Genomic DNA, 144179 nt, shown 5'->3' with positions numbered 1-144179 from the left:
TGGTCTGCTGGGGGGGGGGGCACTAGCTGCTCTCCCCCCCCCCAGCAGACCAGGGAGACGGGGGTGGTGGGACCGCCCAAGTCCTCCATGGCTTTGCTCGGTCTCCCTGGTCTGCTGACCTGGGAGATGCGGAGCAAAGCCGCAGAGCATACGGGCAGCGGGACAGTCCAGGCACGCCGTGGCTGTCCCACTGCTCGTGTGCTCCGAGGCTTTGCTCCCCATCTCCCTGGTGTGCTGGTCAGACCAGGGAGATGGGGAGCAAAGCCACGGAGCACGCCCACAGCGGGACAGCCCAGGCACGCTTGAGCTGTCCCCCTGCGGGCGTGCTCCAAGGCTTTGCTCCCAGTCTCCCTGCAGACCAGGGAAACGGGGAGCAGCTTTTCTTGCCCCGGAGGATGGGGGCGGCGGACCGCGGCGCATCTGGGCGTCCCGCCGCTTCCGTCCTCCGGGGCGAGAAAAGCCCCGTTTGTAACTGCGGATCCGAAGTCGGATCCACGTAACTCAGGGACTGCCTGTATAGAAGATTCCTTTTGGACAATGCATTAACTGGAATTTCTCCTTTTAAGCCTAGGTGCATAATCATGAATATTCATCACTTAAAACAAGTGGGCAAATGCAAAATATTGTCTAAATAAATACACACACACACACACACACACACACAATCTGAAGTTCTACAGTCTAGCTAGAATTGTTAGTTCTTCTATTTTTTTCATATAATGGGGCTGTGACCCCCAAAAGCAACCCTAGCATACCACAGTGTTAAGCATTTTCCACTAATAATATATTATCTAAATGTTAGATCTGATTTAATTTCTTAGTTTTCAAGTAAAGAATCACAAGACATTTTTGATAACCTGAAGAAGTCAAACTTAGCAGCCCTCCTGTGTGAACTATCAACTCCCAGAATAAAAAAGTTCTTCACACAGTGTGTAGTCAACCAGTGGAACTCCTTGCCAGAGGAGGCTCTGAAGGCTAGAACTATAATAGAGTTTAAAGAGAAGCTAGATAATTTCATGGAGGTTAAGTCCATAAAAGGCTGTTAGCCAGGGGATAGAAATGGTTTCCCTTGGCTCTGTTTGTCTGAGGCTGGCGAAGGATGACAGGAGACAGTCTTCAGTCCACCCTCTCTGGGGCACCTGGTGCTGGCCACTGTCGGCAGACAGGATACTGGGCTAGGTGGACCTTTGGTCTGACCCAGTACGACCATTCTTATGTTCTTATGTTCAGAATAAATCTGAGGCTCTGACATTGTCATTGACACCGTCAATGTCTACAACATAAGGGTTAGAAATGAAATATCAGACAGGTAAACCAGAAACCTGACATTTATATTACTTAGAAAAAAAAAAACTTACTATTCTCAACATTAGGTTGAAAAAAGACTAGATTTTCCACAGATACAAATGAAAATCCATGTTCTTTGGCCTATGCAAACATCTGTTATATCAATGCAAAGCTTGAATCTAGCAAGAAGGACATAGAGCAATATAGAAAACGCAATTAGTCAGGATCATCTTTACTAAACTCTGGCCATGGCTGACTGTCTTTTTATATTTAAATGTGTTCCTAGATAAATGGAAATCATAAACAAAGTGGTGCCCATATATCTCCTTTTAATATACATGAACTACCATCAATGTCAGAAGCCTCTGAACAAATTTAATAGCATCTTGCACAGAAATGAAATCCCATGTTTTTTTTTTTAATTGTCTATCTTGAAAAACTATATCAGTGACAGTAATTGCTTTTTAAATTTGTTGCCCAAGGAGAAGCTATGGGTTCTCGGCATCACACTGATCCAACACCTTTCCCTGAACAAAATAGGCAAAGAATGTCTGGGAATGGGAATGAGGTGGGAACAGCGAGAGGTACGATATGGTAAGTTACTTTTCTCACTCCTGCCCTCCTCCCATTACCCCCCTACCCTCTAGACAAAATAATTGATACGTAGACCAAGTCTCAAACAAAGAAAATTGTATTAGGACAACGGTATTGGGATATGATACTAGTACATCTTATTTCTCTGATTAACCAGTATAAAATATATGGGTATAAGCACTTATACTGCCAATATTTAATCTATTCCAGGTAGATGCTGCTGATTAAAGTAGAAAAACATTTATGGAGCAGACAAGGCCTGAGTTAAAGTTCCCCATGATGCTTCTCTGGGGACAGTACATACCATGTTACACCACACACCTAATTCTGGTCTGATCTTAGAGTCTCATACTCATTATCAGGGGCCTTACTTTATGGATGATGCAGCTAAAAGACCTAGGAGGGGCTTGAAAGACCTAGGAGTTTACAAAAAGAATAAGATACGTTTTCAGGAGAGAACATAGGCAGACCTATCTGAGAGGCTAGTGAAAGTATTGGATGGATTGAAGATCAGAGGGAAAGTCTGGGAGTGGTTCAGCCAGAGTTGTAGGGCACAGGAAGATTTAAGAACAATAGGAAAGAGCTAAAGACACACAAATGGAAAATAGACCTGAATGAGAGTCCCAGGAAAATGAAAGAAAAAATCTGAAAAATATAATGATCATGGTAGGATGGTCATTGGACAGGTAGCCATCTGGAGATCCCACCAGGACAATCAGGTGATGAGCTAAGAACCTACCTACCATGCTATAGCCATGGAAAAGTGTGCATACTGAGACTGCTCTCTTTTAGCACCAAAGACTGCCTTTGGGGTGCAGTTACGTTCCATGAGTGCTTGCATGCCAATATGCCTGACATTTCATGACTGCTACAGCAACCTAAATGTCACTAGTCAATCTGTATAAATAAATATGAGTAATTGATGATATAGCTTTTGTTGTTGTTGTTATTGAAGCAACAGATTATCCTGGGTGCATTCATCTAGGTATTAGGCTAATAGTAGGATGATTTTCACAGTTAGATTCTAATAGGATTCGCACTAGAACTACATCTAGACTGCATCCCTCTGTTGACAGAGGGATTCAAATAAAGTACGTCGAAGTGTGCGATATTTAAATCTTTGCTTCATTAGCAATTTCATTAGCATAAACATGGCCACCACTTTTTTTCAAAATGGAGCTTTCAAAAAACGGTAGTCTAGATGTGGATCTGTCGAAAATAAACTCTTTTCCAACAGATCCTGTATTTCTCAAAAAATGAGGTTTACAGGATCTGTCGAAAAAAGGTTTTTTTGAGACAAATCCACATCTAGACTGCCATTTTTTTTCAAAAAAGCTCCATTTCAAAAAAAGCGGTGGCTATGTTTATGCGAATGAAGCATGGGACATTTAAATCCCTGCCTCATTACCAATTTTGACATGACTAATCTACATCTCTCTGTTGACAGAGAGGTGTAGTCTGTACACAGCCTAGGAAAGTTGCTTTACCTAATACCATAAACCGAATAATGAGCAAAAGAACATACCTAAGCAATAAAAATAAATATTAGAATACTAACATGAATCCATTTCACATCTAGCAAAGCATGTGCCAATGGGAACTCAGCAGCAAACAATTTCATGTTGCATTTGTGGCATTTCACATACTCCTTGTTGTACCAAATAAAAGCAAGCAGGATCTTATGAGGGGGATAAGGCAAAAAGCCACATTTATTGTAAAGATAATAATAAAAAAAATAAAGAAAAGATAGAAGCAAACAACGTTGTTTAACTACTTAACCCTTATATATATAAACATTCATTCATCCATTCATTCAGGTTCTGTGTATTTGTTATAGTTACCAGCCTTGAAGTTGCATGTGACAACTATAACAAATACACAGAACCTGAATGAATGGATGAATTAATGTTTATATGTATAAGGGTTAAGTAGTTAAACAACGTTGTTTGCTTCTATCTTTTCTTTATTATTATCTTTACAATAAATGTGGCTTTTTGCCTTATCCCCCTCATAAGATCCTGCTTGCTTTTATTTGGTACAACATCCTCACACTGTAGTATTTGCCTCCTTAGCTGCGTTCACATTTACCAAAAAAAAAAAAAAAAAAAAAAAAAAAAGATTTTGCTTAACTCAAAAAGTCACTGTTATCAGTTCATTGAAATAATATTGATTATGTTGTTTTTTCTCGGAAGTACACACAGGTCAGGTATTTTTTCCTGCATATAATATATTAACCCTTAATGATTCAGTGTCGTTTTCACAAGCTTCTATTCATAAAAAATTGTCATCGTAAGGGAACTGACTCCCTTATCAGTCTAGGTAGAGAATAGGATAGTTATTACTAATTTTTATTTTTTATTCCTGTCGCGCCTAAATGTACTTCTGTTCCTTCAGGCAAAATAGGCTGGGCCAGCAACTACATTGATCAGTTTTTCCAAAACCAGGCTAAGAAGAAGTAGAATGTATATACATCTTCTACCTTCCCACAGTCATTTGTTGCCTAATGAATAGGCTATTAACCTCATTAGTTTGTATTGCTGATTGTTGACAGTTTAATTTGTTACAATAGTCTTACTGACTGCCTTTTAGAAACAGACAGCAATAGTGTTGTTCATCAAGAGAAATAATCCAAAAAGTAATTTCTTCATTATAAATTTTATAATCCCAGTCCAAATCTTTAAGGCAGAAAAAAGGTTGTGAGCTAAAAGACAAACCTCAAACATCAAGTATCTTATATTTGTTATTGGTATGATGGAATCTCCCAATACAGTCCAGTGGTCTAGATCCAAAGCAAGAAGGGAAAAGACTCTTTTTGAACTTTATTTTGAATGTTGCCAGAAACTTGTCCTTTTTTCAAGATTTTCAGCCCAAATTTTTGGCTCTCTCCTTAGGTGGGTGAGAGAGAAGGTCTGATGACATTTCTAATATATTGGACTAACATTTCATAGTAGTTTGCCAGATTTTTAGTTTTATTGAATCTCTGTTCTTGCCTCGATCCTCAACCCTTGCCTAGATTCTTACACAAACTCCATATATCATCTGAAATGTAATTGATGTGCAAATCATAAAACTGTGTCAGCACATTTTCAATAACACAACTTCACTTAGACTAGAATATTTTGAACCAGCATCAAAGATGCCTGGATTTGCAAAGAGGCTGGACATCTGCCTTTTAAAAATTGGGCCCCTTTATGCAGCTTCGGGTTAGGCACCAAAATATTAATTTTGAAAATGTTGGTGTCCAGCTGAAATTATCATTTAAAAGGTGACATTTTCGTTTATGTGTTGTTTTACCAGAGGCCAAAAGCACTGGCTATATAGAGTGGGTATACAGGTTGGAGCTCCCTGGTTTGTCACCCTCGGAACCTGTCCCATCTCGAATGAGGGAATTTATCAGATCATGGAAGGTCCTTGGCTGCCCTCTGAAAGGCTCTGCTCCAGTCCTGGTACTACAGAGCTTGGGCTTGCCTCCAGCCACTGCTGCCAGTTGGCTGAGGCTCTCTGGAAATGTAGCTGCCCAGCTGTCACAGCTCCACTTCTGTCCTGCCTGGCCGAGGCTTCCCAGGGACGGGGCTCTGCAGCTGTCTTGCTGCTGCCACACCCAGACAGGGCTCCATGGCTGCCACACTGGGTTAGGGCTCTGCAGCTGCCCTGCTATGCTGCACCCACCTCGGGGTGCCCAGGATGGGGCTCACGGGTCTCACCGCTGAACTCCCAACCAGCTGATACTCCCAGGCAGTGGGACTCTGCGGTTCAGCAACATCCATCAACCTGCTGGACCACAGATGTTGCCGGACCAGACAGTCCCAGATTTAGAAGGTTCAACCTGTGTGATAATGGCAGAATAATGAAAAAATATGAGACATGAAAAAGTTCAGAATATATATATATATATATATATATATATATATATATATATATATATATATATATATGCTATTCTTAAATTCTTCAATGATACTCATCATTTCTCCAAAAAAAATGGCACATTAAAAACATTTCAGAATATATGCTCATATATATGTACTGTTCTCAGATTCTTCAGAGATATTCTGTCATTTCTCTGACACTCTGAACATTGATTTTACTATGAGATTACTGGTGGCTTTTATCTCACTATAAGAAAATGATTGTATACATCTTCAATGGCAGGAAGATAAAGGTAAAAAATTATTCAGGCTTCTTGTATTTACCCAGATATTTAGGCCCTGCCCACCACCATGGTGAGACTATTGTTACATTATTTTCAGAGTTGTCAGCAATATGTGAATAAAAATGGTGTGGAGATGAATATGGTATTTAAATTAAAATAAATATTTAAGACAGATTGTTTGCTTCTTATGCAGAAGAAAACCCCACTGACTCTGAAGAACCTGAGGAACTGCTATCCATTTAAATTGTCTATAAAATTATGATAACTCCATTGAATGTCCCTTACCCCCACCCATGCTCAAAAGAAAATCTTGAAAAATCTTTAGGGATTGATTGTGCATTTCAGCACAGCCCTGACCAAAGCCACTCCTCTTAGTGTACAATTGTCTGCACATTTCTCTCTCTGTAGTGGTTAGAATTTGCTGCCACTCTGTACCAACAGAAAAGTGTAGCACACATACTGCTCCTTCTGGCCTCTCCAGATGGCCCAGTTGATACTGGTTGGCTCAGTCAGTGGGTAGAGAAGGGTATCACAGAAGGGTCCATTTGCTTTTCCCACTGATGGGTAGCAGCAGGTGCAAAGTGCTTGCATGCTCCTGTTCACATGGAGCTAAACTTCAATGAATCCATTTTCGATCCTAGCAAGGGAGAAGGAGAGCTTGCAGAAGTGGTTCTCTTTACATATTGTATATGTTTCCTAGTCACAATATCTTAACCAATAAGGAGGCACAAGGTTCCACAAGACGGTATAATAGGCTAATATCTGGAGTGATTGACATAAGGATTACTCATGTGAGTGCTTGTAGACTTGGACTCCAAAAAAGGCTATCCAAAAAAGTAGTTAATGACCTTTCTTCTTACAAGGGGGAAAAAAAAACTCCTCAGAAAAAGTGTTCATTTACATTGTCTTATAAATAAAAACAGAACCCAGCTGTAATGGAGATGTATTCTATCAAAAGATGAATAATTTTCACTACGGGTATGGATGTTACCATCTTTTTGAATAAAATATGTTGGCTTATAAACATAGAAACACAAAACCCATTACAAATATATTAACTATATTTTCTTTTTTTGCTCAAAAATGGCAATCACTACCTTAAAGGTCTGCAAATCTTTTGCTTAACTAACCTAGAAATGGATGTACTGGAGTAACTTGAAATGGGAGAGTGAAAGCTATTTTCTTTGTAAATAATTTTGTACACCACATCTTATAAAGATACAACAAAATATTCTAAACTCAATACAAATCAGTACTCTAAACTCTTGATAGTCCATTAGAACGATAGGAAGTGTGTGTGTGTGTGTGTGTGTATTTTGGTTGCTATGGTAGAGAGCATAAAATGAGTTATTATTCACTTCTCTCCCTGAAATGCATTTGTCCCTTTCCACCTCCCTCCCCTCTCCAAGATGCAACATGTATCCAGGCAGCATGCCAACAGATAGCATAAGAGGATCTGGACAATTTATTTGAAGTACTTTTGAAGAAGCTGATGGAAAGTTATGCTTAATGGAAAGAGACAGCACACATGCTGCTGGAATGCCATTTTTACTTGTCATGTATGGAATGTGTTAATTCTAGACTTGGGTTCAAATAGGAATCTTAAGGTTAAACTTCTTAAATTACATTACGGGATCTGAATCCTTTGAGCACAACTTGATAGTATAATTTTGATTCAGTAAAATCACCATAAAAATAATGGGGTGTATTTTCAATAAGACAACAGAATGCCTACCATCTTGAGATTTCCGACATTGAGAGAAAATGAAATAACATCCAAGATTTTCATTTTGTCTTATATGAATCCATGAAAGTCCTATTCTGTTTCAGGTGTGAACTTGAATCCCAGCTTAAACTCTGTCTAGTTCCAAATGTAAACACCTTTTCCTTAGTCAATTTTTTCCTATTATTGTCATATTGCTTTACTGAACATGAAATGATTGTCACCATTATGGACTGACAAGGATTAACTGGATTCAGTACATGAAACTCAGGATGATATGTATCAATCCTGTTTTGTAACTGTCAATACATCTATAAACAGTCTTTTGCTATTTCAGAAAACTCTCACCTACTTTGGTCAAACAAACATCCTACATCAACTGTTGCGGGAAGGTATCATCCTCAGCCAGACAGCTTGCTCATCCAAAATGCACAGTCAGCATTTTTCTAGCAGTTGCAGAAAGGTATCTTTTTGAATGTCATATTTTTAATTATCCTGTTATAAGGCAAGACGGTATAGAGTTCTGACGAGGAACAGTAACAATTTTATCAAAATAAATATGCCACGCTGCTGTTATTTTATGAGAGAATTCAGTAAAAGACTTGTGGGTCAAAATATACAGCACTCACTACTATATAATATTTCTGTAATCTTTACATAATTCCAGAAGAAGAAAAATGTCATTGCTGTGCCTGAAAAGATTCAGATACATACAAACAGGGAGTTTCCCACCTTATTAACTACAATAATTGATTGTCATAATGCTTATTCTAAAACCCCAGTGTTCAGAACTGGATATGCTAAATTCCATAGGCACACCCTTGATTTGCAGCTGCCCACAAGAGTGTGTGGGCGGATAAATATTCAAAACACCATGTATCAGTGGGGGTAAATTCTAAGACTTTCTCCTAAGATGAAATTTTTTAATTTTTGAAACATGCCCAAGTGTTTATGCTTACGTGTGTGTGTGTGCGTACGCGCACACAAGCAGAGGCCCCTTTGAAAAGTTGTCTTTATCATTTTTGCTGAAAATCAGAGGATCCAAGGCTTCAGGTCTTGTTCTGGATTCCAGTCATCTGGAAGTTTGACAGCATTCAGTTTGGAGCCCTTGTTTCATTATAAAAATAGGAGCTTCTTAAAAAACATAGATGCAAGAGAGCCAGGCTTAGATTGTGACTATTTTGGGGAGTATTCTCAAACAGGATTTTGGTTCAAGTGCTTTTCTAAACTGGACTGGGAGAGACACCAAAGTAGTGTGAGTAGCAAATGGAGTTGGCTTGGTGGTATAGGTTTCAGCTTTAGACTAATTGGTGTCGCTAAGACTCCAGGTTCTCCTGCTGTTTCTAGGAGACCCAAGTTCCACATAGTCTACTGCTTTTGGGAGTGGGGGCTTTCAAATGAGGATCTGTAAAGAGAGGGTATGGGTTGTTCTGTGTGAATATAAAAGATCACCATTCACTGAAGAAGGGATTTTACTTCAGTGGGGTTACCTCCAAATTTCTCTTTCCCTATGCTGGGCTTGATTTTTCCCCCCCTCCCCACCCTTGGTTCTCATTAAGTCAAATAGTATTGATCTAAATTGGACTGTTTTGAGAGCAAAGTACTATTCTACATACGTAATAGCAATGGAATTGTGAATTGTTGCTAAGCTTCTTATGTGTTAAGAGGGAACCTTTACTACTGCACCTCCACTGCACGGACTCAAACTCATCTGAAGAAGTGGGTTTTGCCCACTCATTTTTGGTAGTGTCTAAGGTGCCATGGGACTACTCATTATTTTTACAGTTTATGTAAGGCTTTAGCTCCTCATTCAGCTTAACCACTTAGGCACAAGCTTATAGTGCATGTTTAAAGTTAAGAATATGAATAGCACAAATGACTTAAGTATAAATTTCTATTGATCAATATATGGGCTGTTCCCACTCTGGCACTCTGAGTGCAGAAGGTGAGGGCCTGCAAGAGAGCTTAAAAGCCTTGCCTCTACACTGCCAATCTGATAGCAGACCTATGTAACTTTGTTCTCACCCACAATTATTTCCAGTTTGAGAACAACTTATGCCTCCAGATCAGCGGCACAGCCATGGGTACACGCATGACCCCACAGTACGCTAATATCTTCATGGCTGACCTAGAACAATATTTCCTCAACTCCCGTCCCCTTTTATGCCTTCTCTACTTACGCTACAATCGATGACATCTTTATGATCTGGACACATGGTCAAGAAACACTGGAGACATTCCACAGAGATTTTAACAACCTACACCACACCATCAACCTCAGCCTGGACCATTCTACATGAGAGATCCATTTCCTGGACACCACAGTACAAATCAGCAATGGAAAATTAGACACCACTCTCTACAGAAATCCACTGACTCATACAGTTACCTACATGCTTCCAGCTCCCATCCAGAACACACCATACGATCCATCATCTATAACCAAGCCCTTCGATACAACCGCATCTGCTCTAATCCCACTGACAGAGACCAGAAACTTCAGGATCTCTACCAAGCATTTATAAACCTCAACTACCTACCCGGAGAAATAAAAAAGCAAATTGAAAGAGCCAGACGAATACCTAGAAACCATCTACTTCAAGACAAACCCAAGAAAACCAACAATAGAACACCACTTGTCATTACCTACAGCCTCCAACTTAAACCTGTCCAACACATTATCAATAAACTACAGCCTATACTAGAATAGGATACTAAACTCCGAGAGGCTCTGGGAGACAGACCCATAGTCTCCTATAGACAACCATCTAACCTCAAGATGATTCTTACCAACAACCACAGGACATACCACACTAATACCAACCCTGGTACCTTCCCTTGCAACACACCCCATTGCCAGCTTTGTCCACATATTCACTCTGCTGATACCATTATTGGACCTAACCAAGTGAATTATAAGATCAAGAACACATATTCCTGCGCATCCAGAAATATAATTTATGCTATCATGTGCCAACAGTGTCCGTCCGCTATGTACATTGGACAAACATCTCAGACACTTTGCCAAAGGATCAATGCCCACAAAACAGATATTAGACAGGATCACAAAGAAAAAAACAGTTTCTTGCTATTTCAACCAGAAAGGACATTGTCTCAATGACTTGATTACCTGCATCCTGCTTCAAAGGACTTTTAAGACTGAACTTGAAAGACAATCCTCTGAACTGTCATTCATGCTTAAATTCGACACTTTTATACCTGAGTTTGAATAAAGAATCTAATTACCTTACCCATTACAAAGATAGTGTCCCCAGTTATCACCTCTAATATCATTAGCTCACAGACATTTACCTTCTCTCCCAACCATCCCCCTTCTGTTCTGAAATTTGATTTGTCCTTTTCATATATGTTCATTTTTTTAAATTGGATCCTTTGGTATATATGGTTGTGACAATTTTCTTCCACTATTTGATCTGAGAAAGTGGGTCTGGCCCATGAAAGCTCATCACCTAATAATCCATCTTGTTAGTCTTTAAAGTGCTACATAGTCTTGTTTTTTGATTCTTGCCTCTACAGGCACTGGTTACAAAAGCCTTCCATCCAGAATCACAATACACAGATTTTGGGGGAGTACTGCTCCCATCATATGATTTTTTTAATCCCAAAAAACCACTCCCAGGAGTGCCCCAAGCTCTTTTGCCCTAAAAAAATCTTGAAAAAAGAAAAGAGGAAAACAAACTGCAGTCTCTAATAGCAGATATCTGAGTCAGAAGCATACAGATACACACAGACAGACCTTCTAAGACACAAGAATAAAATCATCACCTTAAAAAAGTGATTTTTATTACAAAATAGAAGAAACTTGATAAAGCATACTTGGTTGCTAGATGTTACAGGGCAACTAAGGAAAACAAATTAAAACACAGAGAAGAGTCTCTGGCCACAATGCTAGATAGTAAATGGGGAGGGGATTCACACAGAGCAGTTCAAACCAAATCACAAAATAAAGAAAAAAACACCCTGAATGAGACTAGATTCACTTAGCCCTTTTACTTACTTACAATATTCTCTTTATTCAGTCCAATTCCATACCCTGAATTCCTTGCAGGCACGGTAGTCCTGCCTGGGTTTAAGTCATTCTGTACCTCTTGACTCCTGATTTAAGTTTCTGACACAAAGAAAGCAGACAAGGAATCTATATTGAATTGAGATTTAAACACTCTCTCTCAATTGGTTCTCCCAGCCAACTGACCAACACCTTTGCTAGCTACCTGAGTTTAAATCCTTAGTTACTGGGTGCTGGTCAGCACTCCTCCTGTCTATTACATTCAACACCTCTAAAAAGACGTACCTTTTACTTAGGAGACAAAACTGGAAATGTTGACCATAGAAACTGGAGACAGAGAATATCTATCTGATTATTTATTTTGTTTAAACATTTGGAAAGAAGGCTGCTTTAATATGAGTAGTGTGTGTATCATTGTCAAAGATAAGCATGTCGGGTTTTTTCCCAATAATCTGGTACAAGTGAATGCATTTAGGGTTATTTTAATAGATCACCCTTTTGCTATGGGGAAGCTCATCAGTTCAGCACATCTTTAACAAATATAACATTGACTAAATCCTTAAGTACTTCTCCATATGGCTGGCTTTTTAAACAATCTTGTATAAAATCTTGAAAATTCACAATATAATAAAGAGTGCATATCCCTAGGGACAAAAAAATAACCAAGTATACAGTATGTTACACATGAGCATCTTAAAGCATCAAGAGGATAATCATGATGCATTATATTAGAGGCATACTTGAACAATTAAGCAGACTTATTTTGAAGCAGATTGTACCAATGAAGTTCTTCAGCGTATCATCTGTTTTTTTCCAGCTGTTAAAAAAAACCTACTCTTTTCTGTTCTATATAATAGGAAACTTGTCCTTGACATGTTGTGATTGAAGAGCACAGCTTTCACTATACAAGGTGCAAGTTGTTTCAAATTAGTCATGTTTCATTAGCTACACTTATCCACCCTGAGAGCCATTAGCTTTCCCAGGTAACACTATAGAAAAATAACTTGATCTAGGGTTGATTTTTTTAGGCTATGCTGGTATCTCAACCTTTGCCTCACCTTTTAACTGTAAAAGCTAAAGACGGGGAAGACATGACACAATTTCATTCTGTCAATCGAAAGGAAAACTTTTTTCTGATTTGTACTAATAGCAGGAGAAATTTAATGAAAGGACTTTAACTTGGCCTGCCTTCCTGTTTCCTCTTTGCTTTTTTTCCCCCACCTTGTCTTCTATATTATTCCCAACTTTATTGTTAAAAAACTGTTTTGAAAGAGTTCTGTCTAAGGTTCCTGACTAAGAGTTAAATTATTCAAAATGTTTTTAAATTCCAAAGGATAGTTTAAATACACAGTAAATGCAAGATGCAACATTACTCAGTAAGTAATAGATGTTGGAACCTTAACAATTCTTTTGAAAATACTCCCAGGAAAAATATTCTGTCAGGCTTTTGATTCTATGCTAACTTTAAAAGCCACTTTATATTAAAAAAAAGTTTTCATATTACTTTCCATCTCACTAATTTTGCTAGGTACACTGTATATGATCCAGAGTTTTGATTTGTAAATGACAGGAACCCACAAGTTGGGCTGCTTGTCTGAAATACATAAACTTCTTTGGAAAAATTATGCTGAAAATGACAGAGGAGAACTACTTACCAGAAAAAAGTTTTCTAATATTAAGAAGGAATCAGGTTGGCTAGAGAGAAGACACACTTATTTAAATGTCAAATTATATTTTTGTTAATTAACTATATTTCAGGTTTAAAGTAGATTGTAGTATTATATCAGCATCTCAGTAGGGCGACCATTTCTCCTTATGCTGAATACAGAACACCTGGTAAAATTACTCATATTCCAGCAAGTTCAAGGGCAATCAAGTAGAACTTTTCAGTACAAACATTAAAATTAATCAAGTTGACTGCTAAAAAGAAATATTGCATAGTTGGAGTCTTTTTATTTACCTTCTTCCCTTAAGGCTTTAGGGATCACACAGGCAGGGGTGACACACACACCACTACCCCCACATCCGGGCAGAGAGCACATTCTCATACAATTCTCTCACTCAGAAAGAAAGGGTTCACCTGATCTGAACTCCCCTCACCCAGTCTTCTCTGTCCTCTGGCTGAGCCCCTGGGATTGACCTGGTGCCACATGTTCTCTTCTCCTGGTACCTGGTGTCACATCTTCCTGAGGCAACACATGGAGCAATGTAGCCAGCAGCAGCCTTTTGGTGCTGTGTGTGGAGGGAAGAGATGGGGGCTGCTTCCAGGCATAGGAAGAAGGGAAGAGTAGAAGGGATGACCTGGTCCTTGTGTTTGCAGAGCTTATCTCTTCATGCCCTCACCCCTGCATGGCTGGATGTATCTTGCCCCTTCCTGTCCACACTGTGTGGAAAGGAAGGTAAATATCTCCAGGTTACTGATGACCACCACAGTAACCCAGCTGCTTCTAGTTACAGTGGGAGCAAGAAGGGTTTAAGCTGGTGTGCACTTGGGGCCTGGGAACATAACTGCAAGAGCTTCAGTGACTTGGCCAGAAAGGTGGCTCAGTGAGGGTGGGTGCCTAGGGGATAGAGAAACCCTGTGCTTCCTGCAGGGATAGAGAGTGCTAAGCCCCTGCCCTGGTGGCTGCTGTATAGCCTATAGGTTTGGGGCATGATCAAATGGAAATTGCTTCTCCCCATACACACTACTCGAGAGCTTAGTGGAGGGGTAGAGAGATTTCTCTAGCCAGTACTGTACAGGACTTTGGCACATACAAGACTTAGCTTCTCCTGGTCAGAATCCCAGTCTGTAGGGTCTTGGGCTTTCCCAGGTTGCCTGCCTAGCCAGAGGCAGCGGGAGAAGGAAGGAGCCAGCCAGCTAGTCTCTCGGTGATTTAAGTGCACTGGAAGGAGGCTAGTTCTCCACATAGCACTCAGATTGCCGGGGGAGGGGCAATACAGCAGAGTAACAAGGCTGGGGGGAGAAGTGGCAAAGTAGGGAGAGGTCCGAAAGAGGGAGGAGCAAGGAAAGTGTCAATGGATGGGAATCAGAGGCAGCATGTAACCACACACCCACTGGAACCTGCCTGTACTCACCAAACACTGCAGCTCAGAGTGCACAGACTGCAGTGGCTGGAAATGAGATGGAAGCCAAGAGCTGACAAACTACAAGGGGCTGCACTGATGGACCAGCAAGGAGAGTGACCAGCTATGTCCACTGCATCTTTGCCCCACCTACCACTCTGAAACACCGTTGAACACTGGAATCCCTCACTTACTGCTGTGGGGTGAGCAGGGATCTGGCCAGCAGCAAGACCCACTAGTAATGATGGAACAGGGCAACAGTATTGGGCAATTTTTAAGAAAAAATTGAGGGAGCTTAAGTATGGGACTTCCCTTTAAAAACAGGACATCTGCTCACCCTACTGTTGAATCTCTCTGGCAATATTTTTATAGTTTTACAATTACATTACCCTATTTTAAATGCCCCTTTTCTCCTTTGTCTTTGTGTGAAAGAATGCTGCAATAACTGTACAAAGGAAATAGTGAAACTGGCTATTCACAAAGGTTGAAATCCTGGCTGAACTGAAGACATTGCAGCTTTTGTTATTGACTTCTGTGGGGCGAAGCTTTTACTTATAGGGTTATTTAATACAAAATAATTTTCGGACTTAGAAACATTGTTAATAAGAAACTTAAGCCCCTGTTGAACAATCCCATGCTTTGTTTTCCCCTCCCAGCATTACGTCAGTTGCTAATGTGCCTTCTGATTAGAATGAACTGCTTATTTTTACCTATTGGAATAATCTTTAGTCTAATATACCCTTACACATTTAATTTACCAGCAGAGTGTGTAAATATTTTATAATCCAATACTTTGAAGGTACTATTTTATTTTATTTTTCCTTAAATAAGCTTTATTTTTTCCCCTTACAATTTAAATGATTTCTTCATCTCTTTACATTCTAGCATGCATTCATTAGTATTGTGCTGTCAACATGCTGGCATGACATTTATTTTGGTTTTAGGTTTTTAATGGAGCTAATTAAACTTGAATTCCAGGGTCATTGCATTTATTGCTGTTTATATTTAATTGGAATTAGTCTTCAGAGCAGTAATCCAGCACCTATCTGCAATTGAATTTATAATTTCAGGATTATTTTGGGAAATGTCTACACTAGGAAATTAGTTCAAAATAACTAAATTTGCCTTAAGAATCAGAGGGGTAGCCGTGTTAGTCTGGATCTGCAAAAGCGATAAGTAGTCCTGTAGCACCTTATAGACTAACAGATGTATTAGAGCATAAGCTTTCGTGGGTAAAGACCCACTTTGTCAGATACATGTAGTGGAAATATCCAGAGGCAGGTATAAATAAGCAGGCCAGAATCAGGCTAGAGATAAGGAGGTTTATTCAATCAGGGAGGATGAGGCCCACTTCTAGCAGCCGATCTGGAGGTGTGAATACCAAGAGAGAAGCTGCTTTTGTCATTGGCTAGCCATTCACAGTCTTTGTTTAATCCTGAGCTGATGGTGTCAAACTTGCAGCTGAACTGTAGCTCAGCAGTTTCTCTTGGATGGGGAGGGCCAGGAGCCAGAGGAGACCAGAATCACCACCCAGCTGAGCCAGGACCCCAGAGCCATCCTGGTGGACCTGTCCCAGTCATCGTCCGAGGCTGCGGACAGGACAAGTGAGTGCCAACACTGTCCTCTTATGCAGGGAGGTGGAGTGGGGGGACCAGGGACTGTGCTCTTGGGCTTTGCTGGCCACGAATCACACAGCAACCTGTGCACATGCGAGCACGTGATGTGCCACTCCTGGACACATGGCCCTAGCTTGCTGCCACACAGGGGCCTTGGCCTGTTAGCCACAAGGGTGTGTGGAGAGATATGACATGCTCCTGACCCTAGGGTGGGACACAGGAGGATGACCTCCCTCCACAAGCCCCCTCTACAAGGAGGCAGGGGACATCCCCCCTCCCCACCGAAATACAGCACAGGGATATGGGCGCAGTCTTGGGGCAGTTCAACTCCCAGGGATAGAAGGGCCCCCTGGACATTTCAAACATGACCTGTGTTTAAGCACATTGGCTTTGATGGCAAGGAGAGCTGTCGTCCTCACCTTGCAGAGCGGGGCTGGGCTTCAGGCACTGTGTCCTCAGGGATGACTGACCATTTGTCCTTGTTCTCCACAGCCAGACCAGCTGCAAGTGGAGTGTGCACCACACCACCCGGGACATCCTCCTGCACCCGAGGGCTCCGCAGGCCCACCCGTCCAATGGACAAATACCAGCAATAGCACCTGGGGGCACTGCGAGCCCTGCACTGCACCCTTGACCACTGAGTGATGTGGTGGTCAGGAAAAAAAGTCCTGGCATGCAGCCTCTGGCACATGGAAGAGTTGTGGTAGACCAGCACGTCATGTGCTTTGCCCGACCAGCCAACATCCATAAAGTGGCCCCCAAGGTCAGTCACAGCTTTCAGGATCACTGAAAAGTATCCCTACTGGTTGATGTACGTGGAGGCCTGGTGGTCCGGGGCATGGATAGGGATGTGTGTCCCATAGATAGCTCCTCCCCACCCTGAAGTTGGGGAACCTTAGAGCTCCAAACCCCTCGATGATGGCAATGACATCTACCAGGAGGATGATTCAGCAGAGCAAAATGGTGTTGGTCGCCCTGACCACCTGCAGAAGGACACACAAAGCCCGACAATCACAGGGGCAGCAGGGTGCCTGAGAGTTCCCCCCTCTCCCCTCTAATGCCCTGCTCCCCCATGCATCAGGAGCAGCCCCCAGCAATCCTGGCCATTGCAGGCAGGCCTTTGTGGCTGGGACAGAACAAAACTTACACCACCTCCACCCCGCCCTTCCCCTAGGGCAGCCCATTCCCTCCTTCCATCCCCTCGCGGGACAGTTGCCCGAGATTGCCATATCTGCATGAGCACAGCCCCAATGGTGAATCACCCCAAGCCAAACTGGTTCCCCATGGATCGGTAGTTATTTGGAGTGGAGAACTTCCAGAGGGCGATGGCAACATGCTTGTGGAGGGGAATGCAGGCCTCATGTGTGTGTCCCGTCGCCTCGGAGCAGGTGCGAACCACTCGCAGAGCTCCAAGAAGGTGTCCTTCTTCATCCTGAAGTTCTGGGTCCATTGTTGGTCTCCCCAGCATTCCAGGACTATGTGGCCCCACCATTCAGTACCGGTCTCCAGATGCCAGACGCGGTGGGACACGCCAGCGTCCAGGTGTTGCAGCTGCTTCTTCACATATCTCAGAAGGGTCTAGAAGAAGACCTGAGGGTTGGATTGCTGCAGCTCCTGTAAGGCAACCTGCAGAAAGTGCTGCCAGACTTGCAGCAACATGTCCAAGAGCATCAGAGTGTGCAGGGGCAGCTCCTGCTCCATGTTGGAGAGTGCTGTGGTATCCTGAGTGAGGGCAACCAGACCATGCAGAGAAAAAAATGCCAAATAGCTATTTCAAAATATGATCTGTGTATTCACTTATATCGAAATAGGGGGCCTCCAGCCTTCCCAGGTGCCCTGGTGACCACTCCAGCCTCAAACAAGAACACTTATCTCCCTCTCCCACTCCCCAGAGGCTTTAAAGGGGTAGATTCTGGCCACAGTGCCTAAGCCAGCTCCAAGCCTGCCATCAAAGACTCAGCAGCCACTGCCCCTGACCTAGTGGCCCCAAACCATGAGCCAGCAAGCCACTGGCAGCCAGCCCTCCACCGCTTTCCAGGAGCAGTATGCCAGCTCCCAGGAGCCTGCCAGGGCCCAGAGAAGGCGGGTGCCTTCCTGGTCCAGGGTGGAAATCATGGACCTTCTTCAGGTTTGGGGGTGGGGATGCCCCCAACATCCATGATCTCTGCCATGGGGGAATGTGGCCATCTATGGCAGGATAGCTGCCAGCCTGGCCACCAAAGGCCACATGCGACCCCAGGAGCAGGTTCGCATGACAATCAAGTTAGTCTGGCGAGACCCCCAACCCTGAGCCCTGAGCTTCCCCTCCCCCTTCTTCCCCTTGCTTCCCCCTTCCAGCTCCCTCCTTCGAGGTTTCCCCCTCCCCTCTCCCATCCTCTCTTCTCCCCTCTCCCACCTCCTTTCCCCATTTTCACCAGAGTTTCATTCCCTCCCCCACCACTTTTGTTAAATAAAGAGATTTTGTGTTCATGAAAATACATGTATTTTATATTACATCAGGAAGGGAGTGGGGGGGGGCGGGTAAGTGGAAGGACGTGAGGGAGGAATGAGGCACAAGCCCACAGTGGGGCAGACCAGGGAGATTGTTAGTGCTCCTGAGGATGGAAGCTCTCCCGCAGGGCCTCCTGGATACTGACAGCCCCCGGATGGCAGCCTGCAGAAAGTGCAGCCAGGCTCACAGCAATGCATCCAAGAGAAGCACCAGAGTGCCCAGGTGCATGTTGCAGAGTGCTGTGGTGTCCCAAGTGAGGGCAACCAGAGCACGCAGAGACAAAATGCTTTGCTGTCCCTCATCGAGGTAGACAAGCAAGCAGGGAAACCTGAGAACTGGCTGTCTGTGGGAGTCCTTTTAAGCAAGAGCCTCAGATAGCCTCAGGCAGTAGCCACCCAAGGTAACTCCTGACCTGATGCCCTGCCAGAACTGGTTCTGGCCGGCCTTAAATACGATTCAGCATCCAATAAGTGTGGACGTACTAGTTCAAAATAGCAAAATGCTATTTCAAAATACATTTTGTGTGTAGACACGTTATTTTGAAATAAAATATTTTGAAATAACGCTGTAGTGTAGACATACCCCGAGGAAAGCAGAAGTACAGATTTTGAAATAAGCAGTTCATTATTTCAAAATAATGGGCTTGATAGTATGAATGCTCTGCTCATCAATTTGACCTAAGGGGTTATTTCAAAATAACGCCCTAGTGTAGACCAGGGATTAGTAACCTGAAGTGGCAAAGTGGCCAGTTAGCAAATTTCTGGGTTTCAGTTCAGTTCTTTCAAGGGTTAATTTCCCAGTGTTTTGAGCAATGATCAAAAGTTAAACCAAATTGGCAACAAGACCTGCACTGTTTAGGCAGAAGTCATTCAGTCAAATAAAGTATGGCTTCTCTCTTTTAATCTGTATAGGACATGAAGATAATTGCTGGTGGAGCAGTGTGAAGGGGAGAGACAAAAAGGCATATGAATGTGCAAGCAGTATGGTTAATTTTCAATTCTTCCTTGCTTCCTGTGCCTGACTGCCTGCTCTTTTACCTTATTTTATTAATTAGAAATCATTGGGATTTTTCCGATTCATCCCAGTGGAGTTTGGATCAGGTTCTGTGGGTTTGTGGAGATGGGGGCAGGGTGAGAGAGTGAAAGCTGTTTTCCTGTGTCATAGCTTTTTATTTCTGTTCTAATGAATCTCTTTATTACAACATTGCCTGTCTATTTTTTTGTTGAGCTTGCACACCCCATCACAAACTCTTCATTTAAATAATCCAATGTATGCCCTTAATTCCCTCTTTTTTCTATTCTAAATCCTCTCCTCCCCCAAAATGAAATGAAACAAAGCAAGTACTGTAAAAACATCCTAGCAGACATATCTCTTCAACAAACAAAACTAACAGGAGTGTATAGATCAATCCATTTTTTTTAACTTTGATGTAAAAAGATACATGGGAAATATGAGGAACATGTTCAGAAGGGGAGCATACTTTTTATAAAACAAATCTTAAGAACAATTTTCACATTGTCTTGCAAACACTGCAGAAATATTTTAACACAGAATGAGATGTGGCTTTTGAAATTTCATTGTTTAGTAAGATTGTTTAGGTCTGGGAGGAACTTGGAGGCTACGTCTAGGCTACACCTCTTTTTCTTAAAAGGCATGTAAATTAGACGTATTGCAATTGCTAATGAAGCGGGCATTTAAATCTCCCCCGCTTCATTGGCATAAAAATGGTGATGCTTTTTTTCCGCACGGAGCTTTGTCAGAAAAAAGCACCAGTCTAGACGTTGATCTTGCAGAAAATAAAGCCTTTTCTGAAAGATCCCTTATCCCTCTACGAAAAAGTGATGTAGTCTAGACGTAGCCGGAGCGTTTATTTACAGTTTATAATAGGAACCTTGCTTCAGCTTTAACTATGGAGCTGCTACTGAGGCTCTATAACTCTCTACATAACTATCCAGAACAAAAATAATATCAAGTATAACTATTATCAACAATCTGAAACCATATTATTCCATTTAAGCGTACATCTGTAGATTTAGTCAGTTGAGAAATATCACATTCAAATTCAGTATTAAGGTGTCCAACACCAAGAAATGCTGCATCTGAAGCTCTGTCTGTGTGTAACTTAAACTGACAGGATAAATATTTATCAAGGAGAGTTTCCCCTTCTCTTCAGGTCTTTCTCCATAGTTGTAAAAGACATGAATTTTAACAAGGTAGACTATATTTTCCATGTTACCTTCCATTCAATGCCAAAAAAATCCTACACATTTCCAAAAGAGAAAAATATCTGTGGCCCTGTCATGCTTATCATGCTGTGTATTGCTAAAGTAAAACAATAACACAGGTTAACAATAACACAGTTACAGGCGGCATTCTGTATAAATATTGCACTTGTCTCTAACTACCACAATCTGGAAACTGGTTTTGGATAAATTTGTGTATTTTTAAGAAAATATGACTGTTCATGTGATTATGTACTATACATGCAGTGGTGAACAGCTCAGGAAAGGATGTAATAATGAAATCTAGCTTTACTGCAGTGTGAGCTATACGATTGATTGCTGAGAAAGCGTCAAAAAGTACTGAATAAAATGGAGTAATATAAAGAAGATTTTTGAAAACTTACTTTACTTATTCATATTGAAGTGACAACACTGAAAATTACCTACTTTGCCTTCTTCAACTGAAATTGTTCAATCAAAACTCTTTCTATCAGAGAGCATAATTAAATCACAATTAATTTTATCTATGCTAACATGTCACCTTTAGCAAACTGTTTCAATATTCTGATGGGGAAAATTAAAAATAACTCGCTTTTTTAGAAATCAATAGTTTGAAATGAAAAAAAAAACTTTTGAACTCAAAATGTAATTTCATTTTTATTTTTTTGGAATATAAAAATAGCATTCTATTTCTGGATTTGGGATTTTTTTTCTCTCTCTAAAATACATATATACAGTAGAATCATAGAATACTAGGACTGGAAGGGACCTTGAGTGATCATCGAGTCCAGACCCTTTCCCTCATGGCAGGACCAAATACTGTTTAAACCATCCCTGATAGACATTTATCTAACCTACTCTTAAATATCTCCATAGATGGAGATTCCACAACCTCCCTGGGCAATTTATTCCATTGTTTGACTACCCTGACAGTTAGGAACTTTTTCCTAATGTCCAACCTAAACCTCCCTTGCTGCAGCTTAAGTCCATTGCTTCTTGTTCTATCCTGAGAGGTCAAGATGAACAAGTTTTCTCCCTCCTCTTTATGACACACTTTTAGATACCTGTAAACTGCTATTATGTCCCCCCTCAATCTTCTCTTTTCTAAACTAAACAAACCCAATTATTTCAGCCTTCATTCACAGGTCATGTTCTCTAGACCTTTAATAATTCTTGTTGCTCTACTCTGGACCCTCTCCAATTTCTCCACATCTTTCTGGAAATGTGGTGCCCAGAACTGGACACAATACTCCAACTGAGGCCTAACCAGGGCAGAGTAGAGCGGAAGAATGATTTCTCGTGTCTTGCTCACAACACACCTGTTAATGCATCCCAGAATCATGTTTGCTTTTTTTGCAACAGCATAACACTACTGACTCATATTCAGCTTGTGGTCCACTATAACCCCTAGATACCTTCTGCCGTACTCCTTTCTAGACAGTCGCTTCCCATTCTGTATGTGTGAAACTGATTGTTCCTTCGTAAGCGGAGCACTTTGCACTTGTCTATATTAAACTTCATCCTGTTTACCTCAGACCATTTCTCCAATTTGTCCAGATCATTTTGATTTATGAACCTATCCTCCAGATTAGTCGCAACCCCTCCCAGCTTGGTATCATCTGCAAACTTAATAAGCATACTTTCTATGCCAATATCTAAATCGTTGATGAAGAGATTAAACAGAGCCGGTCCCAAAACAGACCGCTGCAGAACCCTACTTGTTATACCTTTCCAGAAGGATTGTGAACCATTAATAACTACTCTCTGAGGGTATGTCTACACTACCCCGCTAGTTAGAACTAGCGGGGTAATGTAGGCATACCGCACTTGCAAATGAAGCCCGGGATTTGAATTTCCCGGGCTTCATTTGCATAAGCCGGGCACCGCCATTTTTAAATCCCGGCTGGTTCGAACCCCGTGCCGCGCGGCTACACGCGGCACGAACTAAGTAGTTCAGACTAGGCTTCCTGGTTCGAACTACCGTTACTCCTCGTGGAATGAGGAGTAACGGTAGTACGAACTACGAAGCCTAGTCCGAACTACCTAGTTCGTGCCGCGTGTAGCCGCGCGGCACGGGGTTCGAACCAGCCGGGATTTAAAACTGGCGGCGCCCGGCTTATGCAAATGAAGCCCGGGAAATTCAAATCCCGGACTTCATTTGCAAGTGCGGTATGCCTACATTACCCCACTAGTTCGAACTAGTGGGGTAGTGTAGACATACCCTGAGTAAGGTTATCCAGCCAGTTATGCACCCACCTTATAGTAGACCCATCTAAGTTGTATTTGCCTACTTATGTCGGATCCACACTTACGAATGGGGCTTTTCTCCTGGGCTCCCTGGTCTGCTGGGGGGGGTCCAGCAAAGCGCTGGACCCCCCCAGCAGACCAGGGACACCCGAGCAAAGCCGCCGCCTGGGCGGCTTTGCTCGTTTGTCAGGGAGCAAAGCTGCCCAGGCAGCGGGACCCCCGCTTCCTGGGCGGCTTTGCTCCTGTCCCCCTGGTCTGCTGGGGGGGGTCCAGCAGCTTTGCTGGACCCCCCCCCCCCAGCAGACCAGGGAGACAGGAGCAAAGCCGCCCAGGCGGCATCCCGCCGCCTGGGCGGCTTTGCTCGGGGGCAAAGAAGCAAAGCCACGTGGGTGGTGGGGTCCCTCCACCTGTGTGGCTTTGCTCGGGTCTCCCTGGTGTGCTGTGGGGGACTCTCCCCAGCACCCCAGGGAGACAGGAGCAAAGCCGCATGGGCAGCGGGGTCCCTCCGCCTGTGAGGCTTTGCTCGGGTCTCCCTAGTCTGCTGGGGGGTGAGGGGGCGCAGCTAGTGCGCCCCCCGCAGCAGACCAAGCTTTTGTTGCGGGATGCCTCGGGTAGAGCAGCTGGGGTGCTGCTGGGTTGGTCCTGTGGGAACCTACCGGGCAGCGCCCCAGCTGTTCTGTCCCAGGCTCCAGATTCAGCAGCTGTTGAAACTGATCAGGCTGATTCCAGGAAGATGGGGGCAGAGCAACTCTGCCTCCGGCTTCCTGTAGTCAGCCCCTGGTCAGTTTCAGTGGCAGCAGCTGAATCTGGAGCCAGTTCCGACTTACATACAAATTCAACTAAAGAACAAACCTATAGTCCCTATCTCGTACGTAACCCGGGGACTGCCTGTAGTTTATTGATAAGAATATCATGCGAGACTGTAACAAACGCCTTACTAAAGTCTAGATCTACCACATCCACCACTTCTCCCTTATCCACAAGACTCGTTATCCTATCAAAGAAATCTATCAGATTGGTTTGACATGATTTGTTCTTTACAAATCCATGCTGGCTGTTCCCTATCACCTTGCCACCTTCCAAGTGTTTACAGATGATTTCCTTAATTATTTGTTCCATTATCTTCTCTGGCACAGAAGTTGAACTAACTGGTCTCTAGTTTCCTAGGTTGTTCTTATTGCCCTTTTTATAAACGGGCACTATGTTTGCCCTTTTCCAGTCTTCTGGAATCTCTCCTGTCTGCCACGATTTTCCAAAGATGATAGCTAGAGGCTCAGATACCTCCTCTATCCGCTCCTTGAGTATTCTAGGATGCATTTCATCAGACCCTGGTGACTTGCAGGCATCTAACTTTTCTACGTGATTTTTAACTTGTTCTTTTTTAAATTTTATCTTCTAACCCTACCCTCTTCCCACTAGCATTCACTATATTAGGCATTCCTTCAGACTTCTCGGTGAAGACCGAAACAAAAAAGTCATTAAGCATCTCTGCCATTTCCAAGTAATTACTCATTTAACACATGCCCGTTTAACACATTTTCGTGATAGCACTATTTTTTTTTAGGGAACGTTTTTTGAATAACACGGCCATCCCTGAAATAACACGAAAAAAAATCAAGTGGCAGTATAAATCATTAAAACAGCGGTAATTCAGTAGACTTACCAAGAGGTACTAGAAGGCGGCTGTGATGGGTCTGCTGGGACTCACACTGAATGGTGTGGTGAGCAGAGAACCCTCTGACACTTTGCAGGGAGGTAGGGGAAGCTCTGTGCAGCCACTGGCAACAGCCTGGCTGGGGAAACCTGGCCGCTGGCCTGCAAGTGAGGGCAGAGGAGAGAGGGTGAGGTGTCCGGGGATGTGGGATCCCTGGACGCCTCGCCCTCTCTCCTCCACCCCAACTTGCAGGCCAGCATCTGGGTTTCCCCAGCCAGCCTGTTGCTGGAAGCTACTCGGGGCTTCCCCTGCCTCCCTGCAAAGAGGCAGAGGGTTTGTCACTCACTGTGCTGTTCCCTGCCAATCCTCCCTCGCCGGACACAGTGCGGATCCCAGCAGACCCATCACAGGGGCATACTTCCAACCCAATCCCCCTCCCCTCTCCTCTTCTTCCCTTCCCCAGAGCAAAACACCTTCCCTCTCTGCTGTAACCCAGTCCCCTTATTCCCCCAACCTTATGTCCCAGTGCCAAGGCAGCTGCCTGTGTTCAGTGGTCAGCTGCTAGCAAGTGCAGGCTGGAGTCACGAGCGCACATGCAGCTCACAGCAGCCTGGCCAAGAGAGCGGCTGACCGGGGCACTTCCAGGTTCCAGCTGATGCTGAACAACTGGATGCCGGGATATCGGAGTTTTACTGTATAGTACATCGTCTAATGTTAACGTTGACAACTAAGCACCAACAGAAAATTGACTTTAACACCACCACTTGAAATGCAACCCCGCAACTTTTCCATTATTTTCAATGGGAAAATTGACCCCGAATAACACATTTTTGATCATTATCAGAAATGTATCTACCGTGTTAAATGAGGAATTACTATATATATATATATATATATATATATATATATATGTCTGCTCCCCCTTTTCTCTGCAGGAAAGAAGCAGGAGAAGAATATAAAAATATCATAAAATGAGGGAAAACTCATCTTTGCTATCTTTTTTCAAATGAGAAAAATGGCTCTTTTCAAATCAGCTTTTGTTATCCCACTGAATCTGTCCATGGAAAAGCTTGCAACTGCAAGCAGAGATCTATTCCCTTCATTTCCCTTAGCAGCTATAAGCAAATACTTTCCCCCCTCTCAGATTCAACAACTAAACATAGATATTAACCCTTTCTTCCCAATTTTAATATTAGTAAGCACCTGAAAATATTTTTTCAGTTGTCAAGTGTTTTAAGAATTGGAGAATAGATTCCTCACCAACCGCAGATGAACAGTGAGACTTTGGTGAGTTCCCTGAAGGTTGCTGCAGAAGTTCCTAGATAAGCATGAACTAAATTGAATATGTAAGAGTACTCGCCTCTCTTCTTCCCAACCCCACAAGTACTCTACTCTTTCAGAGAGACACAGCAGTCAGCAATAGCCTGGAGGTTGTGAGTTTTAAACTATAGACCTAATACAAAAGACCTCTCTTCAATATCAGTCCACTTGAGCTATTTTTGCTAATGCAACCTGCAGTAAAATTGTTGATAGCATTTAAAATATATATTTAGCTATCTCTTTGAGGACTGAGATATGCATAAAGCAATTTTAAAGATAAAGATTCACACTTAAATCTCAATTGCAAACACAATTAGGAGAATAAATGCATATAATAACTAGCCGGCATGCTGAAACACAAAATTTGGATATCGATTAAATTGCCTAACATACAGGAGTAGGTGGATGTATACAATTTGATTTGGACCTATTTCTAATGTGTAAATCTATAGATTTTTATATTTTGAACCATCTGGTGTCACTGTATATGTTTTAGGATTTTATCCAGTGATTCCTTAGGTGATGTCATCCCAAATACTGGAAGTATTTAAAATACATGCTCAAGGACCGAGAAAATAGTACAACTGGAATATTTGTACGAGTGATGCTATTTTTGTAGCAAGGTGCTAACCAACATATGGAAGGAGATCTCTGTTGAATAACTGGAATTCACTAGAATATAAGCTTATGGAGGAAAGGATTTTATTTTATTATTTCTGTTTTTACACTCTCTTTGCCACTAATGTTGCACATCATTATTCTGAGAGTTAAAATGTGTAGTGAGAAGGTTTGAGGTTAAATCTGTTGCCATATGCAAGCTGTCAGCATGATAGCAGATAAAAATGAGAAGCCCAGTGTGAAGCCAAAGTGCAGTGGTATCAGTTGATTACAGAAAAACAAGGATATCTAGAGAGTTATAGAAAATGTACATCTGTGTATCTATTGTAATCAAGTTGTAAAGTGATAGCCACTGCTATTCAGGCACCACACTTAGGGTACGTCTAGACTACAGACGGAGGCATGTAGATTAGACAGATCGGCAGAGGGAAATGAAGCCGCGATTAAAATAATCGCGGCTTCATTTAAATTTAAATGGCTGCCCCGCTCTGCCGATCAGCTGTTTGTCGGCAGATCAGGGCAGTCTGGATGCGCCGCGTTGACAAAGAAGCCTTTCGTGATCGGCACAGGTAAACCTGGTTTCATGAGGCATACCTGTGCTGATCAAGAAAGGCTTCTTTGTCGACGCGGCGCGTCCAGACTGCCCCGATCTGCCAACAAACAGCTGATCGGCAGAGCGGGGCAGCCATTTAAATTTAAATGAAGCCGCGATTATTTTAATCACGGTTTCATTTCCCTCTGCCGATCTGTCTAATCTACATGCCTCCATCGACGGAGGCATGTATTCTAGACGTACCCTTACAAAACCTCTGAAAATATAGAAAATCAGAAAAAAAAATCATTCATCACCCAAATAGGCAAAAAAGATCTTTGAACGTGGCCCTAAATTTAGTGGTTGATAAATCAAACAGTATTACCCTGTATGCAATCCAAAATGGAGAAGTTTAAAATATGGTGTTTGTTCATGAAACAAGAGTTTTGAGACTTACATCCTCTATAGGGAAAAGTGTCAATAGAGAATATTGAATCTTAGTCAGGTTGGAGGACAGCAGAACATGGCTAGTCACCTCCATTACTTCAGCTTTTTCCATTAAAAAATGATTACATTTGATTGGTATTATTACTATTCTGCAGGACTGCCTAAAGACTGGCAATAAATTCTGGGGAATTGTTTCAGACATTTATGAACAGATCCACCTACACATACGAAACCTAAAGTGTCAAGATATGGAAAAAACATGAATTTTGGTCATTTGGGTGGCTTTTTGCTTGAACGTAAGCAGATGTGATAGACCAAACACTTTTACTAAGAACTCCGAGAGTTATAAAATGAGAAATTAAGTAGCAAAGGAGATTGAGAGCAAACAGGGACTTTTGTAAAATTGGGTAGTAAATATGGCTCTTGGATGACATAATGGTTCTGCTTTTAATGCAGAAATTTACGGATATTAAGAAGTACATGTTGCTGTCACTGACTTTGATTAGGTCAAAGCAGAAAAACAGCCTTGAGAAAGAAGCAATAATAATTTTTGACTGCCCACTTTTTTGAACTTTTTCTTGTCTTACAGCTAAACCAGAAAGAACCATAATGGAAGTTTTAAACCATTCGTTAACAGTTGTTACATAGTTGGGTTTTTATTGAAAAATTGATGGTATGTTAAATATGTTGATTTATTAATTTTGGCATTTTTTAAAACCAAAAAAATACTTTTTAAAATTCTGCCGTACTCTCCAATCTATATATATCACTGTCCACATGCTCAGCAGGAGTAAATAATCATCACTTCATTAACTTCAGTGGAGTTACACCTATGTACGGTTACCACATATAGTATATAACATTAATACAACATGAGTTGGTAGGTACTGATACAGATACACTCCCTCTCAAGAGTGTCATCTTTTTTGAAAGTTCAAATATGGTAACCCTACTTGTAGAGTTTATCATGACAAACTGATATGATATGCAAACTGCTCATTCTGATGAGACAGTGGACATATTGTGTTTGCCTTGAGCTAATCATCCATTTGTTTAGAAATGTAGACACTTGTACAGGACCTGAAGGGAGCAGCTGTTTCAAATTTCCAGATAGACATGATTGTTTTTCAAGGAGAAAATTGATCCCAGAGCATGCTCACACCTATGTAACACACACAGGAGGTTTGTGTGGAGTGCCTCAAAGGATCTTTCTTTCTGTGTACATTGTCAGTAGTACTGCCTGTGATTTTGTGATTCTTCAAGTCAATGAGTGCCTGTATTTCACCATTCTCTTCCTTTTAGCCATTCTGCGAAGCTGACTGCTTTGTTAAGGAAATTCTACAAGGTGTGTGTAAGTTTCTAATTTTATATTGCAGGGGAATGCAGATGGAGAAGAGCTTGTACCAACAGGTCTTTCATTCCTTTCAAATCTTTCTTTCAAATTCTGCTTCTCTCATTTGGAAATTACTGTCCATGCAAGCAATTTTCACCTGCAGCTGTAGTAATTTCTCAAGATAGAGTTGGGTGCGAGATAATGGACTAGGCTGAGTTTGGCATTTTCCAATACTACTTTTTTTTCTGCAAAGAAATCTGAAGCACAAGCAGCAGCTCACAATATTAGGAATAAGATTGTTGCTTTCAATCATTTTTTTCCTACTATTTCTCATTTTCTTTTGGTTTGAAACTCTTTGTATTAACTATTTCATTGATTTTAAGGAGAAAGGAAACTGTTATAGTATCCTGATCTAATTTCCTACATACCAGAGGAATTATGATGAATTATGGTGAAACTTTTTTCAACAAAATTCTGTTTAGATTAAATTGAAATATATCAGTTTTGACACAAAGTTTGTTAAGAAGATTTAGTAGGTTCATGATGAAATTTCTGGTCAAAATAATTGTGACTTAAACATGGATATCCCATAATCCCAAGTGCATGCCCTAATCACTTGACTTGGATTTTCTCAGGTATATTGCTCTTTTCTTTTTCAGGGTTAGGAGGGGAAGGGTGACAAGCTCTACTACATAGGATTATTGATAGCTCATTGTAAAATAAAGTACTAGAATCTGTACATATATAGGAATCACTGGGTCACTTTCTATGCCCTGACCCTCTGACTGGGCGGGGTTGTTTAATCACCTCTGAAGCTGAGCTGCTATGCAACTTAGAGGGAACAGTGCTAACAGTCCATTCTTACCTTAAAATCAGTGAAATATGGAGAAAGAATGGCATCTTTTCTAAGTAAAGCTGTACCTTTTTGGCCTTAGTGGTAACTGCTAGTTTAGTCCCCACCATTTTATACATATAGTCGGGATTATGCTAAATTACTGTGTATCTATCAACCTTAAAAGCCATCTGTCATTTTGTTGTCCAGTCACCTAGTTTTGAGAGATCCTTTTAAAGCTATTCACAATCTGTTTTGGAATTGACCATCTTGAGCAGTTTTGTATCATCTGCAAATTTTGCCACTTCAGTGTTTACCACTTTCTCCAGTTCATTTATGAACATGCTGAATAGTATTGGTCCCAAAAAGGATCTGTGGGAAATACCCCTAGTTACTTTCTTTCCATTTTTGAAAACTGAACATTTATTCTTATACTTTGTTTCCTACCTTTTAATCAATCACCAGTTCACAAAAGGACTTTTCCTCTTATCTTATGACAGCACTTTGTTCAAGAGCCTTTAGTGAGAAACCGTGTCAAAGGCTTCCTGGGAATCTAAGTACACTATATCCACTGGACCCCCCTGGTCCACCTGCTTGTTGATCCCCTCAAAGAATCCTAGTAGATTGGTGATGCATGATTTTCCTTTGCAGAAACCATGTTTATTTTTCCCAACAAATTATGCTCATCTGCATGTCTGATTATTCTGATCTTTACTATAGTTTCAACAACTTTTCCAAGTATTCAAGTTAGACTTTCCAGCCTGAAGTGGCCAGCATCACCTTTACAGCCCCTTTTTATTAAAATGAAATCACATTATATTAGCTATCCTCTAGACCACTGGTTCTCAACTGTGGGCCATATGGCTCCCCAGAGGCCACACCCTACCTCTAGGGGGCCACATGGAAAAAATGGAACATTAGGTAAATTATGTACCTTTTTTTCCAACTAACAGTGGCTATGAGGGAGGCCACAGAGGTAAACGAGGCTCAGAAGGGGGTCATGAGCAAAAAAAGGTTGAGAAACACTGCTCTAGTCATTTGTTACAGATAATGACTTAAAGGAGAGTTGATAGACCATAGTTAGTAGTTTCATGATTTTACATTTGAGTTCTTTCCAAACTCTTGGTTCAATGCCATCTGGTCTGGTGACTTGTTACTGTTTAGTTTATCAAATTTGTTCCAAACCTCTTCTATTTATACCTAAATCTGGGAGAATTCCTCAGATTTGTGACCTAAAAAGTATGGCTAATGTTTGGAAATCTCCCACATGTCCTCAGCTGGGAAGACCAATGAAAAAATGCATTTAGTTGCTCTGAAATATCCTTATCTTCCTTGAGTGCTTCTTTAGCTTCTCTATCATCCAGTGGCCCACTGGTTGTTTAGCAGGCTTCCTGCTTCTGATGCACTTAAGAAAAATTGCTATTACTTTTTGAGTTTTTGTCTAGCTGTTCTTTATATTCCTTTTTGGCGTTTGACAGAGCTTATGCTTCTTTTTATGTTTCTCCCCAGAATTTAGCTTTAAGTTTTTAAAGAATGCCTTTTTATCTCTTTTCCTTTTAGTTGGTTGTGGACGTTTTTGATGGTCTTACTATTCTTTTATGAAATTGGGGTATATGTTTACCCACCAAAGGATTTGCTCCATTTCCCTTTTCAGAGCCTAATGTCACATAAGACAAAGATGCTAGCAGTTTTGTGAATTTGTGCGTGACAACTAATCATAGCAGCTCAAATATAGATATATAGAGCATCTGCTGAGTAGGATCTGTCAGTTCTCAGCCACTAACTGAATTAATAAATCTCATGACTAAGCAGGTGTGGATCAGAATATTCACTGATTAGAAGTTCTTAACTTTCACTGTCTTTCAATGTTCTGTTTCATTTCTGGGTTCATTATAAACCTTTATTATCTCAATGTTCTGATGAGGCTTGAGAAAGTTGATCCTTTAGTTAAAAAGGCTTTTAGATTTTACTGCCTGAAATTAATGCAAACTATATCCATGAAGCTGCAATAAAAGCAATTGAAACTTTTATAGCTAATAATATAAAAAGAAACATTCAAAAGTAAAAGTTATTGTTGGTATAATCTGAAGAATTATAGCCCAGAAATGTGCTTTTTCATATTTGGTAAGATCTAATGCATACATACAGTTGAATAAGTAGCATGTTATAGACCTATTCTGCTTTTTTAATTTAGCTGAGAGTTTCATTTTAGAAAGCAATAACCCAAAGGTCAGCATCTGAGAATAATTACATTAGTAGCAATTGCAGTAAATGATTAACTGGAATTAACTACAGTTTTTTAAAACTCTGTCTTAATGTCAAGTACAGTGCTCGAGAACCAATAATACTAATTCAATTGTGATTCTAAAGTAATTACAATTTCTGAATAAACAACTTTGTTTTGTGTATATATGACTGTGTAGCTGGCTCTACTTCATTAATTAATGCTCTGTTTTTAGTGGTACTAGAGGCTGAAATATGTTGTTTATCACTAGATGAATCTTTTATCATCGTTTACTTTTCTGATGCATCACTTTTCTGATGTCTTTCATCTATGGAATTTTATTATAGTTTAATATCATCGTTGGTATTTAATTTTTCAAAAGAAGCATTAATGGAAAGGGAATTATACTAAATTGTATGTCTATTAGATCACATTTTGAAGTGTTTCTGGAGTTATATGGAAAGGTTTAAGTCAAGCTGTTGGTCAATAGTTTCATATCTTAAAGTCCCATTAATATACATGGTTCATTTTCATCAGGCTTGGAAACAAACTTGACTTTTATAACCAAAGAGACCTTCCCTTCTCCTCTCCCACTTTTTTCTCAGGAGATCTGGGTTTACTCATGATTTTTAAATTTGGAAGGTTGACAGTACTGGCACACATATATACAGTCTGAAAAGAGGGAGTGGCCCCATACAGGAAGGCTCTCAGTCCCAGGAAGTAACTATGAAAGATGTTCCAGAAGTTTATATGCTTCCTGCCATTCACGCTTAGGAAAAAGTTAAACTTTTTTTTTCACAACACTATGTTGAGATCTACCTTAGTATCTTCTTTCAGAAATAAATATATATTTTCTCTCATTTCCTGAGGTCTTGTTAGTGTCATTATTCCAGTGCCTTTCCTTGTTTGTGCTAAATAAATAATCTGAGGTCACATAAAAATCCCATCTGAGGTCCCATCCTCCACAAGGATTTTATATTTCAGGCTGAGGTCACTGTGAGGGGATTTCATGCCATCAACTGGAAGGAGGATATCATCTCTCTTTACTCCAGCTTGATGTTGCTCTTTCCTAAAACATATATCCTCCTCAATACTAGGATGAAACTAGGGAGAGTGGTACACAAGATGCACTGTATGTTTGCACTGCAGTCAGAGTTGTGTCTGCAGCATGTGTAGCTATACCCAAATTGGTTATGATTTAGCTAGTTCAAATAGTAATATCAGTAAAGTTGAGTTAGATTGGACTAGCCGTTAAAATCAATATCCAAGATCCCAAGCAGGGTAGTACATCCTGTGGTGCTACAGCATAACAGGTATTGTCATTCAAAGCTGCATACACTTTTCACCTCTGTTTATAATGTAGACCTATCCTACATATTCAGCCACACATATTCAGATCTGAAATGGACTTTCAAATAGTCTAAAGAATATAGCAGATGCAGAGTATCCACGGGCTATTACTGTTTGGTTTCCAGAGGGACAGAAATTGAAGATGGCTGATGCCATCATATAGTTAGTAAAGAAAGCTCTTACAATGCACTATTCATGCTGTGTAAAAACCACAGCACATACGGATTTTCCTTGGCTAAGGAGTGGCCTAATTAGTTTGCATGTGACTTTCATATGTCTATATTCGCCACATATTTTAGTAGATTTTGTGTCTGATACTCTATCTACATACTGCACACACTCATTATTCTTATAATTATTACATCCGTAATGAGGAGTCGACATGATTAATTATTAATTCATTCAAGTACATGAAGTATATTATATTCATCAAATGAGATATGGATGTACTTGATTTGGTTGGAGTATCTGAATACCTGAGTTGAATGCAAAGAACACTCCACCTTTTTGCCAACATTATTGTTTGTTAACCACGGATTAATCTTAACATGTTCTCAGAGAACTGAAATGGGTGTGTACACAGCTGCACCTTTGAATTGAGGCTACAGGAAGCCTTCCAAACAAGGATGTGGGACCTATGTACATAAAACTACCACTTCAGGCTCAAAGTCCATAATATTTTAATTTAATGAAAACTCTTTTCCAGCTTTCTACGATATTACTGGCTATGCTGTGCTAAATCCATTCCTTTTAATCTGGAAATATTTGCTTCATTAGAGTAGGTTACAAGTGTTCACACAATAATATCATTGCCTTGATTGTCTATCTTTGTGTATAAATGTGAGGTAACATAAATGCCTGAGATGTGCACTTTCATATTTTATAACGTGTTCCCTGGTACCCCAGTTAAAAACATGCTATTCAAGGTACTTTTATGCCAGCTATTTCCTGTAACACCTGGGCAACTTTTCATTGCCAGTTGGATGTGATGCATAACAGAAGACTACAATGTTGAAATAAATATGTCTTTCAGGATATTGTTAGTGAAGTAGGTTGTTGATTCTTTCTTGACTCGAAGCAGTAAAAAGTCTTATCACAAATCAATTTGTCAGATGTGGTCAAGCTACATTTTCCTGAAAGCTTTTAATCTCTGCATTAAGCGTTAATATTTTCCTTTCAGTTTATGGAAAATCACCATTTTATTGGCAATTTTATAAGCACTGGAATGAAAATTGTCTATTCATCACAATTTTCTCTTTAATGAAACCATTCTCTATTATATAAAAGAACTTTCTCCATTCTTGAGTCCACCTTATTAATATAAAAGGAAAATATCTTGCTTTAAGGGACTTTTGTGAGTAATTACCTTTCAGCTCTAGCTTGCCCTTTACAGTCTTCATTGTTCCTACTTTATTTTGAAAATTATCCTGAAATTACTTTTGGTGCTAGTTTTATTTTGTGTTTAGTTCTATAAATATAGGTTTCATGGATCAAAGATGTTGGAGGTCAGTCTTTCTGCACTTATTATCAAATAGCTAATCTTAGTCCACCAAATAACATGGCTGAATGTATGTGATAGGACCGTGTTGTATATTTGTGGTGGAGTGTCTGGGATGCAACTTAGATTGGTGGGACTCCTGAGCCCATGATATTCATGCCAAGCTACAAACCTCTGACAGGCACTGCAGTGACAGAGACATCCACAGGTAGGGACACATTCAGCTGAGTGCTATGAATGATTTCTCAATCACTCATGAACCAACAATAGAGTAACTGCAGCCAATTCTGGCCCCTCCTCGCAAATCTCCAGTCTTGGACCCCTGAATTGTACTGTTTTGCACTGGACAGAAGGTCGACTGCTATAAGTTCATTATTTAGTTCATCACTTCTTCACAGGAAGGTGAGCATGCACCAGCCTCTCTAACCTGAGCAGATTTCCCAAGCACTTCAGACAAACTCACTGGCAAGGATGAAACATTAAAATGACATTATTAACTACGGAAAAGTAGTAGTAGATTTAAAGATCACAGGGTATGTCTACACTGCCACCCTAGTTCGAACTAGGGTGGCTAATGTAGGCATTCGAACTTCCAAATGAAGCCTGGGATTTAAATATCCCAGGCTTTATTTGCATGTTCCCGGGTGCCGCCATTTTTAAATGCCCCGCAGTTCGAACTACCTGACTGCGGCTACACGCGGCATGGACTAGGTAGTTAGAATTAAAGCTCCTAATTTGAACTACCATTACTACTCCTGCAATGAGGAGTTCGAACAGTGTATTCATACCCATAGATAGTTTCTTATGAAAACGAAAAACAACTGTTTATTCTATATTCTAAACCAGTGGTAGGGCACATTTTTTGGGTCAAGGGCCACTGACCCACAAAAAAATCAGTTAGGGGCCACACACAAGTGATTCCCCTAACACAACAGACTCCTGCAGGGTTCAGGCTAGTAGATTTTGTGTGCTCCAGGACTGCGAGGGGACAGCAGGGAGCCTGGAGCACCAATGTTCGGGTAGGGAGCCCCAAGCCTTGGGTAGTATCCAAGCAAACTGGATGCTGCATCTGGCTCTGGGCCTTAGGTTCCTCACCCCTGTTCTAAGCTGTTAGTCTAAGCAAGAGGTGACTGAAAATATTCTCACCTATACAGATGGTAAAACCGGGTTACAGTTTCTCAATACACAGGTTGGGACCATCCTTTCCCAGGTTAAAATTTGGTTTTCAGGAAAGATGTGTAGAAATTGGAGAGGCTTCAGAGAAGAGCAACAAAAATGATTAAAGGTCTAGAAAACATAATAGTTGAGGGAAAACAGAAAAAAAACTGTGTTTGTTTAGTTTGGGAAAGAGAAGACAGAGAGGATATGATAGCAGTTTTCAGGTATTTAAAAAGGTGTCACAAGGAGGAGGGAGAAAAATGGGTCTCCTTCACTTCTTACAAGAAACAATGGACCTAAATTGCAGCAAGTGAGGTTTAGGTTGGATATTAGGAAAAACTTCCTGTTAGGGTGGTTAAATACTGTAATAAATTGCCTAGGGAGGTTGTGGAATCTCCATAGCTGGAGATACTTAAGAGCAGGTTAGATAGACATCTATCAGGGATGATCTAGATGGTGCTTGGTCCTACCATGAGGGCAGGGGACTGGACTTGATGACCTGTCACAGTTACTTCCGGTTCTAGTATTCTAGGATTCTATTCTATTATTATATGGTATTTTCAAAATACAGATATATGCATTGTCTTTACTATGTTCTAAAAATATCCTCATAAGGAAAAAAAATCAGAACTTTCTTGTAATTTATCACAGTTCTTTGTGGGGGGTGGCGGGGGGGTTTCATGTACAGGTGAAAGCATTGTTTCCTGATGTTCCTCCCACAAATTAATTTTTAAAGTTATCCCAGTAATTTCGGTACCAAGACATGGCATTTCAGCTTTAAGAGTCCATATGAATTTGACTGCTTTTCTGTGTGGCATCTACTGGAAGGGTATGTCTATACTACAGTGTTATTTCGAAATATCTTATTTTGAAATAATACATCTACACACAAAATGCATTTCAAAATAGCATTTTGCTATTTCAAAATAGCACGTCCACACTGAGTGAACTCTGAATCCCATTTAAGGCTGGCCAGAACCAGTTCCAGCAGGGCACCAGGTCACGTCTTACTATGTGGGGCTGCTGCCTGAGGCTATCTGAGGCCTGTGCTTAAAGGGACCCCCCTTCCCTCCCCCAGACAACCAGTTCTCAGGTTTCCCTGCTTGCTTGTCTACCTCGATGAGGGACAGCAAAGCATTTTGTCTCTGCGTGCTCTGGTTGCCCTCACTTCGGACACCACAGCACTTTGAAACATGGAGTCAGAGCTGCACCTGGGCACTCTGGTACTTCTCTTGGATGCATTGCTGTGAGCCTGGCTGCACTTTCTTCAGGCTGCCATCCGGGGCTGTCAGTATCCAGGAGGCCCTGTGGGAGAGCTTCACCCTCAGGAGCACTAACAGTCACCCTTGTCTGCCCCACTGTGGGCTTGTGCCTCATTCCTCCCTCACGTCCTTCCACTTACCCCACCCCCCACCCCCAACTCCCTTCCTGATGTAATATAAAATACATGTATTTTCATGAACACAAACTCTATTTAACAAAAGTGGGGGGGGGAATGAAACTATGGTGAGAATGGGGAAAGGAGGTGGGAGAGGGGAGAAGAGAGGATGGAAGAGGGGAGGGGGAAACCTGGGAGGAGGGAGCTGGAAGGGGGAAGCAAGGGGAAGAGGGGGGAGGGGAAGCTCAGGGCTCAGGGTTGAGGGTCTCACTGGACTAACTTGATTGTCATGCAAACCTGCTCCTGGGGTCGCATGTGGCCTTTGGTGGCCAGGCTGGCAGCTATCCTGCCATAGATGGCCAGGTTCCTCTGTCTAGTGCCGAGATCATGGATGTTGGGGGGATCCCCACCCCCAAACCTGAATAAGGTCCATGATTTCCACCCTGGACCAGGAGGCACCTGCCTTCTCTGGGCCCTGGCAGGCTCCTGGGAGCTGGCAGACTGCTCCTGGGGAATGGTGGATGGCTGGCTGCCAGTGGCTTGCTGGCTCATGTTTTAGGGCCACTGGGTCTGGGGCAGTGGCTGCTGAGTCTTGGATGGCAGGCTTGGAGCTGACGCAGGCACTGTGGCCAGAGTGTACCCCTTTAAGGGCTCTGGGGGGGGGGGAGAGGAAGAGGAGTATTCTTGTTTGAGGCTGGAGTGGCCACCAGGGCACCCTGGGAAGGCTGGAGGCCCCCTATTTCGAAATAAGTGTCTACACAGCACTCATTTTGAAATAGCTGTTTCAAATTTGGCATTATTCCTCGTAGAATGAGGTTTACCAAATTCAAAATAAGCATTCTGGTATTTCAAATTTATTTTGAAATAGCAGTTTGGTTGTGTAGACGCTAGGAATATTATTTCAAAATAAGGGCTGTTATTTTGAAATAGCTTTGCTGTGTAGACATACCCAAACTGGTGTAAACGGGTACAGATGGAGATGAATCAGAATAAATGAGAAAGGTTCACTGCTGTGCTCTGAATCCTTTCAGTTACCACTCTAATAATGCAAAACAATAGTAAACTTGGCTAGTTAAGGAAGGTTTATGGCTACTTTGTGTCTGTGCATCACTGCATAGAAGCTGGTCCATCTGCTATGTACATTGAACAAATGTCTCAGATGCTTTGCCAAAGAATCAATGCACACAGAACGGATATCAGACAGTATCACAAAGAAAAAACAGTTTCCTGCCATTTCAACAAGAAAGGGCATTGTCTCAGCAAGTTGATTACCTGCATACTGCTTCAATGGAATTTTAACACCAGACTTGAAAGAGAAACCTCTGAACTGTCATTCATGCTTAAATTTTACGCAGGGGTCTTAACAAAGATGCTAATTATCTTACCCATTACAAAGATAGCTTCCCCAGTTATCACTTCTAATATCATTAACTCACAGACATTTACCTCCTCCTCCCCCTTCATCCCCCGTCTGTTCTTAAATTTGATTTGTCCTTTTTATATGTGTTCACTTTTTTTGATTGTATCCCTTTGGTATATATGGTCATGTCTATTTTCTTCCACAATTTGATCTGAGGAAGTGGGTCTGGCCCAGGAAAGCTCATCATCTAATAAACCATCTTGTTAGTCTTTAAAGTGTTACATAGTCCTGTTTTTTGTTTTATTAATAGCATGAGAATGGGCATGGTGGTCGTAGTGGCTGTTTTGCATTGAAATAAATATAAAAGAAAATGTAAACTAATCACTTTATTGTCATAAAAACTCCTGAAGCAGAGACCTTATAGTGATTTAACATAGAATTTAATTTTCCAAGAGATAGGTGTGAACAATTCTGAATCAAATCAACATGAGACCATACAGTAAGATGAACCTTACCAGAGGTTCTCCAGCACAGGAGTGAGAAATAAATGTTTCAGAAGTTTCTTTCATGTTACATGTTGACATAGTTTTGTCAATTTACAACCCTTACAGAGCTTAGCTTTTTTAGTCTTCATGTGCTGCAAGACAAGACATTAATCGGGAACCCAATTTAGTGTCTCGTAAGCTCTGTAAGAAGAGTAAAGAGAAGGGAGCAAACCAAAAAGATACTGTTGAACAAATCAAGGTAGATCTATTTTCCAAGACACCTATAGTGTCACTATTTCACTTGAAAACAAACAGTGCTCTGCAAAGAGTTTTGAGATAACTTTTGGATAAAAGATGCTGTTCAATCCTGAATCTTTTGTTGTTATATGAGCTTTATGGATAATTATTCCAAATAATGGAAATATCTTGAATATCTTCACAGAAATTTAATAATCTGTATATAGAAAGTAAGGAGTAATGGAGAGCATGGAGAAGAGAAGGAAAGAGAACAGCAGGTAGTAAAATTTGTGTGTCGGTAAGTCTTCTTAAGGGTCTTTTCCTGCTGAACTGTTTAAGGGAGAGATTTACATTGCTAAAAACAACTTGCATCCAGATTTGTACAAGCTATGTTGAATGAGTTAGGTAAAAATAACTGCCAAAATCCATTTTTTCTTCATTTTGTTGTTCCTTAAAACATTCTCACGCAAATTCATTTTGGAATTGAATATTTCTGATTTACCTTTGGACCACATGTTTTTTTTTTCTAGGTTGGTCCTGCCATTTTTTGTGTCAGTTGTGTTTGGAAAACTCATGTGTTCAAACTTCCCCAGAAGTTCAGATTGAATTCTACACAGCCATGCCACTGAAAAGAGATGATCTGTTTTCTTAACACCATACATTTTTAAACAGTCATGAGTCTCTTTCTCTGCTGCAGGGACAGATGTAAAGAAAGTTCCTACTATTTTGTGTTCATGTCAGATACAGAATATTGCATGATGAATCACTGAGTTGTCTCCAATGGATGGTCTTCCTTCCTTCCTTCCTTCCTTCCTCGCTCCCTACACTACGGGACAAAGTCTAATTAAGATATGCAACTTCAATTATGGTAATTGCATATCTGAAGTCAAAGTAGCTTAATTCAGCTTTTGGCCCTGTCTACACCACAGGAAATCAAGGGAGAATATTCTTCCTTCAACTTTCCATAGTCCTCATGAAAGCAGGGTTACCGGCATCGACCAGTAAGTGCCTCTCTTACTTTTAATTAGCTGTCTTAACTAGACCTGAAAATTTCACCTCTGGAAGATCAACAGTGGCAGCTTCGATCTTCCTCTGTAGTGTCGACATACCCTTAGGGCACATCTAGACTTGCTTTCACTTTCAAAATTCAGATATACTTCTTCTGAGAAATTTTTCGAAAGAGGTTCTTTCAAAAAAGAAAGTTGTCTAGATGTGGTTCTTTTGAGAAAAAAAAACCTTTTTTGAAAGAACTGTGTAAACCTAATTTTTTTAGGAAGTACTGTTCTTTCAAAAAAGGGTTTTCTTCTCAAAAGAACCACATCTAGACTACTTTCTTTTTCAAAAGAACCTCTTTCAAAAAAGTGATTGGAAGAAGATATGTAAATTCACACCAAATTTGCATAGCTTCTTTCAAAAGTGAAAGCAAATCTAGACATGCCCTTAGTGTCCTTTTTGGTCAATTGACTCCAAAATATTGTTTGTTCTTTGTCTTTGGGAGAACATGAAAAATAAATTTGCAACATGCATAGGATGGTAAAACACTTCTTTAATCCATCCCTTTCCAAAAGGCTGGGAGAACAGATAATCCTTACCAGTGGCTCTGATTGCCAACAGATTCATAGTCTGTCAAAGGGAAAATAGTTCTATGATAAAGGTACCTAAGAGAATGAGTAGCTATTAACCTCCTCCCATATAAGTGGTTTTTAGGTCCAGAATCTCAGCCTATTGCTACTTTTACAGAGAGAGAGAGAGAGAGAGAGAGAGAGAGAGAGAGAGAGAGAGAGAGAGTCTTTTAGGTCGCCAAGACCAACAAAAATTAGGATTTCATAGGTTAAAATAGATGTCTTCAACTGTATTGAGGAACAATTTGGAGACCAGTGAAGATCATAGAACCAGGGATAATATGCTTCCTATAAAAAGCACAACTTATGAAGCAAACTGTTCCATTCATGTACTACTTCACAGGGACTTTTGCAAAAATCCAGTCCTGATGTGATAAAGGCATGGATCACTGTAGTGAGATGTGCATTGAAAACTAACGGTGCCAAACTTTTCCTCAGAGCAGGTTGGAAGGCGGGAGGGGAGGGGGGACACCACTTCCCTCAGGAAGCTGCTTCTCCCCGCACTGCCATGCTCCGTGCAGTCCTGGGAAGAGACATTTGTCTCTCATTGTTGCCTTAAAACATTCTCCTGGATAAAAGGTTATCCCATGCAAAGTTTGGTTGCGTTAGCTCTTATAGGGTATGTCTAAACTACGTGGCTCTGTCTCCAGAGCCATGTAGATTAGTTCACTAGACATACCTAAATGAAACGGCAATTTAAATAATCGCTGCTTCATTTAAATTTAAATGGCTGCCGCGCTGTGCCGATCAGCTGTTTGGCGGCACAGCGCTGTAGTCTGGACACTCCGCAGTGGACATCAAAGGCATTTGTCGACCTCCACGGTAAACCTCATCCCACGAGGCATACTGGGGAGGCCGACAAATGCCTTTGATGTCGACCACGGAGCATCCAGACTACAGCGCTGTGCCGCCAAACAGCTGATCGGCACAGTGCAGCAGCCATTTAAATTTAAATGAAGCAGCAATTATTGAAATCACCACTTCATTTGGGTATATCTAGTAAACTAATCTACATGGCTCTGGCAACAGAGCCATGTAGTCTAGACATACCCATAGTGTCCAAGTTATTAGCGTACAAACATACAACTATTCTCCTTTATATATTAGATTATTTTTTACTATTAATAATGTTTTATGTTATTAAAATGCCTTTATTGTAAACAAACTACCCATTTTATTTTTAACATTCCTAAATGTTTGGAAGGGAAAATGCAGAATGATTGTCAGAAGATATGAAGAAATCATCTTAAGACTTTTTATTTAAAAAATAAAATTGTTAATAAAGGTCTCGAAGCTCCCCTTCACACTTTCCAATTTACTGTTATTATTTCTCTACTCATCTGATAAATTGAACATTGGAGGCTGGTTAGAAGCTCATTTGGAAAGCTGTCAAATTATAAGAAAACAACTTAAATAATGAAATGTTGCTTTCTATGAGTTGGGAGACAATCTGTACGATAATTTAAATTATTTATGATTGTTGCCAATGTTTTATCAACAAGGCCTTGATTCTTGCATTGTTATCTTCTGGTGTGTCACAGCCAAAGCTAAGGTCTAGTACTGAATATTAATTTGTAGAGAATGGTGTGAGGCAGCAGAATGGAAAAGAAGCTAACACCCAAATATGTGAATTATTGAAGTACTGAGGATGAGTTAATCTGTAAAGGATTGTGGGACTGGGATACAAAGCACTAAAAGAACAGGGGGCAGGTGTTTGGGAACCCTTGCTATGATATGGTTTATGTATAAGATGAAGTTTTCTCAATATCACCTCTGAAAATTCACATAAGACTTCAGCTTTCTTCATGCATTTTAAAAGTGAAATAACTTGAACAAAAATCTGTATGCATTTTTTTCCCTGAGGCCATGTCTACACTACCATGGTAAGTCCATCTAAGATATACTACTTCATTTATGTGAATAATGTAACTGGAGACCACATAGGTTAGGTTGACGTACCACAGCATCTGTATTGCGCTGTGTTGATAATAGATACTCTCCCAGGGTATGTCTATATACCAGCACTATTTCAGGATACTTCTAGTATCCCAAAATAGCTGTTCTGTGTCTTTTGAACAAGCCAGTTATTTTGAAATATAACAGGCTCGCTATTCCAATGTCCCCGTAAACCTTTTTCCACAAGGATTAAGGAACATTTTGGAATAGTGGTTTATTTTGAAATTTGGCACTGTGTAGACAGCACCAAATTATGAAATAAGCTATTTTCAAATTAATTGAAAATAAGCTATGCAATGTGTGTTGCTCAAATTACATAGCTTATTTCAAGGTAAGGGTGCTATGTAGATGCACCCCCATTGACTTACATTATTCTTTTTATTCTGGTGGACTTCTGAGTCAACTGCTCAGTGTTCTGCTGTTGATTTCTGCTTTATCAGACCCACTAACTCAATCCCCACTGCATTGATCACAATAACTTCAATCTCTGGTAAGTGTAGACATTGGTCTTAATGAATGATATTTAACATCCTTGCAGCTATATTTGTTTTTCACACTTTGTATTTGGACCTATATATACATGTTGGCAAATTTTAGGGGGCAAATTTAAAGTTAGTTGGGCCAGTAAAAATCAGGTAGAGTGAGAGTGAGTGCAGGGTCATGGAAGGCAGGGAGTCTGCCTGAGAAATCTTCTGGGCTGTTGGCTGAAAACCACCCAGGTAAGTGCCTCCAGGGCAGAGCATGCCTGAATGTAACCCTCTCTTCACCCCTGCTATGGCACCCAGACCCTCTCTCAGATCCTGCACCCTTACCCCAGCTCCAGGTCACAACGTCCTCCTGTAGTAGGTCGCAACCCAAACCCTTGCAACTCCAGTCCTCCGCTGCAGGTCACAACTCTATCCTTCAACCAAACTACCTCCGAGATCCCATATCACCTCATGAACCTCAATCTCACACCCCAAGCTCTCTTTTGCACCCACCCTTAACCCAGGCCCTGCACCCCCTTCATTAATATCACAAAATAATAAGGCCCTTGACCAATTACAAAATCTTGGAGTTACTCCCCATCAAAAATTATTGCCCAGCACTGAAATACACCATTATTAATGGCAATTTCAGTGTTTTTGCCCAGAGAGTTACTCTTTGAATATTAATCAAATTACAGTATGCTTAGCTACTATTTTTACTACACAGAAATGATCTTAAAACAGCATCTTCAAAGAATTACAAATAATATGAATTCTAGCTGAATGGGACTCATTTTAATTAAGTTGCATAATAAAAAAAAAAATTTACAATGGTCATCTTTTGTATTTTGGTTTTACTTTTAATACATTTTCTATTCTGCTTTGCTATTTAGAATATTATTAAGACTCTACTATTTGCCATATATATATTCACACAGTGATCATTCTATCTGAGGGTATGTCTACACTAGCCAGCCTTGTTCGAACTTGGGTGGCTAATGTAGTAATTTGAACTTGCAAATGAAGCCCGGGATTTAAATATCCCGGGCTTTATTTGCATGTTCCCGGGCACCATTTTTAAATGCCCCATAGTTCGAACTACCTGCCCACGGCTACACGCGGCACGGGCTAGGTAGTTCGAATTAGAGCTCCGAATTTGAACTAGTATTACTCCTCATTGCAGCTATTTAAATCCCAGGCTTCATTTGCAAGTTCGAATAACTGCATTAGCCACTCTAGTTCGAACTAGGGTGGCAGTGTAGACATACCCTGAATGTGGCAAATGCTGACCCAAATGGTGGAAGGTGTAAAATCCCCAAGTATAAGGATTAAAATATGCAATAGCATGCCCATGAGGGAAGATTAGTTCCTAATCCCAAATTGTCACTAGTTGCTTTATATCCTGAAGCATGAGAGCTAATATTCCATTCATATTATTATCCTGCCTTATGTAGTTGTATATGTTCTTATCCATGTAAGTGTCTTTGTAATGGGTCAGAGTAGACACCCACTGACCAGGAGGGCGAGACACCCCTCCCTGAACCTTGATGGGCAACAGCTGGCCCTAATGAAGCACCTGACTATCAATCAAGAGGAGGGGCCCTGGGAGAAAGGCTGTAGTGGTGGAGAGAGCCAGAAGCCTTCCCGCTGTACTCTCCAGAGGAGCAAGACCTTGCAGAAGCAGATAACTGGCCCACTAAGCCTGCTACTCCCAGATGACCCAGACAGACTCCCTTCCTGGCCCAAACTGCCAATGTGCTAGAGCCCCGAAGACTCACCCAGAACCCAGGTACAGACTTAGGGGAGTTTGGAAGTAGCCCAGGGAAAGCTGATGCTTTGTGAGCTAAGACAGAGCTCTGGCAGCGTTATGGATCCCCACTGACCTAGCAGCAAACCGCTCTGCTGCAACCACGGCCCTGGGCTACGATGCAGTAGTATGGGTGGGCCTGCATCCCCCCCTGCCACTCCACTCTTGGGTGGCAGACTCCCCTTTGGCTGTGCCTGAATTGCAGCCGACATCCACTGCTGCCACGCCCTGAACAAGGGCCTGGCTTTAGACTGTTTCTTTGCCTACTACCACAGAGGGAACCAGGGTTTGGCTTTGGAACTCTTTACTATTCGTTTCTTTAACTGTTACCTCACTTGGTCTAGGGCTTGGCCTAGAACTGCTGTTTATTATTGTGCTGCCCCCCCAAAACTGAGGCTGAGCCCTTGGACTGTTTATTATTGTGCTGACTCCCCCAAACTTAGAGCAGGCATTTGTTGCCCACCCTGAGCTGAGGCTGTACGTTCAACGTTTTGCTGCTTGCTCTAGTCTGCAGCCAGGCCCTAGATGCCGCATTGCCGCCCACCTGGTGGGAGGACCTACACACAGAATCACAGCATCCACTAATTCCTCAAGTGATAATGGAAAATGTAGTGGGTCAGAGTGGCCACCCACTGACCAAGAGGGGGAGCCATCCCTCCCCAAGGGCAATCCACTTACATCCTTATATTATTTAATTCTTACATAGATATTTTCCTTAGGTAATATCTTATATCAGTTATGAACTTGTTGCTTTAATTTCATTGGATTCCCCTCTATAATATTTATTATTTCTATCGTGTCACTTTCTGGTCAGTGTTTGGTCATTTTGCTGAAAGTATTTAAACTATGTTTATTCAGAAGAAGAAAACACTATGAAGATGTAACAGTTACAGATGTTCTTTAGACTTACTCAAAGATAATTCTATTCTTTATTGCCAGTAATAAAAGCAGAGGGAATTGAAAGAAGTGCAGATCTTCTTCTCTCTGGCTTGAGTAAGCAGTGTTCCCGCACAACTTTTCCCCTCTGTGATGGGTCTGCTGACACCTCTTTTTCATGTTTTGAGATATTCTAAGCATTGTTTATAGTTGAGAGTAAAGATGCCATTCTGCAGTTCAAAACTTTCTATTTTGAAAAAATTACATGTCTTGGACATGTTACCTGAGCTGATGTAAAATATTGTAAAATTGTAAAGTTGATTTTGTTGCTAAGAAAATTAACAGGCACAAAAAAAACCTACATAAAAAGACAGAAGTAGGAAATGGCAAAAATCCTCCTGTGAGCTCAGAATGTAAACTTCTAATGCAGGCAATAACAGAACATTTACTGACTACAGCTTACCAAGGAAATGAAAAATGCCATGTGTTCCAATTTTTCCCGTGGAAGAGGTCAAACAGGGTCGTCATACACACTATTGTCTGTGAAGCATTTGCTTATTCTTGACTCTGAGCTTACATATGAGGATATCTACTATTGATATTGCCACTGAGCCTTTGAGGATTTTTAAATTTTGTTCATGTTTTTCTTGTGAAGACTCCTGGCCCCTGATACCCAACAGGCTGTAACTTCTGACTTGAGAATATCTCACTAGATAGGACTGAAGTACTTATTCCATGTAAGTACTGGATGTGGGAAATATATACACAAAACAGATTCCAGTGATTGAAGGCAATAGTGGCATCAGGAAAGGCAATTAAAATTAAGCAGTTGTAGATATTTCTAAGTTAATCAGAGACCTATAGTAATATGAGATTATTATTTTTTTATTATTTTATAATTACTATTATTTATTATTGATATTACAATAGCAGTGAGAATCCCCAGTCAGAAGATTGGAAAAATCAGTCTCAAGGGTCAGTTTTCAGTTGCCAGGAATCTTCAGCTGCCAAGGTCAGACATCAGTGCAGATATCAGATAGATGATATTCATCTTCCCACTTGCACAGGGTGTGCATTTCTACTCACCCTACTAGACTCCTCAGTGGTACTTAATACCTTTTGATCACCAGATTCAGCTGTCCCACTTCCAGGAAATGGCAGGGATACATGGAAACAGGCCCAACTAGGTGCATCCTAATGGGTAACTGTTTCTCCACCTTCCAAGCCCTCTTCTGTGGACCCCACAAGATAGCATTCATTTCCTCATGTACATGAATCTGCTGTAGGAACAGGTGAGGCAATATAGGCTAAAGTGATGACAGCATGCACCCATTCAGTTTTCTTACTCATTTATGTCAAATGTAACCATAACCATCTCTCAGCCCACACAATGCCTAGCTGGGGCCAGTGTCTGGATACTGAGCCGCTGGATGAAGATGAATTCAGGCAAGATGTAAGTGATGCTGGCTGGCAAGAGGGAAGTGTTTCAAAGAACTTCCCTCCTCCACAGCATTCCCTTCTATGGAGGAGGTGTGTCTTCAATTTGTGTTGTTGACTGAGAGTCTTTTGTGGGTCCATGAAGCTCATGGATGGTCAAATACCCATGTCCATGAAAAATGCCAATTTCCAGTGCTAGCTGGCCAGTGTACAAATTCTAATCTTAGCAGACTACAAGTGTTTTGTAACTTTTAGACTTGATTACTACAACTCAGAATATATTGGAGCAAAGGTTCAAAGCACCAGCTAACAAAGTATGCAGCAGCCTGTCTCTGTCAGTGCAGCACAGGTTGTTGTGATCTCTATTGGGTACGTCTAGACTACATGGCTCCATCGACGGAGCCATGTCGATTTTTTTGTTCGGCAAAGGGAAATGAAGTCGTGATTTAAATAATCGCGGCTTCATTTAAATTTAAATGGCTGCCCCGCTTTGCCGATCAGCTGTTTGTAGGCAGATCGGGGCAGTCTGGATGCTCCCGCACCGACATGAAAGCCCTTTATCGACCTCCCCGGTAAACCTCATCCTACGAGGCATAACGGGGAGGTCAATAAAGGGCTTTCAGGTTGACGTGGGAGCATCCAGATTAGCGCGCTGAGCCGACAAACAGCTAATCAGCTGTTAGTCGGCTCAGCGCGGCAGCCATTTAAATTTAAATGAAGCCGCGATTATTTAAATCATGGCTTCATTTCCCTTTGCCGAACAAACAAATCTACATGGCTCCGTCAACGAAGCCATGTAGTCTAGAAGTATATGTTCACCTCCACAGTGCATTGAATAGAATTTAGTTCAAGGTCTCTCTCCTTTGTGGGATTGAATTACCTACCTTGAGATACTGTTTCTGCATAAGCATGACTGCCTAAAATTTCTCTCTCTTCTGTTGATTTCACACTGCTACTTTTTGCTATGTTGGCTTAGCTCCTTCTACATAAAACAAATAGAATATAGAAGTCCTTAGTGGACCTAATAAAGTCTTTACCAATTCTCTCTTTTTGGTTCAAATTCTACTGGGGATAAGTTAATTGATTAATTTCTTAATTTGTGAGGCGAGAATTTGCAGAGGGTCACAAACAGAAAGTTTTGTGAACATTACTTCCTCTAATCGGAAGGTTTTTGAAAAACTAAATTATGACGCACATTTCACTAGAGCTGGGAGGGGCGGGGTTTAAAACTAAGCTGGAATAACTTGTGAGACAGGATACCTCTTTCTCATGGACTAAAATCGTATAGGTCACTATTGGAGAAGTGAAAATGGCCAATGGCATTGTCATTTGAATCACATTTATTCAATTTACCTTTTGCAAAATATTTTTCTCCATTAAAAAAACCCTATCATCTATACAAAAAATTAAATTTAACAGGAAAAGCATAAGATTGCTTTAAAATCTTGTTGAGACACTTAGTGTATTGTTGGGAATAGGTTAAGAATACACAGTGAAGTTAATTTCAAGAATACTGGAATGCCCATGACCATCGTGACAGTAAAAAAGGAAAGAAGTCATATAAAACAAGAAATGCTGTCGAGATTTCCAAAAACATGTTGGTTTGGTATCTGCTAAAGTTGTTAAGATTATGATATTTTTCTGTTGATTGAAAATGGGAGGAATGGAGAAATAGTGAGTTGGAGAAATGTTATGACTGTTTCTAATGTGGTTTTAATTAAGTGTTCCATCTTCTTCCTAACAAGAAAAATGGGGGGAAAGGAAAGGTGAAGAGAATCATCACAATTATTGAGTAAATACAAAAAAAACTTGGAAATGGGAATAGTTCAAATATGTGAAAGTATGAAAGATGAGACTTTTCCCTACTGAGAGGACATGCTTTTACCCCAACAGTTTCAGAACTCTTAAGTTCATGATTTCTGTAGCTTTCTCTTGTCGTTTTCTTGTGAAACAGATATGCTGCGTTAACCATGATTTTTTTGTAAGAATGATGAGCCATGGAGTACCCAGAAATTTGATCACTTAGAGTCTGATTTATATTATAACTCAACACCACACCTAGGCTACGTCTAAACCGGCATGATTTTCCGCAAATGCTTTTAACGGAAAAGTTTTTCCGTTAAAAGCATTTGCTGAAAAGAGCATCTAGATTGGCACGGACGCTTTTCTGCAAAAGCACTTTTTGTGGAAAAGTGTCCATGCCAATCTAGACGCGCTTTTCCGCAAAAAAGCCCTGATCACCATTTTCGCGATCGGGGCTTTTTTGCGCAAAACAAATTTGAGCTGTCTACACTGGCCCTTTTGCCCAAAAGCTTTGCGCAAAAGGACTTTTGCCCGAATGGGAGCAGCATAGTATTTCCGCAAGTAGCAGTGATTTCAGACAGTAGGAAGTCAGTGTTCTTGCGGAAATTCAAGCGGCCAGTGTAGACAGCTGGTAAGTTTTTCCGCAAAAGCAAGTGCTTTTGCGGAAAAACTTTCCAATCTAGACACAGCCCTACTGTATGTCTCACAGACATACCTTTAGATAAAACTCATTCTTCCTCTTCAAAAGGAAAGGGCATCTCTACTGGAATCTCTGTATTCTAAAGAAGCTCCTTTACCTAAGAATACGCACTCCCTCCCCTCAAAGCACTGAGCATTATGGCCCAGTTCCAGCAAAGCACTTAAAGCACATGATTAACTTTAATCACACAGGACCTATTGCTTTTAATTGGATTACTCAGATGCTTAAAGTTAATGTTGTGTTTAAGAACTCCACTGAGGGAGAGTCAAACTGCTCAACTCAATTTGAGAAAATCTGAAATTCCATCCATGAAAGGGCAGTGATTACACCTGGACTACACATTGATTCTGTTTCCCTCAAGTTAAAGATTCTCCTTCAAAATGAGTTCAGGTGAGTTCAGCTAGGACTTGAGGTTTGCAACCATGGAATGGAAAACAATTTGTGCTGTAATCACAGACACCTGTGGATACTAATACCTGCCATGGGACATGTATATAGACTTTTATAACCCTGACAACCTGTTCTCTCAACCCCTGTAATGTAGATACTTAAACAATGCAGTGACGTATACAGTATGATAATCTACCAAAATACAATAGATTAGAACGTTATTCCAATGGTTTACTCATATTGATTCCACTTCCAGTTTATGTAAAGCCAGAACACAAGAGTTGAGGATGTTTCCCTTAGCAGTACTTGTTGGGATGGTACATGTGTAACCCACACATGTACTGTGTGTAATTCACTGTCCCATGTACTGGCACTTAGATCATTTACACAGAAAGAAAAAGCCAGCTGACGTTATAGCTCAAGCTGTAAAGGCTCATACACTAAGCTCCAGAGATCCCAGCTTTGGTTCTTCCTGTTAGTTTTACACATGTGTCTTCAGTTGCCTCGTTCAATGGTGTAAAGGGCAGAGCTGTCCTGACCTGAGCACACTGGTTTGCTACAGCAAGTTTCTCCTTTGATTTATGGAACAGAAATGATCTTTCTCTAAATAGTTAAACTAGCAATACTTCTTAGGGTTAAATTGGTATAGGTTTTTTTATTTTGCCTTGGAACTCTGTTTCCTTTTATTCAGAGGAACTGACATCTGGTATCAGAGTATGTCTTGATATCTGGGTTTTAAACTTTATACCAGGTGCAAGAAATCTACACCAGTCTGTGAGCCTTATTCTATCTCCCTGCAGCACCTCAATGAGGGTCACATTTGAGACTATTGAGAGCTTTGCATAAAATTCTTTATAGATTCATAGATAAATTATGACTTTTCCTACTTTCACATGATATGTGTTAGTATCCTTTGTTCTAATAACATACACTGCAAATGAGTAACTCATCCACAAGAAGACAAATTGGCCTGTGAAAACTTAGAGGCATTTTCTGAGAAATGCTGCACCTTTAGAGGTTTTGTAAGCATTACTAATATTCATTACCCTTGGATTTAAACTAGCACTACTGCATGTGCAAATTGTTACACTTATAGAATGTTTCCCTTGAATTATAAAATGCTAATACATGAAAACTCATGGTAACTGATTTATATCTCCTTCCACATTAGTGTTAACTATATGTAATCAAAAATACTTTCCATGCACTGTTAGGCTATGACTGCACTGTGAGATTATTTTGAAATAAGTTATTTTGAAATAATGACTCCCAAAATAACTATTTTGAAATAGTGTGTCCACACTACAGGGATGCCTCAAAACTGGTCCAAGGCAGGCTCCCTTAATATGGACATGCTACCTAGTCTGAGAGCACCAGGAAGCACTGGGGAGTAATTACTCTGAATGACTCTGGGGAGTTGTTATTTTGAAATAGCAGCAGTGGAGCATCCACACTAATCCTATTTTGAAATAACTATTTCAAACTAGGCATTATTCCTCATCAGAAGCAGGGATTATTATTTTGAAATAACAAGCCCATTATTTTGAAATAATTTCAAAATAAGGGGGTTGCTATGTGAATGCGCACCTTGCTATTTTGAAATAAGGGGAGTTATTTCGAAATAACTCCAAAGCGTAGAAATGCCCTCTAGACTGACCAGTAAAGTGTAAAATGTGAAGAGTTAAAACAAAATTCCTAGGGTAACTTAATTTTAACCATTCCCAAATAGAATCTACATACACAGTCTCAGAGTTTGTTCCAAATGGAGTTTGAAAAATTCTGTTCCAAAGTACTAAATTAAAAATGAGTTTACTGGCACACTCCTTTCAAGAGATACCTCTTGGCTGGAAAGACACCACCATGGATCAACCTGATCTCTCAGTATCCAGGGCAAGGGAAATTTCAGCCTTCCTGTTTATGGAATGTTGGCTTTAAGTCCTAGAGTATGGATCTGCAGAATGAGCTTCTTCTACGATTCCACACTGCTTGTCCAAGTTTACCTAATCTCTATCAGTAATAAAGTCTCCTTTTTATTTTAGAAAAACCTCAAACTGGCCTGGCCTGAGTGATCCTTGCTGGAAACTTTCACCTCACAAGTCTCAGTGGCCTATATAACTTTTTACATTCATAGTGTATATGCATTACATCCTCACAAAAGGCCGCAATTCATCAGCTATTTAAATAAGGACAAAGTTCGGAGATTAATGGGTGAACTTTCCTTCTCAATTTGTATTATTTTCCCCTCAAAATATGTTATTTTGGTGGCATACATTTCCAGCTTGTCTCTTCCCAGAGTGACTTAAAGAGTCAGAATTAAAATGCAAATGCAAATACAATTTTAATGTCTCCAGAATGCTCACATACTTAGAGGATACATTTTAAATACAATTTTCTGCAAGTAGGCAAATATAAAGTAAAATGTCAATTTCCATTGTCAGCAGAAATACAAACTTTAGAAAGCTGAAATCTATTTGCAAGTTGCAGGTCTTGTCAGAAACATCTACATATTTTTAATCTTCATTCAAGGGGAGATAAATTTGCACTTCATATCAGAGATAATGCTATGCTGCAATCAAGTGCTAAAACCTACAGTGGACAATTAGCTACCTAGACCAAGTATACACTTTCTCAAACCACACAGTTATATTTCAAGATATTCCCTAATATTTTTATGAATAGTGCTACATTACGGTATGTCTAGACTACAGGGTTTTGTCGACAGAAGTTTTGTCAACAGATACGGTGTGTCTAGACTACATGCCTCCGTCGACGGAGGCATGTAGATTAGCCAGATCGGCAGAGGGAAATGAAGCCGCGATTAAAATAATCGTGGATTCATTTGAATTTAAATGGCTGCCCCGCTCTGCTGATCAGCTGTTTGTCGGCAGATCGGGGCAGTCTGGACGCGCCGCGCTGACAAAGAAGCCTTTCTTGATAGGCACAGGTAAACCTGGTTTCACGAGGCATACCTGTGCTGATCAAGAAAGGCTTCTTTGTCGGCGCGGCCGCAGATGCCACGCCAGCCACAGACACCACAGCTGATGATGCTGCAGCCTTCACCAACCCAGATGGGGATAATGCTGGCCAGCAGACAGAGGTAGAAAGTAGCCCAGGAGCAGGAGATACCCCAGTAGACTCGGCGTGCTTTAGGGGAGATTCCCAGCTGAGCCAGTGATGGCAACTGCCTACCACTGATAGGGCCTTGGGCTGGGGCCTGGTGGAGAGGGAGAGCCCGGGACCCCCTACCTTACTCCTGCCTCCTCACAGAGAGGGGAGTGATTCATATGAGTTATAGACTCAGCCGCTGGGCCATATTTACCCCAGACAGGGGGCATTAGAGACTTGGCCACTGAGCCATGCTTACCCCAGACAGGGGGTGCTATAACTCACGGGATGGGGAAAATTGATCGACCTAGGGGGCATGGGCTGCGCACCCTGTTACATGCAGTATTATGCAAGCCATGCATGTTCAATATGTTTTAACTGTTATTACTTGACCACACAGTTGGATAATTCCCAGGGATGTTCTCAGTCTGGGTACATATGCATAGAGTTCATCGTGCAAACAAGGCCATCATGTTATGTATCTCGATTTCAAGGTGAGCGATTTTTATTGGTTTTGTTCCAATTTAAGGTGGTGCTTTAACAAACAAATTATAAAAGGCAAAATAAGCAGAATAGAAAATATCACTATTTTTCACTGCACTTTCAACTTCATTTAGCCAGTGTGAAGAAAAATAGATTTCAACTTGAGGTTATTATAAACACAAAGTCTCAGGGAGAAGTGAAGCCTGAAAATATTTTAATAACTTGAGTGAAAGTGAAAGTGATCATGAAATCATAGATATCATGATTCTAAGAAATGGAAGAAGGGAGAACAGCAAGACAGAGACACTGGATTTCAGGAAGGCAGATTTTAGTAAACTCAGAGAGCTGATAGGTAAGGTTCCATGGAAAGACTAGGAGAAAAAAAACTGAAGAGAGTTGGCAGTTTTTCAAAGGTACATTATTAAGGGCCCCAAAGCAAACTATTCCTCTGTGTAGGAAAGATAGAAAGTATGGCAAAAGATCGCCTTGGCTTAACCAGGAGATCTTGCATGATCCAAAAATAAAGAAGGAGTCATATAAAAAGTGGAAACTAGGTCAAATTACAAAAGATGAATATAAGCAAACAACACAGGAATGGAGGGGAAAGATCAGAAAAGCAAAGGCACAAAACAAGCTCACTATAGCTAGAGAAACAATATAGCTAGGGTAACAGAAGACATTTTATAAATACATTAGCAGCAAAAAGAAGACCAAGGACAGCGTAGGCCCATTGCTCAGTAAAGAAGGAGAAACAATAACAGAAACCTGGAAATGGCAGAGGTGCTTAATGACTTCTTTGTTTCTGTCTTCACCAAGAAGTTTGATGAAAGGATGCCTAACAGAATAAAAGCTAGTGGAAATGGAGTAGATTTAGAAGATAAAATAACAAAAGAACAAGTTAAACATTACTTAGAAAAATTAGATGTCTGAAAGTCTCCAGGGTCTGCTTAAATGCATCCTAGAATACTCGAGGAACTGATAGAGGAGGAATCTGAGACTTTAGCTATCATCTCTGAAAAATCATGGAAGTTGGGAGAGATTACAGAAGACTGGAAAAGGGCAAATATGGTGTCCATCTATAAAAAGAGAAAGAAGAACAACCCAGGAAACTATAGATCAGTCAGTATAACTTCTGTGCCAGGAAAGATGATGGAGCAGGTAATTAAGGAATTCATCCACAAACATCTGGAAGAAAATAAGGTGATAGGTAACCACCGACATGGATTTGTAAAGAACAAAACATATCAAACGAATCCGATAGCTTTCTTTGATAGGATAACAAGTCTTATGTATAAGGGAGACGTAGTGGACATGGTATACCTAGACTTTAGTAAGGTATTTGATACGATCTTGCATGACCTTCTTATTTAAAAACTACGTAAATCCAACTTAGATGGGGCTACTATTAGATGGGTACAGAACTGGCTTGATAATTGTTTTCAAAGAGTAGTTATTAAATTATTCATAGTCATGCTAGAAGGGCATAGCAAGTGGGTTCTGCAGGGGTCTGTTTTGGCACTGGTTCTATTCAATATATTCATCAATGATTTAGATGATGACAAAGGGTATGTCTAGACTACAGGGTTTTGTCGACAGAAGTTTTGTCGACAGATTCTGTCGACAAAACTTCTGTGGACAAACTGCGTCTAGACTACATCAAGCCATAGACAAAACTATTTGCTTTATCGACAGAGAGTGTCCAGACTGCAGGGCGCTCTGACGACAGAAGAAAGTACCCGGAACTGCTTTGCCAGGTCACAGGGGCAGCATGTACTTCCTGGTGCTGCTGCCTGCACTTTGCAGAGACGCATGCTAAAAGGGCTGGCCCCACTCCACGGTGCTTCAAATGCTGCTGCAACTGCATGAGACTATCATGCTGTTAATGCCTGGTCCGGAACCTGAGCCCAGACTGGAGCCCCTCCTTCAGGATGCAGCAGCACTTTTCCTGCCTCCGAACTTTTTCCCGGACAGGCGATGTTGGAGGAGGGAAACAAGTACGGACTGGTGGGACCGGCTCGTAATGGAGCAGTGGGATGATCAGGCTTGGCTCCAAAACTTCAGGATGCGGAAGTCCACCTTCCTGGAGCTTTGCAACTGGCTTGCCCCAACGCTGCAACGACAGGACACCCACCTGTGCCCTGCCATCCCGCTGGAGAAAAGGGTAGCTATTGCCCTCTAGAAGCTTGCCACTCCTGATAGCTACCGGTCAGTGGGACACCAGTTTGGTGTGGGGAGATCTACTGTAGTGCTGTGTTGATGGAGGTAAGTCCCTTGGAGATGGGGGGAGGGCAGTCCGTAAGGGGACTGTAACTGAAAAAGGATGGGTGGGGGGCAATGGAGGCGAGGTGGTGGAGGGCTCCTATGTCTTACATCATGATACTACTGGGAGCAATCACTGCGGGGGGGGGGGTTCTGGGGTCTTGGGGGGGAGGATGGTCGCAAAAGGACTTGGGCAACTCCTCTGACTTCATAATCTGTATGTGTTTGTATGTGTCTATTTTTGCAGGTGGTGAGGGCCATCAACTCAGAGCTGCTGAATCGGATTATCCGCCTCAGAAACCTAGACATGATCATGGCTGGTTTTGCAGGGCTGGGATTCCCAAACTGCGGAGGAGCGCTCGATGGAACGCACATTCCCATCCGTGCACCACCCCATCAAGCCGCCCGGTTTATCAACAGGAAAGGGTACTTTTCCATTGTGCTGCAGGCCCTGGTTGACCACCGTGGACTATTTACGGACCTGTGTGTGGGGTGGTCGGGCCGGGCACATGATGCTCGGATCTTCCGCAATTCACACCTGTACGAAAGGCTGCAGACAGGAACCTTCTTTCCCCAGCGAACCTCTGCTATCTGGGACGTAGAGATGCCAGTCTGCATTGTGGCGAGTGCGGCGTACCCCCTCATGCCCTGGCTTATGAAGCCATACACAGGGCATCTGACCCCGAGCAAGGACGTGTTTAATGCGCACCTGACACGCGCCCGTTTACAGGTGGAATGCGCATTTGGCCGGTTGAAGGGAAGGTTTAGGTGTCTGCTAACTCACCTTGACATGGGGGAACACAATATCCCAGAGGTGGTGGCAGCATGTTGCATCCTCCACAACCTGGTGGAGAGCAAAGGGGAGGCCTTCCTCCCAGGTTGGGGGCCAATGGCTGAAGTGGAGGCGGTTTGCGCAGCCTCGGACAGCTGCCGTTCGCCAAGCCCATCAGGCGGGGGTTCGCATCCGGGAGGCTCTGCATGAGCGCTTCTCAGCTGGAGCCCTATGACTCCCCAATGGGGTCTGTGGGCCTTCCCCCGCCCATCCCAAAACCTTCCCTCCCACAATCCATCCCTGCATCAGCCTCTGAACAGTTAAGGCGCACACACCATGTTAAACTTGAAAAATATGTTTATCAAGGAGTAACGTTAGACTTTAGATCGGTTATAAAAATAGAATTTGTTAACAACTGTGAAAAATAAACTTTTTTTTTACTATTAACTTGTATTTATAACTGTGGTAGGAGTGGGGATTTCCAACATGGAGTGAGGGAAGGAGGGAGGAGGGATTTCCAAAATGGAGTGAGGGAGGGAGGGAGGGCAGACACCTTAAGGGTAATGGAGGCCTCGCCTGGGCCGCAAGGCTTTGCCACCCCTTGTCCGTGGACCCTGCCATCCTCGGGCTCGAGTTGGGGCTGACAATGACTCTGCTCTAGCGGGGGGGGAGAGGCAGGGCTGGAGGGGTGTCAGGGGCTGAGGGAGAGGAAGGGGTGGCAGGGGCTGAGGGAGAAGAAGGGGGCTCAGAGGGGGCTGAGGGGGAAGACGGGGGATCAGAGGGGGCTGGAGCTGGATGGGCAGGAGGAGTCCCCAGGGGGAGAGGACCTGGCACAGCCAGGGACTCCCAGACGGTGGCACACATAGTGCTTCACTCTGGGAGGAAGTCCTGCAGCAGGCAAGTATGCCACCGAGCCTCCTCCCTCGCTCTTTCAGCCATGGTCTCTTGCATTTTGGCCATGCTCCCCTCAATTTTATCTAATGCCTCCACATGCCTCCTCAGGAGGTTGTTGTAGGTCCTCCAATGCCTGCGGGTGCTGTGGGACCGGGTAGGTGGTGGCACAGGAGTTTCTCGGCGGACATCAGCAGCAAGTCCAGCTGTGGAGAAGAAGAGGGAGAACCGATCAGTGTTAGCAATTCACACACAAGTCCATAGAACAAGGGATGGGAATGTTGTTACTGGTAGGCCACATCTGGCCTTGCCAGCCACCTCGGCTGCACAGGAGACCCGTTGTGGCTAGGACAATGTCCACCTCCACCCCCTAGATCCTCCTGCCCTCCACTGTGGCCGTCCAGGCCAGATCAGTGTGCAGCCACAGTAGGACAGGGGCCTGCTGCACCTTGGGTCTCCCATGCCCCCCACCCATATACCCACCCCCTGCCCGCCTGCTTGTATATGCACAGAGAGATGCAAGCTGTCCAGGAGGGAGGACCAAGATATGAACACTGCTCTGCATCCTCTCTGCTCCCACCTCCCCTGTGCTGTGTCTGTGACCCTGCCTGCACTCACCTGATGTTCCTTCTCCAGCGTCGGAGGGTGCCTGCGAGGCTTCCTGCATCTCTGGGACAGGCTGCAGAGAGAGGGTCAGGGTGTCCTCCATTTGCTCCTCCTCCTCCTCCTCCACATCTTCCCTGGCGACCTCCTGCCGGCTCTGCTGCACTGGTGTGTGCAACCCTGTCTGCACGAGCACTGGTGCAGACAAAGGTTCCTGGCCTCCCAGGATGCGATCCAGTTCTTGATAGTAGGTGCAGTGCACTGGGGCTGCACCTGAAGCCAAGCTCTGCTCTCGGCCCTTCATGTATCCCTGGCGAAGTTCCTTCACTTTGGCCTGGACCTGTTGGAGTGTCCTTGGGTGGTGCCCTTTATCGGCCAGCCCCTGAGCCATGCGGCCATAGATGCTGGCGTTCCTGCGCCGGGTGTGCAGGGCCTGGACTGCTTCCTCCTCCCCCCACAGTTCAAGCAGGGTCAGGACCTCTGTCCCTGACCAGACTGGGGCTCTCTTTTTGTCGCCTGTGGGCACAAGGGCTGGCTCCCTCAAAGGTTCTTGGGGGCCTCGTGGTGCTGGAGCTGTACACATGGCCACGTGCAGGTGACGCTGGGAGAGCTCTGGGCTGAGAGGCTCTCACAGTGGCCAGCTTCCTGTCATAATGCCTGCCAGGGATGTCTGTGCCTTTAAAACATGGCTACAGACAGGACCAAGAAGAGGTTTTTCCTAAAGAAGGACTGTCCAGCAGGGGGCTTGCTTGGAGGTCTTGTTCTGTCGACAAAAGAAACCCCCACGTCCAGACTACCCTTTTTGTCGACAGAACTCAGTGGTAGTGTAGATGCTGGTATAGTTTTGTCGACAAAAGTCCACTTTTGTCAACAAAACCCTGTAGTCTAGACACACCCAAAGAGAGTATGCTTATTAAGTTTGCAGATGATACCAAGCTAGGAGGGGTTGCAAGTACTTTGGAGGATAGGGTCATAATTCAAAATTATCCGGACAAACTGGAGAAAGGGTCTGAAGTAAATAGGATGAAGTTTTATGAGGACAAATAGAAAGTACTCCACTTAGGAATCTGTTTCACACATACAAAATGGGAAGTGACTGTCTAGGAAGAAGTGCTGCAAAAAGGAATCTGGGGGGGTCATCATGGACCACAAGCTAAATATGAGTCAACAGTATGACACTGTTGCCAAAAAAAAAAAAAAAAGCAACTATGATTCTGTGATGCATTAACAGGAGTGTTGTGACCATTCTTCCGCTCTTTTCTGTTCTGATTAAGCCTCAGTTGGAGTATTGTATCCAGTTCTGGGAACCACATTTCAAGAAAGATGTGGAGAAATTGGAGAAGGTCCATAGAAGAGCAAGAAGAATGATCAAAGGTCTAGAGAACATGACCTATGAAGGAAAACTGAAAGAATTGGGCTTGTTTAGTTTGGAAAGGAGAAGACAGAGAGGACAGGATAGCGGTTTTCAGGTATCTAAAAGGGTGCCGAAGGAAAGAGGAGAGGAATATTGTTCTCCTTGGCTTGTCAGGAGAACACTGGAATAAATTCCTATTAAAGTTGTAGAATCTCCCTCTCTGGTGATATTTAAGAACAGGTTAGATAGACATCTGTCAGGGATGATCTAGATGGTGCTTGGTCCTGCCATGGGGGAAGGGGGCTGGACTTGATAATCTCTCAAAGTCCCTTCCAGTTCTAGTATTCAGTGAACCAGAGACAAAGTTGCAAATAAATATATTGTCAGTATTAACAAACAAACAAATAAACAAACAAAAAAAGCTGTGGCACTTCCCTTTGTACAATCCTAACAACAATGAAAAACTATCTGTTGATAGACATGCAACTTGCAGTAGCACTTTACTTCCATTATAACTGTTTGCTAGACAAGAAAAACATAATCACTCCTGGAAATGATTACATCCCATAGATGCTGGCTACCAGTTCCACACAATTGCCAATCAACTGTCCCTGAAACTTCATGTACACAATTTTTTCTTTAAAATATCTCACTTTTGCTAGGACTAGCCCATAGCTCCATTAGTGATAATAGTAATACAAGCATGACATAAAGTAGATTTTGCCTAAAAAGGAAATTCCAGACCATGAAAATTGTGTTTTGCAAACCATACTGTTATTTCAATATTTGGTTTCCTTTTCAATAAGCATAACAATCAAACATCACCAAGTGGGGATGTGCTGGAGCTATTTAATCTATTCTCTTTGGTGAGAGGCATTCTCTTTTTGAAGACAAACTGAAAGGGCTAGTGTTTGTTTATTTTAATCTTAAAATTTAAAAAGACATTGCTAAAAAAAAATCCACTGGTTTAGTTTTATTGATACTTGATTTTATTTTTCTTACTGAGCCAATATTTTGCAAAGCAGTATGTAAGAATAGCTCGCTATATTTGCACAATAAATTTGTTACAATGCACAGTATGTGACATACCACAAGAATTCAAATAAAATATTGATTTGTTTAATTGGTTTTCTTTTGTTTTTCACTTGGGCTTTGGAAAGATGTATCTAATTTCATCACAAAAAAGGTCATTTTGCTGAAAATTATAAAAACTAATCCCTATTTAGCAAGTCCTTATTTAACAATGTTACTTAGTTTTAAATATCACGCCTGCTGGATCAAATTTTTTGTTCAAAGAATGATAGCTATGCTATATCTGCTTTATAAATATAAAAATCCTGCATGAAGAAGGTTCAGATATTGTTATGTTTCATTAAATTTGTTCAATATAGTTAAATTTGTATGAATTTGATTTTTTCTGTGCCTAATTCCTTGGGGAGTAACTGAGCACCATGACTCCAGTAGTATTTTATATTGGCCCAGAGCTCTATCTATGCAAAATTCATTGCCAGACTAGGACCTATGTCTGTACCAAATGAAAAAGAAACAAGACACATATTTTGTAGAAGAAGGTGATCTTGCTGTTAAATTACTGGGTGGGATTTTTCCATGAGAATTCAGCATGTTGCAATATGATACAAGTGTGTATTCAAAGGGGCTCTTCATCTCTTGTACACATAATCAAAACTAGAAGATATTTGAATGTCATATGGATTAATACTTTCAAGTCGTGTTGACAGAAAGAACTCATTTAGAAATTCAAGTGGGGCCATGTCAGGATGACCATGGGCAGAGAGAATATTGAGGAGGTAATAGGAACAGTAACTTAACTTAAAATTATCTCATATATAAAATGAACTGGAAAAAATCAGGAACAATTTTTATCTGCAGTACATCAAGAGAAAATATTGAGACTAAGATCATGAATGCCAAAAGGGACAACAAAAGCTACAGTTCACAGAGACCAGAAGTCTAACAAGTTAAAATGCATCTTTTCGATTAAAAAAAAAGCCAGGGTGGGGCTGGCATTGCCCCTTTAAGAAACTCAGCCCGTAGACATGCCGGTATGGTCCGTTGTTTCTAGGTAAGCTCTGACTGGAGGTGCCAATACTGTATACCAGGCAGTACCATCACAAAAAAACCACTTATGTCTGCTACTATGATTCCCCGTCACTGTCCAGAAAGGTGTTGAGGTACAGTTGTGGGCTAAGGAAGCTTCTCCCTGACATTCTTGTTGAGCATGCTTGAGCTAATAGAGTTAAAAGTCAGGCAACCAGATCCGTCAAGGGTGGCAAGCTCTAGGAGGTCTCAGGGAGGACTGGAGCTGAGCCTGCAGCAAACTAGTGAACAGGGGAATCAGAGCACCCAATAACTGCCATAAGGGCTGTAAGCCCTGCAGGCGATGTTCACTAGAGATCAGTGGCAGCTGGATAGGGTTCAGATAGGAGGAGGAAATGATCCAGGAATGGAGACATGAGAAGCTAAACCAATTTTGCTCTCATATTTAATTATTACCATTAGGTGAGAGTACTGCCATATCAAATTATTGTCAGTGGATGAGATGGCAGCCATACTGAACTATTGACACTCAGCAGGACTACTGTCCTACTGAATACTTGCTACAGTATTGGGCAGGAACCACCACCACCACCATCCCTCAATCACAACTATAAAGAGTGAAAAATACAGTTAATATTTATGATACTTGCTAGTTACGATAGACGTTTAGAATTTCAGTAGCTCGGAGTTATTCTGAAGTTAGTTGAAGGTTTACACAAATCAGCTTCGTACTTTCAAGCAAACCATCAAAGCATGAGCTAACTGGAAATAGTAAAGCTTCATGCCAGGTTGCAGAGCTGATATCATTTTTAAGAAAATACAGGAAATGTAAAATAAATTAGATTCTTTGAAATATAATGTGAAATATTTTTCCTCTAATTTAGGAAATTCAGAGTTGTTGGGGCATGGCAAATATGTGGCTCATATGTAAAGTATATGCCAAAAGTTATCTGAAGCAGATTTAGCTGTCAGTGACCGTTTGCAGAATGTCCTTTGTCAAGTGGGACAAGACAAGCAGCGTATTCCTCTGGGAACATTTTAATGGTTTTCCTGTAAAATCTTCCCCTTTGGTTTTGACTATGTGTTTGTAAATGGCATAATTTTTAAACCTGAATGCCAAAGCAGTCACCTTTTACAATGATCTTTAAAATGGAAAAAAAAACACCTTTTTGTGGTGCACGTTGTTGTTTTTTAAGGTTATCAGTGCTTATAGGTTAAAGTATTTAGGGTAAGTTTTGCAAAGTGCCTAAATGAGTTATGCACCTAACTTCCATTTACTTTTAATGGGATTTAGGTGCTAATTGCACTCGGACAGCTTTGCAAATACCAGCTGCTGAGCTTGATCTTATTCTATCAGATGTCAGTAGCTACAACTGACTATGTTGCACAGTGTCTTCTTAAGGACTATGTTCTATTTTATACTAAAAATAATTAGCTTCTTCTAGAATTCTATCCTCCCTTCTTCCATCTTTGCCAGAAAAGAGACAAGGTTGTGGATAGGATATTTCTTTTAAGGGCCCCTATTGGCTCTAGTAGTCACTCCTCAGCATTGTCCAAAATAACCCAGAATTATGGACCTGTAGGTCACTTGTTAGGTACTTCTCTATAAGTGAACTTTCAATAAATAAATAGATAATTAGTGGAGTTTGAAATGTGGATATGCTTCTTCAGACTCTCTGCATAGGACTGAAGTTCACCAAATGTGAAAACTGCAACATCCTTCAGTGGTGAAGATATAAGTCCTTCTTTAAAAATAGTTTGGTAATCAGTGAAACACATTATGCTTTGGATCTGATCTTGCAGTCCTGCCTCTGTCAATAAACACATTGCTTTCACTGGGACCACTGTATGGGTAAGCTAAACAAGATCAGGCACTTCGTGTATAGTTCATTTTTACAGCCTCTCATCAAAAGGGTAAGAAAGAAGATGTGCAGGACAATAAATACTGCAAAGAGTATGAAGGTTTATGTATGTTCAACAATTAAAGCTCATTAAGTGAAAATTTAATTAAATAATAGAAACAGGTGTGTTAATGTCATGGGGTAAACACTGGAAGATGAAGAGCAAGTGTTGTATTAAGTGTATCCATTTTTTCTGCTTTCTCGTTTGAGATGCAGGCAATATATTATGTAATATATTTTTTATTACATTTCAGCATCTGTGACACTATTAACAACCTCAGTACTTCTCTATCCGCCAAAATGCTGCTGGGAGTTGAACACATTACATATTTGTACTGCTTATTTTTCCTATTGTTATTGCAATGACTGCTGTGATTAAGAATTAGATTTTGCCAAAAAAATCATTACTCAAGGTTAAATTTTCTATGTAGAAAATTATTGATTATTTTATTTCATTAACATGATAATTTGCATTCTTATATACATGGCATTAAGTAAAACATTGAAAACCTTGCTTCATTTATCTAGACAAATGCTGGTTATATATCTTTAATATATGAATCTACTAAAAGAAGATTTGAACATAAAAGAAATGGCTCTACACGTCAAGTTAGTTACAAATAAATAAGCAAAATAATGAAGCCTATCTAGTTTCCTCAGCTGTAGTAAACCAATCTAAATTTCCAGCGGGAATGGAATAACATTCAGTGAATACCAACATGTTAAATATAGAATAAATAACTGCCTTTATAAAAGTGGAATACCCAGCTAACTGTAAAACAATGTTTTATTGCCTGAAAAATGAGGCAAATAAACTTTACAGGCCCAGAGGGAGGCAGAACTAAGTGATTTGTTATAGATGAAAAGAATGGAGCATGACACTAAGATACGTTTTTTACTTTCTATAATTGTACTATATGCACTAGTTAAAGGTTCCTGTTATTGTAACTGTATGCACTGTAGCTTATTTTACTTCCCTTTTCTATATGCAACATGTCATGTACTGTGGACATATCTCAAAAAGTAGTTTACCTTTAAATTAAACTAATCTCTGACTTATTGCCAGGAAAATGGTCTTCAATAATTGCTAAAGGAGCTGCTCAAAGTGCCTGTAGAGATTTTCATTATAATATCATTTGTGAATTCTATTACTCCAATCCAGTTTCTGGGACTTCACCAAATGAATTATTCATTATCAGAGAGTCATAAGGAAGCAGTATTACATAGTGGTTACTGTAAGACCCTAGAAATCATTGTGTATGTTATTCTTGAATTTCTCTGGATTTCTGTGTGGTTTTCAGTATGCCACTTAGCAACAATTCCAATAATAGTCACAAGTATAGTTAGGGATAGGTGCTGTCTTCCTCTCTAGCTGAAGAGTTCTCAGCCCTCCATTCTGCCTCAAGACCCTGCCTCCAGTCCACACGTTTCCCCAACTTCCTGCCCCTACTGTGTCTTTGCCCCATCCCCACTATGCCTCTTCCTGCCCCCACACATGCTCCAACTCTTCTCCACCTCTTTCTACCCCCTCCCATGAGTATGTCCCATCCCATCTCCTCTTCCTCCCTCCTGAAGCCCTTGGTGCACCACAAAACAGATGTTCACCACAGGCAGAAGATGCAGGGAGGGAGGGGAAGAGTTGATCAGTGGGGCTGCCAGCAAGTGAGAGGTATAGGGGAGAAAAGGGAGAACTTGGCTGTCAGTGGGACTATGTCTAGACTGCAGCGCTTTTCCAGGATACCAGAGATATCCTGGAAAAGCAATACCGCGTCCAAGGAATGCATCTTTTTTTGGAAAAAAAAATTGAAAAAGTGGACTTGTTCTTTCACCATCCCTATAAACCTCATTCTATGAGGAAGAAGGAATATGTTGAAAAAGCAGGTTTTTATGAAATTTGGCACTGTGTAGATGCGCCAAATTTCAGAAAAGCCTCTTACAACAGAAAAGGAGAAAAAATAGGCTAATTGTGGTTTTCAATTTGCATATCTTTTTCTGACTTACCTTTGGAGTCCAGTTATAGCCTGGGTGCTGAGCACCAATTAATTTTTCTCCATAGGTACATCCCAAGAGATTGGAGGTGCTGAAATAAAACAAATTCAGTAAAAACAGCAATTAACAGTTATATTAGACTCTAGGTTATGTATGGACTAGCATATGCTAGACAATATGTTTAATTAGGTAACATGTAAAACTTTCTTTTCATTAAGACCACTTTGTATTTGGAGACTATACAAAACAAGCAAAGTTGTTGCGGTTTCTTTTTAAGCCATAAATACCATTTTTCAACACAAATACATTTCTAATTATGGTAATTTCAATGTTTACATTTTTAGCAGATACACTTCCATTTTCCAAATTGAATTAGTTATTACAAAATATTGTCCAAAATTTTAATATTGAAATAGTATTTTTTTCTTTAACCATCGATTTTTGAAAGTCTTGACTGGTTTGTTGATCACAAGTCTATATTTCTCTAGAAATATACGTCCTCATTTTACTGTGAAGGAAGTGTTCATGGTCAATAGATGGAATCTTTCCATGAGGCTTTTATAAGGTAATACCATTTGGATAGAGAAAATACAAAACACAAAAGTGCCAATGGCAAAAAGTAGAATTGTCCAATAAACAATGGCAGCCAATTTCCTGATAGTGTCGCTTCTTCCCAATTCAAGTTTTCTTTTTACACACTGTAAATAGTATATTGAAGGTGACTTTTATGCTTTCTAAGTAGGTCTGTATGACTTATTCTTCATCTCAAATTCTTTTTTTCATTATCCAAAAGTCCATTTCATAACAGACTTAAGTGAATTACTGCAATTCTCCTCTGCTGAAATTTGAAGAAAGGAAAATGGTGTCATAAGTTGTGACGATAATGGAAAGCCATTGTCACCTACAAATATAGATATTAGAGTGATGTTACAACTAATGAGACTATCCTTGAAATAATAAGATAAAAAGCAACAATTGGACATTGCAATTGACTTAATATCAAATCAACTGTCACTGGGACATCCTTGAAAGTAGGGAAGATATATTGATTACCCTCAGTGCATATAAAGACACAGCAATCTTAGCTTCAAATAAGTCATATTTGATGGAAGGTTCCAGAAAAGTTCTCTCCACAGTAAGCTACAATGCATTGAAACTATCATTTCTAATTCTCTAAGGCTGTAATTCTTTAGAAAATGTGTTTGTGTGTATGTAATGGGGATCTGTAAAACAAATAAATAAATAAAGCAAAGAAAATAAATGATCTGAGCCACACTGTTAACAATTATTTAGACTCATGGTTTCCTTATAAAAATGAGACCTGTAAAAGTAGGTCTATAAATTGGAGTTTCACATTTAGTGGGTCAGAACAATTATTTCCCCCATTATAGCTCAGTTTCTTTTTAAAGTCATGGAATTCTCACAGTAAAAACATACTGTACATCAATGAGTTTCCCATAGTTTCTGGGAAGAAACATTTTCCATCACTGATTCTTTCCAACTGTGCTCAAAAATCAAACTGCCACAGAAAACTGGAACAGTAGAACAAATGAACAGAGCGAAGACTGGCACGTCTGCTGTTCAGAAAAGAGAATACAATTCAATTTAAATTAATAACCTTTCATTCTAATTCAGTGTGTCATTAACCATTCCCAACTTTTCAGGATATTATCTCCTAGATAAAGGTTGTATACTTGGATAACTCTTCTGTTGCCCCAGAATTGGTAACATTCACATCCAAAGGAGCAAGGATTCAGAGAGTTGGAGTACTTCATAGCGAGTATATTATTAGTGGTAGCAAAGGTGCTGATTGATTGAGGACACATTGATTGAGTATATTGATTGAGGACACATAGGGTATATGTAGTCTGCAGGCTTTTTTAGAAAGAAGCTTTTAGAGAAGAGATCTTCCGAAAAAACTTCTTCCGAAAGAGAGGGTCCACACTACCAAAGCGCATCAAAAAAGCAATCTGCTTTATTGAAAGATAGCATCCACACTGAATGGACACTATCTCGCCTTTAAGCTGTGATTACTATGGATGGAATGGCTCCCAGGGCACCTGTGCTTTTTCCTGAGGCCTCTTCTTTTGAAAAAACTCCGTCTTCCGCATCCATACGTGCCTTTTTCTGAAAGAGCTCTTTCGGAAAAGGCATTCTTCCTCATAGAATGAGGTTTACCAATGTCAGAAAAATTCCTCTGTTCTTTAGATTTTCTTTTGAAAGAACGCAATAGGAGTGTGGACATAAGTGAAGTTTTTTCAGGAAAGTGGCCGTTTTTCCAAAAAAAACCCTGTGCAGTCTAGATGCACCCCTAGTTACCAATATGGATGGTGGCTGGACAGATAAATACATAGAGGACTGAGGGGTATTTTCTCTTCCTTTAATCAGTAAATGCATAAGTAAAATAGACTGTCGTGTCCCACTTAAAATTGGGACATAGAGAAGCTAACTGAACAGAATAATGCAATAATCTAAAGGAGTCCACCACACCTTTTCTTTCCTATGACAATAAGGCAGAAAGATGTATGTGTCCAGATTCTGAATTGCACCTCAAACCCTTTGTGCTGTGGCTCAGGTGCCTTACTGAAGCCAGATTTTGGTCCTGGAAGCTTTTCACACATATGTCCTTTGCTGAAAGAGAATTCATCAAAGGCATAGGATGGGTGGATCATCTCCTCGACCAGCACCTCATCCCACCCAGATAGGGAACAATATTGGGGAAGTGGGTCATGTTGATGGCTGGAAGGATGAGGAGTTAGTGTGGTAGAGTTCTACTACACCAATTCTCCACTAGTACATGGTCAATCAAGCCTCACATACCAATAATATAAATTAGAGATACTGCTAGACTGGGCTAGAGCAAATTGGACCATGGGGTCAAGAAGCCTTAACAGAGTAGAGCTTAGACATGAAGAGAGTGTGCCCCATATTATTTAAAAGTTTGAGTTTGATGATTTGTCCATATTTTTTCCTCCCTAACTGTGTATTGAAATACATGAAACAAGAAATGCTATGCTTCACACTGAGAGTAGCTGCTGAATTATTAAAGGTGAATGTTTGTTATGAGACTCAGAATACCAAAATGTTGTTGTTTTAAAATAGGAATGTTTATAACTGCACTTTCACTGCCATTATCAAAGGCATTTGTGGATAATAAAGGAGTTCTCGGGAGCTGCTACACAGGAGAAATAGTCCCCTTTGGATTTAATTGCTTTCTGAAATGGCCAATGCCCTGCAATTGTGCAAACTACTGAAACAAAACAGAATAGATTTATAACATAAAAGAAAATAGAGGAAAAAAACAATGTCTGAAAATTGAAATCAGGCACTGAGCATACAAAGAAATAATAATGCACCAGCAGTTTTTACAAGATTGTTTGCTAAAGGGGGATACTGATAAAAGCATGCCCTGAACTTTGTACAGTTTAATTCATACAGACGCTGCTTCTCAGCAGATATAGATCAGTGAAAATGAAGTGAACTATGCTGATCAATACTAGCTGAGGGTTTTGCTTGCTGAACATCTGCAGCCACATCGGTATACAAGTTGAACCTCTCTAGCCTGGCACTCTCTAGTCTGGCAACATCTGTGGTCCGGCATGATTTTAGTTAGCTAGATGTCCACTTATGGATGTGGTCATGTTTCCTACGGTACCATATATTTTGTTTACAGCCACCATTTTACTCTAATTTACCCCTAAATGTCTTCTAAGAGCCCAGTAAGCAGTGAAAGTGTTGGTAATGCTGCTAGAAAATATTGACCTCCCATGTCCCAGCAAATTCTATGGTTTGGCACAGGTCAGGTCCCCAGGGTTCCTGACTAGAGAGTTGCAACCTGTATACTCCACAGAAGCACTTGTGGCTTCAGCTCTCCAATGATGCCAGATAGTTTGCTGACTTAAGACTAAAATCTACTCCGGCAGAGCCATTTGGCCTTGGGAATGCTAACCATTACTGTGTACTTGTTTGTATGATCAGAACATCCCTATTACTAGATACACCCACATAATTAACCTTCTGTTGATTAACACTGGATGTTTTGGATAAGGGAGGTTCAGTGATCAACTTAGTGCTTGTGAACCAAATAGAATACAAAGGATATATTTTCTTTGTGCTATTAATAATTTCTTTAAAATCTGATTTATTCCTTCAAAATAAATAGACCCCCTCCCCTTACCCAGATGAGTTATTGAAATATCTAATCAAATGAAAAAGACATTTCCTGTTCCCATGGCAACAACAGTTCAGGGTATTCTTTCACTTCTTTCCTGTCAGTAGCTGTCTTGCAAGGGGGGAAATGAAGAAAAAAATTGTCACATCAATGAAAACTCTAATATTTATAGATCTTAATATTATTTCTCTGGCTAGTCCAAATGAATGTGCTTTTTTTTAAAAAAAAAATCTCACATCACTAGAAAATGTAATTGTAATGTAAAAAGTTTTGGAGTTGTTCTTGAATTTTACTTATGTATGCTGCATCGATTATTTTCACACACAGCAAGAGATTCTTTTTCATCCACTTTGACAGGTGCAGTTCTTCAAAGAGTTTATTTTATCTCTTCTGTTAGAAGTTCACTCCAGTGGCACTTCTGGCAGAAACGTAAAACTCAAAATACAAAGGAACCAGCATGTCTAGTCTTGTCTCATGGAGATAAAAGTTATTGCAGAAGGTGAAAAGAGGTATAAACATTCTGCTCACTGCTTAAAATTAGGGATTTTCCCTCCTCAGATCTCCTAATTGGAAAGGGACCAATAATGTAAACTGAGACGTTACCTTTCTCTAACCACTGTGGAGGGGCTTACCCTGCAAGTTGTTCAGCATCATCGGAGATTCCAAGGCCATAAGGGATCACTCTGATTATCCAGTTTGTCCTAAGGTATAACACAAGCCACAGAATTTCCCCCAAAATAGTTCTGTTTCAGTTACAGCACATCTTTTAGATAAATAATCCAATCTTCATTTAAAATTGCCAGTGATAAAGACTCTACCGCAAACCTTGATAAATTGTTCCAGTGATTAGTTAACCTCACTATGAAAATATATATACCTTATTTCCAGTCTGATTTTCTCTACCTTTCATACTAGTGCCATACACAGTGATAAAATAACTTCTTAACTCCAACTTAAAATTCTCCATTTTAGGCATTCAGGGATCGTGTCTGGTTGATTATCCATTGTCACCCCCCAAGCCTTGTTCAGAGTCATTGCTTCCCATTTTCTGTCTATGACCTATATACCTTGTTCCATACTGGATACATTTCCTTTGTCCATATTAAAACATGTTGTTTGCTTGTACCCAATTTACCAAGTGATCCAATCATCTCTCATGTGCCCTAATTCTGTTTTCACTGAAATAAAGGGCATATCAGGTAAAGCCAGTGCATTTTCCTTTTGTCTGACTTCAGGGCAATTGTACTACATTCCTTCTCCATAGTCCCTCAAGGGCACCCACTTTAGTCTCTCAACTCCTGAGCCATTAGTTTTTTATGGTAGTGATCAATGGCTTGATGTCTGGTTGGCGGTCAGTTTCAAGTGGAGTGCCCTAAGGATCAGTTCTAGGGCCATTTTTGTTCAATATCTTTATTAATGACCTGAATGAGGGGATGGATTGCACCTCAACAAGTTTGCAGATGACACTAAACTATGGGGAGAGGTAAATGCATTGGAGGGCAGGGATAGGGTCCAGAGTGATCTAGACAAATTGCAACAGAAATTGGATGAGGTTCAATAAGGACAAGTGCAGAGTCCTGCACTTGGGACGGAAGAATCGCAAGCATTGTTACAGGGTTAATCGCAAGCATTGTTAACCCTACTGGCTAAATAGCAGTTCAGCAGAGAAGGACCTGGGGATTATAGTGGATGAGAAGCTGGATATGAGTCAACAGTATGCCCTTGTAGCCAAGAAGGCTAATGGAATGTAGGGTGCATTAGGAGGAGCATTGCCAGCAGATCTAGAGAAGTGATTATTCCCCTTTATTTGGTACTGGTGAGGCCACATCTGGAGTATTGTGTCCTGTTCTGGGCCCCCCACTACAGAAAGGATGTGAACACATTGGAGAGGGTTCAGCGGAGGGCTGGAGCACATGACCTATGAGGAAGGCTGAGGGATTTGGCTTATTTAGTCTGCAGAAGAGAAGGGGGGGGAGGGAGGAGAGGGGAAGGAGGAGGGATTTGATAGCAGCCTTCAACCTACCTGAAGGGAGGTTCCAAAGAGGATGGTGAGAGGCTGTTCTCGGTGGTGACAGATGACAGAACAAGGGGCAATGGTCTCAAGTTACAGTGCGGGAGGTCTAGGTTGGATATTAGGAAAAACTATTTCACTAGGAAAGTGGTGAAGTACTGGAATGGATTCCCTAGGGATGTGGTGGAATCTCCATACCTAGAGGTTTTAAAGTCCTGGCTTGACAAATCCTTGGCTGGGTTGATTTAGTTGGGACTGGTCCTGCTTTGGGAAGGGGGCTGGACTCGGTGAACTCCTGGGATCTCTTCTAGCCCCAGGGTTCTATGACTCTATGATTCTTGGCAGATTCTCCTGCATTTCTCTGTATTTTGACCCAGGGGATTCTTAAAAGCATCATAGTTCTATGCCTACCCTGTTATTCCTAGCAAGCCAAGTGGTCTGAAAAGACACCGTCGATGATTTGATTTCATTTCCTCCATGAATGCTCATTAATGCCCACAATTATAAGTTACTACACAACTCTTTCTAAGCAAGGACATGTAAGGAAAGCATTACGGAAAACATATTTAAGACATTAAAATACTACACACATCTTAAAAAATGAAACGCATAAGTAGGTTTTCTCCATTTTTACATGTTCAGAATTGTCTCAGATTCAGAACCAGAATCCAGTCTTGGCAGTACAGCTGTTTCTTTATACAGTGTAGGCCTTTGATCTTGTTTCCAGGAATAGTCAATCCAGGTGACAATGACTCAGTCCTCAGGGTGTTGCTTCAAAAGGCTAAGGTTTTGCATAAACAGAGTTGGAAAAATTTGCATTAACTTTTCCCACGGTACCCACTTCACAATAATTGCCACAAGAGTCCATTCTTCTTTCATACATTTTCAGTAGAGTTCACCAAATTCCCAGATATCACAACACACATTACACCTTTTCCCAAGAGAGGTTCATATGCAATCCCATAATAATACACATTTTTTTCTTTAATATACTGGAATCAAAAGATACTTAAACTTAATTTAATGAGGTCTTGTAAGGATATGTACTATATTTGTCACATTTACCAGTGCAAGATTGTCTATTTAGGTATGTTTTCATGTGCTTTGTCCACTCTAAATTTTAATTTCCCAAGCAATAATGTGTCTATTACTGATCAGATTAAAGTGCAGATTTAAAGAAATTCAAGCATTGTTGCACTCAATGCTACAATGACAACTAATTTAGGCACTTAGGGACCTAAAGCCCATCAACAGTAAATTGAGTTTGGATTCCTAAGTGCTTACAATTATACTCACCAACTTCAACCCTCTCCCTTAAAAAATCTACTCTGTCTCCAGTTAATTCTCCCTTTCCTAAACACAAATAAGCCATGTCCTCTCTCCACCAAATAATTTGAGTGTGTCTCCAGTCTATACTGTTCTGCAAGCTATTTGGTGGGTCAATTAGCTCAAGATATATAGAAGGATGATATATATGTCATCCTAAATAAATTAATAAAGGGTTCAGATTTTATGAGGTACTCAGTATTCAACTTATCTCATTATGAAATTATGGCCAGATTTTTCCAAAAAATCTCATTACCCAACTTGCTAAGCTATTTGGAAAATCTGCATTCTGGTCAGTTATAAAATCTGGATAATACTGTTGATAAATTTTAAATTACTAGCAATATGATAATGATCTTAGTTGTAAATGAATGACATTTGCAGAGAAGCTCCACAGACTGATTTCAAAAATATTACCATTCAAGCTTAGGGTGTGTCTAGACTACCTAGTTTTGTCGACAAAAGTAGACTTTTGTCGACAAAACAATACCAGCGTCTACACTACCGCGGAGTTCTGTCGACATAACGTCGACAGAACTCCGCGGTTTTGTCGACGCTGGTATACCTCATTTTACGAGGCATAACACTTTCTGTCGACAGAACTCTGTTGACAGAAGGTGTTATTGCCTGTAACACTGCGTCCAGACTACGGAGTTCTGTCGACAAAGTGGCTTGCTTTGTCGACAGAACTCCATGTGTCTGGACGCAAATTGTCGACGGAAGTTTTGTCGACAGTATTTGTCGACAAAACTTCCGTCGACAAAACGCGGTAGTCTAGACGTACCCTTAGTGAATGCCTTAAAGAATTTCCCCTAATATTCAGTTGAACAAATAAAGTGACTTGGGGTACATCTACACCGCATGGCTATTTCAGGATACCAGAGGTATGCTAAAATAACTACCCCTCATCTACCCAAGCCACCTATTATTTCAAAATATTTTTCAAAATAATGAGAGAGCTATTTCACCATCCCGGTAAACCTCATTGCACGAAAGTTAAGGAATGGCTCGAAATAGCATGTTCTTTTGAAATTCGGTGCTGTGTAGCTCAAATTTCAAAATAAGCTATTTCAAAATAAATTCAAAATGTGCTATGCAAATTGCATATCTTAATTGTGTACCTTACTTTGAGATTAGGGTGCTGTGTAGACACACCCTTGAAGTGCATTCACACCTCTTTTGTGAATAGGTAAATATTCATCTTTTGTAGACATGCTAGTGAATGAATTCACTGACAAGAATATTCCAAACAAAATTCACTAAGTGAATGTTAGAAAGTATTGACTGAAACTGTTAATATGATAAACCTTAGTGTTGAGCTTAAAAACGTGAATGTTACATTCATTGAGACACAGTACAGAACAAATATCCCTATGTCTACTCAGAATTCACCAGCATAGTTCAAATTGTTTGCAGAATCATTTAGTGAAAGTTTTCAAAGAACCAAATTTGAGAGAATCCTTATCTGCAGGGTTAGAGAGGTTTCATGGATGAAAAAAACCCACTTTAAACTATTCACTAAGTTATGCTCCCCTGGATTAATACAATATGAAAATGAGAAGAGCTGTCAGTAAAGCTAGTGAATTGTATTCATTTTACAGTTGCCATAAAAAAATCCTCATCTTTCTTTTCTTTATTTAGTTGATTAAATCTGTTTATTATCACTAATGATTTATACTCTATTCTTCAAAAAATCGGGAAAAGACCAAAGCCTGTTTATGGCAGAACAATATATAAAAAAGTATGTGCATCTCAATTGGCAGCAATGGAAAATGCAATAACATCCTTTCTCTCTTTTGATAAAATCATTTTTTTCCTTAAATGAGGAAACAGAGGAAGGATTTCAAGTCTGATATGTACCTAACCTGATATGGCTAGATCAGAGGATATTGTCTATAATAATACAGGTTAAGATTTGCCATAGAGGGAGAAATGACAAAATTCTTGTTACTGTATGTGCTGCTGAAAGTGTAATTCTCATTCTTGAACATTTTATTTTTCCTTGTCAGCCATTAGAATAGCATCGCCTTTTTAAATTAAAAAGATTTGATTCATGGGCATTTTTTGTCACATGGTTTAGACAGCACAATATTCTGAAGAAGTAATAGTACAAAATAGGGTGATCAACTGGGGACATTCTTGCTGAAATCTTTCAACATGTACTGGGGGCAATATGAGAAGGACATATGTGGACACCAAAAATTCTTCTGCATACTCATCCTACATTTATCTCTGAAGTGATACTTATCAAATACTTGACAATGAGAATACTGAGATGTGTAAGGCCCTACCTGAAATGTGGGATGATTGTTAAATGATTGTGGCTGCATTGTGGACAATAAATGGAAAACTGCATAGAAGTAATAATGGACCTTTATTAATTGTGGTAAGTTGGAAAAAGCCAAAGAATATCTATTTGTTTAAGAAAACAATATTAACACTGAAGCACTGTGTTGTGTCTTTCAATGTTTTTATAACTAAACATTTTGCTGTGACTATATTACAGGCATTACCACATGTGGTTAACAGTGGGAAATTGGCCCCAGCTGCCCAGGGCTGACAGTGGGAGACCCAGCCATCAGCTTCACGCACGGTGGGGCTCCTGCTGTCAGCCACATGGCTGACAAAATTGCTATGGAAGCCTCATATTACAGGATCCTTAATATTTCAAACATGTAGTGCTTTAGAGACTAATGTTTATCACAGCAAACACAGCCATGAAGGCTGTTACTTAGTTCTCATTCCTTCCACTTTTGTTTGTCTCAGGCTGTAGTGCCTCCTTACATGCCTGGACTATAAACTCTTTGGGCTACGTCTACATTGCGCTCTTTTGCAGAAGAACATATGCAAATAGCACGCGGCAATGAATATCGCCACCTCTCATCTGCATACTTAATGAGCCACCAGTTTTGTGCAAGGGGCTTTTGAACAAGAAAGAGCAGTCTATACTGCTCCTTCTTGCACAAAACCCCCCTCTTGCACAAGAGCATTCTGCCACTTATTTTCAGGCAGAACGGCTCTTGTGCAAGAGGGGGTTTTTGCTCAAGAAGGAGCAGTGTAGACTGCTCCTTCTTGTGCAAAAGACCCTTCCAAAAATGGCGTCTCATTAAGTATGCAAATGAGGGGTGGTGATGAATATTGCCACCCCTCATTTGCATATCTTCTTGCGCAAGAATGTGCAATGTAGATGTAGCCTTGGAGTATTACATGTGTTTACAGTATCTTGCACAATGGATACTCCATGCAGTAATTTAATCATTATCTGAATGGGCAGGAGCCTGAAAACAACAGTAACCAGAGCATAAGAAGATAAGAACAGCCATACTGGGTCAGACCAAAAGTCCATCTAGCCCAATATCCTGTCTGCCAAAAGTTGCCATTACCAGATGTCCCAGAGGGAGGGATCACAATAGGTAATCCTTACATTATCCCTCCCCTATCACCCACCTCCAGAGTCTAGGGACACCATTCCTACCCATCCTGGCTAATAGCCATTGACGGACCTAACCTCCATGAATCTATCTAGCTCTTTTTTGAACCCTGTTGTAGCCTGCACCACATCCTCTGGAATGAGTTCCACAGGTTGACTGTGTGCTGAGTGAAAGAAAAACTTCCTTTTGTTTGTTTTAAACCTGCTGCCTATTAAAAGTAGTCAGCATTATTAGCCCAGAAGTGCCATTAGAGTTTCTATCCTAGTTTTATTTCTCCCTCCCAGAACCCAGTCATTAATATCAGATTGATAAAGATGTTTTCAAATGTAAAAAGAAGAAGGTCCGTTTCTTCCAAACCAATCCAAGCATTTGGAATAAGACAGGCAATGCTGGCAAGCCAGAACCAAAGAACTCAGACTTAAAATAGTAATCTGGTATTTTTCTAGTGACCACTCAAATTTTGGAGTTAGTTGTGCTCAGTTACTGTGTTTCTTTTCACATGTTTTTCACATAAAATTTATGAAATCAAGAATATAAGAATGATAGTTTACCTGATTTAATTGAGTGGAATCATCCACAGCTCCTCAATGATGTCTAGCCTCATGCTCATTCAATAAACTAAACACATCACATTGGAGAAACGTCCATATCTCATACCGAAGGAAGTGTTACAGAAATCCTAAAGTATTTCAGAAAGTTTCCACAGTAAAGATTGGGGGAGAGGGAGAAATTGCAGGCAGGACTCTTTTTCCTATTCTTCCTTCCTATCTTTCCTTCAAATCAAGATATTTGCAATTGTACATTCATCTCTTTGAAAGACGGCTAGCTCTCTTGAATTCCTTTCCCCCTTAGATTTTCTTCCTATGGAACCATACCTACTCAGTTTGTTAAATTCTACTTTTTTGATGTCCATTATCTTATTCCACTGCTCACACTCCATCCTTTCCATAGAATCACAGAATAATAGACTTTTTAGGGCTAGTCATTCTCCAATGATGTCAATGGGAGCTTTGACACTAACTTTGGGAGTGCCCTTATTTATTTGTCTTGAAAAACTATTGGAGAGAAATTATTCAGTGTGGGGAAAAAAACAGATAACACTTCAGAACAAGAAAAGCTATCTATTTAACACTTCAAACCAAAACCATACCAACCAGATACAGAATTTTGAACAAGCAATGAAAATGATCTATTTACATTCCAAAAAGTAATATTACATATTTTCATTTTCTTATATTTTGCTATAAAGTATGTTTCAAGGTCATTTAATACTTAGTGATTTCCAAGTTAGTATTCTGTCTTATTCAATTTCACGGGGCAACTGTTCATATTCCTCACCAGGTGCTCATTAAAACATACTCTTATAGGAAACCTGATGTCTTGTAGCCTTCTTTTCAAAAAGCCTTCTGTTGAGAAAATGTCCCTTTTTATATACTTTTGGATTGCTTACATTTGTTTTGAATTTAATGCATATTTAATTTTGCACAGATAGTTAATTGTTGATTTTTCTAAAGGCAGATTGGCAGCAGAGCCACCTTGAAGTTTTCTCACATGTACAGTTGAAGTCTGTCACTGAAGATTTAACAACATATACTTTCTCACCATGAAAGATACTAATTACCTTTTAATTAGGTGTTTCAATAGGGTACTGAAGGGACCCACAGTGATTCAGACAGTGAAAATACAGGAAATCATTAATAATGTTTTCTTTTCAAAACTTCTTGAGTGTTTTCTCTCTTTAATTCTTGTTTCTGTTCAGCAATCTACAAAGAAAAAAAAAACTCTAAGGAAAATTATATTTGACTGGTGGTGGGGAGGGGGTAGAGGGGGGGACTCCACAAGCAAAAACAAAAAGAAACAGTTTGCATGCTGAGAACAGCAGTTTATATATATTTCTGACTTGAAAACTAGGAAATAACACATTTGACATATGCTACTGTTGTTTTGTAAGGAATTTTTCAAAGGAATCTAGAACAATTCAATTGTGGTTAAACAGATTTTGGTGTTAAGGGCTGAATGTCATACTATAGCAAAAAGAAAAAGATATCAGGAATAAAATGTGCAGTTAGCCAGCATTTGGGGTTTAATGTCTATTGAAATTGTCAATTTTGCACTAAAAATATTTTTCGTAGCAAGGTCATAGAATTTTAGGCCATATTGTAGTCACCTGATCCCTATTGCTTGGTGAAGAGATTAAAAATGGCCGTATATATTTCCCTTCAGATAAAAGTTATAAAATTATACAGTATATACAGAAGCTGCTTTGCTGGGAGCTGTCCCAAACTCCCTGCATCATTCCAGGGATGTTGAGGCATAAGTGTTCATAATGGGAAGTTCATGGGATTAAGGGCCTAATGCAACCCTCACTGAGGTCAGTGGAATTTTTTTTTCATTTATACTGAGTACTTAATCAGTTCCATCATACTGGACGAGTTCACATATTTTCCAGAAGAAGATTCCCATGGGATTGTAAGGAAGGACAAGGGTATGGGGGGCAGCTGTCATCTAGATCATGTCTATACAGAATGTCTGAGCCCTAGAGCATTCATTCAATGTTGTTCTACCAGCTCTTTCAAGTACACTGGCTCACTTGTAGTTCATTTCTGCTCCTGTTAGCAGAGGAGAAGCATATGGCCCTGTATGCTTAAGTTAAAATACAGTATTGAAAACATAAAATATTCAAAATAAACATACATTTCTAATAGTAAATAAGTTGCTAAAGAGACTGGAGCTTTATGTTTAAGAAACTATGTGCTGTACATGCAATATAGCAAGCTGAATAACAGCATATTTCATAAGTGAAATATATTTTCCCACTGGGGCTAGACCACCATTTGCTTTAATTTAATCAATTTAATTAAAAGAAATAGCAGTCTAATCCCTCAGGCATGGAATGCTTCACTTATGAAAGTATTCCATCAAGAAAAAATGAAATTTGAGCATTTTTTCCTCTCAGTAGATGTGAAGAGCGTATTTAAATGCTAACTGCCAGAGCAAATGCAATTTCCCAGCTATGTTAAAAATGGCAGCTTGTCTCACTTTTGTGGCACAGACACAGAATGAAAGAGTGAACATAGTAAATATATTTGCATAAAATGCTCCCTTTTTATTGTATGCCATATACTTTCAAAGATTAGACTTCTTGGTAAATGTGAGCAATATAGTATTAGTTAATGACCTGATGTAAGTAGCATACCAAATAGTCTCAGAAGCATTTAGACTTCCTTCTTGAAGTGCAGAGTGCATTGCAGATGGAGGGATCTGACTGTAAGATCTTTCTGTTATTCAACAAGTCCTTATGTAAAAACTATTAGTAGTTTTTCTACTAATGGTAAAGAGTGTTGAATAGATCTATTATACAGTTAGATGATTGTTGGCTGCAGAGTAGAGATTTTAACTGATTTGATAATGAAGATTTCTATAATTCTTATAATAAATGGCTTTTTTAAAGGCTATCTGCTGTCAGGAGGAGTAAACATTTACATTAGGAGACCCAGAATTCTTTGGTTACCACGAAGAACGGATAATTTATAACATTTTACAAAGAAAGATTTGGAAGGCTGTTTCAAATACTAAATGGGACACTTTATGTCTGAAATAAAAGATGCAAGTACTGTTGGTGTCCTCTGAGCATTTTCAAAGATAGTGTAATGTTGACTTTACTGAGTTATAACTGTCAGGAGGGGTATAGGAACCCATGACCTAGAGAATATTGAACATACCTAGGAGTTTTCAAAGGGCACACCTGAAAGAAAGTGAGAACTGTGGCTCCAAAAACCTGTGGCAGAAATTGTGCTAAGTGTCTCCAGCCTCAGACTACCTGCATTGATTGATTTTAGTTGAGCAACAAATAAACAGGAATTTATCTGATACCACATTGAGGCTTCTCAGAAAATCCACAGCCAAGTGCTCCCAGTTCACATTACTGTCAAGTCAAAGCTTAGAACTTAAAGGGAAAGGGAGGTAGAGATGGAAGACTAGAGGACCTAAGAACTGAATTACAGTAAACTTCCGATAATCTGGCACCTTTAGGACCCAGGGGGTGCCGGATTATCAGCTATGCCGGACTATCAGAAGGGGGGACTATGAGAGGTCTGGGGAGGGGTGAGGTGGAATGCCATACCAGACCCCTCATAGCCCCCCTTTCTGATAGTCCGGCTCTGCCCCAGGCATCCCCAATTCAGCCGCTGCTGGTCAGTTTCAGCAGCAGCTGAATCGGGGATGCCTACGGCAGAGCAGCTGGGGTGCTGCCGGGTTGGTCCCGTAGCGCTGTCCCTCAGTGCTGCGAGATCAACCCTGCAGCACTCCAGCTGCTCTTGGGGACGCCTAGGGCAGGGCAGCTGGTATGCTGCTGGATTGGTCCTGTAGCACCGCTCCTTGGTGCTGACCAACCCGGCAGCACCCCAGCTGCTGTGCCCCAGGCGCCCCTATTCAGCTGCTGCTGAAACTGACCAGCAACTGATTCTGGGAAGCTTGGGGTAGAGCAGCTCTGCCCCGGGCTTCCTGGAGTCAGTCGCTGATCAGTTTCAGAAGTGGCTGACTCGGGGATGCCTGGGACAGAGCAGCTGGGGTGCTGCTGGGTTGGTCCCGCAGCGCTGAGGAGCAGCGCTACAGGACCAACCTGGCATCACCCCAGCTGCTCTGCCCCCAGCTTCCCCGATTCAGCTGCTGGTCAGTTTCAGCAGTGGCTGAATCGGGGAAGCCAGGCGCAGAGCAGCTCCATTTTTCCGGCTGCCCCAGCACTTCCGGGTTCCTGATGGTGCCGGACCATCAGGAGTGCCGGAGCATTGGATGCCGGTCTAATGGAATTTTACTGTATAAGCCAGTCAGATCCTTTGCAATGACTTTTGACATAGTGGATATACAAATGTTCCTGGGGAAAGAATAGAAGAGTTGTAAATTGTCGTGAAAGCTTCTTAAAACTTACAGGAATTTTTAAAAGTCTCATGCATATACCCAAGATCCATGCTGTACCACTGGTGATTATGTCAGCATCTTTTTGGCATGTCTGGCAACCCAGGCTTTTGGAGTATCCTATATCTTCAGATATGACCAGCAGACACACAGGAATGTTCTGACTGGAGTGTCAGTTGCAGCTCAGTTTATTGTAGCCATAGCTCAACTACACCTTTAGAAGCATAGCTGTACCACTTATTCATCTCCTCCACATCCAGAGGCTTGACTGCTGAGCTCTTTTTGCGTTTCATCGCATTGTAATCATCAGCTCTCTCCCTCCCCAGGTGGGAAGTTCTGGTCTTGGTCCTGGCTCAATAATTGCCTTCTAATTTCCCCTCTAAATTACCTGCTCCTGTTTATATTTACCCTGCTATAATCTTCAGTGTTGTATAAAGGGGCTGTTAGCCCTTGACTGTCTTTGTCATTGAACACCCGCAAACTTGTAGTTTTAGGAGTTTCCATCTATGTCTTCCACCCACAGCTTACCACACAGACTCAATGTCAGATAGACACAACTGCCCATACCTGTCATTCCAGGAACCACCCAAGGATACCAAATATAGCAAACAAAAAATAAATCCCTATTTACTCATGGCTACAACAAAATAACAGACAAGCATGTAAATATTAAACCAGTAATTGCTCTAACTTTTTGCTACCACTCCTTTTCTTTGCAACAGCTTGTCGGGTTCCCATATTGAATGGGCTGATCTCTTCTCTGCTATTTCCAGTGAGTATAAAATAATCCCACCATTCTCATTTGATGTACATGACTTAATCAAAACACTTGCATATTTTTAAAAATGCACAACATAAAATATTCATGGGAAAATGAACACATAACGCATTGCAGCAACAATAAACAGTCTGAATATAGACAACAACTGTTAGAAGAAACACCAGGCAGATGGAGACCATCACAACAGGTTTTGTAGAGAAAAAAAATCTAACTAAAATATGCTGTATGGTATCATATAAATCTTAGACAGAGGGAGAGAGTCAGGAATCAGAAGGGTCCAGCTGGTAGAATATCATTTGTCAGATTATACATTCAGTTAATAATTCTTACTAGTTACACATGTTGTTCAATGAATGATGATTGTAGACCAAATTTAATCAGTGCTATGGTAGAGGGGCAGCAGATACCTGGTATGGGCATCGATATATGGCTGTGTCACGTTTAGGTAAATGAGTCTGGAATTCTGAAAGAGAAAATATTCCATGTGGTATATTACAAGTTAAATGAGTTTATATGCTGTCTTTCCCATGTGCCTGCTCATCGGTGACTCGTGGTAGTATTCAGGAGGTACACTCCCTTCCACTCTATATCCCTGCCAAAATGTGTCAAAGTGCTCTTCCGTGGCCCTCCCTGCACCAATCACCTATGTGCTTGCTTATCCTTCCCACCCTCTCCCTTTACCCTGTTCCCTTAGTAATGAGTGGTTCCTTAGTACCAATGGTCAAGTGGTAGTACTATCAAGGGCTATGTCTAGACTGCAAGCCTCTTTCGAAAGAGAGTGTCTGGACTGCACGCGGAACTTTCGAAAGAGCAAGCCGCTTTTTCGAAAGAAAGCACCCAGTGAGTCTGGATGCTCTCTTTTGAAGAAGCCCTATTTACATTCAAGAACGCCTTCTTTCGAAAGAAGCACTTTCGAAAGAAGGCGTTCTTCCTCGTGAAATGAGGTTTACCGCCGTCGAAAGAAAAGCCGCGTTCTTTCGATTTAATTTCGAAAGAACGCGGCTGCAGTCTAGACGCAGGTGAAGTTTTTTCGGAAAAAGGCTACTTTTCCCGAAAAAACCCCTGAGTCTGGACACAGCCAAGGAGAGATAGCCATCCTGTTGACACTGTATTTCTTTGTATTAATTTGGCTCTCTAAGGAAACATAAGTACACGTGCATATCTTCTTTCTGAGTTTTCTGAAGCCAATGCTGATATTAAACTTGAATAGATTTAGGATGATGTCTCATGATATCCCTGATTTACTGTTTCCTGTGCCATGAGAACATGGTTCTGTTATGGATTCCCTTAAGAGTTTCTTTTCTTCCTTCAATAATGCACCTCTCCAGCCTATGGAATCACAGTACTGCTATGGTCTCACACTGTTGCACCTGTGTGGCAGTGTTAGGGTTGATGAGATCCTGGGAAAAGCTGCCTTGTGTGGAAGGGGAGGATACTCAGATGGAAGGAGACATGCTGAAGGCTAGTGTCTCCCAGCTAACCCTTCAATGCCACTGGGACCACATGGTATGCACTGCTGGGTTTCCAAGGTAGCCCACTTTTATATTTCTGGGCCCCAGGGCTGCTGCCCCTTTTATGCCTTACCCTGTTGATGGTGCTGGGTAGTATTCAAACAAGTAGGGAACTGTTTGTTAGTTATTGCTATTTCGAATGCATGGTGTTTGTTTTCTTCATCCTCTGTTGCAGTCCTTATCCTTCAATTCATATATGACAAAAGGTTTGGCTGAATGTGTAAAGCCCCTCTTTAATATTAACAATTTCACTTTCTTTCATAGTTTTGCCAAGGTCTATCTGGGCAGGAGTGAGGAGCTGATGTAGCAGTCTCCCCAAGATTGGCTGCCACAAAATCACTTTCCTATATCCCTATGGTACATGTGTAGCAACAATATATAGTGAAAGTATGTAAAGATATCACTGCTCACATAATCTATTCATGTTGGAAACCATTGTAGGGCCCTCGTTGTACAGTCTCTTTCCTTTCTCTTTCACTTTCTCTTTCTTTATGGCCTATGGCTTGAGCCCATAGGAGTATTTTCAGGCAAACAAAACCCAACAACGTATGTTAAAAGTTTTGGGAACATCAGAACATGGACTACAACCTCTGAATAAAGATTCAATTTTTCAACAGTTAGCCTACAGTGTATTCACTTCTGTAATATTGCTTATCAATATGCACTAAAATGATGTATTAAGAATGTTGGTGGGTTTACCAACTTATTGGCTCGGCAGAGTAGACAAATCATAAATGACAGCACTGCAACAGGGTGGTGTCCTTCCAGCAAATGTAGGTAGATCAAAGCCAGCTTGAGTAAAAACAGCAGCCAACTATGTCAGCAAGGGCAGTGTTCCCTCAAATACGACCTGTATCCATGCTGCCACTAACTCACTGGCATTGTCACTGAAACTAGTTATTTTCTAGTTAAGTATGCTGTCATCACATCACTCAGCAGTAGTGTAGATATACTCGATAAAAATTACTCGTGGAACATTATCAGTTTGGACCTTCAACAGTTGAATAGTGTTGTCTGAGGTCCATTCATTTATGAATTCATTCTAATTTCTAAGCACACTTAACAGAAAAATTACCATCAACAAAAAGTATATGGGTAGAGTCATATAGAAGATGGAGTGGAATATTGAGCAGTACCTGCTATAGATATTCTCTGGACTTGAAGGGGATTTCATCTCCTTTTTCCATCAACCTGGTCTGGCATTTCTCAAGGGTACTAAATTATTTTTTAAGTACCTAACAATATGAATGGAAAACTTGTTTTTCCTGTTACTTGGAAATCCATTGAAAATATGAGGTAAGTTATGTCATATGACTCATTCTTCATGCATAGACAACTATATTTTATTTGACATTTTAAAACACTCAATTTCTATGCCAATAACCATGATATTTACTTAATATAATAGCATTAGGACAGCCCTTGTGGTTTTAAATACCAATTCCTTATCTGTATAGAACAGAAGATGTAAAACTTAGCTCTCCATCTAATGTTCCTACCATGAAGACTAACCTTGATTATTAGAGTGTGAAAATTCTTAATGAATATATCCTGCCATATTTGTATTAATTACATGGTCTATGTGTTCTTGTGGTGTCCAATCTATGGAAAGTAATTTTGTTCTTTATTTAGGCTTTCTGAATGATGCACATATTAGTATAATGGGCAACCTAGTGAGATGCTAATGGCTTTCCTGCAGGTTTGTTCTTTGTAGCTAAACCATTTTTAATATCATTTGCATGATTCCTATCTAGCTTAAGCCTCCCTCTCACTTTGAAGAGGGGTTTTCTTAACAGAGGAAAACTTTACAATATATTATAATTAAAGTTAAATCTGTTTAACTTTTGTGCATTATTCATAATTTCCCTTGCTTCCTTTTGCTAATTATCAGCAATATCTGTGTTTAAATGAGAGACTTTTCCCTCTCACCAGTGTTTTCTCATACTTTTAGTCTTCAATGAAAACATAGTGCCCACATTCACAATTTTATCTATGGTTAAACAATTTTGATGTGACACATTACAAATAATGACACTAAATTAAAAGATCAAGGGCTGGGAGAGGATCAGGGGTGTCAGAGAAATTTTTTAAAACACAGTCCTCTCAAACAGCTTTCAACAGAGAGAACAAGATATCTTTATCATTTGCTCTTTCAGTGTGCTTCCCCTCACAAAAATCTATTTTTACCTCTCCAGCTTATTGTCGCGCACTGCAATCTCTTTTGGCAGACTCTCTTCCTCTAACACACACCTACTTCAGAGGCTGCAGGACTAGTTTCAGGGTCATTGTTTCCAACCTTGTCATTTCTAATATTTTACCCTTCAACTGAACTGCAATCTGTTCATCTCTCCCTCCATGTCACACTCTATTCCCTGTGAAACTGGGAGAGTATATCTAGGGGGTCCTGCAGAAGGATCTCCTTTGGGTCTTATATTATTCAATATTTTCACTAATGGACTATTTGATTATAACATTTGCGAATGAGACCAAGATGGGAGGGAGGGGTTGTGAGCTATTTGAAAAAATAGGGCCAGAATTCAAAATTGCTTTGAAGAATTAGAGAATCTGTCTTAAATCAACAAGATGAAATTCAATACACTTTTATGCTATGAATATCACTTAGGAGGGAAAAATCAAATTCACAAATACAAAATGGGGAATAAGTGGGTAGGTAGTAATACTGCTGAAATGATCTGAGGTGTATAGTGGAATACCATATATGAGACATGGAAGGTTATTGTCCCACTCCACTTGACACTAGTGAGGACTCCGCTGGAGTATCAGTTTTGGGTACCACACTTTAAGAAAGATGTGCACAAATTGGAGAGAGTTCAGAGAAGCACAACAAAAATGATAAATGTTTAGAAAACCAGACCTATGCCGAAAACCATAAAAACGGGCTTTGTTTAGTCTTGAGTTAAGAAGAATGAATAGGAAGCTGATAAATCTTTATGCTGTTTAGGGATGTTATGAGGACTGTGGTCAGTTATCCTTCAAGTGCATTGAAGGTAGGACAAGAATTAATCCATAGCTAGAGAGATTTAGAGCTGATGTTAGGAAAACTTTTCAGCTATTAAGATAATTAGATACTACAACAGGTAACAAAGAGAAGTTGACAGCTCTCTGTGTTGAATCCTTCCTGACATGGGAGTCTATTGACTGTGATTCTTATCTGCCTCAGTTTAACTACCCAGTCTTCAGATACTTACTGATGGTCTCTGTCTCCCACCCCTCTTTTTTTTCTTCCCTCCCCCCTCTCCTTCCCCTTTCCTATTTATTTTGGGTGTACATATACTAAACTCATAACTCCGGTCAACTGAAGAAGTGGGCTGTGCCCACGAAAGCTCAGGATACCATCTACTTGTTTTGTTAGTCTATTAGGGTATGTCTACACTACCCTCCTAATTCGAACTAGGAGGGTAATGTAGGCATACTGCACTTGCAAATGAAATTCAAATCCTGGGCTTCATTTGCAAGTGCGGTATGCCTACATTACACTCCTAGTTCGAATTAGGAGGGTAGTGTAGACATACCCTAAAGTGCTACCAGACCATTTGGTTTTTTTTTTTTCTGTAACAGACTAACTCGGCTACTCCCTGAAGCTTCTGACACTCCCTTTGCGGGAGATTTTTAAGAACAGATTAGACAAATACTTATCAGAGATGGTTTAAGAATAGTCATTCCTGCCTCTTTGGGGTAGTTTGCATAACAGTCTTTGGTGACGTAATCTGTAGCTTAATCTATAGACTATGTATTAATTTTACTGATTACTTTTTGAGATCTCAGTATGACTCTGAGCTTTCACAGATTCTTGTCCCAAGATCAAGCTCATTATTATTAAAACTACTATATAGTTGGGAACCCCAATGTTCATATTAGCAGTACTCACACTAACAGAGCCCTTCTATTTTTTCAATAGTTTATTAATACATTTAGGAAAGTCACAGCACTCCAATCCATTAAGGTAGATAGAGATCACACAGTCTGTACATCTGAACATCCATACTCACACCGTCCCTTAGAGCACAACCTGAAATGTTAGCCATTATCTTCCTTCTCGCTATCACCTTTCTCATCATCCTGATTCTACCGAAGGGCTACAACTCTGTCTCCTCCCACAGACAGGCCAGAACAGAATATTTTATATGTTACTCTGACATCACTATGACTATGTCTAATGCATATTCATTAGGGGTTTCTCCCTTCTTCCTTCTCTTTATCCAGGATGCCATTTATGGTGGGCTAAGGAGGTTAGTTAGGACCCTTGGATTTCATATTTGAGGTCTGCTTAAAGCCCATGCCACGCACTGAGGGGTCTGGTGGTGGGAGATTCTAAGGAGTGGCACACTGAGGCATTTTGGGATGGGGTGGTATGGAGGAAGGGGTTGGTTGCAGAGTATTCTGGAGTCAGTGGCTGGTACTAGGGAGTAATGGAGGGATGGAGGGCTCTAGGGGTTAAGGATAGCACTGGGAGGCTCAGGAGTGTACCCCAGCCCAGCCCCCAAAGCTGCTGCGAACAGCCAGCTTCAACTGAGGCAGCCTCCTGCCATGTGGTGACTGCCGGAGCTGAAGCCAGCTGTTTGTGGTGGTTCTGGGATCTGGAGCTTTTGGCCAACCAGTAACAATTATTTGCATATTACATATTTATTATTTGCATTATGGATATGCAAAAAAAATGTTACCAGTCTGCCAAAAGTTTGTGAATGGGTTCACTTGTCCACAGTATAAAAAAGGTTGGGAACCACTGTCTTAAGTGACTTGATATAAGATTTTAAAAAAATGTGTTAGAGCAAAGTGAGTCTAATATTTATTTAATTTTCTTTCTTTTTCTGTGGTGTCCAATCAGTTCTGAAGCAGTAGCCACTATAGTGAGCTAGAGGCACTATTCTAAAAATGTAAATAATTTTGTGAGCCAACTAGCCACACACAACCTGCCAAATAGCCACATGTGATCAGTGGACACCACGATTTTATATGGTAATTAGATACAGCACTCTTGTCAGATAACTGCTAAATTGTCCGCTAAAAATTTAGTTTTCCAGTGCCTTAGTAGCCCCGGGATAGAGGTGATATGTGTGTGTGTGTGTGTGTGTGTGTGTGTGTGTGTGTGTGTGTGTGGGTGGATGGGTTCAGTCTCCCTCATGTTAGAGAAGAAACAGGCGACCCAGGAATGGCTAGGGTAAACAGAACTGCTTTATTGTCCATGTACGTTAACCTCATTCTAAGTGGCACCAATTGCACCCTTTTATCTATTTCAGTATCTTAATTCATATGTCTATCACTACTTTCCCTAAAATCCTATTTAGTAATGTGATAGAAATGTAGCCGTGTTAGTCTGGTGTAGCTGAAACAAAATACAGGACTATGTAGCACTTTAAAGACTAACAAGATGGTTTATTAGATGATGAGCTTTCGTGGGCCAGACCCACTTCCTCAGATCAAATATTTGATCTGAGGAAGTGGGTCTGGCCCACGAAAGCTCATCATCTAATAAACCATCTTGTAGTCTTTAAAGTACTACATAGTCCTATATTCTATTTAGTAATGTTAAATCTTACACAATGAATATTAATAAGCAGGGGATTAATACAATTATACATGCCCTGTTTGTCATTTACTGTTTTTTAGTTGAACCAGCATTACATAGTGTCATGGGGCTCATCTAGACTACGCGGAAGATTTTCCTCAAAAAAATGAGGTTTACGCAGCTCTTTGAACAAGAGGGGTTGCCGAAAAAAACGTGTCTTGACTACTTTCACTTTAAAAAGCTCTGCTTTTGAAAGTGAGATTGCAAGAAGATATGCAAATTCCCGCAGTTTAGATAAGCCCTTGATCAGCGCCTTATAGGGAAGGAGGGCAAATGTTTTTACAGAATAAGTGCAAAGACAAAACAAGACACTGTTCAGTGCAACCATCTTTCAAGGCTTCCCAGAACAAAGGGGAAAAACATGTTTAAAGGGCAATGGCAATTTGGGCTAGACCCTTAATCACTAATGTGTAGCTATCCCAGACCCCTATTAATTTTTACATATCCCAACACCCCAATTTGGTGCTTGGCTTGTACTGAGCTACTTAGTAACACTGCTGAAGCCTCTGTCTTCAGTGCTCCCCTATTGTATGCTCTCACTCTCTTCCCTACCCCCCATATTATGGCATGCACAGGTCGCCCCCAACCTACCAAAAATCTGAAATGGCACCCCTGCTCTGTATCCTTCTTTTGAGGTGTTATTCTCCTATTGATTAGTATATTAATAGTCTCATCTTATTATATACATCAGTGTGTTGCCATGGTACTTTTGTGGTCAGATATTTGCAGATGTTAGAAAAATTCTGACAGAACTCTCCCTTACACACATTATTTTCAGTTCCCCAAAACTTAGGGGTGACCATTAGGCCATTTGTCTGTACCAAAGTTCATACACTTCATGCCTCATGCTAACTACTGAGGTCAATGTTTTACAGGATGCAGGCCTCTAGGTTACTTGTATTCCTGCTGGATATGATAAAGTTATAATATAATAAAGTCAAGGTGGTGACTATTATAAAGGCAAGCTAACCTTTTGAGCTACACATTTTAAATATGGCCATCCGGTCTACACAGATTAAAAATCACGTTTAACATTGTGTTAGTCAACATGTTTCATAACAGTGTCATTTTCCAGTGCAGACAAACAGAATCACAATGAATGTAAATTTACATGGATCATTCCCTTTTTTGCTGACTGAACATAATGTGTGTAATTTAGCTCATCCTCAGCTAATGTCTTCACCTTCTGCCTGCTCAGCCTATGCATCACATAAATATCACAGTGGTTATTCTGATGGGAGAAAATCCAGTGTAGCTATTTCACCTTTATTCAGGGCTCCTCCATGGGATTTATATAGATGTATTCCCTTGTTACTGGGCAGCAAGGACAAAGCTAGGAACTTGCATTAGAAACCAGCTACAAAAACTTCTCAAATCTCCAGTTTAATATCAATAGCAGTTACTGTGTATTAAACATGCTTTGTATCCCTTCTGACTGTGAATGCTATAAATATCTGAGGTGTGCAATCATGAGGAAAAATTGCCACAATATTAATAACACCAGCTTTTTGACCACTATAGCCAAATACTACTAGTAGAAAAGTCAGAGTCATTTAGCCCTCTATATTTGTTTTTATTTAGTAGAAAAAAATTTCTAGGTAATTTTCAAGAATGTTTTCAAAACAAAGACACTTTGGAACTGTTTGCGAGGATCATATTATGTGTTTTTGAAAACGAGATTGCACAAATGTATAACCTGACCAAAAAAATCACTCAAAAAATGGTAGAGAAAGACTTGTTGTAATTAAGAGATTTTCTAAGGAAGCCTCCTGCTGCATTATGTATCAATTATTTTAAAATTTATAGGTTTATTTTGTTTTATTATCCTTTTATTTTCCATGGAGGCTTACCCTGTGTGACTATATGTGTTCCTCCAGAATCCTTCTAATCAGTGTTGTCCTTTAGAATCACAGTGCACAATAAAATACCAGGACTGGTTCCTGGGGAAAATGATAAATTTGAAACTAATGTACTCGGGAACTCACCAGGAACTCCTATTTGAATTATGTGACTTGCAATTTTCAAAGTTGCTAACATGATTTCTCTCACTTTTTTTGTCTTTGTTGCAGGTTTTCTTTGTTTGATATTTCAATGGTTTAATACTAACTAGAACTACAAAACCTAAGGGCTGTGTCTAGACTGCATCCCTTTTCTGTAAAAGTGATGCAAATTAGACACATCGCAATTGCAAATCAAGCGGGAATTTAAATCCCCCCTGCTTCATTTGCATAAAAATGGCTGCCGCTTTTTTCCGGCTCGGAGCTTTGCCGGAAAAAAGCGCCAGTCTAGACGCGGATCTTTCGGAAAATAAAGCCTTTTCCGAAAGATCCCTTATTCCTCTTAAAAGGGATAAGGGATCTTTCAGAAAAGGCTTTATTTTCCAAAAGATCTGCGTCTAGACTGGTGCTTTTTTCTGGCAAAGCTCCTAGCCGGAAAAAAGCAGCAGTCATTTTTATGCAAATGAAGCAGGGGAATTTAAATCCCCGCTTCATTTGCAATTGTGATGTGTCTAATTTGCATCCCTTTTACGGAAAAGGGATGCAGTCTAGACACAGCCAAGATGTATTACAGTAAACTGTAGATAATGCCTCAAAACATATTCACAAATTCAAAAATTGTGTGTTTCAAGGTACAAGAAGTCCACTGAAATAGAAGGTTAATGCAACATTAGAAGAAAAACAAATTAAATATACAAGATTGTATGCATTCTGCTCCATAAAACTGGCATTTCAAATCCTCAGAAATGAAGGCAAAATAGTGTCCGTTGTAAGGATTTTCCCTGGAGTCAGGTTTTAACTGAAAGCCTTATTTATCACAGGAAAACAAAACAAAAAGCAAAACAATTGTAAATAATTATATGTTCTGATTTTGTATTAGAAAAGAATATATGTTCAAACACAAATAGCAATCTGTTATATATCTTCCTGAAAACCTTAGTATCTCACACTTTCTCATTCTCTAAAGTCCAGGATGTCATTGCAATAGCTATATAATAGACCATCCCTCCAAAAAGCTCTATTGCCAGCACACTTTATTCTCATTGATACTCATACAGTTGACCAAATTATTCCATGTCATGGAGGTCTTGACTAGAGGGTGAATGGTTCTACAGGTAGCCTGCATTGCTTCCAAAGATTGCTTTGACTATTAGAGTTAAAATATTATCTTTGTTTTAGCATGGCCAGAGCATCTGGTGGTGTTCTCTCATCAACATGTGTTAGTAAATAGGTGATCTGCTGAAATCTGAACTCATTGGAGGTTTAGGATTGCCATTTTCATTTATATGTACAACATATTACAACACTGAAGCCCAAAGGTGAAAAGTACAGGAGTTTGATTTATGCAAGACATAATTTATGACCATGAGGAAAGGCATACTGGAAAGCTGTTTATGTTGTGCCAGCCATCTGGATTATATGCTGGTGTTTCAGCATTTCTTCTACCATTCTGCACAAGAAACCAAATGTATGCATATTGCAGCATGCCTCTGATATGTTGTATCCTCATTAATGAAGACTACTTTAGATAATGAAATAAACTTCAGAACATTTTAGCAGCTAGGCCAGTCTACATAAGGTATTCCAGCAACTGTGGTTCTTGCAAATGGAATTCATTTAAGCTCTTGCAACAATCTTTGCATTAAATGAATGGGGATAGCCTAGATTAGGCTAGCGCCTAAGAGGTGTAGGGATACCCAGAGCATCTTGGCTATTAGCCATTGATGGACCTATCCTCCATGAGCTCGTCTAATTCTTTTTTGAACACAGTTTCACTGTTTTCACAGCCATTCTGAATTGTCTATTAGCCTTTTCAGATGCTACATTGAGGGAACGTTTTCAAATCACTATTCACAATGACTTCAAGATCTTTCCAGAGGGGTAATAGTTAATTTAAAACTCACCCATTTACATGTATATTTGGGATTATGTTTTCTACTATGTTTTCCACACTTCTCATTTTTCATCAATGAATTTCAATTGCCATTTTCTGGCCCAGTCACACAGTTTAGTGAGATCAGTTTTGTAGTTCTTCACAGTCAGATTTGGACATGACTATTTTGAGTAACTTTGTATCATCTGCAAACTTCACCACCTTAGTGCTTATCCCTTTTCCCAGATCATTTATTAATATATTGAAGAGCACTGGTCCCAGTACAGATCCTTAGAGAAACTATTTACCTCTCTCTCTTTGGAAAAAATATCATTTACTGCTACGCTTCGTTTTTATCTATCAACAATTTACTTATTCATGAGAGAACTTTGCCTCTTATGCCATGATTGCTTTCTTCATTTTAGAGTCTTTGAAAGGGACGTTGTCAAAGTTCAAGTACCTTATATATCCTGGTTGACCCTTGCTCACATGTTACTCAAGGAATTCTAATAGATTGGTGAGGTATGATTTACTTTTAGCAATGCCATGTTGACTCTTCCCTAACATATCATATCATATTTTCCTATGTATCCAATAATTCTGTTGTTTATTGGTTGAACTTTGGAAAAAGCTGCCAATCTATGTCCTACATCTCTCACTACCTACTGTCCCCTCAGGTCTCACATGGGTGTTGTGGTATTTCCTGAAGAACATAAAAACAGCTGTAGAGTATCAGACCAATGATCTGGTTTGTCTGGTGGTGAAGTTAAACTTATTAATCTGTCATTGCCAAAATTACCTTGGAGCCTTTTTAAGAAATTGGTATCATACTAGCTATCCTACAGTCATCTAGTAAACAAAGAAATTTAAGCAATAGATTACATACCACAGTTATTAGTTCTAGAATTTCATATCTGAGTTTCTTCAGAACTCCTAGGTGAATGCTCTTTAGTCCTGGTAACTTTTTATTCTTTAATTTATCAATTTGATACAAAATCATCCTTGCTGACTCCTTAATCTGGAACAGTTCCTCAGATTTTTTTTTAACCTAGAAAGCATAGCTCAGGCCTGTGAATCTCTGACACATCTTCAGAACATCTGAAGTAAATAATTCATTTACTTGTCTTCAACAGTCTTTTGATCCTGGAGTGCTCCTTTAGCATCTTAATGATCTAGTGGACCCTCTGATTGTTTGGCATGCATTAAAAATAATTAATGCTGTTTTTTGTGTCTTGATAGTTGATCCTCCAACTCTTTTCTTGGCCTGAATATTACTATACTTTTTCACTTGACTTGCCAGAGTTTGTTCCTTTCCCTCCTTTTTCCTCAATAGGATTTGACTTCCACTTTTTATAGTGTGACTAGATGTACTGATTTTATAGAGATAGTCCTGATATTTGGGGCATTAGTATGTAATAGATGCCTATTACCCTTTACCCCCATCACATATGCTACCCAGTCACCCTGTTTTTTAAGAATTTCATTTTTCTATAACCTTTTTGTATGGTCTTTCAAACAAGGTACATATATTCTGCACTAGTAAAATGCTTGAGCACTTTGCTCTCTATTACTGTAGTCTTTAGAGCTAAGGGTTAGAATACCTAGTGAATCATCAGGGAGTCTATTCTTCAGGGGTTGTTAAAGTTGACATCATTTTTGTTAGAATAGTGGTACAGAGCACACTGGAATGACTCATAAAATGATTACTGACCTGAAGAAGAAATAAAGTATCAGGCTTTTTCTTACTTTTTAGAATTGAGGCATTTGAGAAAGAGTTATATAAAATAAATTATACTTTTTATTTTTTAATGAATTAAAGCAATCTTTGATCATTCCCAATGAAAGCAACAGAGTTTTAGCTTCTAGGGCTATGAATACTTTACAATCATCCATTCAGCCTTTTGTTGGTCCTGTAAGTGTCTTTTCTGAAGTCTATGGGCCTGCTTTGCCTCAGCATCATTTGTAAAGTGTGCACCATTGTTGTTCCTATTTGGTAGCTTTTCACATCAACTTTTCACAACATAAATGGCTACACAAGGTGCAGGCAAATGGTGAATCAGAACTGATCATAGTTCTCCTCGTTCTGCCAGGGCAATAAGCAGGTCTCTAATCATGAGAATGCTCCCTGTGCTGCATGATGACCAACAAAGTAAGGGCAATGATGAGAAAATAGAACAGAGATGTAGCTATCTCAGGTTAACAGAGATATGGGGTAGAGGACAGAGAAAAAAACAAACACTTGATCTTTCCCATTTGCAGCCAGAAAACAAGTCATGAAGGAGAATGAGTGCGGTACTGGACTGATTCATTTCACTGAGATATTAATTGCAATGCTTCGTGCAGATATAGTGTTGCGATAAATATTACTGGCAGCTCTGACAAGGACAGTAGCCCAGGGGGAGGGGCAGGTGACAGGGAGCCCAGATGGGCTGGCAACCTTTGGGCCAGCAGCCCTGTTGGGGCCTGAGGCTCATCCTCGCTGGTGGCAGGGAGAAGCATGGCTGGGGGACTGGCAGCAAGGCCAGGAGCAGAGCTGGGGTGGGGGTGAGGGTACTGGTGGTAGGTGGCAGCAGAATTTACCTCTGCTGGTCTGGCAAACTCCCTCATTTAGTACTGCTCAAGCCGGACCTAGGAAGTGCAGTCTATGCTATGTCCAGTTTTGGAGTACTATGTCCACAGGGAAAGATGTGCACAAATAGGAGGAAAGCAACAAAAATGCTTTGTTTAAAGTCTAGAAAACAAGACCTATGAAGTAAGTTTGAAAAAGAAACACATGCATTTGTTTAGTCCAGAGAAAAGAAGACTGAGGGGGAACAACATTTTATAAAAAGCTTGTCATAAAGAGGAGGCTGTAAATTGTTCTCCTTAACCACTAATGACAGGACAAAAAGCAATGGACTGAAATTGAAGAAAGAGTTATTTAGGTTAGACATTAGGAAAAACTCCCTATCTGTAAGGGCAATTAAGCTCTGGTACAAATTATCTAGGGAATCTCAGTCATTATAGACTTTTAAAAACAGGTTCAACAAATACGTGCCAGAGATTGTCAAATATGGTCTCCTTCCTCAATCTAGGTCTACATTACCAAATTATAATGATATAACTATGCTATTCAGGGATGTGGAAAATCCACAATCCCGAGTGAAGCAATCATACAAAGCAAACTCCAGGTGTAGGCAGCACAATGTCAAGGGGATGCTTCTTCTGTTGACATAGCTGCCTTCTCTTGGGTGGTGGAGCACTGATAGAAGAATCTCTTCCATCATTGTTAAGTAGTATCTTTGTTTAGCACTACAGTAGCACTTCTGCAGTGCAAAAAGTGTACACAAGCCCTTAATGCAGCACAATGGACTAGACTTATTGAGTTCCCTTCGAATTCTACATTTCTGTGGCTGTATTTATAACACCTTGTGAAGGAGTAAAGGAGTACCACATACACGTAAACAGATTTTATTGTAACAATGTTATTCCCATTTTACAGATAGGAAACCAAGTCTCAAAATAGTTAGAAATTTGATTTGCCTTTATGTTGTCATAGTTACAAGACACTGCAGGTCATTTTTAACAAATACAGAAGCAACAATCACTTTCATACTCACTTTGCCTCTGACATAAGCTTATTCTCCCTCTGTGTTTTTTATTAGGATGTTTGATAGCACACCAATAAATGCATAGCAGGACTCTGTGTCACTGAATGCCTATAATGAAGGCTTACCACTGATTGCTCAGCTGCTAATTTGCAGGTATACAGCTAAATTAGTACATACTAGCTTATTCCCTAATGACTACTTTTTCCTTTTCATATAAACATGAATAAGAACATGAACATTAACAGGATTAAATTCAACAAGGATAAATGAAAAACACTCCACTTAGGAAGAAACAATCAGTTGCATACATACAAAAATGGGAAATTGCAGCCTGGGAAGAATTACTGTGGAGACAGATCTAAGGATCATAGTGGACTACAAGATAGGGTGACCAGATGCCCCATTCTTAAAGGAACAGTTCTGTATTTAAGTCCTCCCTACTTTAAAAAAAACTGGGGCAATTCTCCTGTATTTTCTGTCTCTTCCCTCCCATCAGTACTAGTGGATCCTACTGCTGGGCTGATCCTTGTTTGCCAGCTCCACCCACCAGCAGTGTGGGACGGGGTGCAGTGGCTGAGTAAGGGGGCTGAATGTGAAAAGCTGGTAGGTAGGCAAAGCTGTAGGGCTCAATGCTGCCAGTGTAACCTCTTCTGCATGTCAGCTGTTCCCTGCCCCATTTCCAGCCAGCACTGGCTGCTTGCTAGGGTGGCTGGTGAGTGTGGGCTGATGGTGGATGATTTGATGTCACACCTGCTGTGTGATTTCATGTCACCCAGATCAGCACTTTACATGCTTCCTCTCTCAGGGTGAACCTGACCCCAATGAACCTGACCACTTCCTACCCCCAGTTCCACTGATCATCCGTATTCTTCCCAGGGGTGTGTGTGCTGCTCCCGGTGCTGTGTGGAGAACCAGTACCTGGTCCAGTCATTCAGCTCACCAACAGCTGAGGAAGTTATTTCCATCCTGTTTGTGTCCCAACCCTGCAGGTTCCAAGGCAGGGGCACTTAGCAACCTCTTCATATGCTACCTCATCCTTGGATCCTGCTCTGAGGGCATGTGGGAATGCTCTGTCCCCTGGGAATCCTTCTGAGCCACCTCTCTGACAGCATTTGCTTGATGCACCTGCAGCCAAGCTCTCTGGGTCTTGATGCTCAATGCACCCTTAAGGCTTAACCCATTCCTTCCCACACTATTTCCAGAGGACAGGAGGTGGCTGGTGGCCAGCAGCAGATTGGAAATGTTAGCGGTCTTTCTCCACTGTGTGGGCAGGGAAAGACAAGCTGCTTTTAGCCATAGGGGATCTGGTGGGGCAGAAGGGAAGAAATGACCTCTGTAAAAATATGGGCCAGGTTATCCCCTCCCCCTCTTCAGCTGGAAGCAGCTCCCATCCCTTCCCTCCCACACAGTGCCAAAAGGCTGCCACTTGCCCCATTCTGATGTAAACACCAACAGAAATCCGGGGAGAGGGCCTGTGACCCTTCATGCCCCCATGAGAAGATGCAGCACAAAGCACCAGGAGAGGTGGGTCCATCCCAGGGAGCCCAGCCAGGCATGGAGGGGGGAGAGCACTAAGTAGGGAGGGCTGGGCAGGTCAGTCAGTCACCTCCGTACTCATGTGAGAGAGATATACAGAAATGTGTGAGTCATCTCTCCCTGTGCAAGCCTAAAGATAACAAGATAAATGAAAAGACTTCAGCTAGCTACATAGTAGTTTCTTTCATAGGGGCTCAGCCAACTTAATGTAAATTTGAATATTTATAATATGTAGTTCTGATTGATTGCCATTTAATTCACTTGAATTTAAATAATTTTATGATGTGTTCCATATTCATGATAGGGAAATAGGGTTACCCCACCACAAGCTAAATATGAGTAAAAAATCATTCTGGAATGTACTAACAGGAGTATTATAAGCAGCTAGACAGAAATATTTCTTCTACTCTACTCTGTGCTGACTAGGCCTCAGCTGACATATTGTGTCCAGTTCTGGGTGCCACATTTCAGGAAAGATGTGGACAAATTGGAAAATGTCCAGAAGAGACTTACAGAAATGATGAAAGTTCTAGAAAACGTGACGTATGAAGGAAGATTGAAGGAACTGGTTTTATTTAATCTGGAGAAGAGAAGATTAAAAAGAGTCATGAAAATAGGTTTCAAATACCTAAAAGATTGTTACCAGGAGGAGGGAAGAAAAATATTCTACCTGACCTCTGATGCGAGAACAGAAGCAATGGTCAGCAAGGGAGATTTAGATTAGACATTACGAAAAACACTGGAAGAAATTGCCTAGGGAGGTTGTGGAATCTCCAAACACTGGAAATGTTTAAGAGAAACTTAGACAACACCTGTCAATAATGGTCTATATGTACGGTGACCATATGCCCTTTTTTCCGGGACAGTCCTGGATTTAAGGGGTTCTGTCTCAGTGTCCTGATAAAGGCAGCAAATGTCCCAGAAAACCCATTGGGATCCAGCTACAAACAGCACCATTTCCCTCCTGCTCTGGGACACTCTCGCAGACATCCAGTGCTAGTACAGTGCAGCAGCAATGCCCCATCTCCACCCAGCACATAAGCGGCTCCCTTGCTGCTTTGCACGGGCAGCCAGGGCCGCTGCCAGTAGTGCACAGTGTCCAGAGCACCAAGCTCCCCTGCAGCACACGCTGCCGTCTAGCACACCCTTTCCCACCCCCGTGGCCCTTCCCTCCCACTGTGGGACTGCCAGCCCGACCACACCACCTCCTCCAACTGCAGGCGGCCACCACTGCTGCTGGAGGGGGAGCGGGATAAACCCAGCAAACAACTCCTGGGAGCGGCTGCCCGAGTCCCAACAGAGACAGCACAAAGCCAGGCTGGAGCGCTGCAGAACGGGGTATGTTCAGGCTCTGCCAGTGCGCTCTGTGCATGGCCCTTTCTCCCCCTGCCCCTTCCACCCCTCTGGGGGAGCAGCAGGGCATGGACCCACTTGTACAGCCATGCTCCACATGGAGGTGTTGGTGGGGGGGCTTCCCCTCCCCATGCTCCTGCTAATGGGAGCCAAAGCTGGTGCGGGGACTGCAGTAAAATTAGCACTGCACGGCCCAGCTCCAGACCCGGCAAGTGGTCCTTTCCTGGGGCCCTGGAGCCTGACCAGTGAGGATTTCTGGGGCCCGACCACAGACTCCAGTTCTGCAAACTGGAAGACAGAAGGTGGGAGAGGGGCAGGGGGAAAACTAGGAGGAATGGGGATGGGAGAGGAAGGGGCTTGTGTTAAGGGGAGGGGACAGGGCAGGACAAGAAAGGGAAAGGCACCAAGGGACAGGGTGGAGGAGAGACAAATGCCAGGGGGCCAAGTGGAGACTGAGGAAAAGGGCAGTTGGCAGGAGGGCAGGTGTCAGTGGGAGTATGGAGGGGACATGGTGATGCTGGGAGAGGAGAGGAGATGGGAAGGGCATTGGGAGCAAGAGGAGAGAGGGGGAGGTGCTGGGAGAAGGGTTGAAAGGAGGGGTGGGCATGAGGAAGGCAGGGATGGAGCAAGTCATGTGTGAGGGCGCAGAGGGGCATAAGGGGAACTGGAGCAGAGGGTGGTGAGGGGATGGTCATCAGGAAAAAAGAGGGCAAGGGGGGCAGGGCAGTGAGGGAAGGTGGAGGCACCAGGAGGGTACAGGTGCTAGGGGATTCTGGGGGTAAAACAGAAAGGCAGTCACCTGCAGGGGAGGGATCAGAACCAGGGGAGGTAGGTGAAGGAGGTGTTAGCAGAGGGGATGAGGAGGGGTAGCTCACATGATCAGAGTGGGACTACTGGAGGAGTGGGCACAGGGGGGAGAGAAGAGCTGGTGTAGGGGGGCAGATCCCAGGAGGGCTGACGGCAGTAAGAAGGGCAGGAATCAGGACAGCAGAGGGGTTGGGGGACAGCAGGCACCAGGGGAGCTGATGGAGCAGGGGGAGGAGACATGGCAGCAGAGGGAAAAGATAGAGTTTCATAAGATATTTATTAATAACTTGGGTGCCACAGTGGCACATCCAAACAAGCCACATGAACTCAGTATTGGTGCACAACACAAAATTCATTCTGCTCATGGGAGGAAACGCTTAGAGGGAACACTTCCCCAAGACTCTCGGCCTCCCCCCCAGTTAATGTGACACCAATTGGGTTAATGCAATTGCAAGATAGTTTCATGAGGGGAGGAGGTGAGGGGGCCTAACTCATTCCTATTGGTAGGAGGTTGGTGGGAAAAGTTCTTAGAGGGGGCCACATGACCCCTTTTACTTCTGGTCATGTGTCCATCTTGACCCCGAGAGTGTTAGCTCCAGAGGCGTAGTTAATCAGGGTCAGGGGCATGGCTAATGGGGGTCAGGGGTGTGGCTAATGTGTCCCTAATTTTGATTCAGAAAATATGGCCACCATATCTATATGGTGCTTGGTCCTGCCATGCGTGCTGTGGATGGACTTGATGATCTCTCAAGATTCCTTCCAGTCCTATGATTCTATAATTCTGTGATTGTGGCAGGGATGGATATATGTGTGTGACAGCCCCTGGCAGCAACCAGTCCTGAGACAGGGGGAGAAGATGCCTCAGCCCTCACCTCCCTCCCTGATTCTGCACAGCACATTCTGTCTGTCTGCCTCTGCTCACATCATGGGAGGCAACAGAAGCATTCCACAATAATGATTTGTTTTGTGTTCTGGAGGAGTGGCAGCACTAGCTCTTCAGAAAGGAGCCATGGGGGAGGGGCACATGGCTGTAGACAGGACTGCAGAATTTCAAAGAGCAACCATTCCCATTCTGCATTGTGAGATAGCTCCAGAGGGGAATTAGATTGGTAAAATCAATGAAGTGTCTTGACTGGCACATCATCACAAACAACAAAAAGACTCTCTTTGTGGTGGCTTTACTGTTGCAATGAAACAGCATTTTCAGCTCCAAATATGGATTTCTGGTGAAGATGCTAGCACGGTTTTCACACAAAAACCTGACTTTTTGCACTAAATCTGGCAAGTATACATATAGAAAAATATATAATATTTTGTAAAAAAAACCAACCAGTGTAATAAAAGAACAAACAATATAACTGGAAGCAGCTTCTTTGATGTAATATGCCACTAGATTTGTTCCGAACGGCAAGTTATATTGGTTATTTTTGAGGCGGGATAATAGTGGCTGCAGATCACTGTTTCCCTCTTGGAACTGCTGACCATAATTGATCTTAGGCAGGAATCATTTCCCTTTTTATGTTCAGTTCCTTTCCACATTCTGAGGATTTAAAAGCCTTTATGAGTCAGTTCAAATTCAACAAGCACATTAGCCAAATAGAAAACATTACTAAGTGAAACTGCTATGCAAAGAATTTCAGCAGATTGGTGCCACTGCTCTTTGGCCTGATAAGCAAAAATAACTTTAAGGAATCTAGAGTCGCATATTTAACAATCCAAGGCTACATAGCAAAAAAAGTAAGTTGTTCTGTTTCCTACTAAAAATGTATTTGAGGATTGTTGCTATTTGAAGTCATAGGACAGAGAAACTTGTGGTTCTACATTTTAAGCTGTAGTGCTTTTAACCCTGGAGGTTCCCAGGATCAATCCCCTGTGTGTCAGCCCAAGCAGGGCAGCTGTTCTCAGATTAAGGGGTCAAACTCCTTGCTCCAGTATCTAAGCAAATCTGATGGGAATGATAAATGACTTATATAACTAGTGGAGTTCAGAAAAAAAAACTAAGACAAAGGATAAATAGAGATGTGCAACAGCAATGAGTGCAATGCAGTGAGCCATAAGATTTGTGTAAAGCACTGGGGGGGAAATATGATCCATGGGCCAGATCCAGGCTACCACACGTTTCCTTTGACCTGCCATTACTCTTGGGGATGTGGCTAGAGAAAAAAATCCCACGACTGAGTAGGGCACTAAGGCACCCTGCAGCCTGCTGTGGCTCTAGCCTTGGCAGTCTCAGAAGCGGCATAGCCATCTTTTCCTGGCAAACATCTTTGCGCATTGCTTGGGGACAGGGGGCAGTGGGTCTCCTTGCACTGCCCCCGGATCCAGCATGAGCCCCTGCATCCAGCATGAGCCTCAAAGCTCTCATTAGCCAGAAACCAACCAATTGGTTTGAAGCTGCACAGGCAGTGCTTGCAGGCCTGGGCAGCACACAGAGACCCACTGACCCTAATCCTCCAAACGGTGCATGGAGACGTATTTGCCAGAAGCAGCTGGCATCTATGAGTGGCATGGGGAAGCCTGCCTGCCTGAGTACCATGATGGGATACCATCTAGGATCCACCTAGAGCCTGAACCTGGCACTCCCTTCTTGAACTCCAATCACTGCCCTAGATCAGACTCCCCTTCTGCACCCAAACTCTCTCCCTGGCCCCCCATCTCCTCTTGCACTCCTGTCCCCTGCCAGAACTTCCCCCTGTTCCCACTCCTACAGTCCTGCCGCAGGTCAGATGCCCATCCTTCACCCAAACTCTGTTCCAGACCCCACAGTCCCTCCATTAATATAATTCAGGACCACTTACAAAGTTTGCTTAATGAATGCTAATGACAAATTGGTAATGATAGACATTCATATCAACTTTTCTTCCCTCTGTGGGCTACTAATAATAGATTAGCTTTTCAAATTCACTATTCAGAAGAAGATAATAAAGACTTAAATATAAAGGCAATTTCTGGTGGACATGCTTTGTGATGAAAGTTTAGCATAGATAGGAAACTGAAGAGCTTCTTTATATTTTAATGATGGCTAAAAATTACACTCAGGGAGGAATCTTGCAGAAGAGGTATTGTGAGGATTTTTAAAGTGTCTGACTTAAAGATGAGCAGACAATTGATCTTTTAGTGTTCTGGCTGAACTGAAAATCTGGTGGGGAGTTGTGAATTGAAATAGATTCTTTTTGTTTCTCAATAATATGAAATGGCTACAAAGAATTTTTTGGGGGTCAAACTAAAAAGAATTATATGTGAAACAGTTTTTAAATTATATGTCAAAATATTTCATTTTGAAAAAGTTGAAAACAATGATTTTTAAAAAAAATTTGTCCTCATTTTTCTTCAGCCAAAGCTATTTTACCTGAGTTTTCAAATAGTTTATTACCCCCCAACTACATTTTCCAGTGAATTTAACCATTCACTGAAACAAAGAAGTTGCTGAGTTGTAGTCTAGACCCTACTAGCTGCTGAACACTCTCAAAGTCCGTTGGCATTCTGGGAGCTCAACATCAGTTGTGAGCAAGCGCTTAGTTCCTATGAATTTTTTTATTGGTGACATTACTTTGACCTTAATTTCTTGGATTTTTTACTGTATTAAGGCATAACCACTTCTCCATCAGTTTCACTCAAAAGCTCAATATACTTGACAGTGATATTTTTCCCTTATATTTAGGCCATCTAATTGTAATTCCCCCTCCCCCAACAAAGACACATACACACTGATCTCAAGTAAGCTATTTTCCTCTGGTACATTTTTAGGATGACTCCAAACATTTCCCCACTTCCCTTTTTATTGTCAGTCTATAAATCCATCGCTGAACATTCATTGCCTTACGATGAAATCAGATGGATAAAGGTGAATGAAGCTTCCATTACTTCAAAAATCATAATCACATGATCTATACTGTACTTCTTCCAGCCTAGTCTCAGGTATACTCTTCTGAGGAAATAAAGGAAGGAAAAATGTTTTGATTTTTTTCAAGTGATTGCTAAGGTCAGTACTTATTAAGAGCACTGCCAACCTACTATTTTTTTAAAGATAGAGTTAGCTGTAGCACAAACCATAGCAGCAGTTATGTCTGTATTCTTATTCTCCACTTAGCAATGATTGCTAGCTGGGACAGTCTGGGTTTTGGGGAAAAAAGGGGGAAAAGTTTCTCTTTAAATAGTTGACTTGTTCACTTAGCATTTCTTTAAACCAGGAAAAAGTAACAAATAGTAAAACAAAATCTATTCACTTTTGCAGGAAAACATCCTTCATTAAGTTAAATGAATCACATCACTATACTGTTTGAATGCCACTGTGACTCTTAGTTGATTATCTGTTGTGTGATGAAATACTTCAGTTTCTTTGTTTTAAACCTGCTGCCTGTTAATTTCATTTGGTGTACCCTGGTTCATGTGTTATGTGGAGGAGTAATTAATATTCCCTTATTCACTTTTACCATGCAATTTTTGACTTTATAGACTTCTATTATATCCCCCTCTATGTTGTCTCTTTTTTGCATATCCTAGGATGCATTTCATCAGGCCCTGGTGACTTGAAGACATCTAACTTTTTAAAGCAATTTTTAACTTGTTCCTTCTATTCTAACTTCTGAACCTACCTCATTTTCTCCAGTATTCACTATGCTAGGCATCCAGTCACCACTGATGTTCTTGGTGAAAACTGAAACAAAGAAGTCATTAAGCACCTTTGCTATTTCCACATTTTCTGTTATTGTTTTTCCCTCCACATTGAGCAATGGGCTTTCCCTGTCCTTGGTCCTCCTCTGTCTTCTAATATATTTCTATAATATTTTCTTGTTTCCCTTTATGTCTCTAGCTAGATTGAACTCATTTGGTGTGTTTGCTTTTCTAATCTTGTCCCTGCGTACCTGTGTTGTTTATATTCATCGTTTGTAATTTGACCTAGTTTCCACTTTTGATATGACTCCTTTTATGATTTTTAGATCATTCAAGATCTCCTGGTTAAGCCAGGGTGGTCTCTCATGATACTTCCTATCTTTCCTACACAGGAATAGTGTACTCTTGCACCCTTAATAATGTCCCATTGAAAAACTGCTAGCTGGGCTTCAATTGTTTTTCCTCCTGGTCTTGCTTCCCATGGATCCTTACCTACCAGCTCCCAGTTTGCTAAAGCCTGCCTTCTTTAAATCTATTGTCTTTATCTTTCTGTTCTCCCTTTTACCATTCCCTAGAATCATGAATTCTATCATTTCATGATGACTTTCATGCAAGATGCCTTCCACTTTCATATTCTCAACCAATTCCTCCCTGTTTATTACAATCAAGAGGCACGTCCACATAGCACTCTTATTTTGGAATAAGCTATTCCGGAAGATATATTCCAAGATATATTCCAATAATAGCACTCTTATTTTGAAATAGAGTCCACACTACAGGGAAGCCTCAAAACTAGTCCCAGGCAAGCTCCCGAAATGTGCATGTACTATCTCGATTTAGAGCTCCAGGAAGCATTGGAGAGCAAATACTTAGAATGGCCCTGAAAAGGAGCTACAATGAAACCTTTGTTATCTGTCACTCTGTTAACCAGAAAACTTTGTAAACTGGCATTGCCCCCAGCCACAATACTGTCACATTTTCAGGCGCACAGACCTGGCTTGGTTTACCATGACTGGCTTAACAATTTTTTATTTAAGAAGTGCTAATCATCTTTAACTCAAAATAGAAATGTGAGACCAACTGTCTCGCACTACAAAACTACCAATATTAAAAACTTGAGTTTAACTATTATTGTCTATTGGTTTTTCCTAGATTGATGGGACCATCATATTGGGACCGTCATATAACTGGAATTTTAAGATAACTGGAAAGCCCTAATCCCTGATCATGCCGGATAAAACAGATTTTACTGTATTTCAAAATAGCAGAAATGAAGCGTCCACACTACCAATATTTCAAAATAGCCATTTTGGAAAAGGAGTTATTGCTCATGGAATGAAGTTTATAGAAGCTGGAATAAGACATCCATTATTTCCATGTTATTTTGAAATAATGGAATTTCTGTGTAGACACTTGCATTGTTATTTTGGAATAACACTAGTTATTCTGAAATCACAGTGCTGTGTAGATACACCCAAATATACAACAGTCTCTCCTGCCAGTAGCTTTTTCCACCATCTGAAATTTAAAAAAATGTCTCCAATATATGCCAAGAACTTGTTGGACAATCTGTCCCTTGCTATGTTATTTTCTCAACATATGTCTGGAGATCTGAAGTCCTCCATCAGCACCAAGTCCTAAGCTTTGGATGATTTTGATAGTTGTTTAAAAAAATTTTCATCCACTTTTTATAGAATCATAGAACACTAGAACTGGAAGGGATCTCAAGAGGTCAATGAGTCTCGTCCCCTGCCCTTACAGCAGGACTCAGTACCATCTAGACCACTCCTAATACATGTCTATCTAACCTGCTCTTAAATATTTCCTGAGATGGAGATTCTACAACCTCCCTAGGCAATTTATTCCAGTGTTTAACCATCCTGACAGTTAGGAAGTTTTTCCTGATGTCCAACCTAAGGGTACGTCTAGACTACATGGGTCCGTCGACAGAGCTATGTAAAATAGTTTACTCGGAATAGTCAAAGAAGCCGGGATTTAAATAATCCCCGCATCATTAAAATAAAAATGGCCACCACACTGTACCGACGATCAGCTGATCCGGCACAGCGTGGCAGTCTAGATCCGGCGCAGTTGACAAGGGAAGCCTTTGTCAACCATTCCGGTATGCCTTGTGAAACGAGGTTTACCGGAGCAGAAAGGAGTGGGAGGAGGAGCAGTAGCTGGGGAGGCAGCAGGAGCTGGAGCAGCAGGAGGCAGCAAGCTCTGTCCCAGGGTCGATAACCAACAGGGGGCACTGACCATACTGCCCCCCAGGATGTGGTCCATAGCATCAAAATAGGGTCAGGGGTCTGGGTCTGCCCCTGGTTGGGAGTTGCCCCCTTTGACCCTGACATATGCCTGCTGCAGCTCCTTTATTTTCATGAGAACCTGCACCTGGTTCGCATGTGACCTTTGGTGGCCAGGCTGGCAGCCATCCACCTGTTGCATTCCTCCATTTAGTGCAGAGATCATGGACAGTGACTGCTGGCTCTGGGCTGGCAGGCTTGGAGCTGGCACAGGCACTGTGGCCAGAGTTTACCCCTTTAAGGGCTCTGGGGAGAAGGGGAGGGAGAGGAGTTTTCTTGGTTGTGTCCAGAGTGGCCACCAGGGCACCTTGGGAAGGGCTGGAGGCCCCCTATTTGGAAATAAGCATCTATACAACACTTATTTCAAAATAGCAATTTCAAAATTGGTGCTATTCCTCATGGAATTAGGTTTAACAATTTTGAAATAAGCGCTCTGCTATTTTGATTTAATTTTGAAATAGCGGTTAGGCTGTGTAGAGGCTGGTAAAGTTATTTTGAAATAGAGGGTCCCCATACCCATTGGGACTGACTTTCAACTTTAGTAACTTCAGCTGTCACATCAACAGCCAATCCAACCCTCCTTCAGGGTCCTGCTTTCCTTCCTTCCTCTCCATATTTGACCATCAACTATCCCACTCACCAAAATAACTGTTCACTCAATAGTATTGTGAGTGGCCACTGCTTTCTCATAGCTCTCTCATTAGCTGAGTTTCCTCTCTTGTATCACTGACCGATCTCCTTCGGCTTCATCCATTTGCCTTCTTATTCCCACATGGCATTTGCTGGACTTTTATTCCATCAATATAGCAAATATATTAATTATATTAGAGCAGCATTGCTAGGAAGTGTAAAAAGATTAACAGAAATATCAGGCATGTAATGTGTCCTAAGATAACTGCATACAAGGCATACACAACACTTTTTTCACTCCATATAACAAGCTGATTATCCGATATGGAAGTGCATAGAAAGCGCAATTATTTGTTACACTAATGGTTTCCTGCTTCCTAAATATCAGGAACCTTTCACCCATTCCAAAAGGAAATGGAATATCTGAGGTTAATAAGAATAACCAATAGTGCTCTATTTTCCATATTCCATTATATAAAATATTAATGGAATATATTTCATTTTAATTAAAATATCTTCAAAACCAAGTGTTTACTTCTTTCTGTTCTTTGATACAATTCAAGATGACCCATGTTGTAAATAACTTGTCCATTTAAGTATAATTAGCAGCTTTCGTGGTCAATAATGGATTTAGAATTCATGGAATAGAGAATGAGTCATCATGTAAAACATATTTAAATATTGCCGTGTACAGGAATTGCATATTATCCTTTTTAATAGTCTGTGAGTTCTCTAGTGGCTTTTACATTTTAGAAGCCACCAGATAACTTCAGAGCAGACGTTTATGTGGGTAGCTAGCTATTACTTTTGTACATATTTAATAAACATGTCTATTCAAAAGAAAGAAAGAAAGAAAGAAAGAAAGAAAGAACTGCATTGAGAGAAAAGTACCTAATATACCAAACTACCCTTTAACCTAGCTATCAGTGGGTGGGTGATTTCTTGTAGGTGTCATTTAGAGGTGTGTTTGAGGTGAAAAGGGTAATGTAATTGGCATCAGTTCAAGAAGAGCATTCACTGTATGAGGGGCATTGTGTAGGAAGCACAGAAATGTCTGAATAAGAAGCTGATAAATGCTCAGATAAGTTTAGAATCATTGGCAGAGCAGAGGAAGCGGGCATGCTGGGGGTGCAGGTGACAATGTGGGCAGCTGCAATGGGCTTTGAATATTAAGATGGGAAACTTGAATATGCTGCATCAGAACAGAGATGCTAGTGGGGAAGGGCAGTAGGGTCAGAGTGACATGTTTGGAAGATATACTTAGAAATTGTATTGTGAATGGAATGCATAGAAAGGATCTGAGTATCAAAAAAGCCAGAAAGGGGGTGTAAAGCAGAATAGCAAAACAATGTAACAACTCCACACTTGTGTAACAAATATGTAACAATCCAACTGCTAAGTATTGTAACCCAATGAAAGCAGATGCAACATCCAATGTATCACCATGTATAATGTATGTAAGATACAGGACTGATGTTATTCTAAGTCTGTATATGTCAATTCACCCATTCACAATGCATGTAAACTTGAAATATGGAAAATTCTGCAATATCTCAAAATGGAGTCTGAAGCTCCATTTTGAAAACCACAGAACTTCCTTTGGGCATCCATTTGAGGTTTGAATTCTATCACGTCCACAGGTAACAGTTAGAGTTTAAAAATACCAACTCACCTACCTGTTGTAATTTGAATGAGCCATGAATATTCATTAGCATCCTACAACAACCAATTAAATTCAAACCATGCTATAAGAGCATCTTTGTTAACCGATCATTTGAAATTTAGAACACTCATGAATATGCATGAACCCAGACTATTCAAGTCTCTGCTGCACAGCAGTTGATGTTGCATCGGGTTCTTGTTTCGTCGGGATAGGTTCTAGGCTAGGTTAGAGAGAGAGTGAGTCATTCTTGTCCTAGGTGTATGAAAGAGGTCCTGTAAAGATATTCTTCTAGAGAAGCTAGCGGAAGGCTATGCTATCTCTATTTTATATAATATAGTATTTTCTTGAGTCAGGCTGGCGGAAGGTCAGACCTCCTCAAATAGATTAGTTAGGTTAGTTAGTTTAGTATTTTAGTTAGATTAGATCCCGTCATCGAGTCTGTACGTCAGGCTGCGTCGGTCCACGCATGTCGGCCATCGTCGTGTCTGTTCGTCGGGCACGTTGGGATTAGTTTAAGGTTTTATTTTTAGGATAGGATTAGAGTAGATAGAACAGAGTCATCAATCGCCTGATCCGGCTGCACCGAAGTGCAGAGAAGAGGCAGTGAGGACCAGAGGGCTTCACGGAAGGTGAACCGACCGTCTTCGTCCTCCATCCGTGTTTCGAGGGATCTCCTGGGCTGTTTCTCTCCCGCGGCTTTAATTAGCCAACGGATTGTAGGTTGCCTAGCATCGAGATCAGCCGACAGGGGACACCTAGCTGTCCTCCCTAAAGGCTTTCAATTAGCCCGAGGGTTGTAGGTCGCTAGCAACTCATCAATCATCTCCGTCGCCGTAGACTCTGTGTAGGTATAGGGGCCTGGAGGGACTTCCCCTCTTGGTCCATTTAGTGTAAAAAGGGGACTGCCCCCTCATCTGTTCCTTCAAGGCAATGTTTGTTAAATTTGTTAAATAATATAGTCTTGTGGTTTTCACTGAAAATTCGGTCTTAAGTTTTCATTTTATACATGCCTAACATCCCTGAGAAATTATATACTCTCCGGTGATTAGATACGGAGTGAGAGTCGCACCTAAGATACCATCCCTAGCGGATGAGACCAGGGTACGGTTACAAAGTATCCATCTGGAGTAGCTAGTCTACAGGACACTTCTCCATCTGTTCAAAGATTACAGTAACAGGGGAGACTGCAAAAATAAAAATAGGAGATGATAATGGCCTAAGTGAAGATTTTAATTGTGAACAGTAAGAAAACAGTGGATCTTTTTATGGAGAAAGAAGCAGTAAATTTTATGTAGAATTTGGATGTGTATACCAGAAAAAAGAGAACGAGGGAGAGGAGAGAGAGGGAAAGAAAGAGAGAGAGAGAGAGGGGAATTAAACATAAACTATAGGTTATGGATTTGATTATCATGTAGATGAGGGTAGTATCTTCAGTGACATAGAGGCTGTGTCTAGACTGGCCAGTTTTTCCAGAAAATCAGCCGTTTTCCGGAAAAACTTGCCAGCTGTCTACACTGGCCGCTTGAATTTCCGCAAAAGCACTGACGATCTCATGTAAGATTGCCAGTGTTCTTGCAGAAATCCTATGCTGCTCACATTCGGGCAAAAGTCCTTTTGCGCAAAACTTTTGCACAAAAGGGCCAGGGTAGACAGCTCAGATTTGTTTTCCGCAAAAAAGCCCTGATCGCGAAAATAGTGATCGGGGCTTTTTTTGAGGAAAGCGCATCTAGATTGGCACGGACGCTTTTCCGCAAAAAGTGCTTTTCATTTCCGGAAAATCATGCCAGTCTAGACACAACCAGAATGTGAAAGAGTGGTGTTAGAGGAAAAACTGGAAATCCAGTTTTGGTTATGTAAAGCTGAGACAGGACAGCCACGAGGAGATGCCAGAAGCTGAGTAATTACAAAGGTTCCTTAAGTGGATCTAGAGATGTTGGGTATTTTGGCTCAGTAATACTAGATGTTCAATCACTTGTCATATCACTCATTAAAGCAAATAACATCCTGAAGAGGGTTTCCCTATTATTTGATTTTTAAAAAGTTAATTTAATTTTGAAAATACGTTGTTTAATTACATTTCCCAAATCCAGATGCTATCTTATATATTTCCTTTGATATTTTGCAATTAATTTGAATGTTCATTATCACTTTTGCATTTTATTTTATTGTATTCCTGTTTTTATTAATGTTAATATAGTTGTCTGTTGTGATTCATTTTAAAATGATAAATACAATGAATATGCATAGCAAAACCACAGATATCAGGAATAGAGCATAATAACAACAGAGGTGTTTTGATGGTTGCTATAGTACTAGTCTTTTTAAGTACAATTTCCAAAGAATGAGCTTAAGAAGATAGATTTTCTCGCCTAAATTGAAGTTTTATGCCTTCTATTTTCATGGAAACAGTTAAAAATTGGATGTGAAAATAAAATGTATTTTGCTTTGAATGGAACTAGTGTATGCTTGTTCCCACTGGCGAGAAATTGTTTTTCATATATTTAAAACTGGGACTGGATGCTCTTAATGAAACTCAATGGTAAGTTTTAAAAACTGAAATAAAATTAGCAAAAGCACATGGAGGACATGATTCTGCAAGCTGAATTGGGAACTATGCCCCCATATTTAGCACTACTGAAGTCCAATGTACAGTATGACAGTGCTTGATTAGGAAAGAATATTGGACTGGTTTGAAAACAGACTAAATAAATAGACTGATATAAACTTTTACTAGGATTGATAAATCTTTACTCATTCTTGGGGCTGTCAGTTGCTTTCCCATTGGCTCTGTCTACACTACAGGGTTTTTGCACAAAACCAGCCATTTTTGTGCAAAAAGCCATGGAGCATTCATACCTCAAGCACATTTTTGCACAAGAAAATCTACAATCAATTGACAGAACAGAGGGCTTTTTGCAGTGTAGGTATACCACCTTCTACGAGGCATAACTCCTTTTTGCACAAGAGTTCTTGTGCAAAAAGGTGTGTGTGGACACTCATCCAGGGTTTCTTGCACAAAAAAGAGCCTATCAGAAAAAGCACAGGTGCTCTGATGGCCATTCTGTGCTTTTTTGCATAGGAGCATCCATGCAGTGTGGACACTCTCTTGCGCAAAAGCACATCACTTTTGTGATGTGCTTTTGAGGCGTGGATGCACTCTTGCACAATAAGTTTTGCGGAAGATCTCTTAGACAAAGCCACTATGTTTGCTCTTCTGAAAAGATCAGAAGATTCTGCTGAAAATTTACTTTTTCACCTTTCATTACTTATCAATTGAGGTAAACATGTGAAATGTAACATTTCTATGTATAACATTTGCATAATAATAAATTAAGTCCAGTCACTGTCTTTTATTAACTAAACACTAGTTTGCTACACTTCTTTTACCACTTTGACAAACTCTGTTTAGGCACGCACTTAAAAAATTGCTTAATCAGGATCTCAGTATGTAGAAATTAGTTTTTTTCTTTTGGGAACCTGATTCAGGAAAGTACCTAAGTACATGCTTAAACTGATTCCTATTCAGTGGGGCTTGTGCACTGTATGTGAAATAAAAATATATACTTAAGTGCTGTCCTGAACAGGGATGCTAATCTAAATGGAAGGCTCAAAAGACTCAGTTCTCCTCTGTGGGTACGTCTAAACTACATGCCTCTGTCGGCAGAGGCATGTAGATTTGTTTGTTCAGCAAAGGCAAATGAAGCCGCGATTTAAATGATCGTGGCTTCATTTACATTTACATGGCTGCCGCGTTGAGCCGACAAACAGCTGATCAGCTGTTTGTCAGCTCTCGCGCTAGTCTGGACGTTCCCCCTGTCAACATCAAAGCCCTTTGTCGGCAGCCCCGGTAAACCTCATTCCACGAGGAATAACGGGGCTGCCGACAAAGGGCTTTGATGTCGACAGGGGGAATGTCCAGACTAGCGCGCGAGCTGACAAACAGCTGATCAGCTGTTTGTTGGCTCAGCGCGGCAGCCATGTAAATGTAAATGAAGCCGCGATCATTTAAATCGCGGCTTCATTTGCCTTTGCTGATCTGTCTAATCTACATGCCTCTGCTGACAGAGTCATGTAGTCTAGACACAGCCTATGTTTGCTAACATTCCTGGCCAATTTGCTTCCTCTGTATAGACTGTAAGACTTTTTATGTTCCAGTGACTTACTATAAAGTGTTGATCCTCATGATTTTGGTTGGGAACAGAAGTGCCAAAACTCTCTGACATTGTGGTACTTCTGATCCAATCAAAATTAGGGATGGTTGAATTCTATAGCAAAGGTTTTGGACAAAAAGACAAATTATTGAATATTTAAGGTGAGCCTTTGAAAATTTATGTGAATGATGAGCTGATTTCAGTCAGTGCCAACACTGATATTAGACCAAAATCCTAGAAATAAAAGGTTGCAAAGTCACTTACAGATCCCTTGTGTTAAAATGTTTGTACAGTGTGCAAAGTGAAAGATAATCATTGTCTAGTAACTGATCCATCTATTAGAACCTCAGATGATGTGAATAGGTGGAGTCCTTTCTACTGACCATTTGAATGATTACCATGGTTTTGTAATTAGCAAATCTAATAAATGCCACTTCCAACTTGGAGTTAATTATATCTGAAATGTGTGCACCAGAAAATAGATTTCCTAACACTTAAATACTCGTAATTTTGTTGAACATGTAAAGCAATGAAATATGGGATTTTGCTGAAATGCATGGTCTACTAATTTATTTATTCATTTTTTGTGACATGGTATAGATCCAGCTTTAGTTTATGTTAGAAAAAATGATCATTTATGACCAAAAGTAGGACCCCCTCTCCTGCACTGTTGTAAATTCTTGATGAATTGGTTTCTAAAAGATCCATATCAATGTCTTCCATTGAGACCTTCTAAATAATGCATAGGTTCTTGTTCTTTATAATTACTTTGCAATGCCTTGGAGCTCTGAGTATCAATTATTCATACCTACTTTAAGAAGGTATGATACTCTATTAGCATAGCCTAACAAATATTCTCTGATGACATCTGACCCTCTAAATAAGATAAAGTATCTGCTTAGGACCTTAAAAATACTTACTAACTCTATTGCACATGAAATATGCATATTATTGTTTAGCTACTGCTGTGCTGTACAGTTTGTGTAACATATGCTAGGAATTATGAGAGTTACTTACAGATATATTTGTTGAATAGCCAGCTTAATAAACCACTTTCTGATTTATCATCAGAAGTTTGTAACAGTAATGAGCCAGTTTTCATATTAATTTTTCTGAAGGTATTTCAGAGCCCTGTAGTGCTCCAAGAAAGTTCACTACTACATAACATAGTTGGTTAATGGAATTTTTAAACTTCACTTTAAGGAATCATTGCAATTTTAGATTTGGCAAATCTGTCAGGATTTGCATTTCCATCATAAAAGTTTTTGTGTGGAAGTATAATTATGTCTGTTCTTGGTATTACCAAAGCATCAAATACATACACATAACATGTCTTGGTTCCTTATAGATTAATAAATTGTTATCTGAGTTAAGCACACTTTTATTTGCAACAAGTTTTTACTGATGTGAGTGAAAGGATGCAAAATAATAACATTTACCAGTGATGAGCTTGAATTTACAAAATTATTTACAGTCGAAAGGGTAACATGTTGAAAGAAGGAATGTTAGAAATTAATTCATTTAAAAAAAATCCCATTGTTATGGCCCTCAGGATTTTTCACCAAATTTGTAAGTTACATCTGAAAAAAATTGAGCAAATAAAACAATATTAGTTAATTGAAATCTGTTGCTTATTATTAGATCGCCCACATGGAGAGCCTGTCAGCTTTCAGGCCTTCTTGCTGAGCCTGTCTTTGTAGTGACAGTCTTGTGTCAATTTTTGAAGAGGGCGTCTCTCTCTGTGTAGTCTAGATGTACCAAGAGAGAGCATATGACCTATTACCCCACATTAGGAGAGTCATTTTACACAATTAGTTTTTTATCATGAGTCTTGAACAAGTCAAACCAGTTTTGTATTTGTAAAATTTCCCCTTCCATCCATCTTATCTGCTTAGAGATTTGGATTAATTACCCCTCAGTGATTTTAGTTAGGCTATGTCTATACTGCAAACCTCTTTCGAAAGAGGCTTTTTCGAAAGATACTTTTGAAAAAGCCTCTTTCGAAAAAGAGCATCTAGACTACAACCAGTACTTTTGAAAAAGCACAGTTTGCATTATGTAGCACCTTTTTTTGAAAAACTAGAGGTAAAAAAACTGCCACGTTCTTTCGATTTACTTTCAAAAAACGTGCCAGCAGTCTAGATGCAGTGGAAGTTTTTTAGAAAAAAGGCCACGTTTTTCAAAAAAACCCTGTCGTCTAAACATACCCTTGCTGTGGGAAATCCTGTAACTCTCCATGGAGTCAGGAATACAAACACTAAATTATAAAGATACATAGGGTCATAATTCAAAATGATCTGGACAAACTAGAGAAATGGTCTGAGGTAAAAAGGATGAAGTTTAATAAGGACAAATGCAAAGTACTCCACTTAGGAAGGAACAATCAGTTTCACACATACAGAATGGGAAGCGACTGTCTAGGAAGTAGTACTGCAGAAAGGGAGGCTAAGGGTCACAAGGACCACAAGGTAAATATGAGCCAACAGTATGATGCTGAAGCAAAAAAGACAAACATGATTCTGGGATGCATTAACAGGAGTTTTGTGAGAAAGACACAAGACGACCTTCTTCCAAACTACTCCGCACTGATTAAGCCTCAATTGGAGCATTGTGTCCAGCTCTGGGCACCACATTTCAAGAAAGATGTGGAGAGATTGGAGAAGGTCCAAAGAAGAGCAACAAGAATGATTAAAGTTCTGGAGAACATGAGCTATGAAGGAAGACTGAAAGAATTGGGCTTGATTAGTTTGGAAAGAAGACTGAGAGGGGATATGATAGCATTTTTCAGGTATTTAAAAGGGAGGAGGGAGAAAAATGTTTCTCCTTGGCCTCTCAGGATAGGACAAGAAGCAATGGGTTTAAACTGCAGCAAAAAAGATTTAGGTTGGCCATTAGGAAAAACTTCCTAACTGTCAGGGTGGTTAAACACTGGAATAAGTTGCTTAGGGAGGTTGTGGAATCTCCATCTCTGGAGATATTTAACAGAAGTTTAGATAGACATCTGTCAGGGACGGTTTAGACGGTATTGAGACCTGCTGTGGGGGTAGGGGACTGGACTCAATGACCTCTCGAGATCCCTTCCAATTCTAATGTCCTATGATTCTATGATATAATATTTGTAAAGTTATTACAGTAATAAGTACAACCCATTTATTCATGTTTGAATATTGGTAAAATAATTGTAGAAATTTTGGAAGTTGTCTTGACCAATTACTAGTTTTGAGCACTCAGCAGGTGACCCTCCAGTCATCTGCCACACATAATCTATCCATCACCTAACAGATTGTCTGCTATTACAATGACACAACACCATTCCTTCCAAGATAACTTTCTGAAGGTTATTTCTGTATCTAGGTTTGATGTGATTTAAGTGCATAAATATGTGCCTGCTGATTTCTGACAAAAGGGTCTGTTTCGCTCAAAAATATTTCTAATTTAAGCATTTACTTTTTCCATCCAACGGGTACGCAAGGCTCTTTACCAGGTCACATCATAGAGGCTTCAATCTCATGCTAATTTTCTACTGTCACATCCATAAATCACTATGGAAAATAATTAAGCTCTTTACCTGACAACCCTTTGTACATTTTGAGATGACAAATTTCTATAAGGAGGTCCTGTCCTGGAAAGACATTCTTAGTCTTGTTATTTGGAACTACCTCATTGGTTAGATATGTATAAGCTTAGATAATTATGTTCATTCACAGCCTCTACAACTTTACCGTTAACCAGGTTTGCATTTATTTTTACCCCATTCAAGGATAGTCCATATTGCTGACAATTTTTTTAAAGACTCCAGAATTCATTATATAAGTGGTTTTAGTAAAGCATGTCATGCCATCAGAGTGCCTGAGGTCAGTTCAGACAATAGAAATCTGAGTGCTTTTCACTTTGTCAAGACTTCTCAGGGTTTTTCTCATAATAAATTCTGCAAATATGCTAAAATGACTTGGGGATAAAATATCCCCTTGTCTCACACTCTTCCCAGTGAATAGCCACTTGCCTACTAATATTCCCACTATGATCTTTTGTTCTCAGAAAAGACTTTTGGCTAGTTCAATTAGATGGTTTGAAATGCCTGTCTCTGACAATATCTTCCAAAAATGGTCATGTTAGATGGTGTCAAATGCTTTTGAGTAGTGAATGAAACATATGATCAACGAGTAATTGTTCTCTTTGTATTTGTCAGTGATGTAACAGATGTTAATGACCTGATTATATGTGCCTTACCTCTCTCTAAAACCAGTGTGTTGAGGTGGCAATTTTGCTTTTATCATTTCCTTCTGACATTTTTAGATTATGTGATTCTGGATTGCATAGAGCAAAATGTTTCTTGTGTGTCATATCAGGATGATGATATGATTGTTACTACACTCTCTTATCTCTTCCTAATTTAGTAAGGGCAGAAAGTTGTCAAGCTAATTTCTAGTCATCCATGCATCATCATAAATTATCCATGTGAAATCAACACCATGGTCACCAATCTTTTAACTGTTTTCTGTGTGTGTGTGTGTGTGTGTGTGTGTGTGTGTGTGTGAGTGTGTGTGAGAGAGAGAGAGAGAGAGAGAGAGAGAGAAAGAGAGAGAGAGAGAGAGAAAGAGAGTGAGACGTCCTTAGGAAAACAACAAAAGCAAATGGATATAAACTAACCATCAAGAAGATAAGGCTTAAACTTAGAAAAAGATTTCTAATCATCAGTAGAATGAAATTTTGGAATAGGTTCTAAGGAGAATAGTGTGGGGGGGGGGGAAACCCTAAATTGTTTCAGGATTGAGCTTGATACATTTATGAAGGGGATGGTATAATGAGCAGGGCTCGACAAATCCGCCTATCTTCTCGCCCGTGGTGAATAGATTTCAACTGGTCGCCTTGTTCACCAGCGGTGCGTGCATGCACAGTGTGTGTCTGGCACATGAGCGGTGCAGGGCAGGCAAGTGGATTTTGCTACAGTTCGTTGAACCCTGATAATGAGGGTGCCTAAAATGCAATATGGCCTATCTGCACCTACTTTTAGCAAATATCCTCAGTGGTTGGAGATAGGACACTTGGGGTATGTCTACACTACAGCGCTAATTCGAACTAAGCTAATTCGAACTAACGCATCCAGACTAAAAAACTAGTTCGAATTAGCATTTTTCTAATTCGAACTAGCATGTCCACATTAAGTGGACCCTGAAGTGGGGTTAAGGATGGCCAGAAGCAGTGCTGGCAGGGCATCAGAGGAGGACTTAGAGCGTGGAGATGCTGTCTCAGGCTAGCCGAGGGCTGTGCTTAAAGGGACCCGACCCCCCACCCCGGACAGACAGTTCTCAGAGGTGCCCCGCTTGCAAAGCAGTCCTGGCTTGGATTTCCCGGAGTACCCACACTGGGCACATCACAGCACTCGGCCATCAGCCCGGCTGCACTTGCCGCAGGCTGCCATCTGGGGAGAGGGGGTAATTGGGGGGCTGCAGGACAGCTTCCACCCCCAGAAGCCCGCAGAGCCAGCCCAGTCCTCCCCATCGGGGGCTCGTGCCCCATTCCTCCCTCACCTCCTTCCACTTACCCCTCCCTAGCCCCCCTTCCTGATGTACAAAATAAAGGACAATTGAGTTCAAAAATAGAATCTCTCTTTATTGAACAAAACTGGGGGAGACTGGGAAAAGGAGGTGGGAGAGGGGAAGAGAGAGGGTGTTTCATAGTTAATCTTTTACCATCAATAATAAAGAGCAGACAGAGATTTGGTATTCAAGATGCTTATTTAAGCAGCCGATAATCTACCTTCTTGTCATGTTTGTTCTCCCCTCTCTCATCCTCATCCTAGACTTCTCTGGTGTCCTTTGTTGTCCTTCTGTCTCATGAACAGCTGATGTCTTTGGCCAACTGACATCTATTTCTGCATTCCCAATGTTTCCCTGCCATTAGTGAAGCTGCTCTAACTTCTTGTAATCTGGCAGGAACAAGAGCCAAGTTTCCTCAGAATGCATTGCCCTCAAGACTTTATCCTTCATAAAATTGACAACATCAAGTCAGCTTTTAAATAGCTTGATTTCTTTTCATCATTACTGCGCAAAATCATCTGTAAAGTTGAAATAAGTTTATTTGTCATAATGTATATTAAAATGTTGCAAAAACAAAGCAATTTAACTAAACATATAACAATTTCTCATCCTTCGTATAGTGCTTCTGATCACAAACTGTTCATAAACTTTGTACATCAGTACTCAAAGCCAGACAACAAGTATTGAAAGGACAGTAATTGGACTAGAAAGGTACAAATAAAGAGAAATCATTTAAATTTTCCATGCAGTATAGAGTGCATTATCAAAATATAATTCAAAGAAGAAAGTTAGATATGACAGGTTTTATAGTAGGAAAATAATAGAACAGTGTGTAAACCTGAAATAATTTACCTGTAATAATGACAGAAAAACAAAACAAAACAATAGCAAAAATACACCTGTAGAGGTAAAATAGCTTTATCTACTAGTGAATATATAGGTCAAAGCTTTTTCTGAGAGTGTTGCCATACTGTGCTGGTGAATTTCTACTTAGTACAGTAATATTAAAAGATATTATCACACTTATCTAAATCTTTTCATCAGATGTTCATTGAAGCAGAAATATTGATTTGTCTCAGTTAGTGTTGTGTCATTTCTCCAGAATTCTTTATTCTCCAAATTGGAGAGGGAGCATGAAGGGTTCACTACATACTTGTTAAAACAACAACAAAACAAACAAAAATATTGATCTAAAAAAAAGACAATGGATCTAATCTGGCCAAGATTTAAGAAGGTTGTGCTAATTTGGCTTCCGCTGGCCACTGCTTCATTTAATTATCCTTTTACTATAGGGACTGACTCATGTTTACTATATGAATGTAATTCTTCCATTGATTTTTCAGCTGGGTAATTGATACTGCTGTCATTCCTTCTTTCCTCCCTTGTTCCTTGCTCCCTAAACATTCATACCCTTCACAACATTATAGTAATTTTGTGTAAGATTTGTCTTAATGTATAATTTAAATCTAACACTGATCATCAATAACTTGTGTAATATATGTACATATGGAATATTAAGAGTTATGAACCTAAACTGCAATTATAATTACCACGTATCTCAAAGACAATTCAAAGGAGAGGAGAAATCAGTTTCTCAAACTTCTGGTCACACCACCATCCAGAAGTCATCAAAGTTGACCAAGTAGCCATTCCTTTGCAGTGAGGGACATGAGGAACATTCTGCTTTTTAGCAAACAACAATATTATGGAACCTCTTTCACTATAAGACCCCTTTCTCAGTCCTCATAGCTGAAACAAACCTAGGAGTAAACCTCAGGAAAATGCATTTCAAAGGGTGATTAGACTATAGAAATGAGTGACAAAAAACACCTATCTTTCAACTATGAAGACAAAGGATCCAACCCTTTGACTTCGAGTGGGAGATCCTGACTTGAGAATTTCATCAGCCATATGCTGGGAACTTATTAGAAGGATTTTACCTGGAATCAAATTTAGTTTACGTTTTAGCTACTAGGTGATATTTTACTCTAATTTCTCTTGTGACTATTTCCGAGTGTAATAATTTTCACTTGGATTCACTCTTTGTAGTTAAATATACTTGTTTTGTATTTAATCTGGACTAATCTACTTCTATGTTTAAACTGAGCTGTTTAATTACTCCTGTTAAGGTAGCAAACTCTTGCATATTGGCCCAAATAGGGGCAATGGGCCTTTAATATTTGAACTGTCTAGGAAAGTGCTGGACAGTACAGAACATGTTTGGGAAAATTCAGACCATATATGCTGGGGTCACCTTGACAATGGTAACTAGGGCTGGTGGAAGCCAGAGCAACTAGAGAGTTGCTAACAGGATGCTTGGGTCAGAGTTGCTGGCTACAGACATGCAGAGACACTCAGCAGAGCACAGGGAGGCACCCAAGGTTGTAGTAGCAGGCAGTGACACAGCCACACAGTGGTCAGGATTGCACCCCATAATCTTACACTTACACTTAGGAGTCTGAATAAACAGCACAAATTAGACATGAGCTTTATTGAATGATCTGTTGAGAACCTTTTTTCTTTAAGGCTACGTCTACACTGGCCCCTTTTCCGGAAGGGGCATGTAAATTTCACTAGTCGTCGTAGGGAAATCCGCGGGGGATTTAAATATCCCCCGCGGCATTTAAATAAAAATGTCCGCCGCTTTTTTCCGGCTTTTAAAAAAGCCGGAAAAGAGCATCTAGACTGGCCCCGATCCTCCGGAAAAAGTGCCCTTTTCCGGAGGGTCTTATTCTTACTTTGAATACGACGACTAGTGAAATTTACATGCCCCTTCCGGAAAAGGGGCCAGTGTAGACGTAGCCTAAGTGTTTAATGGAACAGATGGGTGATAGCATTTTCAATGACATGATTAACAATAGCCAGTCCTCTGGCAGAGATGCGTGATAGGGAGGCATTGTGTAGACTTAACTGGTTCAGGAGCAGACAACTTATTTCACACTGGCACCTAATGCTATTGGGGCGGTTCTACAACTGTTCAAAAATGTGTCTGGGGAGACTAGATGGTTTGGACCAGGGGAATAGTCAGCATACGTCCCACAGAAAAACACGCTACATAGAACAAAACTGTAGCAATCACCACAAAGGTTATTGTAAGTAGAACAGTCATCCCCAATAGGGAAAGGAGATATGACGTGGAAGTCACTGGCAGCAAGTCTGCACTGGAGTCCTACTGCCAGGGAAAAGAGATTCCCTAAGGCCAGGCAGAGGGATAATAACTTCCTCCGTTCTGCCATGGAGATCTGCCAGGTTTAAACCTGTGTTTCACAATTCCTTGGACTATGTGGCCTCACCCACTCAGGGATGCTGGAATAATTTCTACACTAGAGCTTCTGAGAATCATTGAACCAAACTATATAACCCTGCATATAATGGAATCTACTACAGAGGATGTAATGGCCCTATTCTAGCCCAATTCCCTAATCACATCAATTTGATGCCAGTATGTATCTCCACTGAAATAAATTCTGATTTAAATTATTCTGAAAAAAGAGTTTGATTATTATGAAATCACCATGGTTCTTTCTCTTCTGAATTTTTCTCTGGGGTGTTTACGTGGTCTCCATGGTTTGAAAAATTTTTGCAGCAAGCATTTTTAAAAAAGTATTAAAAAATTAAATTAGCCGACAGGAGGCATGTGATGCACTTTGGGATTTTTAAACTTTTTAAGAAATAACAAAATAGTATTCCAAGAAAGAAGATATTCCTCTTAAACTAATAAAACAACACTGCAGCTGTAAATAGAAGATTTTTAAATACTGAGGGCCATAGTTCTATAACACAATAGTCTTGCCTAGATACTTTTTATTATTATTTTATCATTCTAGTGCACTATTTTTAATATTAAGTTTGGCTATGCAAACAGCACATCCACTTTCTTTGAAAAGCACATAACCTTTCACAAAATGGCCACCTTTTCTGCATTCAGTAATAAACACATTAAAATCTCATAAAAGCTTCATGAAATATAACACAAATAACATTTCTTAGTTAACTGAACAAAATCAGGGTAGGTACTCATCATGGTTTCTGCTGCAGATGTGTTGAAATTACGGCTATTAGATACGATACATTATTGGAGACTTGGTTAACTTTCATCCATAACCTGTATAATACAGAGAGTTAGAAAAATGGCTTTGTATAGCATAGCTGTTTCTATTCTATATAGATTCTCACAGTGCACTCTGGTGGAGTATGCAAATCTGATATTGAGCAACAATGGTTTGTTCTAGCTCAGTCAGCTCTATCCCCTCATATGTGTACACATTACACACACATAAACAGATGGGAAGATAAGTTTAAAAGGGGGGGGCAGAACATCTCCCTTGTTGGTAGACTAGAGGACAGAACAGACCTTCAGTCCTCAGTTTCTGAGGAGATGACTGACTGAAGGCAGGAGCTTCCCATGCTACCTCTGCCAGAAGGCCACTCCCTGCGGGAAGAGATGGCCAGACACTGTAACACCCTGATGGGGAGTAATTCCCATTTATCTCCTGCTAACTCCATTTATTTGTGTTACTTCCCCTTGTGTTTTGTTCATAGGCTACCTTGAAAGAACATAGGGTACGTCTGCACTACAGCGCTAATTCGAACTAACTTAGTTAATTCGAACTAAGCTAATTCAAACTAACGCATTCATACTCAAAAACTAGTTTGAATTAGCGTTTTGCTAATTCGAACTAGCATGTCCACATTAAGTGGACCCTGAACCAGGGTTAAGGATGGCCGGAAGCAGTGCCGGCAGGGCATCAGATGAGGACTTAGAGCGTGGAGCTGCTGTCTCAGGCTAGCCGAGGGCTGTGCTTAAAGGGACCCGACCCCGCACCCCGGACAGACAGTTCTCGGGGGTGCCCCGCTTGCAAAGCAGTCCTGGCTTGGATTGCCCGGAGTACCCACACTGGGCACATCACAGCACTCGGCCATCAGACCAGCTGCACTTGCCACAGGCTGCAATCTGGGGAGAGGGGGCAATTGGGGGGCTGCAGGACAGCTTCCACCCCCAGAAGTCCACAGAGCCAGCCCAGTCCTCCCCATCGGGGGCTCGTACCCCATTCCTCCCTCACCTCCTTCCACTTACCACTCCCTAGCCCCCCTTCCTGAAGTACAAAATAAAGGACAATTGTGTTCAAAAATAGAATCTCTCTTTATTGAACAAAACTGGGGGAGACTGGGAAAAGGAGGTGGGAGAGGGGAAGAGAGAGGGTGGGAGAGGGGAGGGCAACTACAATGATGAGGGGTTTGGAATAGGTCCCATATGAAGAGAGGCTAAAGAGAACTTTTCAGCTTAGAAAAGAGGAGACGGAGGGGGGATATGACAGAGGTCTATAAAAGCATGAGTGGGGTGGAGAGGGTGCATACAGAAAAGTTCTTCATTAGTTCCCATAATAGAAGGATTAGAGGACACCAGAGGAAATGAATGGGTAGCAGGCTTCAAACTAATAAGAGAAAGTTGTTCTTCACAAAGCAAATAGTCAACCTGTGGAACTCCTTGCTGCAGGAGGCTGTGAAGGCTACAACTAGAACAGAGTTTAAAGAGAAGTGAGATCAATTCATGGAGGTTGGGTCCATGGAGTGGTATTAGCCAGGGGGTAGGAGTGGTGTCCCTGCCCGAAGTTTGTGGAAGGCTGGAGATGGATGGCACGAGACAAATGACTTGCTCACTGTCTTTGTTCTATCCCCTCCAGGGTTCCTAGGGTTGGACGCTGTCGGCAGACAGGCTACTGGGCTAGATGGACCTTTGGTCTGACCCAGTACGGCCATTCTAAGCTCAGGTCTCAGGGTCGGGGGTCTCAGTGGACCACCTTGATTTTCATGCAAACCTGATCATGGGTGGCCAGGCTGGCAGCTCTCCTGCCCTAGACGGCCGCTTTCCTGTGCCTAGTGCGGAGGTCGTGGATGAGGTCCACGATATCTGCACTGGACCAGGCGGGTGCCCGCCTCTTGCAGTCCTGGGCAAGCTCCCGGGAGCCGCCAGCCTGGTCCCGGGAAGAAGGGGAGGGCTGGGGGGCATCGGGTGGCTGGCTCGAGCCGTGCCAGGTGCAGGGTCTTCTGGCTGGGTGCTGGCAGGCTTGCACCTGGCACGGGCACTGTAGCCAGCCCGTGCCCCTTTAAGGGGTCCGGGGCTGGGAGGGGGGGCAGACGAGTTTCCCTGGTGTTGGCCAGAGTGGCCACCAGGGAAAGTGGGGAGGGCTAGCCTCCCACTAGTTCGAATTAAGGGGCTACACACCCCTTAATTCGAACTAGTAAGTTCGAACTAGGCTTAGTCCTCGTAGAATGAGGTTTCCCTAGTTCGAACTAAGCGCTCCGCTAGTTCAAATTAAGTTCGAACTGGAGCGCTAGTGTAGCGCCTATCAAAGTTAATTCAAACTAACGTCCATTAGTTTGAATTAACTTTGTAGTGTAGACATACCCATAGTTAATACTAAGTTTGAATGTCTGTAGTATGACCGGCCTAATTTGCAGCAAGGGAGTTTTAGGCTAGATATTAGAGGAAAACTCCAGGCACTACCGTCACCTGTAGTGTGGAGGAACAGGTAAACAGAGCATCTCATCACCAGTTAGTCGATTGCCCTTATCAGCTGCAACCCAGAGTTTGAAAACCTCTGGTCTAAGGGATAAATATATTTGCCTCAGCATATGAAAAGGGAGAGTGTTATGACCGGAGTTATGAGTAGGGGATTTGAAAACTCGAAATAAATAGGAGAAGGGAAAGGGGGAGGGGGGAGGAACATCAGAGTACCATTCTCTCTCCCCCCCTCCTTTCCCTTCTCCTATTTATTTTGAGTTTCAAATCCCCTACTCATAACTCTGGTCATCTGAAGAAATGGGCTGTGCCCACGAAAGCTCATGATACCATCTACATGTTTTGTTAGTCTATAAAGTGCTACCAGACCATTTGGGGTTAAATACCTTGTGCATTCTTTTAGGTGTAGATGTTCCTATACTGTCTGTGCTAACTACCCCATTTAGTGGAATAAATATATGTGAGTCTGTTTCTTTTTACTATTTTCTGTACAATAAAGTTAGACGTAGAGCTTGTCCTTGGTGTCTGCTGGCTCCTCTTGTATCTGATATCTCAAGCAGACAACATATTCCTTTCTTTGAAATGTGTGTTAGTGAATTGTAATTCCTTCATGTCTTTGGAAGCCTCACATTTAAATACCAAAAATAAATTCATCATTGCTAGAGTGGAGAAGAATTCGGTTAGGTTTAGTACACAATTTTGGAGCATGCCAAAGATTCTGAAAAAAGACAGATGTCTTTGATTTCAGTAGGTATAGCATTGGATACATTGGTCTTCTCATTCTCTGTCACTTGATTTAGAATTTAATTAAAAAACTGACCAATCCTCTTGAAACACCTTGGTTTATGGAAGGAGAAGGCTGCTAACATATGTGCTGCTTATAAGCTCTCTTTTTGAGGACTCTCCAATGATAAGTAATCACAGCAGTAATAGACATTAATATTAAAAAAATCCATATCTTACTTTAGTATTACTACAAATCTGTATAAAACCCTACTGTATTGTTTTTTAAGAGAGGAAACATGCTAATTTGTAAATTACAGAAAGAGATGTGGTAAATTACAAGCAATATCAGAGAAAAGCTCTTCTTGTTTTCTGCTGACATTCTTGTGAAATAACTTTGCCTGTGACTTGGCACCATGGGTATGGGAAAGTGAAAGAGGCTAATATCCTAATAGTTGCTCTCTCGCTTTTACATACTTATATGAAGTGCCCATGCACCTTCAAATACTAGGTTCAGAGATACCATTAATTCTTTAAATGGTTCAGTCCACATCTAGTTATAAGGTGCTTTAAATTCATCCAGTACTATTAAAGAACTATATTTTAAATCAGTCCCAGCTTATTGAGGCAACTTATATTGCCTGCATACAACTATAGGAATGATTTACAATAAGTGTCCATACCTCATAAAATAACGAAATGAGTTTGCTGCTTCAAAAGTGCTTAACTCATTCTACTTTCTTCATTTATGAAACACTCCATGCTTACTGCTGCACAAGCATAGCAGTATCAAAATCTGTTAATTGTGATATCTATTTTTATGGACTCTCTGTTTATATCCCTATTTAGTGAGATCTTCTTTTTATTGTCTTCTCAAAGCTTTATGGTACATTATGGGCTTGTTTATTGTTGAAAGTAATTGTGAATTACTTGTGAATTGCCTGGTTGGTAGTGTATTTTTATAGCTTCCTTTTGTGATGACCTTTCAGGAAGAACATTTGTGCTAGTTATAACACATTTTAGGTAGCATTTGCATCATCAGCTTTAATTCCAAAGGGGAAAATTTGTTAAAATAAATATTTTATATTATTTTATTATTATCGTCATGAGAGGATTCAACTAAGATCAAAGGGCCCCATTGTACTTGTTGTTTTTCACATAAGTATAGGAAGTAAGAAAGTACCAGTCTGTCAAATGCTTGCAGTGTGAATAGACAAGCCAACAAAGGGCAATAGAAAGGAAGTATTATCTTCAATTGAGGTCTGGTCTATACTGACCTCACATCAGCAAATCTATGTCTGTCAATGGTGAGAAAAACATACACCCCTAAGAGATGTAGGTAAGCCCACCTAACTCACAGTTATAGACTGTTGTTAGGTCAATGGAAGAATTCTTTCTAACTGTTGGGGAGGTGGATTAGATACAATGATAGGAGAATGCGTCCATTCCCTGTTTTAATTGTCTACATTGAAGTGCTTCAGAGGAGAAGGAGCACTGCAATTATACCACTGTAGCCTTAGAGATGTGGTACTCAGGACATTTTGAATGACCTTGGGTGAGTTGCTAAATAAGTTGGGTAGAAGCACAGAATTCAAGTCCAGTTATTTACCCACAAGACTATCTTTCCCTCTCTAGAATGCCATTTTGTTTCAAAATTAACTATTTGAGCAAAATTGGCAACTTAGTTCATGGGCCGATCAAACCTATGTAAGAAGTAGAATGATCTCATGACAGGAATCAGGTACCCCGATTAAAATTTTAACATAAGATAACATGACTTCATTAAGACCACAGCTGTCAAGGTTGTATTTATCAGCAATTTTTATTTCAAAATGTTTATAGGTCTTATATAAAAGAGAGGAGGATTATGACTTAGCAAAATGGTAATAGTTGCTAGTAGGTGTTGAAAATATTTGTGTTTTAAAATAATGTTAGCTGTTTTTTGTTCATCTAGGGTTTTAAACACCATTGTCTTTGTTTACATTAGGTGCTAAGCAGTGTTTAATAACTTGCACATTACCTATCAGGCTTTAAAAATATACTTTATTTTCCTATTTTAGATAGGGCCATGGACACTGAAGTCTTCAAAAATGAAGGGAAGAATGAGAGAGAGAGGAATAAATGGTTAAGAGAATAAAGGAGAGAAATAGTTAAGAGAATAAAGGAAAGGGATGGGCTGTAACATCAATACAGGACAGCAACTTAGAGGACCAGGACAGTGGATTGTCTACATTTTTTTATAGAAATGGTGGCTAGTTATTGTATAAAAATGTAGTTTTGTGAAATTTGTACCAACGTATTTATTTTTTTGGCAAAGAAATTGTACTCAGTTCTCACCCTCTCCCCAAAATTATTCTAGTAACTTATAAAATATGATTTCACCTGTTTGTTTTAATCATAATTAAATTAAAAACAGGAATGCTGTCATGGTTTATAATGTACAAGGAATATAATTATCATGCTGAAAGAATTCTGAATCCTCATTAATCATTTGTGGTTTGCAGATGGTTAATAATCAAAATTGTGACTTCAGAACATGGACACCATTCTGCATGTGAGATTTATGTCTTTTTGATATTCTTTCTTTGCAAGGTATAATATTTGTTGTCATATGACAACAAATGCACTTTGCATGGCATAGAATTTACAGTCATTCCTTTAATAGTCTCTCCATGCTGAAGGAGCCCCACTTTCTTTAGTGTATCTTTGAGATTTCTTTGGGACCAAAAGGAAATGGAGATGTCTCTCACTGATAAGGTGTTAGATAGCTAACTTTGGGCATGTGATATTGTATCAGTAACTTCATAGTTGCTCATTGACTGTAAATCTGGAAAAAAAAACAGCAGGAAAAGCTGGCCAGCTATGTATAAAATCAACCCAACAAAGACTGTATCTTAGCATGTTTTATGGAGATCAATAACAACCAAGAGACCAATTTATATAGTTGCTAGCTCCTCCCTGCCCCCCGACTTCCACCAACAATTCTGATGAACCTAGTCACTAGAGAGAAAGTTGGCTTCATAGCATTTATTATAGGGAAAGGCCTCAAGGAAGTAGATTAGTTTTCAGCTTAAAATTGTAGTACTAAAGATCTAGAAAGAACCCTGGTTTCCTAGGAGGGTTCTTGAAAAGTTACTACTCTTCCAAATAGGCAATACTGAACACTAAAGAATTGCTCTGGAAAACTGGATTCCAAAGGCAGTTTGTGCTCTATCAGGGCTGTGATGCAGTCTCTTGAATACATCAAGATAGGACTGGATTACCTGGGGAAAGGGCAATGTTGACCCTCAGGAGAGGATGAATCCCAGAAAAAAAGAAGAGATTGAAAAATGTTGTTAGCAGCTCATGAAAGTCAAATTACAATGTTATAACAATATACAAGGCAAGATGAGGTTTGTGATGTTATGACTGGCTAACCTGGACATCCCTAATATTGTAACACCTGTCACTCCCATCTTTTTTTGTTTTGTGATATAGAGTGCTCAGTGTATTCTCTTAACTGCATTGGAAGCCAACAGCAATTTGCAGTGAATAAATTACTCTACCCCAGTACCAGTTAGGTACCAAGTGCCTTTTGACAACCCACTGAGATTTGAAGGTGCTGTGAGAGAGGCAAAAAACTCCCTGGTCCTCTGCCACTTGGCCCTTGGGAGGAAAAAAGTCCTTCCTGGCTCTGCTAAACAGGCATTTGGCTAGATTCACAGCGCCTACCATGTCAGGTTCCTATCCATAGTCGGGGAAGGTAGAGTGGGATGCTGGACTGGAGTTGAAAGAGGCTTCACGTTGCCTCTGTGCTGGGCTAAATTTCTGACCAGTGGTCACCAGCTCCCATCATCATCCCACTCCTGCAGCTGGCCAATGAGTGGCAGAGACTCCGAATTAGAGGATCTACCTATTGCCCCGTCTCTTGCGACTGCTTTTTTTCACCTTCAAATGGCTCATCAAATTCCTCCAATCATTGATGCAGTTGGATGACATTTTTGTAGCTTTTGCAAATGCAGCAACAAAATATGTGTTCCTGGAGCAAACCATAATACTTCAGGAGCTCATGGTGCATGTTGAATACATTGGTGCATGTTGAATGCATTGGAGTTGATTCACTTAGTATTGTCATAGGTGATTCCTATAACTTAAGACTTAATCAAACTTGTATCTGATGATATCCTAGAATGGATCTAGATGAAAATGAAGAATAGGTTGACCATTGCAAAGATTACACAAGCTCATGAATAAGAGAAAAAAAATGGAAAAAAGTCATTAGCAATAAAGAATACTTTTTACTCTGGTCTATCAGCAAGGCTACATTGCAACAGATTAGTCCTCCTCATATATTCCAGAACCAAGGCAGTCTTTCCTTCCAGACTTTGTAAAGACGAGATTACAGTCTTAATATAAGATTCTCACTAAAATTAGTTACATGTTTTTGAATTTTAAAATGTTGATATTTGAGTTTAAAAAATTAAGAATACAGAGAAAAATTCATTGCATTTTTGCAAAATGTTTTTCCTTGGTCTTGATCAGGTCTACTCATCATATAATCAGTTTAACTACCTCTACTAATAAAGATTACTCTGACATATCTGGGTGGCTTCTTCTATACTATATCTTTGAAAGAGTTTGTCTGTCTGTCCATTCAAGAACTTCTCCTAAATGGTAAGAGCTAGGACCACCAAATATGGTATTCGGCTTCCTATTATCCTAACTTAAAGCAAGGTAAGAGTTTGGTTGCACCAGGAAAATGGGACATGCCTGGAATGGGATTGCTTCTCGTAAAATGAAACAAGAGGGCTCTGCTTTATCATGACCACATGGGAAAAGCCAGTAGATATGGGATGGAAAGTGGGAACAGTTATAGTATATAATGACCACAGGGAGGTAGCAAAGATAGGAAATGGGAAAATTATAACTACACTGACCATCCATCCCGGAAAATCCAGGACAGTCCAGCTTTTTAATCTTCTGTCCCGATGTCCCACTGAAGCACTGAAATGTCCTGAGACTCCAAACATAGCTGTGCATGACTGTTTCCCCTTCCCCTCCCTCACTGGGGGAATAGGAGTCATTGACACTCCCTGTTCAATAGGAGCAGCCAGAGGCAGTGCCTGTTGGGAGCACGGGAAAGCAAGTGATTTGTTAGGGGGTAGGCACTGGGAACCCAGGCACAGGGCTCAGCTGGATTTGGGGGAGGGATGCAGGTGCTACGAAGCAAGGCACAGAGCTCAGCTTACGGGGGAGGGGCACAGGGAACTGACACAGAGCTCAACTGGGCTGTAGGGGTTAGAGAGAGGTGCTGGGAACAAATAGGCAGCTCAGCTGGGCTATGGAGGGTGGCACAGGAAACCACTGGGCTGCAGGGATGGGAACAGGAGCAAGGAACTGGTGCAGGGCTCAGCTGAGCTGTGGGTGGTGGGGGGTGCCAGGAAGCCCAGTTGGGGGTGTGTGTGCAGCAGCAGGATACCTGAAATGACATCCCCTGCTCTGGAAAAGTCCCTCATCTGGGACCAGTCAGATCTCGAGGGTGCTGGACCAAGGAGGTCCAACCCCTACCCTAAGTCCCCTTCTGTACGCCCCCCAAGGCCAGACACCCTACTCCCAGCCTGCTTCTGCACCCTGCCTCCCACCCAGACCTTGCAATCTCTCTCCTTTCTGTACCCTGCTTCCCTCCCAGATCCTGCACCCCATCTCTATCTCACTATCCCATGGCATCCATGTCCCACACACTGAACCCCTCATTTTTGTCCCTACCTCAGAACCTAAGAAGATCCATAAAATTCACCAGAAAAGCAAATCTGGCCCATGGAAAGACCTCAACCTCAGACTTCCCCTCACCCCGTGGAGTGCCAAAGGAGTTAGGTGTCAGAGTTGGGGGCCACCTCAGCGAGGGTAACGGGTTTTGAGAGAAGTATTTTTGTTTCTTGCTTGTGTGGTTCCCAACTGATTTTTCTGTTGGTCAGTGGGCCCCAACCCACAAAAGGTTGCCTATCCCTGCCATAAACAAAGAAAACATTGAAACATTTGTGTTGGACATAAATTAATATTTTATTTTATTTAAAATGAAATTTGATAAGCTAACATGAGAAAGTTAAAATGCTTAATCTGTTTAATAATTTAAATTAAACCGTTAACCTTAGCTGCAGCACTAGCAAAATGGCTCAGGCATAATTATGTGATTAACAGTGAGTTTCTATTAGCAACTGGTGGTCCGTGGAAAGGTTTACATGGAGCCCAGTGGTCCACAGGCCAAAAAGCACTGAAATAGAGGCACCCCCGGCCTCTCCCCCAAGAGATCACCGCAGGTTCCCTATTGCTCCACAAGAGCCCAGAGAGATTGCATCTGTTACCATGGCGGTGAAATAATTGTGTCACTTCAGTGTGGATGATGGACAGACTCTGTAAGTGTTCCTTATCCAAACAATTGATGATTTAAACAGCATGTTAAGATGTCACGTGAAAACACTTGGCACGTTCACAAAGAAGCAGGATGTATTGTCTTGCTACAGAGAGGATTGTTATGACTTGCGTGTCTGGATGAGCAAGCCCATTGTGAGCTCTGAACAGGTGAAATGTTTTGACTTCCAGTTTCAAAGGATTTGTTCTTCTGTCTTTGGGCTTCACATTGTCTAGACCTGAACTGAGTTAGCTGTGACAACACATTTCTGAGTTATTCTGACACACAAAGTGATACCTGTGCTAAAGACCCCATGCCTAGTGAAAGAAAGTACTGTTGTCAGGAGAAGTAAATTCAAAGTCTCTCCAATTTTCTTCAAAGATCATCTCTGTTAGGCAGTGGGGCTTTTACTGATTGATCCCTTAGGGTATGTCTACACTACCCCCTTGTTCGAACTAGGGGGGTAATGTATGCATACCGAACTTGCTAATGAAGCCCGGGATTTGAATTTCCCGGGCTTCATTAGCATAAAGCCGGCTCCACCATTTTTAAAAGCCGGCTTGTTCGAACCCCGTGCTGCGCGGCTACACGCGGCACGGGCTAGATAGTTCGAACTACGTAGTTATTCCGAACTATCTGTACGCCTCGTGGAACGAGCCGGCTTTTAATGTTAGGTCACACTGGGGCTGCTGGCAGCTCCCAACCCCCTCTGGAGCAGCCCCAGTCCACAGCAAGCAGGAATCCCATGGAGATAGGCTGCTCTGGACACTGGCGTAGTCGCTGCCTGTGGGGACCCCAGATTCCCAAGAGACAGGAGCTGCTCCGGACAAGAACAACCTCTATTGCCAGTGGCTGCGTGGAGCTTCCTCCGCCTCCTTGCAAAATGGCGGAGGGTTCACACCGTGCCGTTCCCTGCTGTCTCCTCCCCCACCGGTCACAGTACGGGTCCCGGCAGACCCGTCACAGCCCCCTGCCGGAGTACCTCCTGATACTCCGGCATATCCGATAATCCGGCACCTCCTGGGTCCCAAAGGTGCTAGATTATCAGAAGTCTACTGTACTAAGAAGAAAACTGGATTTCTGGGATTTGCCAAAGGTTGTGTCAATGACTTTTTTATTATTCTTGGGAGGAAAGTGGGGGGCATTGTCCTTGTGTCAATGTGATAGTCTTGAAGTGGCTCATTGGAATCTGCCTGTGTTCTGGGTGACTAGTAACATTATTCATGGCATTCAGTCTGAGATCCTACAAACTAGATTAAAAACATGGTGAAAGATGGTGACATGCTTGGAAAAGTTTGATCTGCTGGTGAACCTATGTATTGCTGATAATACCAGAGTTATTTCATTCTCTACTCTTTTCTTATGTTGCTGGAAATAGATGCATAACACATGTAGTGAACAACACCTTGGGTAGAAGAGAAAACCAATTGAAAGGGATTTGAGAAACAATTTAATTTGGAAATTCCAACTATAGACACATTGTCATTTCCCACACATTTCATACATAGGTATTGACTGAAAGTGAAATGATAGTGACCTACTTTAGAGGTAATGGAGGGCCCAGATATGATGATTATCTAAATTACTAATCTGTTAACTATATTGGAATGGGCAGTGAAATTGATTATTGGACTAATGAATGGGCAAGTGCTGTCTCTGTCTTTCCAGGATGTGAGTTTTAATGGGAGCTCATGTATCTGAAAGCAAGTTGATTCCTGGGTTCTCTATGATAGAGCTAAAATGGTTAAGTTTTGAGATCCATCATAGCTAAATTTTTCAAAAAGAGCTGACATTTTGTCAATATTGATTCAGGCTTCTTAGTGTCAATGGAGTAAAGAATAATAAACTTCTATTGCTGCAGGGACATGAAGAAAAGATATTTGATTGATTTGTCTATTATCAAATGAGAGCTATTATAGAGCAGGGCATAAAAATGGCAATTAGATTCTTACTTTCTAATGGGAAAAAAATAAGCACTCATTTAGAGACTTGACAGATTGGAGTCTAAATATGCACCAGAAAAGGATTAGAAGGATCAGTAAATCAAACTGGTTTTCCAGAAGCACAGAAATTATTCCACAATTGGTACTTTTGCCAACTGGAGAGAATGAGAAGTGTAGTTTAGTTGGATTTAAAACAAGATAGATGTTCAAAACCATCTGTTAAAAGTGGTATAATTGTATACTTATTAATTCCATAAATAAGCTAAAATATGCCTTAAATAATTGGAAATTGTTGTTCATTTTTTAATTTTTAAATTAGCTTTAATAAGAAATAAGATCATTTTAAATGATCCATTTCAGTTTTACATGGCTGTTCAGTCTCACACTTGCAAATGACTGCAATACTGATATTACTGCTGTCTTAAAGTGCTTTCTCCCATTTTCAGCCACTTGTAACTCAGTGACAGAAATTTCCTTTGGGGAAAAAAAAATGAAGATGAAGATGAAGAATACTCAGCCTGGGAGAGAAAATTTCTTTGAACTTTGTGAATCCTAAAAATAAATAAAAATATAACTTTTAGTATTTCAGTACTTTCTGACATTTGAACAATAAAAAAAATCTTTAAATGCCTGTGGCAGAAGAGAAGTGTCTGTTTTGCATGCTTGTGTTAGCATATTATAAATCAATACAATCAGTTGGAACCAATCTCCCTTGATTATTTTGAGGGCAGAGGAGCATTCTGCACATTTTAAAAAGACATTGTATGTATCCAGTAAAAACCAGAAACACTAAGGTATCTGATGTGCTTGTGGCAACAATGAATTCCTTTAACATCTTTTTTTCTTTTAAATCAGTATTAAAGAATTGCTTAGGGTTGCATCCTTATAAACAAGCATGAATATATCAGAATATCAATGACAGAAATGGATTTTATGGACATTTCCTCTAATTTTAACTATGAATATATCTAACTAGCCAATAGCCTGTAATACGATGGGATTTTAAGGTCTCTCCTCCACATCTGTGTGTGCCTCTCTCCTCCTCCTCCTACTTCTCCCCTTCCTCCCACTTCTCCTCCACCTCCTGCATCTTTCTCGGTCTCTCTCTTTCTCATCTCCTCCCCCTCCTACCTCTCACTTGGGGGACTGCAGAGCCCAAACCGCTGCTTGCTCCCGAGCGGCGGTCCAGCTGAGCGGCGCTGAAGTCAACCGAGCACCACAGCAGGAGGCGAAGGGAGGTGGGGCGGTGATGTTCATGGCCAGGGAGCAGGACCTGGAGCCGCTGTCACACCACACATAACCACCGCGCCCCCCTTCGCCTCCCACCGTGGTGCTCGGCTGACTTCTGCGCCACTCAGCCAGGCTGCTGCGGGGGAGCAAGTGGCGCAAGCGGCCGTTTGGGCCCTGCGCTCCTCATGCAGCATGAGGGTGCTTTACGGGGACTGCGGCACCCAAACAGCCACTTGCACCGCTTGTTCCCCCGCGGAGACCTTGCTGAGTGGCGCAGAAGTCAGCCAAGTGCCACGGCAGGAGGCGAAGGACTTGAGTGAGGCAACAGCACTGCACAGAGGTAACAGCCAGCATTTAAGCGTTACAGAGTAACAGACATTGGGCTACTATATATATGATATTGGTTAATGCTCTTATGAAAATATTGCTGTTAATTATATTTGTGAATTTCACATTAAATATAGGATCAGATGCTAATACAACTACCCTGAGTAGTACAATGGGAATCCTGTAGTAAGGTACTTACTATTCAAGAAATCTGATTAGTGAAGGCAGAAGAAACTCACTGAGCATGTCCAGGACAGTTTGATCATTCACCATTTTCTTCTCATTTTTGACTACCCACATCACCCCACCCTTTTTGAATTCCTTTTGTGTGGATGACACTTGAATTTCTATCACTTTTGTTTTTTCCTGTCAGCTTGCCATCAGTACTTGGATCTATTGTAACTTGTTTCAGATAAATATACTGAAAAAAAGGTACTGTCAGTTCATGGGATGAACTCTTTCAAAGTTCATCAGCTATTTTTTATGCTGACTTAAAGCTTGTATTCCACAACACATGAGTCTTGACTCATTTTTCATCTGCCATGTCTAGAATCTGTATATCTGCTCTTATTTCTGAAGCACCATCAGCAAAAGACACTTGACTTCTAAAATTCTTTGCTTTACTGCAGTAATTCTTCCATTTCCTCTTTTTAATGCCTTCTTTCTTTTTCCTTTTTTCCCCAAACAAGACAACCTCCCTGAGAAGTGTGGACTCCCCTTCTGTGTGAATTATTTAGACTATCATTGGGACCTTTTGAATAATTAGGGTGATGTGGATTGTGACCCTATGAGCTGAAGATCAATCATAAGGTTTCACTAAGAAAATGCTGCAGTAGAACTAAAGACAACTGAGAACTATAATTTATTTTTCTAGGAAAAGAAAATGAAGGGATCTATGCTTCTAGCAGACTTAGTAACAGCAGGCATGTGTACTGGACCTTTTATTCTGAACCTGTCACCAACCCAACAGCTGTTCCACAGTACACACTACAATTCATTACAGTTTATTGTATTGAATGTTTCATGTCCTATGTCATCAGCTAAACAAAATCAAGAAAAACAGACATTAATCAATAACACAACTATTAAAGCAACTAAGGATTAACTTCATGATGCAGTTAGATCTCTTTAGGCCAGTACCTTGGCACCTGACTGAAAAGAGGAGTTTGCAAGACTGAGGGAGGTCAATGCTGGCCCCTTCCAGAAGGCTGCCAGCCTCCTGGCTAGGCTCCCCATCTGGCTGCCTGCCCCAGCTCCCCGGTTCCCTTCTGAGTCACTGACCCCACTATCAACCACAGCCACAGGGCTCCTGGCTTCTGGCCCTCCTGACACCAGCCTGGCGGCCTGTCCACTCTCGCAGCCCTCTGGCTGTGATCCTGGCCAAAGCTGGGCTCCCAGCCACTGCCCCCACCTATGGCTGCTTGCCAAACTTCTCTCCCAGCCCCAGCTGAGCTTGTAGATGCCAGTCCCTGTGCTACCAGTCTCCCAGTCTCTGAATCAGAGAGATTTAACTCAATCTAGATAACATTCTGCAAAGGAAATACCTAGGAATTGTCATACTGAGTCAATCTTGAGGCCCATTTCGTTAGTTTCCTCTTTTGAAAAATAACCAGTAAAAGATACTTCATAGGAACAGAAAAATCTCCTATAGCGAGGATGAGAGAGTAACTTCTTTGTAGATTAAATTTTTTTTAAACTCTTTTAGTGGCTGCTTTATGCATGAAGGCTTTATAGCCCTTGGGATATATATACACATATAAACTCTCATTAATGAACATCTGATTTATTTTCCTTCAGACTTCCCATTTAGTTATGTCTTTGGCAGCGCCCTTTGAATATACATTTATAGACATTAGACTGTAAACAGGAAAAAACAATTATGAAATGTCCTTATCTTATTTTATTCATAATTTTCTCTTATTCAAAAGGGTCACCATTCTTGATAACTTGAAATAGGATTGAAGCTACGCAGTGCTTCAGCAGGCAGCTGTTATTTCATTAGCAGTGAAGTAATGTCACATGCAATACATTAATTTCCCTCATTATAATTCAAAATCTTAATTACAATCTCATGTTTCCCCCATAAACACACAACACAAGAGACAAACCTGGATATTTGCAAATGTTGCTGAAATTCTAATCTAAGTTTTGTGTTATAAGAGTGGTCACCAACCAGTAGATCAGGATCTACTGGTAGATCTTGGAGCCTCTCACAGGGGATCCTGACTGGTCTGGTCAAGAGGCTAACAAGTGCCAGAACTTCGGTTGCCCCTCCCCCCAACTGTTGTGCATTTCCTGCCCATTGCCTTGCAGATGCGTTCCCCCCAAACCCTCCCCCCCCCTGCACACATCACGATCCTCCAGCTTGCTGTGCAGGGCAGGGAAGGGAAGGGAAAGGAGGGGGGGGGGGGATTGATGGTAGGATGTCCACTCTTCCACTCTGTATCCTATTCCAAAGAACAGGGGTGGAGGCTCAGCAGGGATTGGGATGGAGAGAGCTTGCAGGCTGCTTTTGAGAGTGGTGCAGGGCCAGGGCAGGGGTGAGCCTACCTGAGCCCCACTGTGCCACCACCCAGGAGCCACCTGAGGTAAAAAGTTGTCCAGCTGGAGCCAAAATCCCAAACCGCTGCCCCTGTCATGAACCCCGCTCCTGCACCCCAAGCCTCTGTCCTAGCCCTCAGTCCCCACGACCCAAACTCCCTCTCAGAGTCTGTACCCTGAACCCGCTCCTGCACCCCAACTCCCTGCCCCAGGCTCAGCTCAGAGCCCCTCTGTCACTCCAAATCCCTTAGCCCCAGGAGCCCAAGGGCAGAGCCTGTCCCTGACTCTCTGCTGCTGCCTGATGAAAGGAAGGGAGAATGGGAGAGGATGGAGCGAGTAGGGTGAGCCGAGCTGGGGCTCCAGAGAAGGGGCACAAAGGAGGCCCAGCAAGGGTATTTGGGTTTGAGGTAGATCCTGTATTGCACTTAAAATTTAAAAAGTGATCTTGTACTTAAAAAGGTTGGAGACCCCTGTGTTATAATGTGAAATATTAATGCTTTATGTATTTTCAAATCAGTTGAAAAGAGAAGGCCTACATTTGATTTTTATTCTAAATAAATACGGGTAGGAAATGGCTTTCCAGGTCGACAGAAATTTTTCATTGTTTTTTTAAATTCCCATCCTGCATTGGGAGAAAAACTGAAATAATAAAAGAATATATGAGCCAAAAATCAAAGGGAAAAAAGTTACTTAGGACATGTCTACACTAGGAAATTATTTTGAAATAACTTATTAAGAAATAAGAACTTCTGAAATAACTATTTCAATATAGCTTGAACACACTGCAGGGAAGTCTTGAAATGGGTCCAAAACAGACTCCCTTAATGTTGTCACGCCACCTCAACTTAGAGCCCCAGGAAGCACTGGGGAGCAATTACTTTGAATGACTCTGGGGAGTAGTTATTTCAAAATAGCAGCAGAGGAGCATCCACACTACTGCTATTTTGAAATAACAATTTTGAAATAAGCATTATTCCTCATGGAAAGCAGGAGTTATTATTTTGAAATAACCAGCCCCTTATTTCAAAATAACAGGCATGGTAGTGTGGATGCTCTGCTTGCTATTTGGAAATAAGGGGAGTTAGTTCGAAATACTGTAACTGCTTAGTGGAGACCAGGGCTTAGTGTCAAAGTGTTTTATTTTGATAATTTTCAGATGTTTTGTTTCAATTTTGACATTTTTAGTTTTAATTATGTAACTATAAATTGACATATTTCTAAACAAAATGTTGTTCAAACAGAAAAACAGATTTTTTTCATTGAAAAAGTAAAATTGAACATTCTGGGTATGTCTACACTACCCCTCTAGTTCGAACTAGCGGGTTAATGTAGGCATACCGCACTTGCAAATGAAGCCCGGGATTTGAAGCCTCGTGAAATGAGGTGTAATGGTAGTTCGAACTAGGAAGCCTAGTTCGAACTACCTAGTTCGTGCCCCGTGTAGCCGTGCTGAACGGGGTTCGAACCAGCGGGGTTTTAAAAATGGTGGCTCCCCGCTTATGCAAATGAAGCCCGGGAAATTCAAATCCCAGGCTTCATTTGCAAGTGTGGTATGCCTACATTACCCTCCTAGTTCGAACTAGGAGGGTAGTGTAGACATATCCTCTGTTAGTTTCAAAACTTAAAAGATTTTGAAAGTGAAATCCATTGAAACTGGAACTTTCCTACACATAAATTCTACTTTCAATTCATCTGTATTTTCTGACAAACATATTGGAAAGAAATTCATGTCAGACTTATTTTGCTTTTGTGTTCTTGGCAAACATTTGATCTATGCCCACTGTTGTGCATAGTATTGTGAATTGTGAATCATTTTCTGTTCATTTGGTTCGTTAGTTTTGGTACACAGATATGGCTGCTCTTCAGGTCTGTCAATGTTCTGGATTTGCATAATTACCTAATCCTCTCATAAGAATAGACACAACATAATCACCTTTCCAGAGCACAAAATCATTGTTGCTCTTTCTTAAAACTAAATGGAGGGGGGAAATCTATCCTTAAATTATTAATCTGTTATAAATAAATATGTAACTGTAATTCAGCTTTTAAACAGCAAATGATGCTTGTCCATTATAATTAGAACATGTTATAGCAAGTACTAAATTTTAATCCCTAAAGCCACTAGCAAAGAAGGAGTTTGGAAGAATTCAGAATTATGCTTTATCACCCCTCCACAATCTTCAGCTATTATGTATGTCTCTGATTTATTCACCATGGAGACCAGTGCTCTGTTTGTAATGGAAATATGAACCTTTCTGAAAATTGTTTTCAAACACAGTTTGTCTCCCTTTTGTCTCTACAGCTAAGCAAAATATGTTTAGTTGTTATGTGCAAACTGTGTTTGGCCCATAATTAAAAAAGCATATTTCAAATCTTGAATTGTTTTAGACCTTTCTATCAGGATGCTTAGCTAGTTCTTTCTGTAGATTGATTGCTCCTTCTTACTGCCAGTTCTCCTGCAATTGGTGTAACAGAAAATAATGTTAGAAAGGACTTTGTGGGCTTCATGTGCTGTAGGGATGTTAGTTTGATCTTTCCCTACATCTGTGATTACTATGTACCTACCCCACACATGACCGTCAGCTACATGCCTATAGGGAGGAGGTTCCTGACTGGTCATTGGGGGACTGATGCTGGAGGGACAATAGGGCTGCATGTTTTCTGATAAAGCTGTTAGAGTTTTGGGTCATTCCTATGTCCCCATGGGCTACGGGAGAGTTCTCCAACTGAAGACAAGGGACATCCTCTTTTCTCCCCCTTGCTCCCAACCATCACGGAATATAGAACTTTAACACATTTGTTTATTGTGGGTAAGTCAATGTTTAAGGTGAAATCCTGAATCCAGGGAAAGTCAATGGAAGTTTTGTCACTGACTTCAATGGACTCAGGATAATTTCATCATCTGGGATTTAGTATTAGGAAACCAACCAGCACAACCAACTTGCAGCTCTAAGAACCACAACATCCCCACTCCTCCTCATCAAGAAAAAGAGAAGTCTATTTTTCTCCTTTACAAGATTGCAGAGACCTTTCCAGCCTGGGTTCATTAAGTCAGGAAGCTGTGGGAGAATTTAAAGCCTTTTCTTTGTAAACACTCAAGATCCCTGGCCAAGCTAGCTTGCTTTAATTATCCATCCTGAAATGTTTTTGCAGTTCCCCAGTATCTTTTTAGCCACCCTTAGGACATCATTATTGTTAGAGATGGCTGACATTTTCCAACAGAAATTGTTTTTGATGAAAATACCATTTGTAAATAATGAAAACCTTTGTGCAATATTTTTGTTTCTTTGAAAATTTTCTGTAAAAACAATAAGGAGTCCTGTGTTACCTTACAAAGTAACTACAATTTATTTGGACTTGTGTGGATCAAAACCATTTATTCAGATGTATGGAGTGGATCCATGCACTCCATACATCTGATGAAGTGGTTTTACCCATGAAAGCTTATGCCCAAATAAATCTTAGTCTTTAAGATGCCAGAGGACTCCTTCTTTTTTTCCAGATACAGACTAATTCTCCTCTGAGAATTGAAATTTTTCTGTTTTTAACAAGCCCTGCAGAGTTTAACAATTAAATTTTGTGTGTGAAACACTTTCCATTTTCCAGACTGTTCTAATTATAATATACATTTGCTGAGAAGACTGTTAAGGCAATATGAGTATTGCATTTGTAAGTGATCAGATAGAGAATTTCCTTCCTAGTTGTTCCAGCAGCATTTCATCTGTCTCTGAATTCTCTACAAAATGGCATATTGGAGACAAAATGGTATTTGTGGAGGCACTTTTGTGGCATAAGAGTGAAGGGTATGTCTACACTACCCCGCTAGTTCGAACTAGCGGGGGTAATGTAGTCATCCGCACTTGCAAATGAAGCCTGGGATTTGAATTTCCCGGGCTTCATTTGCATGAAGCCGGCCGGTGCCATTTTTAAATGCCAGCTAGTTCGGACTCCGTTCCGCACGGCTACACACGGCACGTGGAACGAGGTGTACAGCTAGTTCGGATTAGGAAGCCTAATCTGAACTAGCTAGTCCGTGCTGCGTGTAGGTGCGCGGCACGGAGTCCGAACTACCTGGCATTTAAAAACGGCGCCAGCCGGCTTCATGCAAATGAAGCCCGGGAAATTCAAATCTCGGGCTTCATTTGCAAGTGTGGATGACTACATTACCCCCGCTAGTTCGAACTAGCGGGGTAGTGTAGACATACCCTAAGTGACTAAGCTCCAGTGTTTGGTCTCCACCAGTTTGTTTGATAATGTAGTTCAATCCAATGGATTGAGCACATCTGAGAACTTATAAAACAACTTTAAAAATATTTTTTCACTTCATAAATTGATTGAAGCAGGTTTAAAGGAAGGAAAACAAATTTCATGAGGTACAACCATAAGG

This window comes from Pelodiscus sinensis, chromosome 1 (assembly GCF_052426305.1).
Source record: "Pelodiscus sinensis isolate ZL-2025 chromosome 1, ASM5242630v1, whole genome shotgun sequence".
Lineage (NCBI taxonomy): Eukaryota > Metazoa > Chordata > Testudines > Trionychidae > Pelodiscus > Pelodiscus sinensis.
Note: the sequence above shows the minus strand (reverse complement) of the source record.